The sequence below is a fragment of the Hermetia illucens genome, chromosome 6 (assembly GCF_905115235.1).
Source record: "Hermetia illucens chromosome 6, iHerIll2.2.curated.20191125, whole genome shotgun sequence".
NCBI lineage: Eukaryota > Metazoa > Arthropoda > Insecta > Diptera > Stratiomyidae > Hermetia > Hermetia illucens.
In genome coordinates, this window is record NC_051854.1 from 102,902,985 (window position 1) to 103,034,424 (window position 131,440).

The window sequence follows — 131,440 nt, forward strand, 5'->3', positions numbered from 1 at the left end:
TTTTTTTTCACAAAAACACTCTTGCTAAGCAAAGTGTTTCGAAATGTATTTATTCGTAATACTTTTCCTTGTGTGCAGGTTGACGACTGGAACGATCCAGCCTTAAATGCAATTCGTCGTTGCCAGCTTTTCAACACAGTACACGATCGTGTTAAAATGGTATTTCATCCAGAATTCTTGTCATCTACAAATCCGTTGTTCGGCATTGATTACGAAGAATTCGTTCGAGGTTGTCATTTAGGTGTTTTTCCGTCATATTATGAACCTTGGGGTTATACTCCAGCCGAATGTACCGTCATGGGCATTCCAAGTATTACAACAAATTTATCTGGATTCGGCTGTTTCATGCAGGAGCACATTGCTGATCCTAAATCTTATGGTATTTATATTGTTGATAGGCGCTACATTGGACTAGAGCAGAGTGTACAACAACTATCGCATTACATGTATGATTTCACCAAACTGAATAGACGACAACGTGTCATTCAGAGAAATCGTACCGAACGTTTGAGTGATTTGATGGATTGGAAGACATTGGGAATTGTAAGCATGCGAATCTTTCAATATTTCGATTGAAGTTGAACTAAATCTTTCGTTGCAGTACTATCGACAAGCACGCGTGAAAGCGCTACAGAAAGTTTATCCAGACTATGTAGATGAGGGTCCTGCCTATGTTGACCAAAGTCGAAACTTCAATTACCCTCGACCCTTGAGTGCTCCATCTAGCCCAAGCTCTTCTCGTAAGTTTGTTGATACGCTTTCCTCGTTTGCCAAATTATCAGCACCGTGTTTTCAGCTAGAAACAACTTAGACAATAGTTTTTCTGCCTCTTCATATTTATTTATTATTTCCAGGTCATACAACACCAGCAGCTTCTCGTCACGGTTCCGATGAGGAAGATTCCGTCGACGAAGAGGGCGAGCTTCATGAGCTAGGACTTAGACAAAATGGAAATTAAATTTCAAATGCATCTATTTCATTTTACAATGTTCACACTCCACAAAAGCCAATCAATCAACTGGCACATCGCTTGTTTTTAAATAAATTGAGAATATATTTAGAAAAATTGAAAAAAGAACAAAAAGTATGTAAGCATTATCCAATACCATTAATATCCTTAGCGAAAACGTTTCCTGCCCAATTTTATTGTCTTTATCATTTTCATCTTCCGTGAGATTTGTGTGTCTATTAAGGACAAACATGAAAAAAAAAATATTTTAACATTTCTAAAAGAAAATGAAAGTATAGCTTATAAATATACTATTGTTGAATATTGATCGTGTTTTCAGAAAAACAGAAGTGTTCCTACTGTCAGTAAAAGAAAAAAGTGAAAGCTATAAAATTGGAATTTTTATTGCTGTTGGGAAGCAAAATTTTCATGGCGTTTTAACAAAGAAAGCAAATTAGAGACACCGTTTACGTGCCATTGATTTTTTTTATTGATGTTATTACTTGTTCCCGAAATATTGGTTTTTGTGTCAATAAAAAGGGGCTATAAGCGACGGAAAGGGGGATCCTTAAAGTTTATCAAGCAAACTACGGTTTTTCGCCCGTTTTCATTCATTAAGGGGGTCATCCCGTGTGAAGGTCGTTTTTTCTGCCTTTTTTGAAAAATTATTTTGAAGGACTGGATAAAGATAGAAACGTGATTTTTTCACCATATGTTTATTAATCTCTAGTATATGTGATAAATTTTTCAGTTTGATATCCTAGCTAGTTTCCGAAATAGGTGTCAATTTATGCACCCATCTCCAAAAAAAAGGTGTTTTTCTGCTGCCACGCTGGAGGGCGCTATGTTCATCTGAGGAAAAAAAACTAAACGGCATTTTAATGTGGACAATATTTCACGTTCCGCAAACTAGGATAATTAGAAAATATTAAAAGGTAAATTTTTGGTGGGCTTTTAAAGTTAATTTTTTGGATTTTGGTGTTTTTTACGGCATTTTTTATGAGCAAAAAAAAAACTACCCGTCCGATTGCAATTATCCTAGTTTGCGGACCGTAGAAATATGTATTAAAGAAGTCTTGAAAATTTCAAAGAATTTGGTTGGATAGATTTTGAGCTATGGTGGCAGCCGATTTTCAAGATTCAGTTTCGAGAAAAATGCATTTGAAAATTTAAATGTGATTATCAACAGTGAAATTTTAACTCACCATTAATCTGCTATACCTGGTCCATAGAGAGTACCCTCCGTTTCTTCAAAAAAGTCTTGTAAGGCCGATTTTTGCTCTCTGGTTTCAATTCTGGCTCTTTTAGCGAGGTCAGTCGATCGTCGTTCGGACCGCCAAATTCGCGCTTCATTACGGCGGTCGGCATAAACCTGACATATGTGATCAACTTGACATCCCATTGTCACTAGGATTTTGAGAATGCCATTGAATCCTTTATTGAAAATAATTACAGCCAGAAAAGTGACTATTTCTACATCCTTGGCCTCAGAATGAAGGTGTTTAGGAGCTAAAGTCTAGATCAATGCATTTAACGACTCATTGTTATTCCGGGTCTCTGCTCCTAAACATCTGTTCAACAGATCATCTCGTGACAAATCTTCGTAGATTGGTTTGATGACTGTTTGAATTTCTTCAGTCAGCCTTCTCGTGGTGGAAACTATCCAGTTCTCCTTTAGCTTCCGCTTTGCACCATTTGCACCAACTGTCCTCGCCTGCTGGACAATTTTGATGCTGAGGATTTTCGTCTGTAGAACATTTATGGAAGAAAGTTGTCCAAATTTCTTGCTTCATTCCTTCTATCGAATTTGCGTGTCGACGAATAGCTAGCCCAAAAAATGTATTGAGGTCGTTAATAACCTTTTCCAGCCCCTTTTCCACCGATGCCTTTGTGATTCTTCTTTGCATTTCTAAGCCGCGTTCCCATTCTTTTCTCGACATGTCCTACGCATTCCTTTTTTATTACTACGTATATTTTATTATTTGCAGAAATTTGCAGAAATACCGGAGAAAACTCCAGCAAAATCCAATATACAATATAGAAAACTTGTCGCAATTGGAACATCCATGTTCATGCTTGTTAAAAGTTTCTTTGCTGATGTTGATGCGAAGTCCTTTTTACTTCTCTGATAAGTATCGATTCCCATGAAATACTCGTTTTTTAATGCGAGCATAACGTTGAACGTTAAAGCGATCTCCCTTCGTACGATCCATTTAAAAAAATCACTGAACACACAAACAGCACAATACTTACAACAAAATATAATTGAGTATAGCTTGAAAGCCTTTCAGTGCTCACTCTAGACTGGATTATCCTTTTTATTCCAAACAGCAAATAAGTTTAGACAATTGATTGGTTTTCCATCTTTTTATATTTATACCTGTGTTCGAATTTATAAGGCTCAGGTAAAAAAAGATTCGATGCCCTTTCTCATCGAGTACTCTAGCCGCAGCTGCAAACTCCTTACCTGTTTAACACTAATTTCTGGACGACTCGGAATATCGGAAAATCCCCCATCCCCAGCCCACATATTCTCCACTATATATAGATACAATTCAAGTAAAAAAATCGATTTCTCCAACCCGACACACGGGAGACCTCCTTAAAAAGTATGTTTCCGCCCGGGATCGAACCGGGGACCTTCCGCGTGTTAGGCGGATGTGATAACCACTACACCACGGAAACCACAAGTGACATTTGCGTCCACCAAGACTGAATTTAAAAAAAAATTATATAAATTTGCTTAAATAAAAACATGAATGGATACACATTTTATAGAACTGTATTTTGCGACCCAGTGCTACAGTTTGCTGGCTTTTTATTGGTCCCATCAAAGCTCCTTTGAATGAATAGTTCCGGTCTATTCGCCAGACTCCGATAAGTGCACCCGGGCGTTTCTGAGGGTTTGTTGAGGTTTGCAAACGTGTAAAAGCCAAATCAGAATTTATTTTTCTTGACTTAGCAGACCTCCGCCGCCTAAGTGTATTATAGAGTAGCGTGCGCAATTGATAAACTGCAGAACTAGTCATCATTTCAATATACATAAGATAAAACCAACCTACCTACTATAACACATCACAGTAAAATGGCTCCCGGCTCGTCTTTCTACTAATTCTTATCAATGAAGTTCGTCTTGCTTCTAATGCAATTGGATTTGCAAGGAAAATGTGCAAGGGTGGCACGGCGGCGCCGTTATCGCTGCCGGCTATTAATAATATCTAAATACATGCAAAAAATCAATTTTTCACAAAAATTGTCGAAAATTGTCGACTTTTGATAATCGTTTTGTTATTATTCATAGAGCCATCTATCTGTCATTCTTTAAAAAGTGAATACATATTTCAGGTACATCATAGTAATGATGATTTTGTAAGAAATATTTCACTTGAATATAATTCATAGGTAATATTTCTGTTGTCTTTTGGAATAAATACATCTTTTAAGAACGAACAATCGTTCTTGCTTCGGCAGAACATATACTAAAATTGGAACGATACAGAGAAGATTAGCATGGCCCCTGCGCAAGGATGACACGCAAAATCGTGAAGCGTTCCACATTTTTTATAAAATTTTTATTTTATTATATTGATGACTTACTACTACAAATAATGGTGAAGAATCCGCAGAAGTTTAAAAATATTTTCAGACTGCCAGGAAAATTGTTCGAGTTATAGAGATTTCGATTTAGCTAACCTAATGTGGTTTAGGGTTTCAGAATTGATTTTTTTATTGCAACTTAGCTATCACGAGATCAGAGTTGGGCAAAACCATAATCATGATTATGATTGCGATTATAATCAGAAATCAGCGTGATTTTGTGTTTACATGATTGTAATCACCGTAATCATAATCATGAAATCATATGAAATCACCGTAGTTATCATTACGATGGATGTTGTTTGTGTCCTGTACAAGTGCTAATATTTTAATTAACAATTTAGTAGATTAGATACAATGCGCGGAATAAGTAACAATTGGTTTAGTTGTAGATTGAATTTAGGGCACATGCGTTCGAGAGTTATGCAAATTGAAATTGAAAATGTTTTTAAGGTTTTGGGCTGATATAAGATAAAGCCGTTTTAAAAACAACTGAATTTCTGTTTGTCTGTCTTTGATGATTAATTTATTGGAAATGACTGAAACTGAAAACCTTTATAAATTGCGGAGGCACCTCTTTATTGAGATAATTTTATTTTTTAAAATTGTGTGTGAATCTTTCTACAGATACCAAATGGCGTCATTTTGTGATGAGTTTGAAGGGGGCTTCCAATACATGCGAAAGAAGCGTGTAATTTTTTTTTCATATAATATGGTCATGTGGTTACTACTTTTCCAAGCTGATCTTATTTCTGATATTGCATTGCTAATTGCTATTGATGCTAAAAATTTGTTTTACCCAACCTTTCACCCTAAGACACAAAATCAGGTAACATCTTTACATCAAGTAAAATGTATAGATCCTTATGACTCAAATGGGACCTATAGGACCTTATAAAAATGACTTAATTATTATTACATGACTATAATTATATATAGTCATCATGAAAACAAGATTCGACAATTGCGGCTGTGGTTGAAGTACAAACATATATACATATTTATGCACATTTGGGCCTACATATACATACACATGTATATGCCTACAAAGTGCAAACAACCCCCCACGGTACCCATATGGATGACCTCAAATTGGCTACGAGATCGAATGTTTTCAATTTATAGGCACGTAGATATCTACGAGCGCGTCCGTAGCAGGCCGCAATATGGTGAGTTCAAATGCGCACAAATATACCAATATTTTCAATTTAGAAGCATATATATGTACATATATATGGTGCATTTCGTAAGAAGCAATTGTCGTGTTGTACGGTTCAGATGAAAAAAATTGTCTGACATAGGTACACTCATTTGTATGCCTGATGTCTGAGATAGACACAGACACTTGTCTGACAGATGTTGGTTGGTACAGAAATTTGTCTAAAACGATTGTTTATTTGAAACAGACATTTTTCGGAACAGGCACAGACATTTGTGTGCTGTTGTCTGAGGCGAACGGAAGCAATTGCCTAAGCTATAATTGAATAATAATTTTTTTTTAATTCACATATCCTGCGAATGAATACACCAGGTAATATTCTGTCTTGCTGTGCGTTTCGACTGGGCGTTAGCGTTAGCCCCAAATCCAAATCCACCAAATCAGATCATCCTAAAAATTTAAATAATGCTCAAAACCAATCACAAAATTTCAAATTTTTCATCTGTATTAACTTGTTTGCAATGCTGCAAATATACATTTTATTAAAGAATGAGATCAGGCAATCGCATTTGAAAATGGAGGATTATGATTACACCTTTATAGTTACGTGATAGCATGATTACGTGATTACAATCATAATGATTATGATTACAATCACGTAATCATGATATTCGTAATCATGATTACGAATTAAAATTTTTCTATTAGTTTATCTTCTATTTCTTCGTATTTATTCATCATGTTTCTACCTTCTTCCAACATACCATTAGGCTACCGTTTCTCCATTAAGACATTCCTCCTTATAGCCTCGAACAAACTTATTCTAAAATTCCTTCCAATTCGCCTTATTGAACTGAATTGAATTCAACGTATAGGTATCGCTTTCCATTGGCAAAAAGTGAACTTTTCCTCTATTATACAGAACCCCAATCTTCGGTAAAGGCTGAATTTTCAATCCCATCCCCAGAGGAGTGAGGAGTTCATAGAGGGGGAGGCCCACCCTCCTCATCAAAATTTATGGCCCTTCAAAGTGGAGTTTTTTGATATCATCATGGTCAAGTTTGAATTTTAAACCCTACCCTGTGAAGGAGACACAATGTTAATAATATGTAGAAGAAAGGAGAAGGTCCCCCTTCTTAATCCCGTTAAAGAATTGTGGCCCTTATCCCTCCCTTAAAAACAATGACGCAAAAAATTGGGGTTATTTTCATGTGAAAAAGTTAGTGTTTATTAAAGGGGGGGCGACGAAGGGAGAAGTGGGAGGTCCTTTCTCTCAAATCCCATTGAAAAATCGAAAATCGCGTCGATCCCCTCCTGTCCAATGGAGCCTGTGCAGTGATGATCGGAATTCGATGGTCAAGAGCCTGTTCTGAATTAGTCGATTATCCCACTTTTGTGCAATTTATCCAGGATAAGCTTTATTGTGAAACGCTCGAAAAACATCATCTATACAAAGCAGCATGTGAGGCACCAGAATGGCTAACTCCGCAGACAATAGACTCTCTGCATTAGAAAATAACTGTATGTTTTTCATAGTAGTAGTAGTTTCACCTTCCCAATTGCTATATCCATTGAAAAAAAAACAATTCGGAACACTCTTTTATTAATTTAAAAATTGAATTCTCACCAGGCGTTACTTTTTACTTTTCAACTAATCAATCTGTTTTCAACAGAAAAGTGGGAAATTGTTACGTAAAAGGAAAACTACCTTACGTTGCGGTAGTAATAGTTAGAAGCTTTATAGAAAATTCTGGAGAGTTCAATGTCCCAAAACTAAAAAGTTGTCAAAATCGAAAATTCAATATGCTGTTTACCGCATGCTTCAAACACATTTTGCATTTTACAAGTGTGAGAAATTAAATTAATGGAAATCTTCGTCATATTGGTGCATAATTGATTTACATGTGCCAGCGTAAAAGTTATAGAGACAAAGTAATGGAGGGAGTGCAGTTAATAAGCAAGGACAATGTTTACACGGCTTTGGCGAAAATATCCCCGAACAGAGGTGCACAAGAAACTTCACTCGCATCCTTACCTGGGTGTCGACAAAAAAAATACGTTTTTGGGAGATTTGCAGGCCACAAAAAAAAATGAATTTGCACTAGGCGGGATTCGAACTTTAGTCTGTCGAATATTTTGTGGAGTCTCTTCTGTTGTAGCTTCATTTGAATTTGAATAATAATGACACAAGATTCCAAACCAGTATATTATCAATTAAGATTGGAGTTCAAATTTAAAAAAAGTTAGCCTGCATTGAAATGATCCCCAAAATTTAAACCTGAATCCAAAGAAACTGCATTTAGTCGACCGATGGGAATCTACTTACGAATTTTTCTTTTGGGACAGCTTACGGAATTATTTGTACGGCAAAGCACGAAAGAATATTTTACCGTCTTTATTCATATTCCCCGCGCGCGAAATTAACTTTGAAATTTTTGAGGTTTTAACGAGCAACTACCAGTTGCCACTCTACTAAAGTTTCTGGACGCGACTTGTGACGTCACATACAATGGCACAGGGTTTTCAGTGCTTTTGATTTTGGTTGCGAGTTGCGACGCAACCCTCACTGTAGTCAGACCGATTCGCTGTCTTCTAAGCCCTTCGGACACAACTAACAGTGAGATATCCCAAACGCTACCGACTCTGTTTCTAGACCAATATGACTCATATTATTGCTTGTTGAAGCTGGTAGTATTCATTTTTGGGCGTGTGTGGCCAGCCTGTTCGGACAGGTTTCGACACAAATGTCTTTGCAACAGTTATACGGTGAAGACACTTTTTTGATAAATAAACGTTTGGCCAATAACGAAAATGGTTTTCTGGCAACATAGGCAGAATGCCCGTCATTAATCTTGGTGTAATCATGTATTAGGAAATCCTATTAGCCCGCCGGGGCTCCAAAGGACAAACAAAAACCAACAACAACAACGAATTTGGTTGAAATTTAAAATGCTGATAATTTGAAAAGTACAATATTTTTTTCAAAAACGATCTTTGATTGTTTTCTTAGACTATACCATAGAAATTATGTCCGTTATTAGTGAAAATAAGGTGGAGAGTCGTAACAGGAAGAAGTAGCGAGAGGACAAAAAGGGGTTTTCAAAAACCCATCAAATTTCGAATTTTACTTTTCAGATCGCGGTAAAGAAGTTTGGCCTTGCTTACGTATTTTGTGAATGACAACAATAGGAACAATTCGGGAAACCGGAAGCTGAATGCTTCAAATATGAAAGGTTTTGTGTATTCCTTATTTAAGCCTATTTGAATAGCCATTTGCCCCATTTGTACTTAGCTTATAATGATTATGCGTTTGGTTTATTAGACTATTCGCTTTAATATGACACTGCCATGCAAAGTTTTAGAATGCAAGAAATTTGCACAAAAGGGGCAACTTTGACCTATTGAAAGTCAGTTCGTAATGGTGGGATTTCCACCAAGCTTGGTAATATCATGCTCTATAGTATAGCCTATATTACTAATGGTGATTCTAGAATAAACTTAAGATAGGTTCTCAGGCGGTTTCCAAAAACTATACTTATAATAAATATAGTAATATACTATTATTAAATTCATTTACCTGTGTATGGAGAGTATTTTGAGGCCTAAATATCATGTGCATGGACGATTATATTTTCTTCAGATAGTTGATTTCGGCAGTTGCCGAGAATGGGTCATTGAAGTAATTGACCCTTTTCGGACCCCTGCACTCCTCCTCTTTGAAAAGTGATACCCACACGACTATGAGGGTAGGTAGGTATCAGTGGCCGCTCCGAGGAGCCCAATTAGCGCATTGGTGCGCCGTTTTGATGCCACAAACTCCTAAGACCGTGACTGTTGTTATAGGAACAGGGAAGCAGAGTCCAGCTGGCTCGGATCTTCAGAGCCAGCCCGTAGCATTCACGAAGGAAAACAGCTCTCCGACCCTGCAGCTAGAAATCTCACTGAGGTCCCCAAAGAATGGATTACCCAGTGTCCGCAGCCTGACTCGAGCCAGAGCTGGGCAATCGCAGAGAAAGTGCATGAGGGTTTCCCTTCCTTCTCCGCAGCTTCGGCAATGCGAGTTGTGGGGTAAACCGAGCCTAGCAGCATGGTCCTCTATGGGCCAGTGTCCCGTGCAGACCGCCGTAATCATGAATGCATTTGCACGCGTCTGGCACAGGAGCTCTCGTGATCGGACTATGTTATAAGCGGGCCAAATTCTGCTTGATTTGGCACAGCTTGTAAGCCTTCGCCATCTCAGGCCCGCGGCTGCTAGACAGTGCGAGTAGACTCGGCCCCCGACAGCCGCCAGCGGAACACCGACTGTATTCCCCGAGGGGCTGCCAAGAGCAGAGCCTTGCCTGGCCAATCCGTCAGCCCGCTCATTCCCCTCTATGTTCCTATGCCCGGGAACCCAGAGGAGAGTGATCTTGAGCGTGCCGCCCAGATGGTTGAGCGTGTCTCTGCACTGCCCCACCAACCGGGAAGATGTCGTCGTTGAGTACAAGGCCTTGGTTGCCGCTTGGCTGTCGGTCAGAATGGCTATGTTACGCTTGGGGCTCGAGTCACGCTCCAGCCATCGACAGACTTCCAATATCGCCAGTACTTCCGCCTGGAATACACTGGTGAAACCTGGGAGACCATACGACTTGGATACACCGTGTGTATTCGAGAAAACCCCCGCACCGACTCCATAGGCCATCTTTGATCCGTCCGTAAAGAATACCGTGTCATAGTCTTGCAACACGCCGCCGGTTTTCCACTTTGCCCTGGTTGGAAGGTCCACAGCAAAGTTTCTCGTGAAGTTCAGCTTGCGTGTGACATAGTCCGTGGGGGATGCCCAGATTTCTCGAGGCATTTCATCTAGACTCACGTAGTCTGACGGCACTGCACGCTGCAACATATTTGATGTGGAGGTCTAGGGGGAGGAGATGCAGGACTACATTGAGAGCATCTGCCGGGCAGAACTGCAGAGCCCCCGTAGCACCTGCACACGCGGTTCTCTGAATCCTATTAAACTTCGTTCTATTGTATTTCTTCTTCAAAGCCTGCCACACGACTATACTCGGTGAATAAAAATTTTATCTCTTAATTGACAATATACGATTGTGTTTCTATTATTCAAATTCAAATTAAGTCACAAAGGAAGAGTACCGTTATTTATTATGTGTGCCCATGGTTCGAATCCTACTCAGTGCAAATCCGTTTTTTTGCCGTCCAGCTAAAAAAGTCAGAATTTGCTATATAGTTTGTTGTTGTAGGTAAATTTGGCAGTAATGGTAACAAACTAACTTGAAGGATTGTCCATTCAAGCATCAATTTCCCAATTTCCTGCTAAAACTGATTGATCACTTGAAAAGTAACATATAAACACCCAACCGGATGCCTTCACATAGATAAGATTCAAATTGCTCGCTCGATTACGTCTTAGCGTTTTTTGTTTTCCGCTTTTTTTTTAATTTAATTTCGGGGTAAAAAAAAATATAGTAATTTTTTAATGCCGCGGATCTGCAATGCTAAGAGGTTATCCAAAATATTCCAGTCAGAATTTCACCCAGAGATGTCTCTATACAAGATCTATCAATGACTTATACCACCGTCTTTGATGTCAATTAGAATTGCCCACTTTGCATGACATTTCAAGTTCAATGCCCATTCCAGATAATTGAACGACAGCACAAAAATGGCGACACTCATATTCACGCAAGAGCCACACAAACACTACCCATCGTCTCTGTCTAATGACATTTCTTCGTATAAAACGAAAGTGAAAGCAAATCTGACTCTCCATCACGTACGTCGCTTCTCGACTCATTCCGTCTCATTCGTCAGCGCGAAATACAATGGCGGCGACTGGATAGGAAGTCTAGCGAAAAAGTTTTCTTTTCTCGGCGGTCGTCAATGGAACGAGCGAAAAAATCGCCAAGTGAAGTGTTTTTCGTTATCGACGTTGCTGAATCGCCGTGTGAGAATCATTTTTCCGCTACTGGTTGTGCGGGCGTCGCGCGCAAACGTCAAGCTTCCGAGAATTAAATGTTGTGCATCGATTTCGGTCGAAGAAGTCTTTTTATTTTCGTTCACAAATGGAAATTGAAGTGTGTGCATGAGGAGGAGTCTCAAGCGCGGCGGAAAGATTGTTTCAATTGAGCCTCTGTGTGCCGCAGGTTGCTGTCGCCGTCGAGGTGGTTCACGGAGCGCTCCTACCTCAGCCACTGCATTTATTGCAACCACAAGTATTTGGGCTCGCCCGAGAGGCTGCCCGGACCCCGAACGAATCTTGCACCTCGCGTTGACGCGACTCAGGACTTCCTGCGGAGTATTTTGAATTTTTGCTTGACTTCAACGCTTCTCCCAGCTGATGGTATCCGCGAGCGGCCGTAGGTCCCGGACAAGCGACAGCGGAATTCAGGTAACTAGTCTGGTCGACCAGGTGCAGACGTTGCGCCCCTCCTGCATGAATCATTCGAAACGTAAGGGAAAACCTTGTTCTTGATGGCGACAGTCGGCTTAATGACAAGTCTGCCGCCGCTGTTGTGTATCGACGTCACCCCACCGCGGCTGCGGTGACAGCCAGCGGTCGGAAACCTAGCGACAGTGGGAGTTTCCGCAAGCGACGGGCCGGCGATTCGTAAAAATAAACCACTCGCGCCGGTCAATGAGTTTCTAATGCGTCCTCAACCCCTGCGGCTACCGCTCCCCCGCTCAGCTGGCTACGCTTCGCTCGTCGCCTACCTTCCATTCATTCGTCACCTTAGTCGATTATTTGATCGGAATGGAGATTTTTCTATTTTAAGCGCATTCAAGTGGTGGAAACTTTATTGCCGCTGGATGAAATGCGATCCCGAAACTACTTCCGAGCGCGAGGCTGCGCCCCACATTTCGGCTGCCCAATCTCAGCTGTTCGGCCATCGCACCCGAGCCAAACTAGCTACCAGTGGGCTTCCTCGCCCGCTTGCACGTAGCTTGCATTCGAATTCGAGTTCGCCACAGATTTCCACTCTCGGTTGTGCAACAATTTTGTCGCAGTCACTTGAAGCATATAAATTAGCGGCTGGTTCGGAAGCGGGCGTGCGGAGGGTGTGCGACCGCAGACACTCGACTAAATCTTTTGCTTGGTGGCTGGAGCACTGCCACCGTCCGTCTGGCCAGCGGCCGTGCTCCGCATGTAGGATGGAAGTGATGCGATGACTAACGTGCACCCTGTCCCTGCCGTTCGGTGCCAGAAGCCAAGTGGCTGCATGGAGAGCATTTGCCGTCGCGACAACATTTCGACTGCAATTCAAGTACGGGACGAAATTCCAGTTGGGTGCTATCGCTCAATCTGGTTTTGTTGGCCTGACCCCAGGGCCGCCAGCACCGAGACCGTTACAGTTGGCACTTGCAGTTTCCTTGGAAGAGACGACAATCGCGACGTTATGAATTCAATTACACTTTATGGTTCGCAATGAATGGCAGTCGGCAACGCGGGGTATCCGGTGTACGGAAACAGCAGGTTGGCCTCTTCGCTCCCTCTTTAGCGAAATTGGCCGGAAGCGATATAGTTGGTCGCGGGTTTGCCACGCCAAAAGTAATGGCGATTAAATGTCTCATGGAACAGTGACGAATTGATAGATGCCCAGGCCTGACCGCAGCAATGCCGTGAAAAGTATTCACAGACAATTTTTTATCAAAAATGTATTATATTCAAGGGAAGGGAAGGGGAAAAGTATATGACCAATAAGTAGGCAAAATTTACCAGATTCCGGGGTAGAATGAGCTGGTCAACAAACTTGAAAATTGGATGTCAAGCATGCTTGGCTATGTTCAGTAAAACCACTTTCACCCCTGGAGCCGGCGGCAGAACCCCGCTATAACTCCTAAATGGTCAATTTTCGCTATTACGATTTTAGACAATTAAATAATGAGACTGATTCCATAAAAACCGTACACTTAAAAATTATCCTACAACTCTGCCATCCCCTTCAAAGTAGTCCCGTCCCCTTGGGCAACTATACAGCGATTCCAGCGCGTTTTCCACTCTTCGTAACATTTCTGGAACGCTTCGACTGGAATGTCCGCGAGTATCCTCGTCACGGGCGCTTTTATGTCCGTAATTGACTCAAAATGGGTTCCTTTGACCAAGAATATTGTTCTAGGGAACAAAAAAAAGTCACAGAATGACATATCGGGCGAATAAGGCGGCTGTTGCAACACGGCGATCCCTTTAGAGGCTAAATACTGAGACACGCTGAGGGTGGTGTAGCACGGCACGTTGTCATGATGAAGGATCCAGTTACGAGCGATGTCTGTTGACTCGTTTTCGCAATCTTTCGAGTGCTTGGTGGAACAAATTCTTTGTGGACGATTCCACGGCTATGTCGTCGTTTTCACCTTCGACTTGCTCATGTGAGCTTTTTTCGGGCGGGGGCGTGCGGAGACAACCATTGTGAGCTTTGAAGTTTGGTTTCCGGGTCGTATTGGCAAAACAAGCTCTCATCGCCTGTAATAACTCGATCAAGCAGCGTGGGATCGTTTTCCACTTGTTCCAAACAGTTTTCTGCGACGGTCATTCGATGCTGCTTTTGCTCCTCAGAAAGATTCTTTGGAACCATCTTCGCACACAACTTTTTCATCCCGAAATCGCCTAGTAAAATTTGTCTGAATGTTTCACGGTTCATACCTAGTTCCGAGGCCACCATTTGAACTGCTAGACGCGAAACGGATTAGAGCGCGCATTCGCGTCAGTCCACACCTCGACTGATCTCCCATTCCCACTCTAACGTCGTAGGTGGACTGCTAACAATATTCATTTTTGGTTTTTCTGCCGAACTTTTGAAATGGAAAAAGAAAGGTCGTCTGGCAGAATGTCCAAGGACTACATTCTTGAAAATCTCCCATTCCAAAATACCATCTGACTGGCAAGAAAGCATGACTCTTCCAATATGGAAAACGAAGGCAGTCCAGTAAGAGTTTTGAAATTATCATCCGAGTCGGTAATTCCACAGTATTTGAGCATCCGCAAAATCATTCATTGACCAAATCGGGGGGGGGGGTCTTCGGAAAGATGGATCGAAATCTGATTGAGTTGAATTATGAACTCAACCAGTTGATCTGTTGATATCAAAATAGCTAACGCAGAATTCATGAATCACAATTTGTTTTATAACAAAATATATAATTATTGTTTATTTCTAAACGAGACAGCCCCTAAACCACACCCCAACATGTTGGTGGTGAGGTATTTATATGGTTGCCACAAGTGGAGCATAGCGCATAAACCACTTGTACACACCATCGCCATCGGTTAGCCACAAGAAGAAACAAGTCGGGAAATCGGAAGCTGGACGCTTCAGGTACGAAAGGTTTTGTGTATTTCTTAGTACGTAGCACGTAATATATCCATATATTATAACTTTGTTAGTAATAGTGCGATTTCCGCCAAACTTGGTAAGATCATGCTCTATATTATAGTCTACATCACTGCAAAATTTCGTGGTGCTAGGATAAAAATATAGTAATATAATATAATATAATTGTTAACTTTATTTGAACAGATATTGGTATGGAAGGTATTTCGGAGCCCAGGCTCCATATAGCGGCAGCCTTCTGATTTTTTTCAGATTTTTGGGTTGGGTAGTTTCTGAGAATGGCCCCCTTAAAGAAATGATCACTTTCAACCCACCCTACTCTCCACCTTTCTAACAAATGCCAAAACTAAGACCGGCTTCAGAAAGTACTAATTGAGACCTTTAATTTGATACCCCACATGACTATATGTGATGAAAAAAAATGTTACATCCCCCTTTTGCATGTACGGGGACCCCCCCTTAAATTCAACGTAAAAGGATGTAACTCACTGTATGTGTGATCGTTCACAGTTCCCACCTTTCTACCAAATTTGGTGTCAATCGCTATAACTGTCTCCGAGAAAAATGCGTGTGACGGACAGACAGACAGTAAACCGATTTTAATAAAGAAATTGGATCGTTCTATGCCACGCCGATGAAGCTCTGCATTTGTTGTATCAAAACAGAACATCCCGATGACTCGACAGAGATATGAAGGTAACATTGGTTCAGAAGAGTCTCAATCATCCCCGGATTTTGGACAAAACAGCGGAAACGAATTTAGCGCTGTTAATATATTTAACAACATCAAATTCATTACAACCGTTTGCAGAAACGACGCTACCTAAATATGCAAATTGAGGAAACAGGACATTGCCCAAAAAAGGCCGATCGAAACAACGATGGCTTGATATTCTGGATGATGATTTGAAAACCTCGCAACTCCATCCAGATTAGCCCGTTGACCTAGCAAAATGGTGCAACCGTCCCTGAACGCTGAAAAGTAGATTAAGCGTGATCCAAACTCCGCACTTTGTTCCAAAATGATCCGGATGGTATTAAGGTAATCAGTCTAGGAGGATCTAGAGCTGAAATCAGCCTATTCTTTCTCGATCCACCTTTCGGGGCAATCTTTGATATGTTGCAGGATTATTTGAACTTTCAAGGCTACTGCTCCTTCGGAACTTCAACAGTCATCCAATTCTTCCATTCTCTGGGAAATAACTACAGCAACTGCGATTAACAAATTCCCTAGGTCTTTAATTCGCTTGAATGCATTGATGGCTAAGATAATTTCACTTGCATCTGGATGCGCAATGCGTATTTGTATGTCACGGTGAGAAGCCTTTTCACCCCCGACAAGTGAAACTTCATCTGGTATTAAATGGCTAAGAACCGTACTGAAGCACTTTTCGCACATTTCTGAATGAGGAGCCGACTTTTAACGACTTTAACCATCGCTCGATATACGGCCAACCACAAAGCTCATCAATATTCTTAAGCGAACTATTCAGAACAGCTACCGTCCAATCAACGACGGCTGGATCATGTAAACGGTGGGTGTTGAACTTGGGGGAGTTGGAAGCTGATTTTCGCAGTGGACGCAACATGCAAGTGAAGACAAGGGGCTATTAGGTAATGATACTTTTGGGGCCGAAGTGAAATCCTTTCTTGTTATGTACATCCAGAAAGCAGCTCCTAAATCAACTACTAATCGCAGTCTAGTAAATATGATTGCTTTTACGCTGCCAGTCAGTTAAAATCCAACTGACCTTATAACAGGTTCTCTGCTTGAATAATGTGTAACTAATGACGAGACAGTGAAAACTGAAGAAGTTCCCAAACCTCTTATCATTATCGTTGCGATCACCAAGGCCATGTTCTCCACTTTGCCATTCAGATCACTCATCACGATCGCAATGTCCTTTTCAGGAAACTTCTCTGGGCTGCATTCAGTTCCCCCTAGAAACACTCTTCAGTATCAGAAATCTTCATTGTTGCGTAACACTGTAATCTTGAAATGGATCAGAACCTCGAACTCAACTTCCTCTCCGAAACTGGCTCCCTGGTAATAAAGGCCCGCCTTCCGGTACTGTGTCCGATATCGGATTTACGACTACTTCCATCGGGCTTTACAGAGTATAATGACGTGGTGCCGCAAGAGGGAGAAGAGTGTCTTGCAGAGTCTCATCATCTAATCTGGCTTAACTCCATATTACCACGTTTATAACGCTGAAATTGGAAAAATCTATGGCTCTCGATATCGTGTGCGTATACTAGGCGCATTCTAAAAACCAACTCATATTGTTGCCGGAGGTTGCAATCGTTAGCATGAAAAAAAAAATCGAAATTTTCAAGTTGCTCGCTCACAATTCAATACGACAAGCACTCAATACTTTGAGTAAATTTTTAATCTCCAACTCAAAGGGAGGTTGCTATCTCAGTAGGATAAAGGTGCGTAAAGTTAATAGTGAGTACTATTAATAAGATCCCGTCTACTCTCTGAGACGCCTGGAAGCTGCACGGTCATTCAGACTGTAGTGAATCATCCCTCTTCCTTTCTAAAACGAGTTTGGGATCGTCTTTAGTAGAGTTATGTTAGGAAAAGAGCATTGAAATCTTGAAAATTAATTTGCACTGGGCTACGTACACTGATTTTCAACAAAGTTTAGATAAATCTCTTTGTTATTTATGTTCCAGTTGTAAGCCGGTGCTATCTGAAAGTAGGGCGAGTGGTGCTCTATATTTTATCAACAAACTTGAGTTATAAAACCTTTATTTCTCGCTTTTCTTAGAGGCAACCTGTTTCCTTTAGTTCCTATTCAGATTTTACTCGTTAGGTTTATATCTGAAAGTTTTGTACTTTGCGAGTTGTAAGGGAAGAACCTCTCCCATTGATTCAGAAGTTGGAATTATTTCGGAGCTGATCTTCTACAGAGCTACTCTCAGGCGATTCTGTCTTGAATGTATTCTGATCACTCCTTTGTGAAGTATAGGACATCCGCCTCATTTCCATATTGTTATTTTACTTTTATGATTTGATTATCAGATTCGAAGACACCCTGTCTGACAGGGTGACAAAATCAAAAGGCTGACGTTAAACTAACTCACCTATCGCATCACTCGCGAAAAGTTTCCATTGCAAATGGCAACGATCTTGGAATGGCTCTTACAGCGCTCACTGCTACTGATGTTGACATTGGGTGCTGATGTAAGGAATTACTCTTTGAAGTCCTTGTTGCTGTTGACTGTCTCGTTCACTAGTTCTATAAACTTGCTTTATATGACTTTGGTATTGTGAAATGATTACCTTTGAGTGGTATTCGATAGGCGTGCTATTGCTGTCGAGGGTATTATTATTCTGTTAAGGGAAAGTCGCACCGCGTCCTTGAAGAACTATTGTGCCCCTTTTACTGGTTATAGTGTACCTGTTGATCATAGTATCTCAAGCAGGCCTGTAACCGTTAGGAACTTTAGTATGTTCCCCTCTTCCAGAAGTTTCAGCTTTGCATCTGGTATTAAGTGTTCCCCCAGATGTATCGACCTACCTTGCACAAGTGCCGGACACTGTCCCAGGACGTGCATAGAGGTTTCGTCCTCCTCCTCACAGAACCTGCAGGCAGTGTCCGTAGATATCCCTAGCTTCCCTAGGTGCTGTCGAGGGTAAAAGACGCAATTGTTGGAAAAGGGTTCGCTTAAAATTTAAGTTTCAACTTGGGTTTTGCGATAAGACTCTAAGGTGAGTTAACTTTGATGATCTGTTTAAAGCTCTGTTGGTTCTTGAGTGTGGTGGTTTGTTGTAATGAGGGCTGGGAAGGCTGCGTCGTAGGCTTGTTCAGAGTTATTATCCTCGTAATAATTTTAGCTTAAATATTAATATTCAACCCTAATTTTAGTATAGCCAAATGTTGTATTCTTCGGGAAGTCGCCTCTAAAGGTTAGTTTTACTGTGGAGAAGGATAAATATATTTTTGATTTTCGTGTTCCTTCTGCTTCGGCTACTTGCTTTGAGAACGGTGAATCGAAGTTTTAGATTTCATTTGGATTTGAGTGTCTCTGAACGATGCTGCTTATAAAAGAGCCTCAACACTTTGTTTCTGATGTTGTCAAAAATGGTGCATATGTTGGCATTATTAGCGAAAGATTTTACAGCAATTTCCCGATTCCTGAATTCTCTTTAATCAACACAAAAATTGCAAGGAGGACTGGGTACGACTTTTCGAAAATGCCTGAGCTATGTAACAGCTTATTGTTGGTTGCTTCTAGCTCACTTGTTTGGAACTAGACTCTTCGGGTTGGTTAAGTTGGTAGAAAGCCCATTCATCAACATTAAAAATGCTCCTGGCCAGCCAATTTTTGTTGGCCATCAAATCGCCACAAATGACTTTAAAGCAATTATCTGACAATAAGGGGAACTTAAACTTTTACTCACATTTCCTCAGGTCGTCGTCATAGCGTATGTCACGAGATTAAATACTTAGTCTATCCAACGTCGACTCTTTTTTCGGAGCTTGAACTGTTTAAAAGTAATCAGTGTCTTAATGCGAAAACAAGCGAAGGTACCCGTATATCTGGCGGACCTTTCTCGAAAGTTGACCCAAATACTATGTTTGGTCAAACACTAATCTATTATTCATTGATATGGACAACGGAGAAAGTGACAGGATAATCATGCTGGTTGTTTTAAACAAAAATAATGCCAATATTCCTGAAATAATATCAGGAATTCCCACAAATATGAATTCAATCCACTTTCAACTACTAACAACTTACTAAAAACTATCATTTCTCTCTTCGATCGCTCAACAGATTGTTCATTTGTCGATTTAAGCTAAAAGCAAATTATTACCAATAAACAGAAAATGGGTGTATATTTACTTTTTCGAAGCAATGCTTACCGATTTTTCAGCGATAAACGTTCGTATACAGAGCGATGTATGCACACATATTCGATCATGTTAATGAATGGTGACGAATTCATTAAGTCCAGTTCATAATAAAGTCAATGATTTGGTTCGGGGAAAAGTCACACTTTAAATTAGAGTACTGGAACTGTCATCGTTTTAATCATAATGAATTTAATTTGCGTATTCATCTTGTGTGTGATGTTCAGTGAAAGAAGTCAAGTCAGAGTTTAAGATGTCGTTCAACATAAATTATTATATATGGTGTAGCGTTTTCAGTGAATATCTAATTAGAGCTGTGAGTTCTGTCATCATACATTAATTCTTTGTACTTTTTTGAAATTCTTCAAGATTTGTGATCACATGGAATTTTGAAAGAAATGTATTTAATGGCACTAATGAAGGAAAGGCTAATTTCATAGGTTGCATAGCAATCAAAATAATCGTCGCTCAGTTAACTATCTGTTAGAAATATAAGTTGAAAGCTCAAAATTATCTCGAAATGTTTTTATCCGAGAAATAAGATTATACTTGTGGGCTTGACGCATGGAGATCTTTATCAACCCATTTGGCCATTCTGTCTAGGCGGTATTTCGCTTTCCTAAAATCTTCACTCTTTCGCACGTAGCCGATTATTATTACCTGTGTAATATGGCATTAGAGATGAACGCTGTAAGGTATTTCTACAAAATCCTTGTTTATAAACATCGGATAGTTTCATTGTCCGCCTTTCCTATACACAATATTCGATAACGAGGCACGCAATTATACAGGGTGCGGCAGCATAACTAACTTTTTTCAAAACTCAATTAAAACTATTGTATGCATCGGAAAATATTTATTTATTTTTTATAATGTAGGTACATGTCTAAAGTTTTTATTTACATTGTTTTGAAGATCAAATCTGTTAGGTGACGTCTCCCATTCTCCATACATTGCGTAAACCGATTTCTGGCGTTTGTCATGACTCTTGTTAGCATAGCAGGTGTTATGTTGGCAATTTCTTCTTGGATGTTGGTCTTCAAATCTTGTAGGGTTCTTGGACGGTTCACATAAACACGGGATTTCAAAAAAACCCATAGAAAAAAATCACCAAGGGGCAGATCGGGAGAGCGTGCCGGCCATTCCAAATCGCCTCTAATTGAGATAAGGCGCTCTGAAAAGTGTTCCCTCAAAACAGCCAACGATGCTCTTGAAGTGTGTGCTGTTGCACCGTCTTGTTGGAACCAAGTGTCCCCCAAATCCAAATTTTCTAGCCGTGGGAAAAAAAAAATTCTGTAGCATGTTTACATACCGGTCCAAATTCACTGTCACTGTAACCTCATTTTCCTCAAAAAACCAGGACCAATAATTCCAGCTGAAGAAATTGCACACCACACTGTGACTTTAGGTGAATGCAAAGGCTTTTGATGCAATTCTCGATGGTTGGTGTCAGCCCAGTAGCGCATGTTTTGCTTGTTAACCGACCCACACAAATGAAAATGGGCTTCATCGCTAAAAAAACAATAGCACCCTCGGGAACGACATCAAGAAGAAGCTCACATGCGTTCATCCGAGAATTGAAGTCACGTTCTGAAAGTTCCTGCACTATCGCCATCTTATAGGGATGAAAATGAAGATCATCACGAAGAATTCTTCTCACAGAACGATCGGATAGTCCAAGGGCAGATGCGTGTTTGCGCGCAGAACGCCGTGGCGATCGCAACATTGACGCTCTCACTGCTTCTATGTTCTCAGGTGATCTAACGGGCCGAGGGACTCCAGTTCTTCCTTTTGTCGCACTTGCAGTTTGTCTGAGTGTAGTGACCCATGTAACAATTGATTTGCGGTCTGGGACGGGAGCCAACGGGGCTAAATTAAAGCGATTCCGAAATGCACGCTGTGTTGCAATAACCGAACATCCGCTTGAAAAGTAAACCTCAACGGCAAAGGCACGCTCCTCACTATTCCAACGCATGATGGCGACTGAACCGTGTCGGGACAAAACTTTACAGTATCCCCTCTTGAACGAGACGACTAGCGCTCCGCTATGACATCAACTAACTGAGTGGCGCGCATTTTAAAAAAGGAAGTTATGCTGCCGCACCCTGTATTTCACCTGCTTATCAACAACCTAAATTCGGAAACTTGAATAATTTAAGTTCTTTGGGAAATATTTTGTGTAAATTTATAATACTTCTTGGTTTTGGAAGGCATAAATAATTATTAAGTCTCATCTAAGGAATAGCAACTGCCAGCATTCCAAGTTTTAGATGCACGAATTTATTGTTAATATACAATATATAGATTATACTTCTGAACATCATAAACTATTCCGCTCATCCATCCATCCCAACTGCAATTTATATCTATTCCTTTTAACATATATATTTTATTCTTTTTTCTAGTTTGAATAAAAATTACTCCAATTTTGATTATCAAATAATTTTAAGAGAAAAAGACATTCACACTACGGTTAGCTTATTTATAATAATTTAAATATAAAGAAGAGAAAGATGTCTAGTGAAGAGGATAAACCACCAGCACCTCCTGTACGATTAACTAGCAATCGTGGCGGAGGAGATCGCTCCGACGGCGGACCCCCCGTTGATATGCGGCCGTTACCCAAAGGTATTATAAGCTAATCATATCTGTCTTTTTAAAATTAAATATATTGTGTCTCTACAGAACCAGAGGATGCCGATCGAAAGAAAAAGACACTGAAAAATAAAATCAAAGGCTCGAAACCGCTCCATACTGATTCAAAACCGAATATATCGTATCCAACGAATTTCGAGCATACAGTTCATGTGGGATTCGATTCGGTGACAGGTGAATTTACGGTAAGTCAACAGAAGTTTTGAAATAATTAAATAACTACACTTAGATTATTCATGTTGAGTACATGCGACCAATTTGTTGATGTTCATAGACAGTTAATATAAATTTTCTCGTCTGTAAATTATCTAGAAAATTTCATTTAATTTTTTTGCGAATGCTTTTTGGCTTACACTCACCGAAAGTTTATTGAAGCCTTACCTTTGCTGTAGTAAATTGCTTAGCCTTCACAGTTAATTTTAGTGTATTGAAAATGGATGTTTCTTATTCATTTGGTTTATGACTACCAATATTGCAATATTTTAGTGGGATTCGTGTACAATATCGGTCAAATTATGGACCGATTATATAATAATTTTGCCTTTGGCGATGATATTTTGGAAAAAGAACTGAAAGAATTGTGAACATGTTTAATTTAATAACTGAAGAAGCTATTTCTTCTTCCCCAATAAAAATTTGCGAGATGCAATCATCTAAAGAGAAGTTGTTTTCGATAACATCTTGCACATTATTAATAATTCGCGAGTTTACATCCGAAGATATGACAGTAGAAAATGGGCTCGTTTAAAACAACTTAGTTTTTTCATGAAATTCATTAAAATAAATCATTTTTATCTATAAATTAAGGCAGTAGTTAACAGTGTAAGATAAATTTTTGCATTGCCAACAACGTGGAAAGCAGAGCGCCCCCAGGGGAGTACCGCTTATATATTTGTCTTCTATTTTTTGGATTCACCGATGATTGAAGTTAACTGAGTTCATGTTCTTAAACATAGGAGAAGACGAGGAAACAGGTAGTGCATGAAGATTAAGTACGAAGTATTTCGAAGATCGATAAAATATACATTGTAAAATATCTGCGCCAACAATAGACATTGAAAAAAATGTCATGGGCCAGAAATCATTTGCACTATATAAAAGGATACTGCAAAGAATTTCCCGCGAAAGTATCAGCATCACCATGTTGTTATTCTACCGGACTCTAGATCAAGTCAATTCAACCAGTATAGTATCCCGCAAAGAATAATTCGGCTCCAAGCCTCCGACGACCGACAATAACCAGTAATTCTTCAATACATCGGAACATTAGAAAAGAAAGTAGGCATCAACTACTAATAAATAGCTGCACCCTGCTATTGAGAAAATTGGCGGTCAAAACCAAGAAACATAGCCTCCAACATAGCAATAAAATAAAACTCGGTGTCATGGTTGTTCTGATAATAAACTTAATGATGAACACATGTTGGATTGGCAATGCTTCTACGATCTGTGCTACGTGTGACTAAGAAATATTGTCTTCAGTCGCAACGTCCAAAAAGTGGTAAACATGATGGGAGAATAGAAAATCACTCAGAAAATTAACGATTTTATTTGCGGTTCTAACGTGCCGTTGCCAATTCGTAGCATAAGTAGCTCGCTGTTTAAAATTTAACGAAAAAGTACTCTTCGGCTTCGTTATGTTAACAGTTACCATTTTGCATGCAATAGCCAGCGTGATCTTTTAAAAATTAATCAGCATCCGGTTTACAGTACAATTTCTTCACATATACCCTTTAAGTCTCAATGGCTAGCAAACTGGGGCTAAGAAATATTAAAAATTACAATCTATATTTACTATTGAATCGACACTTAATTGATTTTTAATCACATAAAAGCATCAAAAGCGACCAATACGAAATTAAGAATATGTAGCTGCCAACTGATCAAAATAAGTTTAGAGTGCTATCTCGCCTCTGAAGCTAAGAACGGATGAAATGGATAAAATCCCAGAGCGAAAAGTATTTATAAGAAATTTTTGAAGCATTGATCACGAGTGAAAATAGTTAAAAGTCCGGTTGTCGGAAGTGAAAATGGCTACTGCCTAAATGAACTGTTGGTTTCCTGACACATAGCGATTTTAAAGGACATTATGCCGAAAGCTGATTTCGTACTCAAAGTCTTAAAGTGCTTTCCCAATCCATTTTCCTCCACAGCAAAAAACATTTGTTTATTAAAAAAAAATCATTCGCTTTTTGAAATTGGTATGACTTTTAAATCTTCCACGGGGTAACTTTTATACGTAACGTTAAACTTCCTCAGGCCATTTTAGCTTTCTCTAGGCAATATGTTGAACTTACTAATAAAATTATCGATACTACCGATGATAGCGCCTAGGTTGAAAGTGCAGTTGAACTAACTGAAAACTGCTATGAACGCTGGAAAGATGGTTTTTTAAATGGAATTAAATGATGGGAACTGATTTACAGCAGGGAGATGTCTAATATATTGGGAAATCTTATATATTTAGGATTTTGCGAAATGCATTAATGGAATCCAAAGGGAGGTGCTCTATATGAAACTTCTCCGCTTTTATGCATATTTGCTAGTCCCACTAAACATAATGTAGTTTTTTGAACGTTTGAATATCTCTGGCATAATTTTACACATAATCCCCTGCTTTAGTACAAAATATTGACGAAGACCGGGCGCAATTTGAAATACAGAGTGACGCAGGAAAGCAGGAGCTAAAATCGTCTGCTGGCAGGTGGAGCCAAAGATTGACTGTGAGGGATAGTTACATACTTATACATATCATGATTGTTTTTTAAGTTTGAAATCTGATTTCACAATCTTCCCTAGAAGCTTCTTGAAAAGGAAGTATGTAAAAAAAAAATAAAACTGCTAATTTATCGTTAAGGAGAAATTTTCTAGTAAAAAATTTAAAAACTATCATTAAGCAATCCATGAGCAATTGTTTTTAATTACACGGATTCCTCAAAGAGTCAATAGTGGCTAGTTTTCACTCAACGTTGGTCGCAGTCACTGGTAAAAACTGCGGCATAAACACAAATCACCGCAGCTATGGGATGTTCTTAAGCTGCGTCACATTACCCTACCTGCGAACATTGTTGTATTCATCTGCTTGTTTCACAGTGAGTCACGTCACCTCACCAAGCTACGTCTCAACTTGCGCCCGGCTTAAACTTCTTAAAATCAGAGCGAATCATTTAGTTTGCTTTATGAGTATTTACCGTACACAATTACCATTTAACAATTGTCTAATTGTTGAACAGCTAGTTTTTGCTGTCAATTCCAAAACCACCCAAGTAGGAAACATGCAAAAAAAAAAAACAAATTGTAAAATCCGTAGTCAACTTTGACCTTTTTCGAAAAGGATATTTAAGTGTTCTTCCCTTATAAATTTCCCGGGCTGGATCATCGTCACCTATTCGGATTAAGTGACGTGCCCACCGCAACCTATTGAGTCGAATTTTATTCACCACCAGACGGCCGTGATATCGCTCATGAATTTCGTCGTTATATAGGCTACGGAATCGTCCCTCCTCATAAAAGTCTTCGAAGAATACATGAGCGATTGGGAAGATCATTATTTTGTACAGTAAGAGCTTAGACTCTATGATGAGACGTTTCGAACGGAACAGTTTTTGTATTCTGAAATAGGCTCTGTTGGCTGCCAACAATCGTGCGCGGATTTCATCGTATTAGCTGTTATCGGTTGCGATGCTCTACTGTATATAGAAGAAATTATCAAAGATAACAAAGTTGTAGTCTCCCTATCTTTGCTGTTCTCATTTGACCCGTTCGGTTTGATGCTGTTTTTTGGTACTGAGGTCGCCACCATGCACTTCGTCTTGTCTTCGTTAATGTGCAGTGCAAGATCTTGTGTTGCTTTACATCTCGGATTGTTCTTCCCATAATATCAATATCGTCTTTATAGGCCAATAGTTAGGTGGACTTGAAGAGGGTGGTTCCTCTCGCAGCGCGGTTCACCTTTTCCAGTGTCCGGTTAAAAAGGATGCACGATAAAGCATCCCCTTGTCTTAGACCATTGTTGATGATGAGTGGTCTTGGGAATGATCCTGCTGCTTTTATCTGGCCTCGCACATTGATCAGGGTCAGCTTAGTCAATTTTATCAATTTCGTCGGAATACTGGATAATTTGTTCGGGATATTGAATTCTCTTATGGCCGTGTATAGCTTTACTCTGGCTATGCTATTATAAGCGGCCTTGAAGTCGTTAAAAAGATGGTGCAACTGATGACCATATTCTAACAACTTTTCCATCGCTTGCTGCAGAGAGAGCCTCTCGTGATCTTGCTCTATCAAATTTCTACGTATTCCGACCGTTATAAAAATTTTTAAAAAGAAGAAATACTGAACTTTCTTTCCAACGTTCTTTCTCTTGTTGCAAAATGCAGTCCATTTAGAGTACATGTAATCAAAAGAATGTCAAGCTGTCACGCGAGAAAAATGGGGAAGATTTTTTTTAAGTTGGAAAAAGAAGACGAAAGTTGAATAGGAGATTATTTTAATGCTTCTTGCCTCTGTGTCTCTTGTTTCCTCTAAATTAATTGATTTAAACGGTGGTGTGTCATCTCTATATATTATTTTTCTGTTTCTGTTTCAAGCTGCCAATGAAAGTAAGTATTGCTTAGTTTAGTATTAATTTGCCGTTTCAATGTTCGTGTGTGTTATATTTAATTTATTATTTATCATTTTGGGAATCGTGAAAATGCTTAAAAACCACTCATTTTGTATATTTGCTGCTTCGCTGATATTGTATTTAAAATTTGCATAAATTGCCCTATAAATATGATGCTCATGAATTTCTTTCGACACATAAGAAACCGATGAGATATTTATTTGCGATTGATATTTTTAGAAACTATGATGAGAGGTAAATCAAAATATTCCAGTTTTGCAATAAACGCTATTGTTTATATATATACTGGTCGAAAAATGAACTGGAAGAGAATAGCATAAACATCAATTTTATTACAATATATATATCTGCTGCCCACATAACTATATCGGCACGATACATACAAATACATTCGGCTGCGACGGTGTTGTTTAAGGCATTTCAAAATATACCCAGCAGTTTGGAAGCAAATCTGTGGCAATTAAAAGCATTTCGTTAATAGGCGAGGAATATTGTTGATTTTCGAATCCCACATGAAAAATAATTCGTTGACTCATGCGTCACGATAGACGCATATTTTCAAAATGAAACATAAATATATTTATTCAACCTGTACAATGGTATTCATTAATTCTGATTTTGGATTTCCATCGGTTCAATAGAAATGTGTTGATATTGTCAAGAGGTTAACGTAATAAAATAAAAAGTGGCGTTTTTAATAAAATTTTCATGGCACGAAACGGTAGAACTTAATCCTATTCGAACAGCTGGATTGATTTCGCACAAGAAGTACAAATTTGAATAATGCCAGATTCCTAGTTAACGGTTTGGAAAAAAATTATATTAACATTCCGTGCGTGATGCCGATACTTCGTTTTTTTGTCATAGTAATATAAACAGTATCAACATAGACAGTGCTTTTTTACTAGTCATTCTTACCGGGTCTACAGGCTACTGTGAATTGCCTCCACGGATTTAGATTCGATAAGTTTTTGAATCAGCAAGTGAGTGCTTTTTTGAGAAAAACGATATTTGTTTTTAGCTAACAGATGATGTAGATGCTGTATTTCGGTTGCAAACTATTCTCTTCTTCAGTGCCTTGCATTCTGAGATATTATACAAGATTGAATGTAAACTTGCATATATAGTAAATTGGAAAAGTTCATTACCTGGTTCTCTCTTTCGGAGAAACTTTCGAAATGCCGAGATGCTAATATGCAATGAGTTCGTCGAGTTATTCTTATGTAATCTGATGACCAAGCACCATGTGCCTAGCCACTGCAAACCTTATGTGCCATTTTGCTCTATTCGTTTCTTTAACGTGTTCTATGAAAAAGATGTTGACTAAACTTTTGTTCTGTCTTCCATAAATCATGTGGCATTCTGTGTAAATTATTTGGTAAATCCCGCTCCATTCTTTTTTCTTTTGGGTTCTTGATGAATTGCGAGTTCGGGAAAAGAGAATCATACAATTCTAGCTACTTGAATCTTCAAAATATAAGTAAGCAACGGATATTATAATAATATATATAGGATATAAGAAGGGAACAGTTGGTTTTCGAAATACAGAGAGAAAAAAATATGTTAGCTACAAAGCAAAACAAACATTCTTTTTCACTAAATTCCAAGCAATGGCTAACAATATTACTCTACACTCCAAATACGATGAACAGTTAAGTTTTTGTAATCAGGAAGCTATTTGAAAAGGACGTTGCCTGCAGTTCCGAAGCTTGTTTGATAATTTAATGCAGAATAATCTTAGTGTGATAGTACTTTCTACACTCCCGTTTCTTCGCCATCGTCAAATGGTATGTTGATTAAAAAGCATTTGGAACCAAAACAAACGAGCAACGTGAAGAACTGACTCAAGCCTAGGGTTTGAACAGGTAGTGGCAGTACTCGGGATATGCTTTTTCCTCTATCGTAACATAGAGCAAGTCGGGAAACCGGAAGCTCGGTGCTTCAGATATGAAAGGTTTTGTTTGCTTCTTCGGTGCGCATATTTGAGTGCAGAACTATACCATTTGTACGTAGCCCGTTATTTATATGCATTTAGCATGTCATACTACTCACTTTACTGTGACTGTGACTACTCACTTTAGTGTGATATTAATATTTAGTTGCAATAAAGTCAACTTTGAGCTACTGTAACTTTGTTAGTAATAGTATAGTACTATTATTAACTTAATTTGTGCAGATATCAATATGGAGAGTATTTTGAGGCCTAGACACTACAGAGAGAGCTTCATGATTTTTTTCAGATTTTTCGGTAGGGTAGTTTCTGAGAATGGGTCCGTTGAAGAAATCATCACTTTCCTTTCTAATAAATCTCAAAACTAAGACCGGATTCGAAAATACTAATCGAGACCTTTGATTTGATACCCAACATGACTATATTCGATAAGAAAAAAATGTACACTCCCGTTTTGCATGTATGCCCTTAACCTCAACGTAGAAAGATATCACTCACTGCATGTCTGGGTGTTCACAATTCCCACCTTCTCACCAAATTTCGTTTCAATCGGTATAGCCGTTTCTGAGAAAAGTGAGTGTGACAGACAGACGTTGAACCGATTTTAATAAGCTTTTGTTTTGCAAACAAAACCTCAAAAATGTGTAGGTTTAATCTAACTCCTCACATTTGGGGAAGCAGTTTAATCATGACGTTAATTAAGATTAAAACTGCGTCAAGTAGGAATGATAGAATAGATCGCTAGTTACAACTAAAAATTCTTTCTTCCAAACCGTTTCAGCCATGGGTGCATCGTCAATATGTAGGTATCAATTGTGCGCGTATGCATGGAGAGGAGGATAGACTTAGCCCCTGAGGACCCCTAACCGAATATTCTAGATTCGATTACGAGCTGCAGTAGTGTGCAGGACACTAGCTTATTTACGCATCATTATTTGGCGTTGGTCCATCTACATTCTCACAAACTATTCCGTTTCGTTTCATTTTTGTTCCAATATTTTCCCAAGCAAGCCTTTTCTCTAGAATAACTTGCAGATACTTGACTTCTGCATCTTTGATAATCAGAGATCTTTCAGATCTCTCCTTTTTAAAATTAATACCAACGGGTTTTTTTTTTAGATTTACTGAAAGCTCGTCCTAAAGCATGATAGGATCGATAGCACACCTATTTTAGGCACCCTTTTATTGCTTCTGTCGGATATCAAAAGCAATCCAATGTTCACAAACGCCCCCAACCTCGGCTCTCAGAATTGCGTCCAAAGTCTTAGAAATTATTGAATAGGGAGCAAACTTAGGTATGTAGCTCAGAGCTAGACATGACAAAAAATATTTCGTAGGAATCCTTCCAAGTGTTCTCTCTTTCAGCAGATAGATTCGATTCACGCCTGGTGCATATCCCAATTAGAGCTACAAAAAAATAGAAATTCATTGAAAGAGTGTATCTTTTTCTTTAGCCTTCGTCCCGTTCACAAGCGGGGTCGGCTCGTCGTGATCGGCTTCGCCATTTGGCTCTATCGAATGCCTGATCTGGGTGCAATCTCGAGGCTTTCAAATCCCCATCCAGCGTATCAAGCCACCGTTGCTTAGGTCTGCCTTTTGGTCGTTTACCATCGACTTCAATGTTCAGACCAATCTTGGCAAGTGAATTCTCGTTTGCACGAATTGCGTGACCATTGAAAGAGTGTATGGTAAAATTAAAAATTATGCAAACAGATTTTCAAAGATGTGAACCTGAAGAATTGCAGACTTCCGTACCTTCATGAAATCCTTCACTTCAACAGCCGCTATTTCATTATCTTTGAAACGGTGCATACCTGGATCTACTTTTTCTTCAAAAAAATGCATAGTCAACAGTTAGCGCACTTAAGCTCTTTTGAAGAAATTTTCTGGTCATATATGCATAGTTAAGATGGTAGTTTATTGCATTGTGGAAAAAAAGTGCCCCAATATTGCGTGAACGCGGATTTCTGTCGTTGCCATTGAAAGCTTGACGGCAATTTATGTACTTAATTCAATTAAGCGCTCTTTTCTTCTCGTCTAAGTCTGTGTTGTACAAATTCTAATATGAATTAAGAGTTCGGATGTAGGTAGAAATCTCTTTAATGATTTTTGATAATACTATTTCATGATAGTATTCCCTGTTACAGACGAAGTGGATGAATCCACAAATAGTTCGAACTGTCTAATTTTTGAATATATATTATTTTGGTTGTCTTTTTCAAGTGAATCATGTTAAATTTGATGTATGCTCTCAAAGTATTCTGAATAATTTAATCGGAATTTCATTTTATTTTTTCTTACAGGGCATGCCAGAAGCATGGGCTCGTTTATTGATGAATTCAAATATAAGTAAACAAGAACAAAAGAAAAATCCTCAAGCTGTTCTTGACGTTTTGAAATGGTATGATAATACCAGCAAGCAACGGCCTAATTCCAAATATATGACAAATGCCACTACCACACACTCAGGTAAGATGATTTATTTTTTACATATTTATTTAGATGTAATCAATTCTGAAAAATCAAAAATACATCCCCGATGTATGTATACGAAACAAGCAGAAGAAGAAAGTTTCGAGCGATGGCCCTTTAATTTTTCATCTAAATGGATCGACGCAATTCATTTGTAACGATTACAATTGTATTACAAAATCACGAAAACTTTTTGATATAGAAAGAAAGATCTGGTGATTGTTGTGGCCATTTCCTGATTTGTAAGATGTTCTCTTTTCCTCTTCCATTTAAGAACTGGACGAGCGCAATGCTGACCTCATTGCCTCCTATAGTGTGTACTGTAGTGTGCAGTTATGATCTTGAATGAAGGCCCAGATCCAATTGAATTGTCGCTCCAACGATGATTATTACTATTCAGGAACTCTTAGCACAGAAGGTATGCTTCGGATCATTATCTTGTTGGAGCAGACAATTTTATCCAATGATGTTGAATCCAGAGGGTATGGCATATACTTGCAAAATTTTCAAATACCCTTTTTTCAGTATTCCCTTCTTAAAAAATAAATAACCAGACCTTCCGCCACTAAAGCGCATCCAAACCATAACACTGTTTTCGTCATGGTTTACAGTCGGCACAGTAAAAATGTCTAACGCTCTTTCTTGTTTCGAATGAGGCACAAATACTCGCCTATTGGACGCGAATATTTAGCACTTCGATTCATCTGTCCAAAGCAATTTTTTTCTACTGCTGGTCCAATTCTTGTGTGCTTTAGCCCACAATCGTCGCCTTGGCTTATGTTCAGCTGTTAATTTCGCTTTTCTTTTTTACTGCGCAAACGCTTAAACTATTGGACAATAAACACCTTTTAACCGCAGTTGTGGAAATCGGTTTTCCACGGATTTAATTTAATGCAGCAATAATTTGAGAAACAGTTAAAAGTCGATTACATTTCTTTTGTTGTCGTTCTGAGTGTAGTTTTTTTGTCGTTATCAGCCCCACTTTCTCGTTTCCTTGGAAGGGTATAATATACACTTTTACACGACATTTCGAGTTTCTTCGAGATTTGACGCACTATGTAGCCTTTTGAATGGCATTTTATATGGAACATAGAATGCAACCGTTCATCGATTGCTACGAAGTCATTGAAGATAAATTTTTCATTTCAACCTTCTAAAAAAAATTAGCTCTTCTCTTCACCCAAATAATAGAGAAGCAGGAAGGTCCCTGTCAGCTGGTAAATAACCAAGCGCTCTGTAATTTGCTTCATTGTAAAACTTTGTGATCCAATTCACCGTAGAAATTCTTTCTATTGTCTCAAACCAGCTTCAGTTATTCACTAATGTATCCATCACCCGAGGAAAATCCTATCCATTATTTCATTTCTCACTGATAAATGTATCCGTATCGAACTGCGCTCTTCATCCGCAAATTGAAAATAAAAGGCAAACCGAGGAAAAAAAAAACGTCGAAGAAAGTCGCTTGTGTGTATTTTCGGTGCTTCTAGCGAAAGTAAATACAATTATGAACATCATGTATTATATTGTGCACTGAAGAAGGGAACAAGTTGTTCCCGAAATACATTAGTGTATATAGATATATTTGTAGATAGCATAAATAAGGAGTTTTTTTTTAATTAGGGCATCACGAATATAATTTATTCCATTTTCTTATTGAACAGGTTCATCACTGAGTCGCGTTAGTAGTAGTAGCCCAAGTAGTACACCAACCGATTCTGAATCGCATACTGGTCCGCAAGTGATTCCTCTAAGTCAATCACACTCGCATAATTTAGTCCCCTCATCGCATAGTTCAACCAATGAAGATGACATCGCGCCGCCACCACCGCCAATTGCCAGTCGCCCGGAACGAACAAAATCTATCTACACACGGCCTATAGAGGAGATTCCATCGCCGCAACATCAACCATTGCCACCGCAACCTCCACCATCAGTGCCGCCAGTGCGTATAAGTCCCACACTGAAGAGCCCTACCCTCGATAAAAACAAGAACAATGCCAACAACTTAACGGCGAATGCAAATAATTCCAATTTACAACAGACAAGCAACAATGTGTCGGCGCTAACGACGTCAAATTCAACTCTGAACAATACCAATAATTTATCAATAAACAATTTGCAAACGACAAATGCAACAATAACCGCAGGACCGCAATCGCAACCGCAACCGCCACCACAAACTGCGCAAACGACTCCAACCAATGAATCGAGAGGGGCTGTGAAAAAGAAGAAAATGACTGATGAAGAAATCCTAGAGAAATTACGAACAATCGTAAGTGTAGGCGACCCTAATCGAAAATACACTAAAATGGAAAAAATTGGACAAGGGGCGTCTGGTACGGTTTACACAGCAATTGAAAGCTCCACTGGCATGGAGGTCGCCATTAAACAAATGAATTTAAGTCAACAACCAAAGAAAGAACTGATTATCAACGAAATCCTAGTGATGCGAGAAAACAAGCATCCAAATGTGGTTAATTATTTGGATAGCTACCTTGTGAACGAAGAATTATGGGTCGTTATGGAATATTTGCCAGGCGGTTCATTGACTGATGTTGTAACTGAGACGTGTATGGATGAAGGCCAAATAGCCGCCGTATGCCGCGAAGTATTACAAGCTCTAGAATTTTTACATAGCAATCAAGTGATACATAGAGATATAAAAAGTGACAATATACTGTTGGGATTAGATGGTAGTGTTAAGTTGACAGATTTCGGTTTTTGTGCACAAATTTCGCCGGAGCAATCGAAGCGCACAACAATGGTCGGTACACCGTACTGGATGGCACCCGAAGTTGTAACACGAAAACAATATGGGCCAAAGGTATGCTAAACACTTTAAACTTTTCCACATGTATCTTGAAAGTTCTCTGTTCGGGCCTTCTAGGTGGACTTATGGTCATTGGGGATCATGGCGATCGAGATGGTTGAGGGGGAACCGCCTTACCTGAATGAGAATCCTCTCAAAGCATTGTACCTTATAGCAACTAATGGTAAACCGGAAATTAAAGAAAAGGAAAAACTTTCAACGATATTTCAAGATTTTCTTGATAAATGTTTGGAAGTCGATGTTGATCGTAGATCTAGTGCCTACGAGTTATTAAAGGTATGGTGATACATTGAAGTGACTGAACGTTGCTAACATATTTGCATTTATCTTCCAGCATCCATTCTTAAAATTAGCACGACCTTTAGCCAGTTTAACGCCACTGATAATGGCAGCCAAGGAGGCTACAAAAGGCAATTAATAACGTATATAAAGTTGAATGAGAACGTAAACAATTCATTCTATATTCACACTAATTTAGCCAGATTTAATGTATATCTCTTTATGTTTTTATTTTCATCGAGACATTTTATTTTCATGTAATGCTTTTACTGTTTACTATTATTTCTTTATATAGTAATGATTAGTTATAAAATGAAGTAAAGTATATTATTTGTCATTTATTTTAAAGGAAACTTAAAGAAAAGCGACGATACAATTATATTTATATTTTTAAATTTTTTTCTTATGAAAAACTATTATATTATTAAAAATATTGTATAATTTGACTCAAAATAAAAAAGAGGAAAAACAAAGTTGAAGTAAAAATGCTTTTAGGTTTGTAAGGTATTTGCTTGCTACTTATTACAGAAAATCAGTTTGTCAATCGAATGCCTTATTACATTAAAAATAAAATAGAAAAACTTGACATGACAATTATTTCATTAATGCAGAATGATTGATGATCGCAAACGAGTTGGGGTAAGTAATTCAATTCACATACGCTATGTGCGTTAGCGGTAGAAAACCTTCCATTTTGAGTCGGACAATCCAGTTAGGTAGCAAAGCCCTTGTAGGCTTACCACTTGCGCAATATTAATCACAAAAGTCGATTCCCACTTTGAACAATAATTCGCTATTTTTAGGAAACCATCTTTCAAAAAAACTTTCTTCTGCAATTCTGCCCATATATAAATCAGGGGGGGAAACTCAAAAAGAATGAACTGTTAATGAAAATGATGTCAGAAAGGCCCATCGAGACATTTTGCCAACAAAAAGGCGACAATAGCGAGGCACTTTTGTGCTTTTTGTATTTGAGAATAAAATCGCTTAATCCAGAAGACTAGAACTGCTTATCGGAAAATTCAAAGCTCATTACGGGTTAGTGCGCCGTAGACAAGCAATCTGTTGTGTTAATGACAAGAACGGTACTTTGCTTACTGATCGTCGAGCCGCGACGGATAGATGGCGAGCATACTTCGAGCAGATTTCAACTGAAGAATTTGCTCATCCTCCACTTCCACAATCATTGCCGACATTTGGAGCAGTTCCACCAGTCAACGCAACTGAAGTCGAGGAGGCAATAAAACAAATGAAATCGGGGAAAGCAACAGGACCTGACGACATCGCATCTGAGCTCTGGAAAGCAAAGAGCTGGGACCCAACACCGTGGCTGAGTGAATTCTTTAACCGGGTTATTCAGGAAGGAAGAACACCATCTGACTGGCAAGAAAGTACCACTGTTCCAATATGGAAAAAGAAAGGTAGCCCAGCAGAATGTTCAAATTACCGTCCGATCCGGTTACTTTCCCATACCATGAAGATTTTTGAACGCATTCTTGACAACCGTATTCGCGAAATCGTTGAAATAACCGTGAATCAAACCGGATTTGTCAAGAACTGCGGAACTACTGACGCAATACACGCTGCGCGGTTATTGGTTTCATTGGTACCACTTTGGGAGTATGCATTGTTTGAATTCTTCCCCACGAATGGTCACAATATCATTGTAATGGATGATTTAGTCACCTAACATCAAACCAGTTGTAAATAGCCAGAAAAAACAATTAGTGAACCAAGAGATGCTATTGTGGCAGCTTCAAAATAAATTAATTATATATTGCGTATCAATCTTGTTTCTAATTTACCAAATTGCATTTCGGTAGTCATTAAGAAGAAAAAAAGGAATACGAACTCATTAGTAAATATGTTTTCATATTTTTTTAGAATCTCCAAATATAATTTTTGATTAATTAATTAATAAGTGCATATTATTAAAATCCGATTTGGCTGATATGGCAAGCAACCGTAACATACGAATACGGACTGCTCCTCTCAATAGAAGCGAAGCTATGCTTGCCATCACCACACAAGAACGGGCTAACACCGCCAGCCTTGAAAGCCTCCCTGTCAAACTCTTCCATGCAACCCCTAGAGTTGTTATTTGTAAATGCTGGAAATCTGAGATCTTCCCCATAGAGTGGAAAAAGGCGATTACCGTTAAGATTCCGAAAAAGCGTACACGTTTTGATTGTTACTGGATGGGCATTTCCTGCTTTCTGTTGTCGCAAAAATATTAGCAACAATCATCCTGGAACGCATCTAGGAACACCTCGAAATTTTGATCGATAGAAATGCTGGTTTCCGCTCTAGATCATCCTATATTCACTACAGTGTCGATCGCTATCTGAAAGCAGAAGCAACGAAAGGCTGCCCCCAAGGAGGTGTGCTTTTGCCACTTCTGTGGAGTATGCTGATCGACTCACTACTATGCGAACTGCAAAATTTTCCAATACACGCTCAAGCTTATGCTGATGACGTGGCTGTGTTTGCTGTTGATCGGGATCTTGGAACGGTGTGTAGAAGTATACAACGTGCCGTTGATTTGATAGACAGTTGGTGCCTCAGATATGGCCTTTCAGTTAATCCAAATAAAACCACAATGGTTTTATTCACAAAAAGGAGAAAATTGGATAGATTTTGCCTCCCTGAGGTGAGGGGTACTACCCTTCAACTCTCCGAAGAAGTGAAATATCTGGAAGTCACTCTAGATAAAAAAAAACTGCTTTGGAACAAACATGTCGAGGTAAAGATGAAGCAACCTCTCACAGCTTATGGGCTGTACAGACAGACCTTTGCCTCGACATGGGGACTCAGGCCTGGTAATGTGGATATACGTTACTATCATTAGGCCGATGTTCGTTTATGCATCCGTAGTGTGGTGGGTTAAGCTAAGACAAAAAGGTTTTCACCGTAAATTAGCCGCACTGCAAAGAACTGTGTGTCTGGGTATCACTGGTGCCATGAACACGACATCCGATGCAGCTCTAAATGCATTACTTAATTTGCAGCCCCTGGATATATTTATTCAAAGCACTGCAATCAGAGCAGCGCATAGATTAATTCGATTAGATCTATGGGGAAACAACGGATGTGGAGAGCACAGAACATTGGAAGAGTTACTGGAAGTACTGAATCCAGTTCTTACAATGCCTTCCGATTCTCGTGTCCCCATACATCTGTTTGGTAGAAGATATGAAGTTACCCTGAAGCATAGAGAGAACTGGGAAGTCCCAAAGGAATGCGCGGCGGGATATCCGGAAGTCTTCTACATCGATGGCTCAAAAACAGAACAGGGTTCGGGAGCCGGAGTCTACCTATCGAATAAAAACGAGAAGCGGGCGGCTTTGGGACAATATGCAACGGTTTTCCAAGCCGAAGTTTATGCGATCCTAAAGCCGGCAAAATCCTTTCATCAATAATATTCCGTCTAATCTACAGCGTAATTCGACTAACCGAATCACATAGTAAACTTGCCTTTACTACATGCAATAACTTAGGTGCCTTAGATAGATTAATATATCCTGACCTTGGGGTTGAAGGTGCGGTTATAGCAGAACTTGTGAAAAAAAAGCCAAGTTTCGACTAGTACTAGTTAGTGTTGAGAACAGCACAGAAAACCGCCTTTGGATCCACTATTTGATTGAAGTTGAATACACAAGGATAGTTCTTAGTTTCATATATTTAGCATAACATCTACAACAATGAACATATTTCCCTTCATCTACTGAGTACTGAATCCTGTTTTCGTTTTCCTATTCAACTTCCTATATAAATACAAAATACGTTTCTGCATTTCCCTCCACTTGGTTGGTCGCGCGACAGGGTACATTGTTCTGGACATTATCTTCCTCTTTCGAAGCAAATTCTGATACTCGTTCCCGGAAACTCCTCGGATCCATGCAGGTACTGAATATAGGACCCTTGTCGGGTGCAGTCGATCACTACCTAGTATATCAATATAATCATTTTGCCCAAAAAGTGCCCGTTTCTCCGTCCACGGGTTCTTCGGACGATATTCCGGCATGGGAAGCTTGTGTCCATTATCCAAATGAGGTAGGAGCCCACGGTGCTCTACACGGTCTTTATATCCATAGCGGCGAACGAGGGGACCTTTCTCTATCTTGTCAGCGTGATATCGAAATCGAACCGGTATCACTGTTGGAGTCCATAGTGTTCTCAATGAATTTATCGCCGCGCTGCAGAGCTTAGACATTTTCTATGGCTAAAGTGACAGATGTGTTACCCGATTGCACAAAAATAACTGAAATCATAGACTGTGTTGCAATTGTAGCTCGCAACGATCACGTCCGAGCGCAATGCTGACCACATTGCCTCCTAGTGTACCGTTACGGTCTTGAATGAAGTGCTCTAACACACTTCAAGGCCCTGATCCAACATGGATTGTTGTGCCAACGATTATTATTATTAACGATCACGTCCGCGGCCGTGATGATTCCCACTCCACGTGACGACTCTGAGGTCTTTGATTCACAGTTCAAATGAAATGGAATTGCGGGCAGGGCGGTGGTAGAATGTTCAAACTGTTTTTAGTGAACTCAATTGCAGCAGGAAAATTCAGGTTGAGTTTCTCTGAAATTAGAATCTTTTCTATAATTTCGTTTCTTCTAGAACCACATAGCGTTCAATTTTCTTTCAACAACTTTTCCTACTGGCAAGGGAACACAGAGACAAACAGACAAAGCGGTTCATGCAAATCGTATCTACCGTCATTTTTGACTGGCAGAAGATGCGAGACCGACCGTGTAAAGTGGCTTTTAATCGAGAAGCCGAGTCAACACTCACCATCCTATCCACGAACCAAATTTTCAATTTCAAAATCGCGGTAAATTTCGTTGTTGTCATTCCGAAGTCAACAGTGATCGAAGTAGATATTGCTTGTTGTTGATCTCGATGTAACTAGACGGACGCAACAATGTACAAAAATAAAAGATATAGATCTAGTAAACATATTTCCAATGTACAATCATCAGTGAATCAGTCTAAATCAGTGTTATCCCCAATCGTGGAGAATCATCCCCCAAAGCAAAGAGTAAGTAGAATCTTGCGACTTGCCGGTCTGTTAGTGGTCTGAAGTAGTTTCGATGCTTTCCAGAGAATAGAACATGCAGATCCGAAGGAATATGTGCAGGCACAGGAAGAAAACAATGAGGAAGACTTGCTTGGAAGTCAGGAGCCTATTCCTGCTAGTCAGCCACCTACTCAGAGGCGTTACTTATCGCAGCGAAGTACATTATGTCGCACTCAGTCAAAGACGATGAACCGAGCGCCAAATTCGTACTTTGAGATGGTTTTGATGAAGGCTGGCGCAGAATTAGACGATCCGGAAAGCTACATTCTATGTGAGTATGCTTTCATTTGGATTTTTAACTGCGCTTCGAAGCTCTTCACTTATTATAACATTTAAGCGAACAGAACCCAAGAACTGAATTGAAAGCAATGCAATTTTCTTTTGTGGAAGCAATAGAAATTCAGGCACATTTCGCCAAAGAATTGTGTTACCAGTCAATCTACGTTGGAGAGTTCCCTCTGAATCAATTTCCGAATGTAAACGAATTGCTTGATCGTTGCAAAACTGTTGGTCTTGAGAAAGAATGAAAACTAACCAATGTCGGAGTGATTATGATTATAAAAAAAAGGTTCTTCCGCTACGAAAAATAATTCCAATTTAGCTCATCTTTAAGGTTTTGTGTAAAACAAATCGGAATCGGTTTACTGTTTGTCTGTCCGTCCGTCTGTCTGTCTGTGTGTTTGATTTTGTACCTCAGAAACGGTTACTCCTACTGATATGAAATTTGGTAGAAGGGTGAAAACTGGGAATCTTATTGCATGCATTAAGTAACACAGCTCCATGTTGAGTCTGAGGGGGTCCTCATATTTGCAAAAGAGAGGTGTCAAATTTGGTGTTGTCACGATTAGTGTTTTTGGAGGTTTGTGCGGGTTAAAAAAGGGTCATGCACTTCAAGGACTGGTTCTGAGAAAATACCCAACCTAAATGTCTGAAAAAAATATGGTGGCCCAAGCACATGGTATCTCATGGTATCTACCTTCAAATTACTTTCCATACCAATGCATATTTAAATAAAGGCAATAATAGCATATTGCCATATTTATTATATTTTCTCGAAATTGACTGGGAACTCCCCTTAATTTTCTCCTAGAATCATCAACTTTTGCAGTAATAAAGGCTAGAGAGCATGATACGACTAAGTTTGGTGGAAATGGCACTATTGCCGGCAAAGTTATAATAGGTCAAAGTTCTCACTTTTGTGCAAATTTCTTTCATTCTTTGAATGTCGGTATCATACTAAAGTGAATGGTTTGACAAACTAAATGCATAATCATTACGAGCTAGGTACAAAGACGAATGCCCACTTAAATATGCCTATATAAGGAATATAAAAAAGCTCTCATACATGAAGCCTTCTGCTTCCGGTTTTCCGGCTTGCTACTTTTAAAAGACGATGAAAATATCCATATGCGGTCCTTTCGGCTTCTGCGCTGGATGCAAAGCGCGTCTCATAAACAACTTTCCTAAAGTTTTAGGAAAAAATAAGTCTGAGGGTGCCAAATCAGGAGAATATGTGGATGGCTGAGCATATCAAACCTCCAATCCCAAAGTTTTACCATCGGCGACGCACATTTGTGTTACAGGTGTATTGTCCTGATGAAAGATGTTTTTTTCCTTCTTGAAGCCAGGCCTCTTCTCGCGAATTTTGACATTCAGCTGATCAAGGAAGCAGGAGTAATATTCGCCTGAAATTGTTCTTCCCTTTTCGAGGTAATCAATTAATAGGATCTCTTTCACATTTCAAAACACACTGGCCATGACCTTTCCGGCGGATTCTATTGTCTTAGCTTAGAATCACCATCTTAAACCTACTGCTTCGACTGCTGTTTGATTTCTAGCGTATAGTGGTGGACCCATCCTTGATCCATGGTGATAAATCGTCACATAAAATTGATCGAATACCCATTGAATCGGTCCAAACATTGCTGCGAAAATCGTTTGCGCATCGGCTTTTCAGGATATGTGATACCCAGCTAAACGAGGCAGTGAAAGTGGATCTAGCGTTGCTAATGCTCTCAGCAATAATGCAGATAAGAAGAGTACCATGACTCGTCGAACTGAGAACCTTGGTTTTGTTGGTGTTTACCTGCCTCTCTTTCCAATCCAACATCATTTGGCCGAGGTCCATGATTCGGTGAGAGAACAAGCAGATGCCATTAGCGTATTCGAGATATTTCAGGAAAGAAATCATGGTCCATTGAACTGCTTCACGTCCTTCGGACAAGGCAGCATTAAGAAAGTCACCGATAACAAGGAAAAATAATATCGGCGACAAGATGCAACACTACTTTGGACTACTCCTGAGGTATTACCCGTTTTCAGAAGCCGAATAAGCACAAAACCTACATTCCTATGCACACATATTCATGTTATGGCTATTATACTATTATTGATTATTCCTAATTTATATATTACAAAACTTCGCGCAATGCGTTAGTGTGTATTCGAATAATGACGCGAATTCATGAATTAATGAATTCATTCAAAGTTTGAATACATTCAAGCAGACCTCCTAATATCTATTGACACCTCAAAAAGGAAAAACGTTGAAAAGCGAAGATAAAATGGCATTATTGGGACATTTGAAGGTGCGAATCACAACGAAGACAGTAAATTGTATCACAAATCCATCGCAAACTTATTATTTTATTCACTGAATTCGAAGTAGGATTAATGTAGTGATTAGAACGAATGAAAAAAAACTATAATTATTTATATAATAATTTGCCCTTTTTCAGCTTGTGATCATTTAACATTTGTTAACCGTTTTCGTAATCAACTGAAAAATCACCAAGACTTCCCTAATAATGTAAAGACATTCATGGAAGGGCTAGAAGAAGTGATTAAATCTCATTCTACGTTAGTGAAACTCTTGAGTGGGTGCGTTATTAGCATTCCCGGCGTTGATACAACTATTCCATCGCAAGACAGTTTAATGTTAAATTTTCTCATGGTGGAATTTATACAGAAAGAAATAATAGAAATATTAACATCAAAACTTTTGGAATTAGCTAAAGATGAGTAAGTGCTAAATAAATTGCATGAAAATATATAATATTTGGTGTGCTATCCTTTCCCATAGCAAGCATTTGAATTCAGATCCACCATTGCTCCCCCTGATCCTATCTCAGTTGAAATTTGTGGCTCCCCTCCACGGTGAGTTGCTATATGGGAAGATAACGGACATCTATAAGTGTGCCACGCCAAGAGCTAGGAGCGAAATAACATCTCAAATTGAGTACGTTTTGAGTCCATCACATCACGATGCATTTGTCGAATTTTTGATGTAATATGGTTTACTATTTTTCTGTGTAACAAATAAAGCAAACACATCTTCACTTTTCATTAAAGGAACAACATTGCATCTACCGACGAATTTTTGAATCCTCAAACAGTAGAAACGTTCACGAACATGTATCTGACCACAAAAATTCAGACGAGGATAAGAAATAAAATCTTAAATTATATGAAAAATGGGTGCCAAACATTGGTAAGTTTATTCTATTTTCTCGAAACAATTGATTACATTTTCTCCACCTTATTATATTCTGGCAGTTGTACCCGACATTCACTAAATTCCTCCTCAAACCTGACTGTGAAGATGATGAAGTTCTGCCCATTGTGAGTAAAAAGAAGACTGTGGAAAAATAGAGCAAAGAAACAATATTTTTATTTTTGCAGCTTATCAATGACTTAAGATGTTCGCTCAATTTTCAAGTGGAGGAAATTACTGATGAGTCGAAAAAAATAGAATTAGACACATTCTCAAATATAAAACAAGCATTGACGAGGTCAAAAAAAATATTCGACACGTGGCAAAAGGTGATTCAGAAAGTTCCAGCAAGAGAGCTAAGGTTAGCTATCAAAGTCTCGTTTAGTTGATTTTTAAATATCAATAAAACGCTTGATGGAATCTCAACAAAATTATGCCTTTGATATTTTCAGGTCTATTGATTTCATGGTGTTAATTATGCTGATGTCCACTAGAGAAGACCGGTGTATTTATATCGAAAATTTGGTATTTTCCTGTACATTTGAATGAAGTTTATGGATTCTAAACAGAAATCACTTACAGATACGTCGACGCATCAAAGCAGAACATTTTACCGTGGACACCATTATTAAAGTTCGCAAGGAGTTGCCGGCTGTTTTTGATCAACATGCTGAAATTGTTTTAATGATGCTCCACACATTTTTGAAAGAAAAAACACACCTTGTGTCTTCATTTGCTAAAAACTGCTACAAGTACCTTTTATACTATTTTTATAATTTCTCTTTGTCAAATGAGATTCTTTCAGAATTGTGTTCATAATAGATGATAGTTATCAGAAGAAAATTTTACTGAATCTCGTGGAGTTAGCATGTAATAAATCACTTCCAGATTCAACAACCTTAGCAATTGAAGTTCTCAATGAGTTGAACACTTTGTACAGCAAGGAAATGCAAAATTGTGGTCTTCTTCTTTTGGTAAGTGTTTTCCCAATGTCGAACTGTGAACATACCCATGTTTCATACTTTAAAATGGTTTTCTACTGGTTGCAGCCACTTTTAGATCGAATTTCAGAATTCAGTTTGAAACAGTATCGAATGTTAATGGAATTGCTTTGTTTAATAGCATATCCTCCACCTCCTTTAAGCGAAAGTCAACTTTTGCAAGATCACATTGATATGCTTGTGAAGAAGCAAATTATAAATCGTAATCGGGAGTAAGTTTTGCACAGATTTCAGTGTTTCCCTTAGAAAACTGGTTCTAATTGTTTTCTTATCAAGAGTTAAAAAACAAGGAGTTATTGGTACAGTACAGCTAATAAATCATATTATACGAACAGAGGATATTGGAAGTGCAGAGAGTATTTACGATTTGGATGCATCATATGACACTGTTGAACAACTTCCTGATGGTCGAGCAAAAATAGCCGCCAACTATATTGGTATGCTTTGGATTGCTGTACAAATTCAATTTTTGCTAGTCTCAGATCTTGTTATTAGGGCGAATATTTGCGACTACAGTATATTGTCCAGATACCTTGGGACTGTTCTATGACGAAATGGCAGCTATCTGTTCTCCTTCTAACTCTGAAAAGAATAGAAAATTAAAGCCAATAGACAGACATTTCCTCATCTGGTTCAGTGACCTAACGACAAATTATTTTCAAAATTTTTTTATTGTGGAAGAAACGCCTAGTGAAAAGTGAGTATTTCTTAATATCATGAAGAAGTGAGTAATACGCAATTCTTCTCTTAGATCCTTAGAAATGGCTTATGAGCATTGTATCAACGATCCCGAGGAAGATGCAAGCGTGGATAGTGAATTAATTCCAATTGCCGTTAACATTGGGGGACAATGCTTTAAGCCTGAAGCGGAGTATGCAGCATATTTACACACAGAAAAGAGATAGAGTTTATACATCTCAATTTTTCAGCTCTGCTCAGTCCGTTACTGTTTTACCATCGATGTTCAATTTGGTTCGGACGTTGCATTTCCTTCGCTATGGGGGAAATCTAGAATCAATAAATGCTTTGCTTGGGTGCGCCGTTATTATTCCGAAATTGCCAGCGTCAATAGCAGATTTTGATATTTTCGAAGAGTATGATGATTCAACAGCCAGGAATATCTTAAACGTTTACTTTTATCTCATAAATTGGTTCCGTGAAACAATCAGTGCATTTGCAAGTCAAGACCAGCAGATGATCCGCAAAAAAGTAATGTATCTTTATTGTTCTACTAATTTCAAGAAATAGGAAACATTGATGATTTCAGATTCTTTTACGATTGTCCACGTTAATACAACTGGAAATGGAATTTCAACATGCTTCAGCTAAATTTCCAGCAGATTATACACTACCAGTCGTAAATTTTATTGTGGACTCCGAAACAGATAAAATTTTCAAAAAACCAATTGGTATCCAATTATCGCATGCATCACTTATGAAGGCAGAATTTTAACCGGAGATTTTTTGTTTCGATAGGAAAACCCAAAAAGGCTACAAAGCCAAAGTCGAAATCGAACAATAACAACAAAACCTTCAATGAGAATGTAGAAACAGAGGGAATGTCAATTTTAGCAACGACCAGGTCACAAAATGTTAGTGGAGGAGGAGTTCAAGCAAAGAATTCAAAAATTTCATTGAATGGATCTGAGGCAAATGGAATGATTTACAGGTTCGTTATAGGAAGAACAAAATGTAAATTGGTATAATAAGTGTTTGTTAATATTTGGAAAATGGTGCGCTAGAGTAGTTTTCTGTTGTGCTGGATGCTTTCAAAATTGATATTCCTCTCCAAATGACGAATACTGCTATAATGCCATTAACTACTTCAGCTTATGCCTCTTAATGTCATCTTATCTTACTTTATAGTTTCGTCAGGCTTTTTGATAATATTTGATAAGACAACCATATAACCCGCACACAGCAAAAAATACCTCTATAATTTTCACAACAGAGTCTCACCTTCTTTACAACAGACTCTTGAACCAATGTTCCGGTATAGATACGTTGGTCGAGATTCTATTCTTGAGCCAATGGAGGCGCCCACACCCGGTGCTCTGTTATTTGGAAAAATTTTTTTGGCGTCGTTGATTTTTCCGGGTGGTAAAACTTACACTCCTATGGGGTTTGGTAATTCTTCTTGAGCCCACCAGTTTTCAATCTATTCAACGTCTTCAATTAAAATCCAGTTGTATTTCTTTTTAATTTTTTTTTTGCAAATTGTAAGTCTTCTTTTTCTTCAGCCTTTGCCCCGTTCACAAGCGGGGTCGGCTCGTCGTGATCGGCTTCGCCATTTGGCTCTATCGAATACCTGATCTGGGTGCAATCTCGAGGCTTTCAAATCGCCATCCAGCGTATCAAGCCACCGTTGCTTAGGTCTGCCTTTTGGCCGTTTACCATCGACTTCGATGTTCAGACCAATTTTGGCAAGTGAATTCTCATTTGCACGACCTGCGTGACCATACCATCGAAGACGCCTCTCTCGCAACTTTTCCACGATCGGTGCAACCCCATAACGATCGCGGATATCCTCATTTCGGATGTGATCTAAACATGTGACGCCACTAGTCCAACGTAGCATCTTCGTCTCCATTACCGCAAGACGCCGTTCATCGTCTTTTATAGTCGGCCAACGCTCAGAACCATAGAGAGCGACTGGACGGACGACATTGCGGTAAATTTTAGATTTGAGACATTCGTTGATACGTCGATCACAAAGAACACCAGTTGTGGAACACCACTTCATCCAGGTTGCGTTAATGCGTGGAGCAATTTCATAACGCAGTTCTTCATTAGCTGATAGCGTTGACCCGAGGTATTTAAATCGCTCAGTTCTGGGCAGATCACTGCCGCTGACAGTGATTGTGCCTGTTTCATGGGGATCGATCGTCAATTGTAAGTAGTTGCTGAAAACGGCCCTGGAAATACTCAAAAGTGACCTTTTCAATTTTAAACAAAATGTTGTTGGATTAAAAGAAAAAAATGAAATATTATTAAATTAGATTTTAGTAATATTCTGTGAGTGATGTGTCCTATTGTTGTGATGTTTTTGTCGAGACCATATACAGTGAAACCTATTTAAGTTGAATTCTCATTGCCAGGAAAAATGGTTCGAACTACAGAGATTTCAACTTAAGAGGAGAGCACGGAGTAATCACAAATTGCAAATGACGTCGTGACGAATTAAAACTTTTATTCAAACAATCGAAAATAATTCAAGAAAGGAAAGAATAACGGAAACCCTTTTTGAACAACGCGAGCAATCCGTCGTCTCCATGTGGTTCTTTCTGTCCCCAACTCATGGCACACTCCTCGCTAGTCCTCCACTCCCGTGGCGAACTCTACAAAGTGGAAAGTTCCGCGCCATCTATTTGTTCGCATTCGCAACTTTCGAAATAAATTTCGAATGCTGCGAATCTTGCCGCGCCACAAAATTATATCTAATTTCCAATATGCCATACTTTGGAAAAAAGGCAGCACCATTGTAATCCCACTTAAAATTCTCAAAAGTTTGAGACAATTTATAATTATGGTAAGCGAAACATCATTACGTAAGGACCGAAATCTTTTTGATTTTCCAATAGTTGCATTATTCTTTTCCCGTGGCCCTTGGCAGAAAATTATCCATCCGTTTTTGCTCTTTGACCACCATTTTTGTCCTCACCGATCAACCAACTTGTAAAAATATCCCTTGTCATAAAATTGGCATAAAATTCATGGTTAGGCAATTTATTCGTCGAAAACGATGAGATTTGTTTCTTCTCTCCATTGTTGAAGATTTCAATTTGTTTGACCAAGCCATGTTAGCTCCAATCCTCAAATCACTGCTTTGCGAAAATTTCTTTCAAAACACTTATCTCCTTTTACCACAAAAGTCTTATTTGGTATATGGAAAAACGACTGCTGTCGTTTATATCTTCAGCGGTCGAATTATAGGACAACATTGAAAGCAATCCTTTAAGCTAGTCATCCGCCGCTTCTTGATTGCTGTACTTTCTCCAGATACATTTTGTTCACAAATCCCATGTTTATTTTTAAATAAATGTAGCTAACGGCCGCGGCTCTGAAAGCAGGACAGTTTAAGCCTTTTGCGAATTTTGGGACCGCAAATTTTTTGATTCGCCTATGGGAAGATTGCTGCTTCTCACTAAACTGAACCATTCGAAAACAACTTTACCAACTAAAATGAAGATCGTGTATGTAGGTACTGTGGATAAAAGCAATCTAAATAGACACTTTATGTACAGAATCATGCACAGAAATTGGGCCTGAGGTGAAAATTATTCAAGCCTATAATTTTCATCCGATTGCGCATTAATTATCAATGAGTCGGAAGCACTTTAATTCTCATTGCACATTTCGAATACGAAATAATTGGAAAATATAGAGTTCGTATTTTGTCTCAGTTATAGTTTTTCAAGTATTTCATTTCAACATTTAACAATAACTTTATTTTACGTAGACAAATGGATCCAGATATTATGTTGCTTCTACGAGAAAGGTTGATTACTAGTTATCCTATGCCATCTGATTGTCTAGGCTCTTGCATTGGTCTTTTGGAATTCAAGTGAGTAGCTTATCAATCTGTCTCCTTTGGTCTGTTAACAACAATGCAAATTGCTAGATTTATAATGTCCGACCTTGTGAATAAGCTAGAATCTGTTCCCGGAATCCGGAAGCTCAACCAACGCCAAACACTCCAATTAATAAATTATCCAGCTGATTTAGTGAAAGATATAGTACGATTTCTTCCCAAAATAATAGACCATTTCAAACAGGTTTGGTTAACAGAATATGATTATAATTTCTTTCTAAAATCCAAGAAAATAATTATTTTGAATAGCTTCTAGAAAAATTGAAGAAATCCGTAGAAGCTGTAAAAGGTGCATATGGAAATGCAGATCTATTCACAACTGAATTGAATTATACCAAAATGTGCTTTGGTTACTGCTTGCATTTATTCGCAGCGTTATTCTCGTGGTCTGGGTTTGATGATGAATCAGGAAAACCAATTTTAAAGGGTATTTCCTTTTCGTACCACTTAATAGTATTTTGACTTCTTTGAATTATCCCATTCGCAGACATGCTGAGGAACCTTAACAATTATTCAGTGTTTGGAGCAACGCCAGAGAAAAGCATTGAAGAATTGGCAACGATAAGTTTGAATAAGTTTCTTGCGATCGAAGACGCCATTATCGATATTAACTCTGCCGTACATCTCTATCATGTTGTTACTTCAGTGAAACGGTTTGCAAAAGACTTCGATGCTGCTATGCCTATAAGTAAGTTGAAAAAATCTTTCCTCTATATCTTGCATATGACATTCATTTCATTTATTTCAGGAAAATTATGTAAAAATTTTCTGTGCAGAAAATGGTATGGGTATGCAGGAACTATGGAGAAAGGTGCACAGTGCAATCTACTATTGAATGAATTGTTAATAGGATTTTTAGCCGATTCAGACTATAAAAGAATGAAATCAGTATTGAAGCTGGTAATCGAGGAAGTGAATTTCTTGAAAAAGAAAGATGACTGTCTGAAAATGTTCCCAAATATCCATAAGTATGATTCCATTTCATTAATATGACAAAATGTAGAATTTGTACCTTCAATGATGAACCCTGGGGTAAAATTGAAGAGAACGTGAAAAATCTGAATTTTTTGGACTTGCTATACATTGCGTCATATAATTCCATTGCTTGATAGTAGTGAGAAATTTCATAGAAATTGAACAGAAATACAATTTTGCTCGTATAACCTTTGAGTTACCATGTGTTCAAATTCCACTAACGCTCAATCGTATTTTCTTTCTTTATTTCAGAGCTAATTTTCCGATGCTATTCAGATGTCTTTGTGAATGTTTAATTAATGTGGTACGAGAATGCATCTCTGAATATACGGCACCCAATCTGCTGAAGAAGTGGGGACAAAGCTGTGAACTTCAGAATATGGTACTAGAAATTGTGAAATCCTTAGATATTCCACGAAATTTTACACTGTTTTTGAAGGTATGTATTGAAAGGCTTGCATAGATAACGACGGCAAATAATAATGATTCAGGTAAAGGCTTGGATATTTTCGAGATTCAAGGAAAATATAGTTGGGATACATGATAAACCGATATCATTGCTAAAGAAGACCTCTAAATTGCGCGAATGCTTGTATAGTGCTCTTTTAAAATGTCAAAAGTGGTTACTGTTTAAAGTGTAACAATTAGGAGTTCATAAGTATTCGCAGAGTTAATAAATACTATGATCCTTGGATATATGGAAAGGTTTGTGATGACTAATGGTATTGCAAGATGGAGAAATAAACATCTCGGTTAATCAAGATCAACCACGGGAACTGAGCTATGTCAAAACTTTAAGGAAACGGCGAAATTGACCGTAAAATTAGTATACGATGGACAACTCTATTGAAGTATCCCGACGATACGCGCCTGTGCGCTTCTATGCTAGGCAGTTTCGGGAATGTGGGGGTTCATCTGATACCTCAGTCCTTTATGTAATTTAAAAAATCCCATGGGTCGTCCTTGACCCGGTGCGATAGGACCACACCGGAATCTGAATTATAAAACAGGGATCATCGCGAGAATTTAGCGAAAAGCGCACGCGAAGTTAAGTATGGACAAAAATACCGTCTCGCAGGAAAATTCGTGATCAAAAAGGGAAAATCCACGACAGATTGCATCCTTAATTGATATTTCTGTTGCCTCAGATAGTAAAAGACGCGGCCTTTGTGCTCCTTACCATATCTTGACGTCCCTCGGCCATAATAATGGAGGAAGCCCCTTTATATTAAATGAATTCAGCGGCGAGTTAAGACAAAGCGAGGGACAGGGTAGTCAAGGCAAAGAATTAGTTGCGAACCTTATACTAATTTCTTCTTCAGCCAAAAGGTTAACAAGTAAGCTTAAGGCGAGACCAGACCCTTTTTCTTCCGCCAATTTTGATATGATCTTTACAATATGCTCACAAAACTAGAACCGCTTCAAAAAATTTAATGTTTCCCGAAAAACAAGGTGTTTTTGAGAACGTAGCGGTATTTGGTAGTATTCTTTTATAATTGTTTAGAGTCTTGGGGTACACTTTTCTTAGTAGTGCGATATCTTATCTCAAAAAAATTTTTCCCGTTCCAAAAATACCCCACAAGACCTGAACGTAAGAAGCTGAAAACTCTATGGATCCTACGAGCGGATGTAAGCGTGACGTTTTAGAGCTACTTTACCGTAGCAAAGTACGAGAAATGGCAAATGAATAAGTTGCCACATATAGCATCGATTCCACTGTGGTGTACCACAGCGCGAAAGCCTTTCGATGGCCTTATGATGGATGTTAACGGTACGATTCTCATTTACAATGATGAGCAGCTGTAGAGATGGAAGAAGCACTTTACTACTATTCTTCTGAATCGTGTAACATTTGGTGAAGTTCTGCCTCTTGTGGATGATGTGGCAAACCTCAGCTTCTCGAAACATAAGTGGAACCACCTTTGCCAACAATACAGCCAAGTGCAGCAAAGCTGACGGCCTTGAAGGTCTCCTCGCGAAAATATTCCTTGCAATTCCTGACATCTTTCCCAGTGGGTCGAGGAAGATTATGATTGTTAAAATTCTAATTAGGGTCATGGACTCTGACTCTGGATTTGCACGAAGGTGTTCAGTCTGATCGATCATCGCCTTCTTCCTATTTACATTAATAGGCTGAATATCGAGGGCGTCGAACTGTGGTACAGAACTTGACGTCTCTCGACACATTAACTGCGCTGTTTTGGAAATATTGTAAATGCATCTACTTGAATACTTACATCAAGTTGAGGCTATTTCGAGCCAATATTCTTTCTGTGCTACTAGATGGGAGTAGCACTCGAAAGCCTCAAGCTTTTACGAATTCATGTCTACATCCTTTTATCAGGGTACTCTAGCCGGAGAAAAAAGATGAAAAATTCGTCAATACACAGGTCATGCTGCTCAGAGAGCTAAAGTGGCAATAAATAGGTAACACATTAAGAAAGGACGACAATCCCATTGCGGATAATGCTATGTGTTACGTTGCCAAGTACTGACAGCAATCGCGCCGTAAATCAATTAAGACATTAAAACAAGTTTAAGCAATGTTTAACAAATTTCCCTTTTGTTTCAATTATTTAGGTACGACTTCACTCATTAAGGTTATTTTGATTTCTTTGAAGCATAAATATCCTAAAAAAAATAACATATCTGCAATAAATATCATTGGTAATATAAGGGTTCCATAGAATTTTAAAAGATTCGTCTTTTTATCCAGTCGGCTTAAGAGTAACAAGCCACATCCCCGATGAGCATCGCGAAGAATATTCGGACATAAATCTATGTTCACTCCCATTTTCTTCGCAACAACTAAGAGTTTTTCCAATTGTTTCTTCTCAGTTTCATTCATCGATGGTTCAGGTTCGGGGCTTTTGAAAACAGTTGTAAATCTCTTAGACCAAATTTGATAATACTTCACAAAGGTGATATTATCCTCCACCAAATACAAATATTTTTCTAAACCCTCTATCCCACAGCATCGGAAATCTTGATGTATTCTAATCCAATGGTGCCTGTATTGGGAGTCATTGATTGTATTTTGAAATGATTCGATTATCGTATTTGTTCCTCCATATGGATTTGAGTCGATGGCTTTACTCATTTTTACGGCCATAATCAATCCCGAAACCACCAAGCCAATAGCGAATATGTGCCCGAAGAAAATCGTCAATACAAATTTCCCTGGAAACTTAATTTTATTTATATTGACTTCGTTAATCAGTCTTCCGTGTTAACCTTTGGTTGTTGATATAGCACACGTCAAAATGCCTGATAATAATGCCAGCAGACCACCACATAAGAGAAATGCCGACCCGTATATGAAGGCTTTACAATTCCCAGCAGCTAAGATGTAGTATTCTTTTGATAGCATATAAACAACTAATAAACTGTTAGTTGGAAAATTGTGGAACCGAGTATATGATGATACCTCCAACTGTAACTACGAGACCTATTCCAATGACTCCAATCGAACTAACCCATAGGAATAGGACATAAACCTTTTCGTACCGCTTGTATTCTTTCACTTTGGCGAAATCAATTATGCGTATTTGCTCGCTTTTGCTCATATCCGTAATTTTCAAAATTTATATATTGTAGTTATCGATATCGGATTTGACTGCAAACCAACTATGTCAAAAATGCAATGAATGCTTGTGAAATCACAAAGTTCAATGGTTATTGACGTTACTTGTTTACTATTTTATAATTTACGCTTAAGAAATCTGATTATTTCTAGCATGCTCATGTTTTTGTAAAAGCGTTTTTACAACATGGACTTCCGGTATTTGAACGTGGACTTCGAAGGGATACCGAGCGTGCCAACGAACTTCTGAAAATGCTTCAAGTGACTACTCGGTTTCTGCACAACTTATGCTGTCATTCCAAGGTGAAAACAACATTTCTAATCGCCAAAGAGTTTAGCAGAGGTGCTAATCATTTAATTTGTAGGCAATAAAGAACACAGCAATTGTTGCTCAAATTCCGGCTTTACGAGAAACTATTGAAACCCTAGTATTTCGTGTGAAAGCTGCATTGGCGGCGAACAACTGTTCGGCTGTTTTCTTCATGGGGAATCTGAAAAATAAAGACTTGCAAGGAGATGAAATTCGATCACAGGTAATTCGTTTTTATTGTAATGTGTAAATTGATTTAGATGCTTGTTCATTACAAAATTCAGACTTCTTCATTGAGTGTTTCCAATGATGGAAGCGACGACGAACTGCCAGATGATAGTACAGTTGATGAATCCATTTTGAATGAAGAACCAGCACGGAACGAAAGTAGAGCAACCAGATCGTCTTCTCGCCCTAATACTTCAAGAAGTAATTGTTTCTAAATTACGGAACAAACCCGGTATACCGTAATCTGATAGACCTAAGAGAATATAGTTGGTTTCCAATGAAGTTTGTGATTTTGTTTGTGAAATAAATTACCGAATTCTGATTTTTATGTAACATGTAACCAGTTATTTGTTGGTGTATCTTGCGAACTGTAGTCTTTCCGTCATCTAGAAGATTTTACATATTTGAAATCCGAACACTAGTGATCGAAGTTATTAGTTAATATCGGACCCCATGAAGATACGATCTTCTCACTCCCAACTTCCATTTTGAATAAAACAACGCTCATCATCACACTCAATGCTGCATAAATAATTATATTATAGCAGCAGGACAAGCAGTACAACGAAACAAATAAGAATATTCGCATTGAAAGGGAGTAGATCTTCTGAGGGTGCTCAGAGACCACCGCGCAGCTGGATGTCACAGCCGATGTTACTGCATCAGCTCCATACAAGGGCATTCCTTTTCCTGAGTTCGGTTATTTCATTTTGGATTTTAACTACCCAACCGTTTCTGTTCCCGTTCCTTCCCTGCCCTGAACCACTCCAGACCAGTAGGTTTCCATGACCAAACCATAGGAGGAGAGAGCAGATCTCATCAGTTTTATCAGCTCCTTAGAGGTCAATAGCGCGTTTCTGAACATATAGCCACATGATGCGGTGAAGACTTAGTTTTCTATTACTACTACTTTCTACTTTTCAACTGAGACACCACAATCGTGGCTAATCTGTTGTCGAGGTATTTAAGCATCAAGAGCGTGGAGGCAGCAGAATAACCAAGCACTGGTCTCACAATGGTTCTAAACAGTTTTACAATTCTCTCAGGTTTTAATCCCCATGAGAAACCTGGGGCAAAGTCTACTACCCTCAAAGCCTGTTTCGTTTTTATGATTGTATTATTGATGTGATCTTCAGGGAAAGGGATTTCGTGATTGTCCTGCTCAGAAATGTTATCTCCGGTACCTGTTTTAGAGGGGACTGTTGTACTGAAATGTTACATGGTTCGTCATTATTTCTCCTAAAAGCAACAACGCTTGACTTATTTCTGTTCGCTGGGAATTTCAGGGTGTTACACTTATTCACAAAAAGGTCAATCAGTTTTTGTAGCATCCTATCCACCTGATCAGCTCCAGCATGATAGTCATCTGCGTTTTGGTAGATGTCAGTTGAGTCATTGAGTTTGGAGTGAAGCGAGGTTGTTTACAGACTGAAAAGTACCGGGCTTAAAACACTTCCCTGGAGTAGGCCACTGTTTACCGAGCACGACCACAAATTTCCAATTCGAAAGTATTTTTTTCGGAGGAATCAATCAAGCACCAGTAGTTTGACAACACATAGTTTAGTTAAATGGGGGGAGCCGCAGCTCCGAGCACTCAGGCCATTATTAGGCCCATTGTACTATCCCCGTAAGTTGCCTATTCAATGGCTTCCCGCCTACGGTGTTCGCAGGCTTTAGCGAATCTGAGAACATTCTCAAGAGGCAGAGAGTGTGCAGATTCTTCATTGAAGAAAACCTTGCCAAGGTGTCTTCGTCTGAGATCTGAGGATGCCGGGCAGCTGCATAAAAAGTGCAGGGCAGTTTCCTCCTCCTCCTCACATTGGCTGCACACAGCCGAAACCACTACCCCAATCTTTCCCATATGGTAGTTTAAGGGGCAGTGTCCCATCAAAAGCCCTACTAGGGTTTTCATGTCCCACTTCTTAAGGGACAACAAAAATGCCGCTCTAGTGGCCCTAGAGACAACACATGTCGATACATGCATCTGATTCAGTCAGGAGATAAAGCAAATTAACATGAATGCACACGAATTGACTTTTTTCCAAAAATAGCTATATTTTGGCTAACATAATTATTGCAGTCTTACTAACAAATAAATTGCTTAAAAAAAAGTTTAATAACAAAATATCAATCCTCCCATATACTTCGGCCTTTGACGAACACGTCTTTAAATCCTCTAATGAAGACCTTTGCTTCCTTCCAAAGGACATTATCAGTTTGATTCTTGTCGACAACACCCTCTTCCACAGTCTCGACTTTCTCACTTAAATTAAGTTCGCTTATGCTTTCAAATACAGCGATATCACGGCAGCAATTATTGTCCGTTAGCGTTGGGGTCTTATGAACTAGATTGATATGAATCACCGGACATTTGTGTGACAAATCAAAATCCTCCTTGATTTGAAAATTTTCGCAGTCGCCGCTTGTTGAGTCTAATGTTTCAATGTCCAGATACATGTTCGTGGTGCCAATGTTCCTTGAGAATGCTTGATAGAGCTGCTCGCAAGTCAGAAGTTTCCTGGAAGTGAAAAAGGGAGGTGATATCGCTTCATTCACCAAAGATCTGTACTTCACCCTACATTAAGACTTTGTTGGTAGCTGTCGTCACAGATTTTAGGTGATTATCGACAGAATGTTGTTTGGACACTTTCGGAAGTTTGACGACATAAATTTCCTTAGGGGTGAGAGGCGTAGCACCGAATATTATGCGCGCGGAAAGTATATTGTTGTGTTTGCATTCTCGACGGATGTGCTACAAGGAGACAATGCGGATATTTATTATTCCCATTAGACATTATTGTCTCTCCACCGAAACATTTATTTTATAAATATATTTCAACAACTAAATTTGCAATTAAGTCGCACTCCAGGAACCTAGACTTGTCTTACCTCACACAAGTCATTCACTTCATTCAATGTTGATAATGCCAACCTCCGTTGTTTCTCCAAATGAAAAGTTTCGTATGTGTTATCTTCCTGGATCGACCACTTCGAAGTCATATATTTAAATGTCTGGAAGACGAAGGGAATCTGGTGCCGTTGAAAAAGTAGATACTCAATCGCGCTGCTGAGTAAACTTGAAGCTGACTCCGGCATAAATACTTCTGACTCGAATTCGATGTCAATATGGACACTTTTACCGCCCGTCATAATTTTGGTTAAACTGTTGAATGCATATGTGCGAATTTATTCAAGAACAATAAGGCCACCGCGAACTAAAACAAATTCACAATTTGAACGAGACCAACCGTCAAACAGCCCAAAGTAGAATGAAAGCGCTGCCAAATGGTCACTGCCATAGCTGCGGGACATTTAGCGTTCGCAAAGTTTGCCAGCCTCCTCGTTTTAGCTGCGGTCGTCATGGTGACGTCACTTTTTTTAACTGCATTTAATCCGGCATATCATAATGTCAAAATTTTAACCAACGTAAATTAGAGATCTGTTAAAACTCATTCTCGCCCATAATGGCATTGACTCGTTTGAATACTTCCCATTTCGAGGTAATGTTTCAAACATCCCATTTCCCACTTGCTTACACTATCTCGCAAAAACAAATTTTGAATGACATTTCCTATCACATCTGTTTGATATTTCGTATTCGAAATTTGGTTGTTACCAAACTTAACGAAACAATCGGAGAGGAACATTTAACGCGGCATTGCTGCAATTAATTGAGTTCGCTAAAAGCATTTTGAACATGCCATGATAGTTAAATGTTCGCAAGTCAATAGAACGGCATTCATCGATAGGAGTTTTTTAAGCCCCTAACGCGACGCAGCTCATAAAAGACGACCTGAATTTGAGTTCACTGGAAATGTAGAGACATCTTCAGAAAAATGTATTCAAGTAACTACCTAAGGCTAAGCTCTTGGCACATACAGTGAGCCCAACAAAAGATTGGATAGCTACTGCAATACTCTTCATTTCATTCATTCGTTTTATTTATTTCATTTTACACAAAAAAAAAATAGTTATGAAATAAAGAAATGAGAGATTTACAGTCAAAAAAGGACACTTCAAATTCAATACAAAGAGACCAAATTTATGCCAACGGTGTGGTCACCATTATTAGCGTTTAAAACTGCGGTGGCTTTAGCAGGAGCTGAGTTCCAAATATTGTTTACATACATTCCCAAGTAGATTTTCTCCTCCCATCTCTTTTACCTAACTCCTTTTTGAGTTGCGTCCACAAATCTGGATTCGGAGATGGATAAGGGAAAAACTATATTGGCGAGGCAGGGCAGGCTGTTGAGGACTTCGAAACATATAGATAAAAACGAATAGCTATGCTACGTGTGAATGGTTGATACTGTTCCATTCATCCTTTGGAGTACCTTCAGTGGATCAGCAATCTTGATACTCGTTTCTTATCTAAATAAGTCTTCGGTTTTCATAATCCAACAATTCTCTTAACTTACAAATCAAAAGATGAAATTCAGTTTTAAATAAATCACTTAAATTACTACAGAAGGGATTAATCGCGTTTTTATCCACATAAAATCCCAACCATGGCCACCGTATTTAACTGGTCTCTGTATGCCATTTGCTTTCATACATGAAATTTGATCTAAAATCAAAAAAAGGTTCAAACCATTCTTACATGTGTAGACCGGAAAGGTTTAAAAATTCATAGCTTAATTGCATCCATGGTTTTTATCAGATAATCCCTGATTAGGTTGACCTCTCATTGACCTAAACCTTGCTTGGATTCGAATAAAGTCATCTACAATCGAATTACGAAATGGAAATGACAAGATAGGTTATAAAAATGATTTTGTCTTCAGGCGGTAGATTTGCGTGTAGTTATCTGCAACAAGCTATTGTTTCCCGGCCATATTTTTACCACCGTTCAACTGACTTGGTCACAAACGCTCTTCAAAACCGCAAAATGGCTTCAACCGGTGAAACACGGCCAAAAGTGTTCGTCACTCGTTCAGACATTCCGCAAATCGGCTTAGATTTATTGAAAGCAGAGTAAGTAGCCCGCTTAACAAACTAGAGCAATAAATCTAATAACTTTTTGATTTCTCACATAGGTGTGATGTGACCGTGTGGGAGCAACCATCGCCTGTACCACGCACTGAACTGCTCCGCAATATTGTTGGCAAGGATGCATTGTTTTGCACTTTATGTGATAAAATTGACAGCGATGTTTTGGAGAAAGCATCACCCTCGTTAAAGGTTATTGGTACCATGTCCGTCGGGTATGACCACATTGATGTAGGCGGTTGCAAGGCGCAGGGAATCCGTGTTGGTTACACTCCCGACGTTTTAACTGATGCTACCGCGGAGCTTACAATGGCTTTACTGCTGGCAACAACCCGGTATATATTTTAAATATAGTTAAGCCTGCTAACTTGATGAAAACGAAAACATTGCTTTTCAATTATCAGGCGTCTATTTGAAGCGAATAAGGAGGTCTATAATGGCGGGTGGAAATCGTGGGCGCCAACATGGATGTGTGGTCAAGGCTTGAAAGGATCTACAGTGGGAATAGTAGGATTCGGGCGAATAGGACAAGAAGTTGCAAAACGGATTGTACCATTCAAACCATCTCGTATTCTGTATACAGGGCGCACAGAACGAAAAAGTGAAGCAGCAGAAGTAAATGCAGAGTATGTGAATTTCGATATACTACTCAAGGAATCAGATGTGGTTGTCGTACTTTGTGCTCTTTCACCAGAGACGGTGAATATGTTCAACGAGGAGTCTTTTGCCAAAATGAAGAAAAGTGCAGTTTTCATTAATGCCTCTAGAGGTGCAGTGGTTGATCAAAAAGCGCTCTACGAAGCATTGCGAAACGGAGTAATTACATCAGCTGGATTAGATGTAACAACCCCTGAACCATTACCAGTTGATGACCCGCTAACAAAATTATCTAATATTGTTATTTTGCCACATATCGGCAGTGCCGACCTTCGCACTCGTATTGAGATGTCACGAATAACAGCGTGTAATATTCTCCAAGGTATCATAGGTACCCAAATGATAGCTGAAGTTTAATTGTATGGTAGAAATAAAGTGAATATTTTCAATAAAGTTAGTCTACTTATTATATGGCAAAGCTCTCCGTGGTGAGGAAACATTTGAACAAGATCGAGATGTATTTTTGACGCTAATTGTGTGGGGTATATTCTGCACAGCTAATTAATTATTCGAATATTCTTCAGATCGAATAATTCCTGTAATTTAAAAATTCAATGGTATGCAGATTCTGGTGCATTGGGATGTGGACTTATGAATTAAATAAAACATTTTGTTCGGATAAGAACCATATTTTCATCCATCTTTTACAAAAACTTGTAAGGGTCGTTGGAACCCTTTCACATCATGTGTCGGCTTTTCCAATTCGTACATTCTACTGAATCCCACTGCATCACTGAGCAAATATTCGGTGAAATCTTTAGGGTAAAATCTTACTGCGTTGAAGTTCTCGGCAATTTCAGGCTGCAAAATAAGAGAAATTTATATAATCCATAGTTTGTGCATGTGAAAATGAATATTTACAGTCAGCTTCTTCCGCCTTTTGTAACTGTTCCATGGCTGCGGTTCTAGAATCAGCTTCCCACCTGTTTTCAGTTGTTTAAACATTCGTTTGAAAGCGAGCTTCACACCATCATCGCCGAAATTCAAGTGAATCCATTTTGTAACAGATAAACATAGGATTAAATCAAAGTGTTGACGTTCCTTTACTTCAAGCAGTACAGCATTTCTGACTACGTAGTTTCCGTGCAGAAATGTTACATTGAATGGATAACCAGACCTTTCTATTCCAGTGAAATTCCTCCTTTGCCGCTGAATGAACTTCTTAGCCTGATTTATGAGTGACTTATCTATGTCCAAACCAGTTATGTGACTTATAGAGTATTCCTTCGCAATGGACATAGTGAGCAAACCGACGTTGCAGCCTATGTCAAGGATTTCCATACCAACAAACAAATCCTTGTGCTGAGCGAAAACATTCAGCCGGACATCATGGAAATCTTTAGTGTTCCTATATCCATAATACCGACTGTAGTTTCCATATTTATATAAAGTTTTGTCCTTACCGACGTTGTCCCGTTTCGGATCCGGAATATTCAAACGCTTCTTTGGGCTACCATGAGGTGCAATTATTCCGGCGGGTTCGTAGTTCTTCTTTGGAATCGGTTCATACTCACTGTCTACCGCCTCTGCTTCACTAGCGTCCAGCTTCCTTTGGTCACCATTTAGGGATTTCGTTGTATCTTCTTCGTCCTTTTTGCTTTCCTGAAGTATGCAAGTTATTTCAGAGCGTCCAATCATGTCTGCCATCATTTGATAGTAAATAATCCCAGGTATCGAAAAACCCGCGGAAACGTTTGAAACCGTTCTCTCTGACAATCAGCTGTTTTGTGGGAAAGTGCAGTGTGACATCAGCTGTCCGCTGGGACAATGCAGTGTGATGTCAGTGATAAGGTGGGCTTTAAAATATAAGATTTATGAGACTCAAATCCAACCCCCACGTCAGATCTGCTATCGCCAAGGCCTCAGCTGCCTTAAAAAACCTTCTCTCATCCCGGGCCCTGTATCCTGCGACCAAAACCCTTTTATACAAGACTCTCATTCGTCCAACCCTGACCTACGGTTTCCCAGCATGGGCTACCATGTCTCCGAACGTAGCAGAAGCCCTCCAACGCTTTGAAAGGACGATACTCAGGAAATGCACGGCCAAATACAGAAGGCCAAACCTAAAATTCCACCAAAACTCTCTTCTGTACGACCTTTCCGGGGTTTGCCCCATAATTCCGCACATGATCAAGTTGTCGCGCGTCAGACTGAAAAAGTGGCTGTCCCACCCTAACCCGCTGATAAAAAATCTCGCTAAACGCAATGCACTATTACGCGAGCAGAGGTACTACGTGTCAGGGGTGACTCTCCTCTCGGACAGTAACTCTCCTCTCAACCACCACGTCTCCCCTCCCTCCTTCTATCAAAATTCCTCCCCGGACTTTCACAGAGGCTAACCGCGTAAGCCCATTGTTCTGGCAGTCAATCCCCCGCGCAGATGTAGATCACCTCCTATTATTTTTTTTCTTTACTTAGTACAGATTAAGACAATAGACACTAATTAGCCTATACATAATCTAATATCGCCAAGCATTAACTTCTTCCCTAAATTAAGGTCCCTCCTTCTACCAATTTAGCCCCACAATACATACCCCGCAATCCCACAGCCCTTTTCATCCCTCCCCCCTTGGGTCACTGTCCTCGCACAGGCCCAAAACGAGTAAAAGGTAGCCCTTTCTCAGAATGCTAACACCATTGAGAAAGGACTGCGCTTTACTCCAATTCCGTTAATCAATCATGTCCACCGGTGCCTAAAAAATCTCTTTCTCCCGTTTCCCAGTACGGAGTACTATTTTGTGTTATGTTTGTTTAGTCGTAAGTTATAAATTATTACTAGATTTAAACACATGCTATGTCAAATGAGCACTGACATGCACCACCTTCTCACTTTATAACATGTAACCGTAGGTTAGCGTTACATACTTAATTAGTCACGCTTGACCTTTTAAGTTATTATTCCTTTGTACAGCACATGTGTTTCTTTTCTTTGCTCAATAAATAAATCTGAAATCTGAGAATCTTAAGAACACTATTCAACGAAGGGCTTCAAAGTTCCAATTATTCTCGGAACATAAGTACACTCGTCAGGGCCGTAGGGAGATAATCCTGGCCCGGGGTGAAAATTATGCGGAAAACCTAAACCGGAGTGGTTCTGGAGTGGAATTTATATACACCCTTTTATTATTCCTTTTTTTTATCGAAATTTGAACCCCCTTCTCGTTAGGCCTGATACTGGTACATATTCCACCGAACTAATGGTAGCAGCTAGGTGCGCCTTAACCCATATACAGGGTGTTTCGAAACTACAAGACAAACTGTATGCTAGCGATTCGTCATGCAAGCAAACAATATTTAAGTGTCGGAGAAGAATATCTTCTACGAGGCAGTTGAGCGGACCCTCAAAGCCTGTCCCAAGTACGTTATCAAAATCATACTTGGAGATTTCATCAGTCAAGTAGGGACGGATCTCGTATTCAGGCGATACGTCGGCTCCCATAGCTTACATAGGAATATCAATGATAACGGACTGCGGATTATTCAGTTAGCAGTATCGTACGAAATGGTGGTTTAAAGTACCTAATTTGTGCGGAAAGCGGTCCATAAACATACGTGGGCCCCTCAAGGCAGGACCACTTTCAACCAAATTGACCACGTGCTGATAAAAGGCCGCCACCTCTCAGCCTTGATGACTGTAAGAATATATAGACTCGGACCACTATATGTTGTAATGTTACATTCTCAAAGAACGCGGGCACGCGTAGAGAATTATCACGAACTCTGTCGAGCGGAGAAGCGACTTCACACACGGAAAAAGGAAGCCTGGGAGAATCAACAAGTCTGTGAACTAGAAAAGTACAGAGAGCAACCGTATGGTGCTCATCCTGCCGGGACAAAGAGGGAAATCTGATTTCCGATAGAGTTGGCGTATTGGAGCAATGGGTTGAGTATTTTGATGAACTGCTCAGCAGCCAAAATATCGGCGAGTTGGAAGACGACGGACAAATGCTACTTAATACTTTGATTTGCATATTGCGATTTTATTCGGATGATTTGCGTAATTAATTCGTGGAGTTAAAGTCAAAGTATAAAGCACGCGGTTGCTTGCTAAAACATGTTTAACTGATGCTGTGAAGCCGTATTCTAACGCAAGTGGACTATTATCAACACAATACTCGTACTTTCCGGAAGAAATTGACTGGACAAAAGGGTCATGGAATGCAACTGTCGTGCCCCGAAAGTTCTTTACACAAGTTTCCGTTTTGTTTTTGAATTGAATAATTAGCCAATTTTTTATTAAAAATGGGATGCTTTACTTTTATGTATAAGGGCTGGAGGGACTGAGCAATTGTACAACTTACATGAACTTAAAAGCCACATTTGCTCATAATAGTTTGAATTTTATGCCCATTAACCGAAAAATGTAAGAAAATGCCATTCGATCAGATCAAATATCGGTTAATTGTCCCTTCCCGGTCCGTGACAGCTATTGGTACACCCTGTTTTTGGTTTGCAGTCTGGTTATTTTCAATTAATAATACGTCCTACGCAAGTAATAAAGAAAATCAGGGTTCGCAAACCGTTTTTCAATTGAAATGACGATGACTTCAGAAATATAAGGTACAAAATTTAGCATCTTCCATTTTTATTTTTATATTTTTTAAATATGAATTACGTTCTAATATGTATTGCTTCGTACGTATTTAACGGTCCTGGTTTAAAGTAGGATAAGACAAGATCATTCCGTTCCTTGGCGTGGCAATATCAGCACCCTTACGGGGTCATATCTTAGGCTTAGGCTAGATATTGACTAATCCACATTTATGGTGTTAGTGATGTCTGCAATTGACCCAGTTTTTCCATTCAGGCCGACGAGTATCATGTATCGTGTTCCCGAATACCACCGCAGTACAAACCGTCATGCATGGTGGAACGCGATTCCAAAATACGACCATAAACACTTCATACTTACCAACAGGTATCTTAATTAAAGGAAATACAACGATATGTTAAAAAAGCAAAAAACCATGTTTCGTAACAAAAAATGAGCCAACGAGAAATTTTAACATTAATTTTTTCTCCATTTTATGTCAAATTAATCCTGACCAATGAATATCTGAGAAATGATCCATTATTGTGGTAAGACCCCAGCATAAGGCTGTCTCGAACATTGCGATGCTAAAAAATAACTTTCGAATCGGCTTATTCACATATTATTCATTTACTACACTAAAATACTTTCTGTCTTATTCTTTACTCTTATATAATATGTCTTAAAAATATATAATAAGCAACGAAATTTCTTGCGATTTACTGTCACCATGGAATTTCTGCAAGCGCGCATGGTCCTACTTCTATTCCGGTCTTGCATGAAATTTCATACAAAGCGTAACTGTGAACTAGTCAATATTCGATAATAAGAGTCCTCCAACTTTCGAGTATAATACAAATACAATTCGTTTGCACTATGTCAATAAATTGTGTCCACCAGCCACATGAAATAGCGGTGTTGCGAAGTTTCTTAGAATTGTTCCTACACAATTCTAGCGTGAGTGAAAATTTAAGTAAGGGTGAAATCAGAATACTTCCCGGATGAATTTCATAATAAATCAAAGGGGTTAGCTTCGTCCAGTCTTCGCTGGCGGTTCGCTGTCTTCAACACTCGATGTGCGCGATGAAATGGTCGCTGGCCGTGAGTGAACCGGACGAATGGTTTTCAGCTGAGTCGTTCCATGAAAACGAACATTCACATCGCCGCACATGCTGAGCGGGTGCATATCTTCTAGCTTTTGTGAAGGCAATTCGATTACTTTGGGTGATAAGTTTTCATCAATAGGCTTTCGCTTTTCTGGTGGACTAACGGGAGTTCCAATACCACTATCAACATCCGAAGGACTTTTCATGTTATTAATCATCTTTTCAACATGTTCTGGCAATTTGATTTCCTCTCGTTTTATAACAACATCTTTTTCCATAGATTCCCCAAGATGTCCTAACTGATTGGGCCGATTTGGACCACTTTTTTGTTGTCGAAGCTGTTCGAAAGTATGTTCAAAATAAGAGTTCTTCTTTTTTACTGGTGACCCCTCGCCTTCTTTCTCAGCTAACTCTTCTAAAACCTTAAGTGGGAAGCCCATTTGCGAATTAACCGATACTGATTTGCCAATTTTCCGTTCTACGAATATTGGTTTCCTGCGCTGAATTTCTAGGTTTTCTACTTGTTGAATTATGCGTCGTATATCCGCTGGCAGTTCCAAGTTATGGTTACGATCAACCAATTGCGATATGTAGCGGCCCAGAGTTTGTATAGTGATTTCAAGACTTTGTACTTGTGATTGGAGCGTTGTGATTTGTGTTTGTTGCGAGCTTCGCGTTTTCTCCAATTGGGCTATACTAGACTGAGCAAACTGTAACATATGGACGTAATTAGCAACAATATTAACAACTTAATAATACCATGACTTACTTGAAGTTCCGTTTCTAGATGTTGGTTGTGAATTCGTTCCTTATTCAGTGCTTCTAAATGGTGATTAGCAGTTGAGATTTCTTCTTGGAGAACATTGTATTCGACTTGATATTCTGCTAGATGTTTTGTAATCTCCAGATTCAATGCCTTTTGAATAATAAGTACGTATTAAAAAACAACTTTCAGATTAAGCAATAAATGACATACCAACTTCATAGTCTTTTCCATGTGTTGCGAATCAATTTTTGGTACAATCGTCTTCAGATAGTCCATTATATCTTCAAAATTGTCTCTAGCCAAAAGCTCGTCCTTGTGAACCGTTAATATAGCCAGAGCCACTTTGAATATTACTTCGCAGGACTCTAAAAAAAGCATATCAAATACACGCGCTACAAATCCCAACGGAAACTGAGAACTGAACACTGTCAATATCCATGGAGCAGCGTACAAGGTTGGTGAAACATCATTCTGATCCAACCATGAATACAAGTCTGGTAAATGATCTTTCACAAGTCGTGAAAGTTGATACAATTGAAGTTGAAATTTTTTCATATCAGGCAAATATTTTGTACGCATTTGACGACGGAACATCAGATGCTTGAGTAAATTAAACGCTTCCTCTTCTTCAGCCTACAAATATTTAGATTGAGTTTTCAAGACTTTTTCCGGACGATCCTTTGTACTTACATGTAATAATAGAACAGCACAAATAAAGCCCAAGCCCTGACAATATCCTAGCTCAGGATCGAGAATTGAATAAGCTTTAAGTAAATTGAAAAGCGAGAGTTGACCAACTCCCAATGCCGCTTTATAGTATTTATGGTTCGGAAACGTCCGCCCCAAGTCAATGAAGATTGCATGCTGGTGTTCCGTTAAGTTTTTCAAAAGAATTTGATACGGTGTATTGTAGTTAGGGAATTTCTTGGTATCGACGGGAGCCGTGTTCATTGAATATTGTTCAGCCAAAAAACTCCAAACTTCGCCTCGTTTTGAACGAGGGACGCCCGTTTTCAGAGCTTGTAATAGAACTCTTGGATCTTTCTTATTTCCAATCTTTGCGGAATCTCGCTCAATGAGCGTTTCCCAGCGTTCCACAGCTTGCTTATCACAAGGAATTATTTCATCATAATCCAATTTAATTTTCTTCAACTCGTTTTCATTTTGTCTGGCCTGCAGACGTGCGTTCTCCTTTTCCATTCGCGCAAGTAGAATTGTTTGACGTATTCCTGTTCTCCAGAGTTCACGCAATTCTTCTTTGGTTCTTCGACCGTATTTTGAATCTTGAATCATACCGGAAAATTTTTAATTAAGGAAGCGTTTTATGCAAATCGCGGCAAAGTTGTCATATTGGAGAAATGTAGATAATTCCTGATGATTTCATACTTACTGAATGATCGCATTGGTGACAGCAAATCAGACTCAGTCACGCCCTCTCCATTTTTCGATGGAGTCACGACACTGTTGAGAATCGCTTGACGCCAGGATCCTTGAGGGGTTGTATTCTCTTTAGGGCTGTTTCCTACCTTCATAAATCTGAAAAACGGTAACGTATTGACGAATGATTATCGTGTTATTTATGACGATTTGTGAACCTACATATCCATCATTGGCGATTTTAATTGTTCTGGTGATGGTTTATTACTAGGGCTTGAACCGATAGTGTTTGATCGTGGTCGCCCAGTTTGTTCACCGGATGATCCTTCTCCACTACTAAAACCTCCGTCTGACCCTGCTTGTTTTACGTGAGAATCACGAATATTGTGCATCGTACCTGTACAATCATCCTTACTACCTTTTCGCTTTAATAAATGATCGAATGAGCTTGTTAAGGACCGTTTAGCTTTCATAAATATCGTGCTACCACCAAGGTATTGATTCAGAAACTCCGATCGGTTTTCTGCCGTATCGTGAACATGTCTTTGTTGTCTCGATTCACAGTGAGCTCGTAAAAGCATCATTAAAAACTGATTTTGTTCCCCTAAGTTATGACTGTTAATCTTTTCTGATCCATAGTATTTTGCCCAGATGATATCTTGCTCGTCATCTGATAATGTTTCAATTCGTCGAAATATAATATTTTGAGTTTTCTTTTCAGAATGTCCTTCTATATCAGCGCATAACTTATGATACCACAGCATTGGACAATGTTCACATGAGAATATCTGTGCTTTTTCTTTGTTCTTTTGTTCAGAACATGTGACGAAGGCTTGCGAGATAGCCGCTACAATATCGTCTGCTACATGATCGGATTGACATTTGAATACATAGCCAATATATCCGTCGTTGTGTGCTTCGCGACATATAATCCCAAAGTGATCTGCATTTTTATGACCCTGTACGCAACTTGCTACATCTTTGAAGTCTTTATATAATAACACTTGTTTTCTGTCTGGCGATATAAGGCGAAGATCTGATCTTCCAACAAGAAAGACCATAGTACGATTTTGTTCTACTTGAACTTGGGGAATGCAGCCAATGGAAGCCGAACGGTCACGTTGCTTTGGGATGCTAAAAATGCGAAAACCATGTACAGATTACTGTAGAAAGTTAAATATTTTTATAAAAAAAATAACCTATACATTCTATGCTATTTTAAAACCGGCGCTGAAGGGTTAGTTACAAGAAAAAGAATATGTTGATTTATAGTCCGAATGTAAATGTAGTAGAATCTTACATTTTTATTCGGATACTAACCGACTGTGTAGTTACGACAATTGGGAACATTTTTTCTTTCATCGATAATCTATCGATTCTATTCTTAGTAATTGTATTATTTTTTCCAAATTTTAAAATCACGCAATTTTTAATCGATTTTGGACGTTAAATCGATTAAAAATTGCGTAAATTTAAACTTTACTGAAAGAGTCATGCTCGGTTCAACGTTGTTGTGACGTCATATTGTCATAACAGATCCAAATGGAACAATTATTTAGTATAGAGTGTGTGCTGCAATTGGTAGAAATGAGCAAACTAGGCGGCTACCTTTCGTGCTATATTCCAAGTTGCAGAAACAATACAGAAAATCATACCGAGAAATGTTTTATAATTCTAATTTCTGGAATATGCAAATAATTCTGTTGCAATGATCATGTCAATATAACTGTATGATGGTATTCTTAATTACATAGTTTTTGAACGTTAACAAGAATCGAAACAATGAATATTCTTCACTTATTCTGCTTTCTCACAGAGCAATTGTTCCGGCTCGGGCTCGAGCAAATTTTTTCTTTGTTTGTGCATTCACTTTTCTCAACGATGCGTTTGAGGGACGCAAAACCTATTGTGAAATCTCCATCGCTTTCTGTCGACGTTCTGAAATTTCATTTACTTTTACGATTTGCAATCAGCATATTACCCCCAAAGTTCGGATGGCCGTTGCATTATATATACTGCTTAAGTGACCTTATTTTGATAGCTTTTACGCAATGAAACCGGATTTAAAATCGAGTGCTCGATGCCGGCAAATCAAAGCTTTACCAATGTGACGTCACTTTGCTCGTGCGGATGAAATCGTTTTCCTGAATTTGAATGGGAATTAATCCTAAAATCCTAAGGGTGGCAAACTGGGTGATTGACGAGCGATTGAAGGGCAGGCGCATCGTAATCTGCAGTGACAGTCAAGCTGCACTGAGGGCATTGAGCAGTCCTTTGATTACCTCGAAAATCGTTCAGGAATGCAGAAACCGTTTGAACTCTATGTCTAGATTCAATACGGTGGAACTACTCTGGGTACCTGGTCACTGTGGCATAGAGGGAAATGAAATCTCGGACGCTTTAGCGAAAGAGGGGTCAATCTCCCCAATGCCGGGACCGGAGCCAGCAATTGGAGTATCAGTGGCATTGGCTAAATCTGTTTTCAAAAACTGGGAACAAGTTTCCCATAATGACAGGTGGCAGAGCCTAAATGCTGCTCGACACACCAAACTTTTCCTGCCAGAACCCAACATACGTACCGCAAAGTTTATCCTGTTGAAAAGCAGGAGGAGTTGCAGGTGTATTGTGGGCATACTGACAGGCCATAATTCACTAGCTGGGCATATGTTCAGAATAGGAATTACCGAAGATGATACGTGTCCTTCCTGTAATGAGGAAGCGAAATCCACGGAGCATTTCCTATGTGAATGCCCCGCCTATGGACGCATCAGATCTTTGGTGCCGATGTTCTCCAATTGCGACGGGTAGCATCACATCCACTAACGGAAATACTGCGGTACGTGAACGAATCCGGAATATTCCTTTAGACGGGGGAGGCGAGTACAATGGGCCAACACGGCCTGAGTGCTGAGAAGCTGTAGCTTCTCCCCCAGCATACACACACACACACAATCCTAAAAATTATTTTTCGGCATCCCAAATTTGAAAAACTTCAGAAATATGTTAATTGTTATGTTCACTTTCGATTGAAAATAAAAAACGTTAGAAATCATGCAAGTTCCCAATTGAATGGCCTGACTGTCGTTCAAATATTACAAACATGGAGATTTGAACTGTCATCAAAAGTGCATTTATCCCTGATGCAAAATAAATTGTTGGCTACGTCCCGAACAAGAGGAGGAGGAGCTGAAGATTTGAATAATCATTGCAAAATAAACAAGTTGGAATTCGGAAGTTTGACAATTCAGGTATACAGTCTGTTACATAAGAGCGTGGTCACTGTTACACGTAGATAAAAACTCAGAGTGTCCTGTTTCTTTTTCTATGACATAGAGGGCACCTCAACCCTTCATGCTTTTTGTAAAAAGTCAGCTCTCTGTCAAATTTAGTCTTCAACTGAGTGGTTTTCCGAAATGAGTGCTGTTTACGCCTCTCGCTTTGATGCAATTTTTCTATGTTTGCATGAAAAAGGACCCAAATTGACGCAAACTGCTGCTGCGAAATATATGGGAAAGTCGGAGCAGTTCGTTAGCAAGTGGATAAATCGCTATAAAAAGGTCGGTAAGGTTGATGATTTTCCTGATCGCGGAAGTGCAAGCAAAGTCTCAAAAAAAGACGAAAAAGAGATTCTCGCATTGTTCTCGAAAGATCAAACTTTGACTTTACGTGGAGCTGCTGTGAAATTGAAAGCAAAAGGTGTTGACATATCTTACGGAACGATTCGCAGGCACTTGCTTGCAGATAAACTGAAATATCGCAGTACTTTGGAAAAACCAATGTTGAGTGCAAAACACGTTGAAAAACGAGTGGAATGGGCGAAGGAAAACTTGGACCGCGATTGGAGCAAAGTAATTTTTTCTGATGAATCCTCCTTCTGGGCATTTCCGAGCATCAAACACGCCTGGTTTCGGTACTTTGTTCTTATTTAACGAGAATTTAAATGCCGAAAAAATGAATAAAATATATCAAAAGGCTTTGTTACCATCTGCTAAGCAATGGTATATCAAGAAAAATGAAAGCTGGATCCTTCAAGAAGACAACGATCCGAAACATCGGAATCGAGCGTGTAGCGAGTGGGAGGCGCAAAACGGAGTTGTCACTTTAGATTGGCCATCTCAGTCACCGAATGCAAATCCCATAGAAAATGTGTGGGCTCTGATGAAAATGCAGTTTCGCAGACGCAAGCCATGTAATTTAGATCAACTTTCTCGACAAATTCGCAAAAATTTGGAGGTCTTTTCCGGTAGAATATGCAGAAAAACTAGTGGAAAGTATGCCCCGACGGTGCCAGGCCATAATTGACAATGCAGGAGAATGGACTTGCTACTGAGGTATTTGCATTGAGTATTGACGACCAAATTATCAATAAATTTGCGAATTTTCGAAAAATCAATTGTTGTTATTATTTAACAGTGACCACGCTCTTATGTAACAGACTGTAAAAGGGACATCATCGTTTTTTTGGTTTGGTGGTTTCTGAGAATGCGTCTTGTCTCGCTTCAATTTTGTACCTCCGACGAACAGGAAGGGAGACACGTCTCCTAACGTAAGCTGTAGTATCATACCTAATATTCCTCAAGTATAGTGAAAACTAGCAACTACAACTATACAGTCAATTTAAAGCAAAAAACAGTTCAATGTCAAAACTAAATCAAACCGGAATTTCTGGCTTATTTTCAAAGCAAATTTGTTATAATTCATACATTTCTTATTGCTTCAAATTCCTTATTCAACGAGTTTACATTCAGATTTGAACATCCGAAGTACATACACTTTTTTTGTTAAATTGAAAACACCTTGAATTTTCAATTTTCTTTTTCGTTTACAAAAAATACATCTCTAGTGATTGTGAAGTAAGCAAATCGAAAATGTTCGGGAATAAATGGATTTAGACACATAAATTACGAAAAAGCTACATAATAAGTGCGGCAGGAATCACGGTAGAAAAATGGTTTCTCATTCTAATTATAAATACTTGGAATGAGGTGGAAAACTATTTCAAGTAATTACTCAAATGTGGACATGCTACCACAAAAATAGGAATTGTACGAAAAACATTGTAAACATTGTATGTAACTGGGGGCTAATACAGAATTCAAGAGAAAACACGGCAAACTGATTTTACTCACGACTCTTCTATAATTTTAGGCGGCGATGTTGGTCGTGTTGTTATTATTTTTGTTGTTGGTGGCACTGGCTGAACAGTTCCACTGGATAAATAAGAACGAACTAGTTAGGAACTGTTTATTCTCATCGTGTTTATCTCAATAAATATTAATAATTGAGAACAGGAGATGTTTACTTACTCTTGCTTCACGGGAAGTACAATTTGGCTTTGCCCTCGCAGCAATCGCTTTGGTGATTGATTTTCCTTATCATCAGTGTCTGTTTGTTCCTTTGATGTATTTTCTGCTTTAGTATCGCTGTCATTACTCTCTACTATTTTCAATTCACTGTTTGTTTCCTCATTAGTAGCAGAATTATCCTCTTCATTCTCATCTTTTCTTTCCGGTTCCTCTTTCGTACTACTAAGATGTTCAAATGAACCACTTTCCCGAGTAGCTGAATCATGCAATAATCGTGACCTTTGCGCATCATACGCTTTGAATCTGGGTAAGGCGTCGTCAATGAATGTGAACGGAACTCTTTTATGTGATACACGGATTTTTCCAACGTACATAACTTCAAAGAAGTGTGAATGATTTGGTGAGATGTCGCTGAGCAGGGATAATTTTGCAGAAGCTGATGTACTCACTGGAATATGAACCTGAAAGGAAAATTTTATTTATTTATTAAATGGTAAAACTTAAAATAAATGAAAACTTGTTTACCGTGCCTGCAGAATTACTTAAACCATGTGTATAGCTTTTCGACGATGACATCTTGGATGATACGAGATTTGGACTTGCATCATGTTGTGCATTTCGTACAGACTCCGATAATTTGAAGTGTGAGGCAGGTGTTGTTTGTAACCCATTACCACGTAATGGTTTCTGCAAAGAAATCTCGGACGCGACAAACGTTTGTGGAATATTTCCCACCGATCCGCCTAAAGTGTGCACTGGATCGCGCATTTGCTGCATCAATTCGGTCATCTAAATGTCACAAACACAAGAAAAGCATTTTTTTCATTAATACATTTAATTAACATTTGGTTGAATTTAAGGAGAATGAGTATCAATATCAGCTCAATTTGATGAATTTACCATTAAATTACAAGATATCCAAGTGCAATCAAAGATTAAACATGGGTACTGACAGTATTCACAGTAGTCCGTTAGAATCGGATAGTTTTTACACACTACAACTTTATTTTAACAATTTATGCACCAATTTAGCATATTTTCAGAAAGTTCATCTGCTTGAGAATTGATTTCTATTTGAAACTGAACTGTTTATGTTCGTTAATCACCACTGAAGTAAAGGGATTACAGAAGATAGGCAAAGTTGACTTTGAAATAAGTGCTAGTGTCCAATTCAGAAACTCAATTAAGAAAAATCACTGGCCACTTGCTTGCCTCAAATACAATGTTATAACTAACGAAATGAACCCAAATAATTTGAATCATCCATTCACAAGGCCAACAATAGTCAACAACTGTTGTCGATTGGATTAATCAACAATGCGGAGAAAATATCAAAGTAATTGGTAGAAATTGCGAAGTTTGCGTGATCTGACAATTGTATCGGACAAAATATTTGCTACTCGTTTCCATGTCGGACAATCGAGGCATTTTTTATTATTCAAAATTGAGCGGAATTGAAATGACTATGTCTTGGATTTTTCATCGTTAACACTTCTGTGTTCCCTGTATGATATCGAATTGGTTACAGTGGGTACTTTGATGCTTTTATGTATTAGTTGGCGGCTATCCAACTCAGAAATATAAAATCCTCGTTTTCTTCGTATTCTTATGTAAAAAAAGAAAAAGAACAAAAAAACTCAGCAAAGAGTGAAGAGTAGCAATTTACGCAGGTCTGATTTCGAATTTTGTAGATGATTTCCTAGAATGCTGTTTCATGGCTGTTTGTCACAATTGTCTCGTAAGTCATATATAGGGGAAAATAATTTGAGTTTGCCGCGGCATTTACAAGGAAGAGGGATATTTTAAGGCATCCTCTTAGTGTTTGTATTATTGAATTATAAATAGTTATTGTAGACAATCTGGCGACTATACATGTTTTTGATCTTTCTAGTGACTTGAAGAAAATAGGAAACACCTTTCCACATTGGTGTCACACTTCATTCTGTGTGGGATTTTTTCAAGTTAGTAGGATCAGTAGCACAGTTTTAAGTGTAATAAAGTGATTTCTTATTGAAACTGGAATCTAAATTTGATGTAGAAAAGAGGATTTTGTTTTTATGTAAATAGTTTGCTTTCATGAAGTTGTTGAGAAATTGAAGTGAAGAGGCAATTAGACTAAGAATGCCGCTCGTTTATCATGCATGTAACATCAGAAGCATATTGGAAGAAAAACAATATTTTCATATTTATCTGACGTGTCTTTTTTATTCCTTCACGATTTACGTCTGAATATTCCAACAGCAGATTTTTTGTATGGATTATAAATTCAGAGGCCCATTTGGAATATCGATTTCATTCACGTTTCTTATCAAGAATTGTTTATGTGCTCTTCGTTAAGCATTTTACTCTGATATAATTCTCAACAAATATCATATTTCTGTAACTGGCTAGCCATGTGCAATACGATTTAGTTGCCTTTTTTATACAGGCTTAGTTAAACTCATGACGAGAGAATAACAAAAGTGCGTGCTAATTTACAATAAACTTCATTGATGCTAAACATACGGTGGTCATTTTATTTTACTTGTGTGCACATCTGTGAATATCAGTGCATGATAGAGACGATAACGAACGACCTGGAATGGAGGTTTGTAGGGTATGCATGGAAAACTTGTTGGCTTTTTATGTAAACAAATCGGAACGCGATTTCATATGATGGATTTATAGAGAATATAATGATAAACCAATGCGAATCGCATTGAAAATTACATATATTCAACAAGCATACCGGATAATACATCTTTAGATATTGTTTACTTGCCAGTTAGAGCTTAAAGCAAACAATCATCAAATAGTGTATATTTTATGTGATTAACATACTCAGAAATGATTCGATAGTGAAATTGTGCAAGCTCCATACAAATAAACAAATTTCCGTTGCGAATGATATACAGTATTAGAATTGTCAATTTTAAACATAAATAACTAGTAGAAGCTCAACTAGTTTATTCCTAAATCAAATATAAGTTGTTTTGATATCAGTATGAGCACATTTTTCTCTATAGCAATAGCAGGATCCCTAGGGCCCAGTGTTAATACATCTATGTGTATAATAAGTTCAGTGTGAAGATTTCGATGTTAAGGAACAGCGATAAAGACCTGCAATGCAGAATAATTGAAGGCCTTCTATTGGCAACATAATACGAAATCGACGCTTCCCAAAAGTGGAGTTGTAATGCGATTGGGATATTCAACCATCAAGCCAGCCCCGCTGAGAGGGAGGATGAGGAGGGGGAAGGAGGTGATTCCCATTGAGCTTCAACGAAATTAGATCAATTACACAATTGTTATAATCGTCTCTTCTTTTCTCCCATTACCATTTCAAAATAACAAGAGAGCGTCGTTGAGCACCGAAGGGGCGTCAAAAATGCTTACATACTGTTGTTTTACGCAAAACCTTAAAAATTGATGCCTTCTCCAGCAGTTGCAACTGTCTCTACCTTTTACGTATCTGGTTCTCTTTATCATTAGTCAACATGCGGCACTTTCGATCACAGCGGCGTCGACTCTAACATCTAAATTAATATCATAGGACACATAATCAAAAAGCATCTCGTGCATCCAATTGGGAACGCTTCCTCATATATCATTATTTACAATCAAGCAGAAAACCAAATTTTACACTAATTGATTGTGCAGTATTCTCTAAAATAGGAGAATCATAACCAATTTTTTCACATTCTCTACCATTTCGTGCTACATTTTCGCCTTCATTTCATCCAACGATAGAATGAAACAACAACTTTTTGGCTTTAAATCAAACTCCTGCACGCGTTTTTAAGAGTATAATGTAAACATGCTTGCTTCATCCAATTTGCCGTTATGAAATTTACCAAAATATTTTCTTCTAGTTTGCAAAAAATAGAAATATGACATGGTAAATCTTGGGCAATCTTCCAGATTTACTTGTTAATACGAAAGTTTTATTACAATCTCTTCACCTCTCCTTTACTCTAACAAAGGACATTGCAAGTCGGTCCCTTAGTAAAACTCAATTTATTAAGGAAATTTGACTATTATTTTTAATTCATGAAAGAAAAAAGGACATCACTTTGATCTCTACCAAGCAGTGTTCATTCATGCTGAAATATATATAAAATATTAAATAATTAGCTCTGCTTCCTTCAGATGCAACCATATTTAATGTTTTTCATGCTATAATTCAGTTCCCAACACAACATTTGAAAGCTAACGCTCATTTGTTGCATGAAATGCCCACTAAAGACCCTATCTTCTGCTATTTTACTTTTCAAAAATTAATTCTATTTGCCTCCATGCATTGAGATAGAAAATTGTATCTTTTACGTATTCGCGAGACCATCCAGGTGATACATGCTTTCATGAATTATCTTTAGTCATAGAAGCTACGTATTTTCTCAAGAATTGGAATACTTTCTCAAGATCTCCATAAGTTTTCGTGTTTTTAAAGCAACCCATATGTGTTAGTTTTGCTCTCAAACTAAAAACTTCCGATTTCTAGGCGAAGTAAGTCTGTTTCTTGAAAATTGGCCTACTCAAATTGAAATTCGGTCCAATAACTTACAAGCATTTTGCCCTTATAATTTCTCTCAGCCACTCGCATGTTCCGTGTCATTTAAATTCAGTGCCAGGTAAGGAAATGATTAAGATGAAAATTTTGAAATTACTACTTAATCAAATAAACCTGATTAAACTCAGATATACTGATTGATTGGAATTGTTGTCGGCAACGCTTCTTCGCCTAATCATTCTTACCGCTATTAATTACATCAGAGTTAACATTCAAGGTAAGGTACTTTGTGCTTACATGACCAAAACAATTTTTACTGGCCCACAACAAAGAACTCATAAATTGTTAAACAGTATAAAGTTTATATCGATTGCTTGAATAAATACAGAAATATTCAATCACTTTTTTATCTAACAGTAGAAACAGAGTTTCCAAAAAGCAACAACATAAACTATATTTTGGATGAAATGAGAAAAAATAACGAGCCATTGAAACTTCTGCATTCAATTTCAATAAACTAGTCTTGAAATAAATGCATCTCTAAATTCAGCTCCGACTAGTTTGCCTTCCAATTAGTAACAATTTCATCATAAACAATTCTTGTTTATTTGGACAGTATTTAGTAAATGTTACGAAACTGAGTAATTGATTGAAATTATGTAACGCAAAGGCTGTAATATATGACGGAATAAGTATTATATCAAAAAATTAAATTCATCGAATAGACCTTGACAGTTACAAAGCAGAATATATTAAATCACAAGAACAGAGCCTACAAAACTTGTGTTTCGTCAAAAGTGTGGTTTTTTGGAGGTCACCATTTGAAAAAAAAATATGAAGTTCAAGTTCAATTGCTAATGATTTTTTCAAAAATTTCGAGACATACGAAAAAATAGAAAAAGCTAGGTGTTACTTTTTAGCTTCCAAGCATTCATTAATTGCAGGACTTATTCTCATATATTATAGTTTGCGTAAATAGATTGTAATAGTTATGTAATTTTTCATCGTGATTAGTCAATCTGATTGTTTCGTAAGCTGCTGGCCATTTAAAACCTAACTGACCTTATAGCAAGCTCCGTGTTCGGACAATGTGCCACAAATGTCGAGGCGATGAGAGCTACACAAATCCACAAATATCTCTCTAGTATTTTTTCGGTCGCCAAGACCGTGTTTCCTTACCACATGTCCGAGCAAGATATTGTCAGAGCTCTCCCTTCCGGAGTATAATCGCACAGTGTCGCAAAAGAGAGAGAGAGGTGTGCTCTCTCCAATCCCACCATCTAACCTCCCTTGTAACAAAGAAGGCAAGCATTCTGGGGGCCCTCGACACCGTTGTCGTATACACATTCCAAAAACTAACCCGTTTCGTTGTATGATAGTCAAAGGTTCGTGTAAATTCATCCTTATTCAAGGTATGGATAACGTTTCATTAGCAAGGAGAAGAAATGAGATTTGCAGGCTGCTGACCCATACATTTCTATATCTTTTAATCATCTTTTACAGAAAACTGAGTATACTTTGAGTGTCTTCAATTCAAGGGGAGTCACTATCCAGTGGGGTGTAGATGTGTTAAATTAATAGTTAATACTATTAATAAGGCCCCATCTACTTCCTGATATGATGGCGGTTGTTATACGGCCATTCAGACTATATTGACTTGCCTCTCTTACTTTCTCAAACATAACCGACTTTGTACAATTGCTAATTTTTTAAGTAGAAAATTAGGTTAAATCTTGTCTATATGTTAAACAATACATTTCGATTTTGTAATAACAAGAACGTTTCCTTTTTTAAAACATACGATATACAATAGTTTTTGAAATGTCCTGCTAGATTCCTCATTATATATTAATCAACCACAATATTCGCTTACATCCTGCAAATATAAACTGCCTAGTTTAAATGGAAATGCATTTCATTTCCGTTCAAATGTTTCACAAATAATTTCACTAATCTGGAAACATACTCTATGGTGGAGAACTTTTCCCGAAATTCGAATTTCTTATGAGAGACAGGTGATGACAAGTGGGGAATTGTCTTCCACATCTTTTCACTATGATAAAAGAACATTGGACTAGAGAAGCTAGCTTAGTTCACCTAAGTTTTTGGCATTAAATTGAAGTCAGGAATCCGGCGCTGCACTGATAAACGTCTGACAATTGCTAATTTTCCTCTGCATTGGCGATAGAAGGTTTAATGCCCCTAAAGATAACAATTACCGTCCTTTACTTATTGTTCGTTTACCTGTCGGACCTTTGTTGTTCATTGAGGAAACTATGAACGGGACAAAGGCTGAAGAAAAAGAAGAAGAAAAGTTTGTTGAAAAACTTTCCAAACCAATAAATTTGCTTTATTGCCGTTTTTCGAACAGCCGTCGTTTCTCGAAGTTATAAATACTTACTTGCATACTTGTTTCAGTGTTCTACTGTATTTTAAAGGAAATAATTTACAGTTCCGGTTAGGGGAAGTACTGCAAGTAGATTTTTGTTTGAGAATCGAGGAATTCCACTTGATATCGGACCGGACCAGTTGGAAAGCAACATACTTCCACGGTTGTGGTCCACGGAACCCTCATTCTTGGGCAAATACCTAAGGGTACTACGCTAATTTACTGGATCTGGCACGTGATTCATTCGTGGCAAGTTGGCACGCGGAATGCTGCATATGCAAGTAAACGCGCCGAACGGTACGGACGATCGGGTTTTGAGGGGTGCCTTAAAAGCTGTGGGATTCACAGAAATTGATCATCCACCCTATAATCCGCTCCTGACTCTTTTCTTCTCTTTTTGTAAACGTAAACAAATCGGAATACCGGAAGCTGGGCGCTTCAGCTAGAAAAGTTTTATGTTCATCTTATCTCTAGAATCTTCTATGCACACAAAACCTTAAACAGGATTTACGCGCACAAAGTTTTTTCTGCGACAGTAAGATGACGGTGGTTGAAAACCATTTCAAAGAGAAATCTAAAGAATATTTGTTTTAGAGACATGGAGGCAATATACTCAGGACTTGAAAACTGAAATCGAGGAAGCAATAAAACGAATGAAATCAGCTCAGTGAGTCCTTCAATCGGGTTATTGTGGATGGTAGAACACCTCCAGACTGGCAAGAAAGCACGACCGTTCCAATATGGAAAAAGAATAGCAGTCCGATTCGGTTGCTGTTCCATGCCGTAAAGATTGTTGAGCGTATCCTTCAATCAAGCCGAATTTGTCAAGAACTGCGAGCCTACTGACGCAATACACGCTGTGCGATTACTCATGGAGAAACAACGTGAGAAGCATCGTTCTCCGTGCATTGTATTTCTGGATCTAGGCAAAGCGCTTGACCGTATGTTACAAGAACTCATCTGGTGTACTCTGCGGCATCACGTCGTACGTCAACCATGGTCTGAAAAGTAATGTTCGAAGTGTGACGAGTACATCAAAACCGCTTCGTGTCTCTGACGGTGTTCATCAAGGAACCGCCCTCTCGCCACTCCTCTTTGTTTTTCTTGTGGATACTGTCATACGGGACATCCAACGTCTTGTGCCCTATACACTGCTTTTTTCAGATGATCTTTTCCTAACGTCTCATAGCAAAACTGATCTACAGTAAACTGTTCAAAAAGGAAATAATCACTTCATGCAACACGGTCTCAGATTGAATCTGAATAAAACAATTTTTTTTGCTACTGCAGTAATGGAGACGAAGATGCCGCTTTGGACCAGTGGCGTAACATGCAATGATCACATCAGAAATGAGGATATCCACGACCGATATGAGGTTGCACCGATCGTAGAAAAATTACGAGAGACGCTTATTCGATGGTATGTTCACGTAATTCGCGGTAACGAAAATTCACTTAGCAAGGTTGGTTTGAACTTCCAAGTCGATGGCTTGATATGCTGGATGGTGATTTGAAAGCCTAGCGACTGTATCTAACGGATCAAGACGGGTAGTTTTCGACTATGAACGGGACAAAGGCTGAAGAAGAAGAAGATTGCCATGGCTTAAGATGTATAATGCGCCATACTATCCTTTCTGCTGTTACATAATTTGGGATAAATTTAAGGAAGTTTGAGTAGATATCAAAATAAAAGGCCTAGATTTCATAAAGATGTGTCATTACTTTTTTCAGATGGGGAAATTATGAAAATAAAACGTGTCTCACTTTAAGTTTGTACTTTTTGACTCTTTATTCCCCTATATTTGCAAGGAATGTGAAACTATTAATTGAGACCTTTCGTTTGATATCCGCACGGATATATTTAGATAAAAAAATGTCCGACTTTTAGATTTGCTAGCTAGTATCTGAACACGAGTGACTTTAATTTTGTACTTTTTGAGAATGGTTTTTCTTCTATTTTGCAACCGATATTAAAACTAAAAGGAGGAAAACAATTTTATGTCCCTTTTTGGCACGTATGGGGACTTCTCCTTTAAACTACGCATAAAAGCATCACACTCACTGAATGCGTGGCATTTGGCAATATGTTCATCAATTTTCGTTGCGATTGATGCAGCCGTTTTCGAGAAAAGTGAGTTTGATAGACAGTCAAGCAGGTTTTGCGTAAAACCTTAAGAAAAAGTATTTTAGGCGCATATACAGTTTGGTTCAAGAATCAATATACTTAAATGAATTTCGAAAGTATAATTAAATCGGATAAATTCACATAACTCCGATAGAATTCATGTTTACAACATGGGTTGACAACATGACCACATTTAAACCTTCTTCCCAGGAGTATTATTGGAAAGCATAAAATATTAGATCACAATGTAAGAGCGTGCTCAAATCGTATTAACAAAATGTACACACGCTTCATTTCTAGTGCTTAGCTGTTTGAATTAGTGCCAAACGCTACTTGAGCTGAAGCCGAAAGTTCATAGTACGAAAAGTCAAATTTGTCTCTCAAGCATACCTTTGGACGTGACACATACATTCGCCTTCCGTTTTCGAATTAAAACAAAATCAAGGATGACGAAAACTTCTCAATATCAATAATATAAACACTCAGGTGCATATGTACACTGATCATGAGTGGTATGGGTGATAATTCTAAATTTGGAAAAACAGATTGCCCCTCAAATTTTCCCCTAAACCAATTATTAACTTCTGTATTTACATATATACATATATATCAATTTTGGCATTTTCAAACCTATCAACTAATTTTTCGCAAAACCATTATACTTGGACATATGTATATTCATTTTTTTAAAGACTTGCTTCTAGATTTATTTGACAGGTTATTTTGCAAGTGAAATCTGAAAACTCAGAATTTACACAAAATATTCAGCGTTCTCTTCGGTGTTTGAAAGATCATGTAATTGGAAGTTCGAATGGATGTTAAATAATACTCTTCCCAGAAGGTCATTTGCAGGGGGTGGTATTTCAAAACAAACGTATGTATTTTGCATACAGACATGAAATAATATAAAATGCCTGCATCAATCTCAACAAATGACCTTGATGCGCTTAGAATCGTAGTGCTAGTAGAAATAAACAGAATAATTGATATCGGCCAAAAGTCTTCGCATCGGTCTATTTTGATCAGTAAATCTAAATGATACTTTCCAAATTTCTCCTCCATTGGTATTCAAGCATAAACAAATTTACATGGCATCTATGAGTTCAATTGAAGAGAATATCTATATTCTGAATGAAGCAGTGATTAAGTGGAAATATAATAGTATTTGTCTTTTTATATACAGTACAAGTTCATTTTCATCGTTTAAATTCATATTCTTAGACTCCTGCTTAGCAATAATATTTAATTGAAACATTTTACTTTCTGGGCTGAATTCATTCTATTATTTGTATATTTTCAACTTGTATCTCAGAAAAGTTCCAGATGGAGAGATGAAAGTCAGAACGATTAGCTTGATTGAACTTATTGTTATACAACCGCATTGCATCTAATGGTAATAGTATCAAAAACTAAATATAGTTTTATTGCCTGTTAAACTTTACGTACAACTCTTTGGCTGTTGAGTGTTGATGCATCACTGATGGACTGGACGAGAATATTATCCCGATGAAATGGAACGGTGAACATTTTTTTATCAATTTCGTAACAACTCAGCACAGAAATGTACTTTCTCCTTTGCTTATGTAAATTCAGGTTTAATATTTCATTATTCACTCGAAACCTTAGGTCAAATTCTTTTCTGTTTTGTAACCATCGCTCTTTTCATTATTTCAATAAATAACTCAAATAACATTTTTTATTTTCCACTGAAATTTCCTTCTATTATAAGATCTGCACACAGGATCCCGTTTCCGTCCAATTTACAATTTACTATTTTTCACAGATAATTTGCATAATAACTTTATCAATCTCTCACTTTCCCGAATGAGCTACTTTGAATGTCTTGGGTGCATACAAACTTGGAAGTACGCTCAGTCGGCGATAATCAAGGAAAAGATATTTTTTGAGTATTTCCAATGCTGTTCGAAACTCGACTAACTGATTCAAATAAGTAGCAGAACAAAATTCAAGAGTACGACAGTTTTTGCGATTTAGCACGATCGGTAAAAGATATTTATGCAGCTAAGAATTTATCTCGGAGAAGTGTTACCGCAACTTAGAATTTGCATATTAAAAATAAAAACGAATCATTTGAAATTGTTAAAAGGCAAATAGATTTTTTTCCATGAATTCTTTCTTAAGAATTAATTATGATGCAACCTGTAACTGGGGGAAGTCTAATCATTTACGAATACTTCTTAACATGGACCGCTTCCATGATAAAACTGTCGTTTAAAAGATCAACTCGCGAAGGAGCGTTATAACACTTGGGTCAATGCTCAACCATAGAAGCGGTTCGATGCGCTTAGTAAACTGAAGGCTATCAACCACTACAAGTGCTCCCACTTTCTCCTCGAACGTGATGCGCTTCAGCCGTGATAAAAGGAAATTTATCATTGCACGGTTGACGGGTAATTGCGTGTTCTCTGCCGCCAAATTAATGGGCAAAATCCTGGTACACCTTGAACACTTGAACGACAGAGACCAGGCAGGATGATCACAATAACAGTCTGTCAGCTTCCTTATTACCAGCGATGTTTAAGTGCCCTGGCGCCCACATCAGGAATGTTCCGTTCAGTAGGCCAAGTTCTAGCAGCACTCCACACCAACTGGCTTGATAAGTCGTTGCAATTTAGTGCTGATAATGCTGCCCGACTGTCAGAACAGATTCAAATAATGTGACCACCCCCCCCCCCCCCTTTGTCGCAAATATTCCTCTGCTTCCAATAAAGTGGCATACATCTCCGCCAGGAATATGGTCGTCATTTTTTCGGGAAATCGAGCCGGATTTCCCGCGAACACCCCGGTGATAATTATTAAGTCTGTAATCTCAAAAAATTCATGGCCATTTATCGATCATTCTTCTTTTTCGCGATTACGACGGAATATGTCTCTTCGAAGACGAATCTGGAAACCGTATTATCGGAGGGCATCAGAGCCACCTGATGTTTGCCAAGAAATTTTCAGGTGGATGGATGACCGTATGATTGGCCACCTTTCCATGCGCCAATGGTATCAAGCCTATATGCGTCGTTATCTGCTGTCCGTTTTACCTCCTTACCTCCTTTATTAGGGGTAAATTTAGAATAGCTTCCAGTGCCACGGTCGGCGTACTACTCATTGCTCCAGTAATACTTAGGCAATCGAGCCTCTGAATCTGCGTCAGCAGCTTCCGCTCCAGCAAAGTTCAGTCTCGACCACTAGACGATGCACGCACACATTAAAATGGTTTTTATTATGGATGTATACATCCATTGAATCTGCTTTGGTAAAAACTCCAGGTCTTCTCTATCGCAGTCCTACAGCACCAAAGGAATCTGCAAGATTTTTGGTATTGTTCCTGAATATGGTGCTTTCGCGTTAACTTGGGGTTAAATTGTACTCCTAAATAATTTGTTTGTACCAGCTGGATTTACGCCCCTGCTAAGGGGGTAGCGTGTAGCTGCCCCACCTTATGTTCCTAGTGAACTTAACTTGTTCAGTCTTCCTAGCATTCACCGTGAGTCCATTATGGAGGCACCAACTGTGGATTACATACAGTGTTGCATTCAGACAGGCACATACTGTACCCGCAAACTTGCCGATAATTATCACGGCTAGGTCGTCTGCAAATGCTTGTGCGAATACATTAGTGCCTTCCAGGAGCCATAACAAGGTGCCCATTGCCAGGAGCCATAACAGAGGAAAGAGGACCCCTCCCTGTGGACAATCCCTAAGACACCCTGCCTCAATAGACTTCTGTCCGACCAATATGTAAATCTTTCTCCACTTTAGCATGTGAAGGATCCTACTGATTGATAGCGGATCGAAAGCGACTTCGATGTCCTTAAGTCTTCTCAATTTATGCCGTTAGTTCATGGAGTGCTGTTTTCGTGGATTTGTCTCTCTGGTAGGCATGTTGCCTACAGTGAAGTGGCCACTTAGAGATATATGTATCCCTTATGAACCGATCTACTAATCTTTCCAGTCTTTTTAGCGGAAAAGAAGTTAGATTGATCGGTCGGAAGCTTTTGCGTCTGTGTAGGTGGGTTTCCCTGGTTCGGGAATAAATGTTACCTTCATATTACGCCAGCTGGTTGGAATATAAGCGTGTGCTAGGCAAGCGCGGTATATATTCCGAATGTGTAGGCCCAGGACTTCCATTCCCTCTATTGCTAGAGCAGAAATAATGACATCCGGACCAGCAGACTTGTATCTGTGAAGCGAGTTAAATGCCCAGTTCACTCGCTCCCGTGAAACTACTTTGCATACCAGAGTCCAATCTTCCGATTCAGAGCTGTATGTGGCTGCCGGTCCCGAGATGGAATTTGGGATGCTGCCTGGGAAGTGTACTTCAAGTAAATAGCTTGCCGTTTCCTCATCGCTTTCTATGTACCTTCCGCCTGTAAATGTAGATAATCCAACTGCTGGCTGCGCTCTTTGACAAGGATCCCCTTTCCTATTTCGCCAAATCCGAGTTCCACCATGGTGTGTGACCCTTCTTTGGCATCATGAGTGGACTCTTTTCGAAAGCTTCTCTCATGCTGGTAGTGATTGAATTCCTACCAGATACTCCAGTAGTCTCGACCTTCTCGCGTTATTGATAACATAATATAATTATCATGTTCAGATTGAAACATTATGCAGTTAAAGTTTCAGTCGCTTGGGGAAAGTGTATGAGCAAGATTTCTAAATGCATCTATTTTTTATCCCATCACTCCTTTGTTTCTCAACTCTCATATTTGTAATAGAACCAGTTTTAATAATATTAGATCTATCCCCAAAGGGCTTTAAGATTTTCTATTTTCTAACTTTCCTAAGTCTGATAAGATTTCGTATGAATGAAATATTTGACGTTATTGCTATCCATAGCCAATAGGAAGTAAATTCGAGCATGAAAATGATCAATGCTTTTCTTTCTGTTAAAAACAAGAAATTTCCGATATGTGGCAAATTGCCAGCTGTTTCTAACTCGGTGTATTCAAAGAAATCATTTCGTGGGATTATTTAATGCCTCTCGCTATCGCTAAATTTTGTTGGATTTTTTCAGTAAAATTTTCCAAATCGTATGCTTTTTCATGAATAATCATGATTCAATATTCAAAAGTGTCTGAACTTATTTTGTGAACATTGTTGTGATGATCAAGTAAATACATATAAACCTGCAATGTATTTCCTTCATCCGATGTTTTATGGACTTTTATCTTCTAAATGCAAAAACACATTCCCGAATGCTTTGGTTCTGACGTCAACCAGAATTACCACGCGCTCTGCCACTGTCTCCATATAATATCCGATATAACATGACTAGAACAATAACATATACATATATACCTCTTCAGTCGATTCGCACTCGTACAGATGGATGTGGAGCAAAGGATCCTTTGGATCCTTCAGCAGATAAACCATTCCAGTTATGGGGCCCAGAAATTCCATGAAATTAGTATCAACCGTTTTCACGCCATTGCTTCCATTGTTTGTACTATTGCCAGCCTTGCACTGGACGTATCCTCCTTTTCCGTTTCGATGCTGAATTATTCGACACATGCCAACAACGTAACGAAGGTTGTGAGAAAATTGAAGTTCGAAATCCGCATTGTAAGCTTCCAGTAATCCATTCTCAATACCCACAGAGAGCTGTGAACGAAAAAAAAATAAAAATAAATTTTATGAGATGTACAATGTGAGCATAAAACGTAATTAAGGTTTAGCACAAATATATCAGCAATGCTGCCAGTAATATCGAAGTAAAGGATAATGAGTTGTTTGCAACCTCGAAGTCATAACAGTGAAGTACGAATGGAAACACTCTACATGAATCCCTAGGAATAAATTGGGTCACGTCGTGACGTAAAGCGCTCTAACAACTAAATTGATTGAATATTTCTCCCACGTTATTCTACCGTACCAAACCTCTAATTCTCCTTGAGTTATGTGAACCTCTCGATGGTTTTAACGCCAGAACCTTGTGCTTGGAGGAAATGCAGAGTCACGCATTCATTGCGCGAAATTATTCAAAAAAAATTCATCCTGAAATCGTATCCAGGTGTACATTATATGTTGATTCATTGTTATTAATAAAAACGTTGGGCTTTGTGTCTAACTATGTACATATGTATGGTACGAAAGCGAAGAGGTAAAGCTTTCAATCTGCATATCTACAACTATTAAACTCTATCAGGACTAATAAATCTTTATCGTTTCTTCTATAATGATTTCAACCTATGCAGCACATAATGAGCTTGAAGGAGAATCATATTGAATGTACTCGAGGTTGTTTGCTTCAGAGAAGCTGTTCGTCTTACAGTAGTAAAATAGAACCACAATTCAATCAAATCAATTGACATGGAATCATATGAAAACCTTTTCTATTGACTAATAATGAATACAGTGTAACCTTAATATCTTTGGCGCAACAATCCAATTGGAGCATGATGCCGATTGACATCTTGGCGGATGAGATGACGAATATATATAATGCGAAGTCTATCTCTCCTTTATCGCAGACGAAGAAGGACGAAAGGGAGAGATCTCTAAATAGATGGCAAGAGCGTTGAAAACGCTCGGAAAAGGGTCGGTGGACATACAGGCTCATCCCTGCCATGAAGGAGTGGTTGGAGAGACGGCACGGTGAGATTAATTATAATCTTACTCAGTTTCTCACGGGGCATGGAGGATATCGCCACTACCTGTGCAGGTTTAAACTAGATACCTCACCCGATTGTCCAAACTGCGATGGAGTCCCAGAGGACCCAGAGCATGTATTCTTTCACTGTCCAAGGTTTGTGGAGGAAAGGAAGAACCTAGAGGAGACTCTAGGAGAGGTGCTCGTACCAGAGAATCTGGTGCGAAGAATGTTAGCATGTTAGGAAGACTGGGATGCGATCAACTCCATAGTCGTATCTATCCAAAGCAAACTGCGAAAGACTGAGGAGACTAGAAAAGCGTAGTACGTACGCCGCGTAGAGACGAAAGGGGACCAAGCTAAAATGAGCTGACTCTGCTCCGTTTTGTTTTACACAAAACCTTAAAAATGAGCAACCCCCTCTTCATTCAATAGGAAATCAAGAGTAAAAACAAATATTGCAAAATAGTGGGTAAAAGGAAACTATGCCCCGTACATGCTGGTTGCATGGTAGTAATAGAAGCTACTATTAAGCGGTTCACGGAAGTACTAATAAATCTTCTCTTATATAATCGGAATGTTGGAATCAACGATTATTAAACCGAAGAACTCCCGTGGCCAATTTTCAATCATAATCAACAAGGAAAAATACAACTTCTAAAGTTTCCTTGAAAAAAGTATTTTTTCTGTAATTGTGGAGATTTGGAAGGAATACGATCTATGCGATGGCCTTTGAAATTGGAGGTATTGAATATGATTCCCCCAGTAAAATTTTTGAAATGTCCAAGCAAAATTAAAAACCAAAATCCAAAAATATACACAGGAAAATGAAGCTGCGTATCTACAGGGTAATCACCAGATCAGGCAACAAATACAATGTTAAACGCAGTTGAATGGGAGGTTTTTTCGAACGGTATTGATAACAGTTCCTGTTGTAAATAAATGGCATATTAGGTATAATAAAAAGCCCTACGAAATCTACGATGAGGCAGAAATTTTGAAGGAGCTACGGCTATACATATAAGCGAATTGAGCGTCAGCTCATTGAGGAAATTGATGGAAGTAGGCTAGTCAGAAAACCGAGAAATAGATCGGAAAACGCAGTCGACGTGAATGGTAAAATAATATTATGTATAAGCGACTAGAGAACGCCGTTACTGAATTCGCAGAAGTGGAGAAATTCAAGGAATGAAACGGGCCGCAGTGTTGCGAAGAAGAATAAACAAAACAGAAAACTCATGTTGGCGGACAGAATAGAATATTCTGCTTGTCTGGGTTTTCGTAGGTATGGAAACGCGGAAGACCCTAAATTCTACATTACTCAATAAAGCTACAATTGTTAGAATACATCTGTTATCAAAAACTATTTTTTTCCCCAAAATAATATATAAATATAAATATTTCAATCATCATCATCATCAACGGCGCAACAATCGGTATCGGGTCTAGGCCTGCCTTAATAAGGAACTCCAGACATCCCGGTTTTGCGCCGAGGTCCACCAATTCGATATCCCTAAAAGCTGTCTGGCGTCTTGACCCACGCTATCGCTCCATCTTAGGCAGGGTCTGCCTCGTCTTCTTTTTCTACCATAGATATTGCCCTTATAGACTTTCCGGGTGGGATCATCCTCATCCATACGGATTAAGTGACCCGCCCACCGTAACCTATTGAGCCGGATTTTATCCACAACCGGACGGTCATGATACCGCTCATAGATTTCGTCGTTTTGTGGGCTACGGAATCGTCCATCCTCATGTAAGGGGCCAAAAATTCTTCGGAGGATTCTTCTCTCGAACGCAGCCAAGAGGTCGCAATTTTTCTTACGAAGAACCCAAGTCTCTGAGGAATACATAAGGAGTGGCAAGATCATTGTCTTGTCGTGTACAGTAAGAGCTTTGACCCTATGGTGAGACGTTTCGAGCGAAACAGTTTTGTAAGCTGAAATAGGCTCTGTTAGCTGCCAACAACCCTGCACGGATTCCATCATCGTAGCTGTTATCGGTTGTGATTTTCGACCTTAGATAGGAGAAATTGTCAACGGTCTCAAAGTTGTATTCTCCTATCCTTATTCTTCTTCGTGTTTGTGTTTGACCAGTGCGGTTTGATGTTGTTGGTTGATTAGTCTTCGTCTTCGGTGCTGACGTTGCCACCATATATTTTGTCTTGCCTTCATTGATGTGCAGCCCAAGATCTCTCGCCGCCTGCTCGATCTGGATGAAGGCAGTTTGTACGTCTCGGGTGGTTCTTCCCATGATGTCGATATGGTCAGCATAGGCCAGTAGTTGGGTGGACTTGAAGAGGATCGTACCTCTTGCATTTACCTCAGCATCACGGATCACTTTCTCGAGGGCCAGGTTAAAGAGGACGCATGATAGCGCATCCCCTTGTCGTAGACCGTTGTTGATGTCGAATGGTCTTGAGAGTGATCCTGCTGCTTTTATCTGGCCTCGCACATTGGTCAGGGTCAGCCTAGTCAGTCTTATTAATTTCGTCGGGATACCGAATTCTCCCATGGCCGTGTACAGTTTTACCCTGGCTATGCTATCATAGGCGGCTTTAAAGTCGATGAACAGATGGTGCAACTGTTGTCCATATTCCAACAGTTTTTCCATCGCTTGCCGCAGAGAGAAAATCTGATTTGCCTGGAGTGAAGCCTCTTTGGTATGGGCCAATGATGTTCTGTGCGTATGGGGCTATCCGGCCTAACAAGATAGTGGAGAATATCTTATAGATGGTACTCAGCAACGTGATACCTCTATAATTGCTGCACTGTGTGATATCTCCCTTTTTATGTATGAGACAGATAATGCCTCGTTGCCAATCGTCAGGCATTGATTCGCTGTCCCATACCTTCAGCACAAGTTGATGAACCACTTGGTGTAACTGGTCGCTTCCATATTTAACCAATTCGGCTGTAATTCCATCGGCTCCTGGCGACTTATGATTTTTCAGCCGATGAATTGCACGGATTGTTTCTCCTAAACTTGGCGGTGGCAGTATTTGTCCGTCGTCTTCAGTTGGCGGGACCTCCAACTCGCCGATGTTCTGGTTGTTCAGTAGCTCATCAAAGTACTCAACCCATCGCTCTAATATGCCCATTCTGTCGGAAATCAGATTTCCCTCTTTGTCTCGGCAGGATGAGCATCGAGGTGTATAAGGCTTCATCCTGCTGACTTGTTGGTAAAACTTGCGCGCCTGGTGCGGTTGCTCCCTGTACTTTTCTAGTTCACAGACTTGTTGGTTCTTCTAGACTTCCTTTTTCCGTCTGTGAAGTCGCTTCTCCGCTCGACGGAGTTCGTGATAAGTCTCTGCGCGTGCCCGCGTTCTTTGAGAATGCAACATTACTCGGTATGCAGCATTCTTCCGTTCCGTTGCTAGCTTACATTTATCGTCAAACCAGCCGTTCCGACTCCTTTTGCGGCTGGGGCCAAGTATGTTTGTGACCGTATCCATGATAACGTTCTTCAGGTGATTGTGAAGGTCATTTGTTGATGCTTCATCTCCAGGTCCTCGGTTGACTGCGGTTATTGCAGCATCCATTTCCCTCTTATAGGTGTCGCGGAGGGTTGTGTTGTGGATGGCTTCAGTGTTCACTCTCACCTGATTGTCAGAGGGGATTTTAGGTGGTATTGTTATTCGGGCTCGGAGCACCATGCCAACGAGATAGTGATCCGAGTCTATATTGGCCCCCCTATATGTTCTGACATTCATCAAGGCTGAGAGGTGGCGGCGTTCGATCAACACGTGGTCAATTTGGTTGAAAGTGGTCCCGTCTGGAGAGGCCCACGTATGTTTGTGGACCGCTTTCCGCGCAAACCAGGTACTTCCAACAACCATTTCGTGTGACCCTGCTAATTGAATAGTCCGCAGTCCGTTATCATTTGTTTTTTCGTGTAAGCTATGGGAGCCAACGTATCGCCTGAATACTGGCTCCTTCCCTACTTGGCTGTTAAAATCCCCAAGTATGATTTTGATATCATATCTGGGACAGGCTTCGAGGGTTCGTTCTACTGCCTCGTAGAAGGTATCCTTCTCCGACTCTGCAGTCTCCTCTGTAGGGGCGTGAACGTTTATGAGGCTTATATTTCTAAACTTGCCTCGCAAGCGCAGAGTGCATAGCCGTTCGCTTATGTTTTCAAAGCCGATAACAGCATGTTTCATTTTTTGGCTGACTAAGAAACCTACTCCGAGCACATGGTTTACTGGATGACCGCTATAATATATGGTGTAGTGGTTCTTCTCCAGGAAACTGGTCCCTGTCCATCGCATCTTTTGCAACGCTGTTATATCAGCCCTATATTGGGACAGAGTATCGGCTAGCTGCTCATCAGCTTTATCTCTGTACAGGGAGCGCACGTTCCATGAGAAAATGCGCAGATCGTTGTTCCGTTGTCGTTGCCGGGTCCGTCGTTTTAAAATCCGTCCTGTCCGAGGCTCCTGTTGTGGCTTCGTAACAAGTTGTTTTCCGTGTAGGGTTGTCAGCCCTACCCAACCCCCAACCTGGAGGACCAGTTGGTACAATTTGTCCCGTTTTTAGGCGCGGGATAGCTACCCTAAATATTCTTTTTCGACCAGTTCAATTTTTTGGGCCTGGTATCATATCCCTAGGCTTCGTTTAGTATCTTATATAGTAAATTTGATTTGTGAATGTACTTGAAATATTTTCCAATAGCGTTACCTATTAACTACACCAAGGAGGTTCCCAAATCCATTTGAAAAAGGAGAAAGGAAAATCACTGCAGTGTGAGCTAAAAAAGGCATTGCAGGGAATAGGTGTGGGAAATTTCAAGTGGTTTTAATAATGACAGTGACTCCCCCGTGGGCTGGAGATTTAAAATTCATTTAAAGTGTTCCATGTTTGTAGTAAAAAGCGTCTAAAATGGATAGACATTTTTGCGTCAAATCTCGAAATTCTTTACGTTCATGAATTATTATCCACGACTCAGATAAAAACAGGTGATTTGGGAATTAATTTTTGGACACTTTTCGTTTAACTAAAGTTTTGATTTTCTTGCAGCAAAGCATATATCAGACACCGTAAGTCATCTTCCCCAGTGCTAGGGTTTAAATCCTAGCATGTTAGTAAAGCAAAAGGAAAGGGTTTCAGATTTTTATTTTAGCTATAATAGATTTCCTTAAACGGTCTACATATGTTTTCTAAACAATAAATATCTGCATATATTTTTCTAGAACAATCTTACATAAAATGAATTAGATAATTTTATAATCAATACTCGTTAGACAGCAAGTTTCATTTCTTGTTAGGCATATCATATGCATAGCATTTATAATAATTGTAAACTCCAACGATGAGTTAATATGAACACCACGATATTCGCAAAGGTGTGCTTTTTAAACTCAATTTAAGCTATTGATTTTTCTATTCCGTAAATATGTTGAAAAGGATCAATTAATCAATCATTGCACTAATCAGATTACATTTTTATTGTTTTTGGTCGATCGAACTTTTGAATGGGATTAATATTTCATTTTATTTCATACAATTTCAGCACCTGGTTAAGAGTTCGGATTCCTTTGTACATAGATATATGTTCAAGAATTGTTCCTTCATTGAATCAAAATTGGAAACAGAACTAGTGGAGATATCGAGCAACTCCCTTAAAACCTAAATGTAGGATATGAAAGAAAGAAAATATAGCTTGTAATAGGTTAGATATTGTCTTCTTTTTGTAGTTAAGCCTAAAATTGACAGATAGCTTGTAGCTTTGTACTGATGAAGAGGGTAAGTTGCTCCCGAAATATAGATACACTATAAAATAAAAATTGTAGTTTGGAGTAAGCTACAGGTCTATCAATTTTATAGTTTGTAATATTAAGTACAACCACTAATTCCAACTTTAAACACTGCGGGGCTAAGGCTCTTTGCCCTAATTCCTCCATTCATATCACTCCGTTCTATAAATAGACTTGTTTGCATTGCATTAGAGTGTTCGTTTGTATCCATTCATCAGCATATGTGGTTTTAGCAGAAGTCAAAAGAAATTGATTTTTTTTTGCCGTTTGCCTTTGCCAAATTGACGGGTTTCAAAACGCGAATTCCTTCATTATGGGATTTTTCAACGCTATATTCGCTTTTAAGCAGAAGCAAAGGATTATATTATTTCCATGGTGCCCATGTAATTAGACCATTGCTTAGAAAATAGTGACCAAATATTATATAATAATAATAATGGTTGGCACAACAATCTATATTGGATCAGGGCCATGAAGTGTGTTAGAGCACTTAATTTCAAAACCTTAACGGTACACTACAGTATACTGTAGGAGGCAATGTGGTCAGCATTGTGCTCGCCCGAGATTATTACTCTAATTTGACTCAGGTACTCATTCAGAACTCTGTCGAATGGTATCCGATATCCAGTCACGATAACAAATCCCTGCACCACCAGTGAGATTTGAAACGCTGCTTTCCGCTACAACAGCCGAGCGATAACAAAAAGAAATAATATCAGTGACAGGATGCAATCCTGGCGGACTCCGTTTTAAACCTCAAAATACTTCGCAGCACGTGACATTTTGCGCCATCATATGTCATTCCCTCCTGCGTAGAGCACTAGAAGTACACTCCCTGTTCCCGCTATCGAAAGCTTTCTTGAAATCGATAAGGAGCAAGTACACTGAAAATTTAAACTCCGCACATTGTTCCAAAATGATCCGTAGGGTGTTGATACGATCAATGAGGAGGATCCGGAGCGGGAAACAGCTTGCTCTCTGTCGATTAAGTTTTCGATATGTTCTTTGGTCCGTTCCAGGATTATTTTAGCTATTATCTTTGCAGATACGCCTCCAATTGTCACACTTAAAACAGCCCCCCTTCTTTGGGGAAAGGTCTCGGAATTAGGAGCTCTACAGTAACGGCAAGTGCAGCGATAAATAGCGACTTTTCTCCGTTTGAGGGCATTGATGATCGAAATAGCTTTTCTTCCGCTTGGAGAAACAGTGACTAGCCATTTAACTTCACCGGATGGGATACGATTAAAAACCGTGATAAAGTGTTTTTTCTACTTATTCAGTTGTTCGTCATCGTGGATGACAAATGGACCATTAACGTCCTTCACAGGACCATTGAAAGATTTGAGATCCACATGAAAGCAATTTCGTTGCGTGATACACTTTTTTAAAATCATTGCGTTCTAAGGTATCTTTTGCTTCCCCGACCAGTGCAATAGTAGATTCTTTTTCACGGCGCACAATACACTGAACCTCTCGGGATTTTGCTCGGTATTGGAGTTCAAGCACTTCACGCCCGCAATCAATCGCAGCGGTTAATAGAGCTTTCCACACCTTCCGTTCATCGATTCGTCTCCACGATTCCGTAGTCAACCAGCTCTTATGACGCCTCTTCGGGACGTGGCCGACGAACTATGTGGCACACGAAAAAAAGCAAGAGCAGCCCAATGGTCATTGATATTCTCAGACGCGTTACTCAATATATCTGCGGTCCAACCAGCAAGATAGCTCTCCCACTTTCGAACAACAGCTGGATCATACAAGCGGTCGATGTTGGGGGAAATCGCAGCTGTTCAAACCTGTGAGAAATGGCGGCCGCAAGACGCACGCGATAGAAATCCCTTTCGAGGCCCACCTAAGCGCCTTTCTTGTTACGCACATATATAATTCCGAAAACTACTGCTGATCGCGAACAATGTGGCACCAATGACCAGGTGATGGAAGTTCCAAGAATCCACGAACCCCCACCATTATCATTGCGGTCGCCAAGACCGTGTTTCTCCTGTCACATGGCCGAGCGGGGTATTGTCAGGGCCCACTTTCACATTCAGATCTACAATCAAAATCACAATGTCACCTCTAGGAACTTCGCCTTAACTGCATATAATTGCTGGTAGAAAGCATCCTTCTCCACTATATAGGAAGTCTTTGTTAGTGAACAGTATTGTGCAATTGTGATTCTCCTTAACCTGGACCCTGGAATCTTGCAGTTAAAAGTCTGTCAGAAATCGGCTTCCAGATCAAGAGAGCGCATGTTGCGGTAGCCACCACAAGCAACCGGACACCGGATTCGCGTCTATTACCAATTGGTTTTCCAGAGTAAAAAAGTATATTTCCGCAAGAGGGAGAGGAACACTATCCAGAATTTCACCATCTTACCTCGCCTAGACCCACAATGAGGATCCTCGCAACCGTTGTCGAGGAGCGTGCGCACATTCCAGAACCCAATTATAGCCCGTTTTCGATAGCCAATGGTCGTAGCCGCGGAGTCAGTCCCTATCCGAGGCATTCTTGACGTTTTAGTAATAATAATCATTGGCGCAACAATCCATATTGGATCAGGGCCTTGAAGTGTGTTAAAAAACTTCATTCAAGACCGTAACGGTACACTAGAGTACACTGTAGGAAGCAATGTGGTCAGTATTGCGCTCGTCCGAAATTATTAGCCTGATTTAACTCAGGTACTCATTCACAGTTCAGACGACTGGTACCCGACATCCAATCACGATAACAAACCCCTCTGCCACCAGTCAGATTTGAACCGCGACCTTCCGCTACGATAGCCCAGCGTTCTAAGCACTTGAGCCATTCGGACACGTTGACGTTTTTGTAACAATAAAATTTGAAAATTTACAGGTTGCTGGCCCGCAAATTTCTATCCCGTTTAGTCGCCTCTTACGACAAGCAGGGAAGACTTTGACAAGGCAAGGAATGTGGGTAATGAACTCACTTTCTTCAACGTGGTCAGGCGAGAGGTCATCGACATTACGGTGGCATCTCCTGACATCGCGGCTCTGATCGGAGAGTGGAGAGTATCAAACGATATCACACTCTCGGATCACAGACGCATTGATTTCGTTATGGGCATGGATCCACCTCCACCCACTCCATTTCGGAATCCGAGGAAGACAGATTGGATAATGTATCAAACAGAATTGAGCGCCCGAGTCACGATCCCTGGGAAGCGCATCAAATCCATTGCTGGAATTGAGAAGACAACCCAGATGATCACAACTAGCATGAGAGAAGCTTTCGAAGAAAGCTGTCCACTCAAGATGCCAAAGAAGGATAAAACACCATGGTGGAATTCGGATTTGGCAAAACAGAGGAGAACAGCAAGGATGCTCCTTAATCGTGCTCTGAAGGATGAATCAAGCACTAGCTGGAATCGCTATAAAGAGGCACAGAAGGCTCTAAAGAAGAGCATAAGATCGGCTAAACGATCATCTTGGAGACGCTTTTGCGAAGAGACTAACTCTCTTGAGGCAACCTCAAAGCTGAAGCGGATTCTGGTCAAAGAACGTAGCCAGAAACTGGGTTATTTACGTTTACAGAATGGGAAGTACACAGAAAACGATGAAGAAACTGCAAATCATTTGCTTGAAGTAAACTTCCCAGGCATCATCCAAAATCTAATCTTGGGGCCAAAAGGTGCATACAACATCAACCGAGAGACTGGAATCTGGCATGTAAAGTAGTATCACTGGAGCGAGTGAAATGGGCATTTAACTCGTTCCATAGATACAAGTCTGCAGGTCCGGATGGCATCATCCCTGCGCTAGTAATAGAAGGAATGGATGCCTTGGGTCTACACATTCGGAATATATATCGTGCATGCCTGGCACACGCTTATATTCCGATTAAATGGCGGGATGTGAAGGTGTTGTTCATTCCCAAATCAGGAAAACCCACCTACACAGACGCAAAAAGCTTTCGACCGATCAGCCTAACGTCCTTTCTGCTAAAAGGACTAGAAAGACTGGTAGACCGGTTCATAAGGGATACACACATTCCTAAACGGCCACTTCACCATAGGCAACACGCCTACCAGAAAGGCAAATCCACGGAGACAGCCCTCCATGAACTTACGGCAAAAATTGAAAAGGCGATGTCCGAAAAAGAATACGCTTTAGACGCATCCATGGACATCGAAGGTGCCTTCAATTATGCCTCATTTGCGGCAATTTGTGATGCGGCAAGACAGCATGGAATCGAACCGCTGCTAATCAGTTGGATCCTTCAAATGCTAGAGTGGAGAAAAATCCACATATCGGTCGCCCACAGGGAGGGGTTCTTTCTCCACTGTTATGGCTCTTGGTGATGGATACCCTGCTGTGGCTCCTGGAGGACAAAAAAGTCTTCGCGCAAGCATTTGCGGACGACCTAGCTGTAATAATTACCGGCAAGTTTGCGGACACAATATGTGACCGCTTGAATGCAACTATGCATGTAATCCACAGCTGGTGCCTCCGCAATCGACTCACGGTGAACGCTAGGAAGACTGGACTAGTTATGTTCACTAGGAACGTCAGAGAGGGCAGCTATACGCTACCCACCTTAGCAGGGGCGGAAATCCAGCTGGCACAAACAGTCAAGTACTTAGTACATTTCGACTCCAAATTAACGTGGTAGCATCATATCCAGGAACAATATCAGAAATCCTGCAGATTGCTCTGGTGCTGTCGGAATGCGATAGGTAAGACCTGGGGACTTTCACCTAAACGGATATATTGGATGTATACATCCATAATAAAACCCATTTTGATGTATGCTTGCATCGTCTGGTGGCCAAGACTGAACTTTGCTAACAGCAGGAAGCTGCTAACGCAGATTCAGAGACTTGGTTGTCTAAGTATTACTGGAACAATGAGTACTACGCCGACTGCGGCCCTTGAAGCTATCCTAAATTTACCCCCCATTCACTTGGAGGTGAAATGGAAAGCGGCCAACGACGCATATAGGCTCGATACCATTGGGGCGTGGAAAGGCGGCCAATCCAACGGACATGCGTCTATCTGGAAATTCCTTGAAAAACATCCGATAGCCCTGATGCCGACCGATCATATGGTTTCCAGATTCGTCTTTGAAAAGACATACACTGTCGTAATCACCGAAAGAGATGAATGGTCGACAAGTGGCCATGAGGCTTTTCAGATTACAGACCTAATAATCTTCACCGACGGGTCAGTCACGGAGGATGTATCGGGTGCAGGTGTGTTCTCGGAGAATCCGATTATAGAACTGGCCCGACCCCTCGGAAAAATGACGACCATATTCCAGGCGGAGATATATGCCATTTCATTGGCAGCAGAAGAATGTCTGCGACAAAAATGGAGGGGTCGCACCATTCGAATCTGTTCCGACAGTCGGGCGGCATTATCAGCACTAAATGGCAACAACATATCAAGCCAGTTGGTGTGGAGTTGTCATCAGGTGCTGCTGAAACTTGGCCGACTGAATGAAACATTCCTGATGTGGGAGCCGGGGCACACTAACATCGCCGGTAATGAGGAGGCTGATAGACTGGCTCGCCGAGGATCTGGATCCACAATGGTGGGGCCAGAACCAGCTCTTGGAATCCGACCATCTACTGTCAAGTCTATTCTGAAGGGTGAAATTACAAGGATTCACGCAACCGAGTGGAGAAATTTGGACTCTTGCCACCAAACGAAAATCCTTGTGAAGGAGCCTAGGGCCACTAGAGCGGCATTTTTGTTGTCCCTTAAGAAGTGGGACATGAAAACCCTAGTAGGGCTTTTGACGGGACACTGCCCCTTAAACTACCTTATGGAAAAGATTGGGGTAGCGGTTTCGGCTGTGTGCAGCCAATGTGAGGAGGAGGAGGAGACTGCCCTGCAGTTTTTATGCAGCTGCCCGGCATCCTCAGGTCTCAGACGAAGACACCTTGGCAAGGTTTTCTTCAATGAAGAATCTGCACACTCTCTGCCTCTTGAGAATGTTCTCAGATTCGCTAAAGCCTGCAAACACCGTAGGCGCGAAGCCATTGAATAGGGAACTTACGGGGATAGTACAATGGGCCTTATAATGGCCTGAGTGCTCGGAGCTGCGGCTCCCCCCAGTCAACTAAACTAACTAACTTGACAAGGCAGGGTAAATGACAAAACACAATCATTTAAGATCTGGTTCAGAGTTTACAGCGATTAAGTTAATAAAGTTTCCGTGAAAATTGCATGGCGGTAACAAGAAGAAAGTAAAGGGCGGAGTGGCCTAAGGTAGTATCTCCGCGTGGTAGTGCAAGAACTAGCACTAGCCCATCTAGTATACTGGTCTAGATTAGTAGGTATAGCTTTGAGACATAATTTACCAAGGAATGCTGCACTATGCTATGCATTGTTAGGTTGAGATTCAACCAATGCTTTCTTTTGGGAAAAGCGTCAAGTCTCAGGTGCAGATCCGGTGAGTATTCCGAAGTGTAAAGTTCCTCCTATATTCCGTAGCCTACACAATGACGAAATCTATGAGCGACACCATGACCGTCCGGTTGTGGATAAAATCCGGCTCAATAGGTTACGGTGGGCGGGTCACTTAATCCGTATGGATGAGGATGATCCCGCCCGGAAAGTCTATAAGGGCAATATCTATGGTAGAAAAAGAAGACGAGGCAGACCCTGCCTAATATGGAGCGATGGCGTGGGTCAGGACGCCAGACAGCTTTTAGGGATGTCGAATTGGTGGACCTCGGCGCAAAACCGGGATGTTAGGAGTTCCTTATTAAGGCAGGCCTAGACCGGATACCGGTTGTTGCGCCGTTGATGATGATGATGAAAGTTCCTCACTAGCTAAGAAGAGTCGTGACCTATCATGATACAATAAATGCAGGATACCATGGACTGTTCACTGCTAATTGTTCTGGTTTTTAATAGGGCCATCGAGTGCAAAAAAGGTGGAGTTTAGATAGGACTATACTTAGCAGTTCCACGTAAGACTTTGTTTTTATAAATGAGGCGTAATGGCACGATCCGACGAACCATGCTTCTTAAGGCTTCCGGCTAGGCCGCAAATCATCATAAGATTCTCTCTCTCATACAATATTCGCTGGCTGAGGCGTGGTGCTGGGATGGAGCGACGGCGTAGATCAGAACGCCAGACAGCTTTTAGGGACATCGAATTGGTGGAGTTTGGTAAAAGGTAACTTTAATAATTTAATTATTTTTGTTAACTTATCCCTCTTCGTTTCAATTTTAGATCAAAACCATGAAATAGGGAAGTTTTTGGATTATTCTCTGGACTCCATAGTTGGAATGATTAAATTAGTTTAAAATAAAATCTATTCGACTCTGGAGTATTTAGTTTTTGGAAGCGTTATATAACAGCGAATTAAAGGGTTTCATTCTAGCTTTGTGTTTAAATACGCCAAAGATGTAGCTAAACTATGTTGAGCAAAACTTCACCCGAGGCGGGGGTCACCCTCCTTGTCAATATTTTTTTTGCATAACTTTGATATGTAATCCCGGAGTACATATATCCCCAAGACGAGCTTCCTGGCGGGTGACTAGTCTTCAATGTTTTAATCTACTCAATGCCAAAGAAGACATTGAAGCAGGTCAAGCTTAAAAAATATTACTCGGATAATTCTTATGCTTACCTTTTGAAAGGACTCTCTTGTTCTGATATCGTTGATCGTCCATGGAAGCATAGCCGCTGAGAAGCGAGGGTCCACTGACGCTGATCCCCGCCATGTCAATGCAACGAGTCTGGTCTTCATTTCCGATTTCTTACAATTATTCACTCACTGCTCACGCACTAATTTTAACCACTCTTCTCGGGTGCGACAATCGATTGCCATTCAATGCATGTTTTCACATTCAAAACACGGTCCGGCGCCGTGTGACGAGTGCGATGCTGACGGGAAAATTTCTTCCAACTGCCGACTGTCGTCTACCTTTTACGTTGTTACTGCTGCTCAGGCAGGCATTTCGCTTTTTGATTTTCCAATTTCAAACGTCCTGCGGCCGTTGCCAAGGGCCTGCGGGCACAAGGGAGGTGGCGTGTCAAGGACCCATGCAGGAGCGTGCTAGCGAAAATTCTCGGATTTACATAAAATCGATAAACTTCACTTGGGTTTTTTTGTGTAATTTAGGACATGTAAGTAGGACGGTTCGAGCACAAAATTCGGAATGTCTGGCTCGCGGGTCGAATGCGCAACGTAAAGAGCGAGGGCGGCTGAACGAATTCAGCACTTAATTTACAATAACGCGATAGATACTGAGCAAGATTTTTTCGCGCGTCCTACTCGGCCGAGTGGGTGGTGTCATAGAATCAATTTACGCACAATCTTAAACTAATTCGTCACTTTAATTTCGCGCACACATTTCCCTCTGCGGGCACCTCTGCAATGCGAAACTTGTAAACAAAACAATCTTGAAATGCACTTCAAAGTTCGCACTTTAGATACGAACGTAAAAATAATGCGAAGGTCGCCAAGATGCACTCGAGGACAGTTGGCTGGTCCAGTGACCAAATTCCTATCTTTATATCCATCTTCTGTGCAGATTGCAAATTATACACTATTTCCGCGGAAACGCGACGCCGAAGCACGATACCCCCAAAGTTCTAGTTCGTCCGCCCGGTCAATACGGATCGAATGCAGAGCAGACATACCGTCTTGGCTATGCCGCCACGGAATGAACGTTGACAACCGTGCAGACTGGAAGTAGATACTGGAGACTGAGTCCGTGGGATTTCGGTCTGGAATATCGTGTGCGCAGATCTTTTGTCCCGTATCTGACGTATATCTTGAGATATCCTCTTCTCACTTGGCCTTTGTCTGCAGTGCAGACATCTTTAAAAAGACGTTATACAACTTTAATTGAAGATATTCAAATACTTACTCGGTATAGGGAATTGGGTACACTGTACGTTGCGCGACATCTCTCATCAAAATACAATCTGCGGTTCGTGTCCACACTAAATAAACGTTAAAAGTGCTTATTTTCAACTTTCCCACGATTGTACAATTGTAGTACAATTTGTTGAAAAGTGAATAATCCCCATCTCAATTGTGAATTGTTTTCAGTTTATACTGCCTTATTGAGGGTATAATTTTAGGTTTCCACAAATTGGGTTGGATATAACAAAACCTGCATAAAGCTAACTTAAACGCTTTATATAGGTGATGACAATTATACTGGACGATTCAAATTACCACTCGATCCGGATGCTGTTCCATATCATAAAGATTTTTGAACGCATTCATGACAACCATATTCCCTAAATCGTTGAAATAACCGTGAATCAAGTCGGGTTTGTCAAGAACTGCTGACTTACTGGCACAATACACGCTGTGCGGTTACTCATGGAGAAATACCGTGAGAAACATCGCCTTCTTTACATTGTGTTTTTGGATCTGAAGAAAGCGTTTAACCGTGCGCCACATTAACTCGTCTGGTATGCTCTACGACAGCACCTAGTACCGGACGAACTCGTGCGCTGGGTTCAATTGCTTTACCACGATCCGAAAAGTAAAGTTTGAAGTATGGCGGATGTATCAAAACCGGTGCCTCTGTCGGCGTTGATCAAGGAAGCCCCTCCTATCACTTCTCTATGTTCTAGTTATGCACACTGTCACACACGAAATCCAACGTTCAGCGTCCTATGTACTACTTAATGCAGATGATGTTTTTCTAGTATCTCATAGCAAAAATGATGAAAATGTCCAAAATATCCAAATGATCGCCTCATGCAACACGGTCTCACATTGAATTTGAATAAAACAGAATGTTTAACTACCGTTCCCCATGAAACAGGCACTATCACTATCAATGGCAATGACCTGCCCAGAACTGAGTGATTTAAATATCTTGGATCAATGTTATCATCCAATGGAGAACTGCGTTATAAAATTACTACACGCATTAGTGCAAGCTGGATGATGTGACGTTCCGCAAGTGGCGCGCTTTGTGATCAACGTATTAATGAACGTCTCAAATTTAAAATTTACCGAAATATCATCCGCGGTGTCAGCCTCTATGTTTCTGATTGTTAGCCGACTATAAAAGACAATGAACGGCGTCTCGCGGTAATGGAAACGATGATGTTGCGTTGGACTAGTGGCGTGACATCCGAAATGAGAATATCCGCGATCGACATGGTGTTGCATCGATCCTGGAAAATTCGTGCTAATAAGAATTCACTTGCCAAAATGGGTCTGAACATCGAAATCAATGGTAAGCGAGTAAAAGCCCGGCCGAAATGACGGGTGCTTAATGCGCTGGATGGTAATATGAAGACATCACGACTACATCCAGATCGGGCATTTGATTGAACAAAACAAGTCAGTTTCTTCCATTATAATATTAATAATTAATCGTTAGCGCGACAATCCAATTGATTCAGAGTCTTAAAGCGTGGTTGTGCCCTATACACTGTAGGGGAGATAATGTGCTCACAGCGTTGCGCTCGCTCAAAATTATTAATTCTGATCGGGTACTCATTCACAATTCAGTCGACTGGTATCCGATCTTCAGTCACGATACAAATCCCTCTGCCATCGGTGAGATTTGAACCGCGACCTTTCGTGTAATAGAGTAGCGCTCTAACCACTGAGCCACTCGCACTGTTATCATAGATAGGAATATTCGTCAGTCTATATAGTGTTTAGAAAGTAATAAAACTTCACGGCCATCAATGCAACCTCTGCTCATAGAAATTTCGTCGGCGTTTCATCTACGGTTTCGTTCTTTCTACGAATTTTTGTGCATCCTAGACGTTTACGAGACGGTACAACAGATCCCTGTTACATCTATATGTGGAGATCGTGTCATGCAGTTCCTGAGAGAGTTGGGCTTATAGGCTTTCAATCTGCTCCATGTCATTAATTAGATTCTCTATTCCGTCTTTACGTCAAATTGTTCGCTTACTTATGCTTCTTAAAACTCTCATTCAGTTTGCAGTTTTTGTCGCATATGAACTGCAATGGTAATGTATTACTCCATTTTGCGGATCTTATCCTAATTTCTAATACAAAATTTGAAAGGGGAAATATTATGGAAATAAATTTGTTAATTAATAGTCGTCTTTATTTTCAATTTTCCAAACAATAACTTCCTTTTCTTAAATTGTTGACTAGTTAAAATGCAAAATAACTATAATATTTATATGTTCATTCCGAACTTATAATATCCATACTAATGGCGTGTTCAATACATAGATATGTGGTAAACAGGATGTCATCACCATACACATAACCTTTCGTTTGTCAATCAACGACATAGACTTCAATTCTGTAACTAATATAAATTAAACGATTATTCATAACAATTGTTAAATAATATTACGGCATCGAAGCAGTAAAATCGTAACAAAAAATAGGAATATGGAAGCTTTCAAATATCAATAATTGTGCATATGTTTAATGCTTATAAGAGAAATATTGTATTTTCGACAATGTTTATAGATTCTAGTGATCTTTTTTGATTTTATTCATTTTTCCTCCAGTTGGCGAAAAAATCTCCTGCATGAAAAATGCTAACTTCAAAAATTCAGTCCACTAATAATTAAGCTAGTTCTTAATTGTGTTTCAACTGATATTCAAAGTTTGTGATTCAGTCATGTTCCCAGTTCCAGTTCATTCATTCTTTATTTATTTAAATCAGTTTCATGATTGCAACAAGTTTACATTAAAAATAAACGATAAATAGGTGGCAACGCAGAAATGAAAATCAAGATAAGCCATTATATGATCTTCGGGTTCCAAAATTCATAGTTAATTACATAAAAGCTTTAAATGTTAATATTATTCAGATTAGACTATTACGAAACGTGATGGAACTTAAATTCGTTACGTTAAATAAGAGTGTTTTAAAAGAAATCAAATGTATTCAAAGTTCAAAGTAACAATCAGAAAAATAAACAACGAATTAGGAATAATGGCAATGGCACGGATGCGCTACCTTAATCAATTCTATGAATTTGCGAACTTTTTTGAGCATTTTTGAAAGATTGTTTGAACTTAAAACGGAGGGAGCAAAACCAACATTCAAAATAAGTTACGATCACATAATGCCCTGTTACACGAAGGAAGGATTATCGAATTTGGTAAATTTTTCCATGAGTATTGGCCACAAAGTTCGTCAAAAAAGTATTAGTCCAGATGAAGCTACTTTTGGTCTTCTGGTAATAGTGCATTCCATGCTAACAAGCTTGGTCTTTCACTTCATTTTAATTTCCTATGTAGAATCGCTTCGTTAATTCTCTTTTTTTTTCACTATAGCTTATGTTACAAATAGTTTAAAGTATCCTACATGTTCGGGGCTTATGCGTTTTATTTACAACTGCTCGAACAGCCTCTTCAAATACATCGGACAGGTTGACCTGCTTCATCGCTGAACATTCCACATAAGAGTAGGCTCTAATTTCCTTCCGCATTTTTCGTCCTTCTGCTGTTGTCACGAACTTTTCGGAACCTGCTACTCGTAGATCTAATTTGGTACCGACTAATACTATGGGAATGTTGGTGGTGAAATGTCTTATTTCTGGCGTCCATTTACTTTTGATATTATCGAAAGATGTTCGACTATCGATGGCAAAACAAAGAAGGAAGCAGTCAGTCTATAATATAAGGATGTACAAATTAGTTACTCTTTAAAGATTTTTAAAAGACTTTATCTACAAAGAGATTGGATGTAATACTCACATTGGGGTAGCTTAACGGTCTTATCCGTTCATAATCCTCTTGACCTGCAGTATCCCAAAGTGTTAGATTGTAACTTTTACTGTCCACCTGAATATTGCATGCGTGATTATCGAACACAGTCGGAATGTATTCACTTGGAAAAACATTTTGCGTATAGGTAATAAGTAAAGCTGTTTTTCCAACCATACCATCACCTACTGTTGTTATTTTTAAAGGTCGCATATTCGTCGCCATCTTGCATGTCTGCAAATTAAGATTAAAATTTCTTTTATAATTGTGACTGTAATCAATTTATAGGAAGTTTCGAGAATATTTGAATTTACCCCTATGGCAACTACTTAATCAGCTTAATTTTCCGGAAGGAAGTTATATACCCAAACCATTTTGTTGTTCTGTACTGTACCAAACCTATGTTTATAGGTTCAAGTGTCCTCAGGGACTGAAAGAATAACTTTGCTATCGATATTCTATATTATATAATTTCGTTAAGGTTATTTTTCCAATTAGCAAAGTTCTGATAATTGGAGACACCCAAAATCATGCTGGCCTCATGCATAAATAATCCAGCTTTAATAGAGTTTTTATGTTCCAGGCCTCTGAGATAACTCCGAGCCTGAGGGAAATCGCCTCCCTTTCCTCCTCCCCCTCCTGATGGACTTGACCATTGGTACAATGAGTATTTCATTATCGAAAGTTAAGCAAAGATTTGAGCGTGACTATTACAAACTACTCTCGTTTGGCTATATGATGCTGTAATGGATCAACTTATACAACTTTCGACCAGTCGTGATGGCAATAATGACTGTGATTGGTTGGACGTTAAATTCTGAAAATTATTGAAAATGCCATCTAAAATATCAAACATTGGAAAATTAACCAGACATGCACGGTAACTGCTAGCCAATGGAGCTGGTGAAATATCTGAAGAACGACACTCGCGACACTATCGTTCAAAGTGAAAGCATAGGCATATCATTGGATTGATTCACTTCTTCCAGTACCTGAAGAGAATCCCAGCTTTTGCAAATATACACAGGCAAAACAAGGTCTGCCGGGTTTAGCTGTAATGTAATAAACGTATTCTGACGTAATACAGTGGAATCCTGATATTTCGTATCCCGATTATTCATATTACCGGCTAGTTTGTAAAAAATTTGGCGATTCCGAGAGAGAGAATCGCTTCAAGTCGTATAAAAACAATGCGTTCAGACCCTTCGGTGATTCGTGTTATTTTTATGCTTGAAGTTACTCGTCACGTCACACATTTTATAATTCGTATTCCCAGCTCAAAGCTCATGTTTATTTGTACTGAGGAGAAGAGAGCGTGAAGCGCAAGATAAATGTTTTCTAGGAAGTTAAGTAATTTCTACAGAGCTAAATGGGAATTTTAAGATTCTAGATTCTCTTTCCTTTCCGCTGTGATACATTGTCATGCCTCCGGACAAGTTGGCCTCTGTATCAAAGAGAAGCAATTCATAAACGCCGTGGTCAGAGGTTGTAAGCAAATTGATACATCCAAGTGTTTGTACTTCCGATAATTCGTACCAAACCATCAGTCCCTTGACAATACACTTGATGGTTTTTGCATTTTGAATATTTTTCGTATATATGAGTAGTTTCCTCTCCGTTAAACTCAACTCAAAATCAAGCCACTAATGTTCTGACCAAGCTTAGCATCAAATTTTCTAACAACGGATTTAACCAATTTCGAGTGCTAGACAGGTAGACAGTGACACATGGGGTATAGTGCGCCAACCACATCTACGCACATCTTCATTTAAATGTGATTCAGTTCCCTCAAGGTCTTTCCGACAAACTTGTACCTCTCTTCAACTGTTCTGCATTACATGCCTCTAGGACGACTCACTTGCCGGAATGTCTGCGCTTTCCGATCAACACGTCTACGGGTATCCGCATAGGACGAAGGTTTGGATTTTTCGTATAAGAGTGAAGGCAACTTTCCATGTTCTACTCCAATATAGCAACACAAAAAGGACACTAGCATGGAACAGTCACAACCTGATGTTGTTAGTTGCAGACTTCTTGCAGAGCCGCGAAGCCGCAACTAGCACTGTTCATATAATAGCAACGTTGGCAAATATACAAATTGTCTGACGTCTTCTCCTGCCTATTAAAACAGATAAGAACAGTGTAATGACCCATCAGACTGGGGACTTTGATTTTGTTGGTATTTATTTTCAGGTAGATACGGCGCAGAAAAGTATCCATCCATGAAGGCTTAAAATGGTGCTTCCATGTGCTATCACCTTTAAGCTTGCTTCAATGTGATACAATCGTATAGCAGCACAGAAAGAACATTAGCATGGAACAGTTTCAACACGATGTTAGTGGCGAAACTAGGACAGTTACTGCATTGAGCGACATCAAGTTCGATGCCGCCGTCGGTAGAAACGACGATTACTAGATATACAAATTTTTCAACGCCTTCGATGTTCTGCCTGTTAAAGCAGATCAGTAGAGAGCAATGATCTGTCAGGCTGAGAATTTTGATTTTGTTGGTATTTGCTTTCAGGTCGATTCTACTTGATATTATGATTCAAAGAGAGAGTAAACAGGGAGTAAACAGATGTCATCAGAATAGCTAATGTGTTTGGGGAAAGATGTCAAGATTCAATAAAGTTCTTCGTGTTTTCCGACGAGGTAGCATAGAGAACGTCATCGATAACGAGAAAAAATAACATCGATGAAAGATGAAACCTTTGCGGACTCCATTTTGTATCATGATATGTCGCCTTGGAAAAAGTTATTATGATAGATTCTCCGGAATGGCCCTACTGCGTAAAGCATTCTAGATACACTTCTTGCTCACACTGCTGGAAGTTTTCTCGGCAGCGATGATAAGTAGTTGAAGAGGAGATCTAAACTCCGCACACCGTTCAAAAATGATCCTCAGGATGTTGATTTCAGCTCACGAGGATCCAGGGGGGAACCTGCCTGTTCTCTGTCGGTAAAGTTTCGGGACGTTTTCTAACGCGTTTGAGGATTATTTTCGCTATTATCTTTGCGGCGGCAGGAAACACGCACGCGGCTTCTTCAGAATCCTCACGATCATTTCCCTCTTCCACTCACTATGAAATATCTCAGATTACCAGATTAATCAAAGCAACAGCTTTACAGGAACTGGAAAAGTTGCAATGAACAGTTCTGCGAAAAAAAAACGGCTTTACCCCTTCTACTTGGAAGAACAGCCCGCAGCTACATATTTCGATGACTAACCATTTCATCCACCTGAGGTGGAATTTCATTGGATGTTATTCGAGTGAGACTCGTGGTGAGGTGCTGATTCTACTTCTTAAGCAGGCAGAACTATCAAAAAATTTGCCACCAAGCTTTGCTGCAGCTTCTGCTTCTCTGACTAACGCAATGGTGAAATTCCTTTTGTCATGGCGCACGCTACGCTACTCGAGATTTGTCACGTTACCAGAGTTGGAGAGAAATAACTTCTGAATTTGGGCAACAATCTGAGTAGCATGTGAGAAAAAAAATTTAATGGCGACCCAATGTTCATCAGTATTCTCAGGCAGGCTATTCAGGACATCTGCCGTTCCACTATCGAATGAAATCAAAACAGCGGTCGATGTTGAACCTAAAGGGTTGGAGTTTTCTAACCGTACGAGAAGTAACGTATCCAAAAAACAGCTTCTATACCTAATGCTGATCGCAAAGTAGTCAATCTTTTTTTTTAGCTGGAGGTGGCAAAGTGTGTCGGATTTTCACCCTCTAAACCCACCTCCACTGCAAAGCATTACTTTTGAGGAGGACAACACTTTAAGCCTTCCGCTCTTCGTTATGGTCACCAAAGTCGTGTTTCCCCGTCCCACATTCGAGCAAGGTGTTGCACGATTGCATTACTACCTTTAGGAAGTGTCTCCTAGATTGCATTCAGCTAGGCGTAGAAGGACTACTTTTCTTCTATATCAATCTTGCAGTCTGTTTCTTGACTGAAACCGACGCCTAGGTAATAAGGGCATTAGTTCAACATGGGATTTACTCTGACTTTCGTTAGGCTTTCCGAATCACAATAGCATAACCTTAAAAATATCAAATCAAATCTTTATCTCTTGCGACCACGCTTTTCGTTGTATTAACTATTCGCCATTATCTATACTTTGAATATTTTACGGCAATCATCTCCAAACTAAGCCTTTGTTATGTAAAAGTTGAAAATGTAACCTCATTTATTATAATTAAATTCCAGATTGTATACGTAATAACTCGATAACACGATACGACGTTGATAACCAAATTCAGATGCGATTATTATTTTCCATTTATCCCTACCAAATCGAATGATTGTACATGAGATTGATAAAGCTTTTCTAGAAATTTGACGAGAATGTAATACATACTTACATAAGTATTGTACTCGTATATGCATTGCCCGAACTTTATTATGTTTAATGGAGTTTTCAGATTACATTCAGCACTAAAACCTTAAACATTCATACTCAAATATTAACTTAGTCATACTTTCGAAAACGAATAGAACTGGTTACTAAAAACTGGATGTTGTAGCCTAGTGGCTATTGTTGTGATTCATTAAGATATGAATGTATCTATGTATGTAAGTGCCATGATGCATGCTTATGTAGATATATAAGTAGCGTACATGAGGCTGAATGAATGACACTTTGTGTAAATGGTAAATTACTAATTGGTGTATCATCTAAAAACTATAGTCAAATGGGCGCTTGCAATTTGAGGTAGTTTAAGCAACCGAACAAAAGTAAGGTAGAGCAATATTCTACAACCTCTATCCTTGTGGAAAACATGGCCCTAAGCTTAGTACATTTTTCGAAAAGGACTCATAGTGACGAAGCAAATAACCAAAGGTTTCAGAAAAATCGTTGGAAAAGCAGCCTTCTTTTTGTCATTACTGCAACCAATCTGATAGCTTTGTGAGCCATTGTTCATGTGCATAATCTTAATACTTGTGAATTGGAGAGTTCAATTACCAAGGGACAATTAAGATAAATAAATGAAGATTGGCAAGCGGGACATGATGCTGGCTTTCTTTCGTCCAAATGTCCCTTGGCAAATAAGAATCGTAATTTTGGTCGTACATTCCCCGCTAGCGTCCCCAATTGAAATCGTATCAAAAACTGTTATCGTGGCGCACTATAAGTGTAAAGATTAAATAATATCTTGATAGCAACTGATAACGAACTGATGCGGTGAAACTGTTTTTTACTTCAAATCGTACAAAATATGATAGTATAGGTGAGCGTAAGATTTAGAGACCTTGCCGAGAAAATTCTGAAGCTAAGTAAGGTGTGTACCCACACACGATACAACAGTAATTCGCATTGGGTTGTGTAAATTTACTAAACAAACGTTCAAGATATCGATGGCTTCTCTAAGTAGGCTGACTCAAATGGAATTACTTTATTACTCGTGAATAAGTATACGATATATCACACCAACACAGGAGCAAGCAATGAATGTGTAGGCTTTAAAGACTGACTGTTACTCCTACGAATATCTTCAGGAAAAGTCTTCGGCGCACACCCAAAGACATATATGTATGAGTACGTTGATAAGAGATACATATGGTGTATAATATTATAATGTGCGAATGTATAATTACCCGGCAATTGTTTAATCTGAAAAAGTCAATTGCCTTAATGAACTAATAAATTCTTGCCTCTGCATTTGATTTGAATAAACGGCGACCGTAGTAATGCTCATTGACCCGATGGCGATTGAGGAGTAACCAGAGGATGGAACGAACTTTTACAATACTTCCTACGATTCATCGAGTTTTGTGGCTAATTAAATAAATTACATGTACGAGAAGCACTCTGCACTACAGAACTCCGTTGCATAATAATGAGAATATGTGGTCAGTAAGTTAGTCATGAATTGTCACCACACCCGAGCTTTGTGCATGTTAATTGGCAATTTTCTTAAAGGGGGTCAAAACGGGACAATCAGTTGGGGCGACGGTAATTGGATGAAACATTTCCCCATTAAACAATACTAACTCCAATTGGGTCAAGGTTATCAAACCTACCGTTCCAGTGGAATGACGTTCATGCTCATTTGCTTTTGTTACTAAAAAATTGCATTTCAAACTGCTTTGGGTTATCTTACGGAATACAATTGATTACCATTTAGCAATTTTATGTTTATTTCTCCATTCGAGATTATCAAAGAGTAAGTAGTATTTCAGTGTATCATCATCATCAACGGCGCAACAGCCGGTATCCGGTCTAGGCCTGCCTTAATAAGGAACTCCAGACATCCCGGTTTTGCGCCGAGGTCCACCAATTCGATATCCCTAAAAGCTGTCTGGCGTCCTGATCCACGCCATCGCTCCATCTTAGGCAGAGTCTACCTCGTCTTCTTTTTCTATCATAGATATTGCCCTTATAGACTTTCCGGGTGGGATCATCCTCATCCATACGGATTAAGTGACCCGCCCACCGTAACCTATTGAGCCGGATTTTATCCACAACCGGACGGTCATGGTATCGCTTATAGATTTCGTCATTGTGTAGGCTACGGGATCGTCCATCCTTATGTAGGGGGCCAAAAATTCTTCGGATGATTCTTCTCTCGAACGCGGCCAAGAGTTCGCAATTTTTCTTGTTAAGAACCCAAGTTTCCGAGGAATACATGAGGACTGGCAAGATCATAGTCTTGTACAGTAAGAGCTTTGACCCTATGGTAAGACGTTTCGAGCGGAACAGTGTTTGTAAGCTGAAATAGGCTCTGTTGGCTGACAACAACCGTGCGCGGATTTCGTCATCGTAGCTGTTATCGGTTGTGATTTTCGACCCTAGATAGGAGAAATTGTCAACGGTCTCAAAGTTGTATTCTCTTATCCTTATTCTTCATTTCAGTGTATAGTGTTGAAAAATCTGCAGCGTATGCAGGCTTATTGCGAATGGAGGGTCCTCTTCAGCGGATTTTTTTTCGGGAGGCCGGCATAGGCAGTAGAAGTAGGTAAGAAAATTTGATTAATTTGAAAAAAGAATGTTTTCCCACTTCACGACTCCGTTCTTAGTATAATTTACTTGCTCGGGAGGTAATTTACCGAAAAATCATCAGGAACCCGTCTCCTGGTTAATTATCGGATATTCCTTTATATGATGGAGGACTCATTATTCATAGTCTAAAAAGCTTGAACAAACAATATTTAGTTGTTAGGAAGTAAGCTGTAAATGTAGCTTTATTACAGCAGTTACAGTAATTCAAAAAAATTCCACCGACTGTAATAATATCTTCGCAGTGAATACGAATTTTCTGACCCAAACTCTCTTCGAAAACGAAGCGGACGTGATGGTCGAGTTTTGATGTAAAGTGACAGTTTTCACTTCGCTTCTTTATACTAGCTTCGGGAAGCAAGCGGAAGCTATTTGTAAGATTTATGATGTCTCCATCCTCAAGCCGTTCTTGTAGCTATTTCTTGATTCTGGACCATTATTGGTTGTTGTGAACCTTCACATGTTGTATTGTCTTAAATGAAGAAGCATTTCAGGTATGAAGGTTTGGCTTTTCGGCTGGGTTGTTTCTGAGGATAGTCACTAATTCAAATGACCTTCTCTGATCTCAAACCTGCACAATTCCACCGTCTAACTGATGTCAAAAGTAAAATCTGCTTCGGAAAGTGCTATTACCTTTCACTAAAATAGCTATATTCAGTGCTAAGGAATTTTATTTTTTTTGCAAGTGTGGGGAGCCCGACTCAGCTCAACGTAGATGTTATTCGCTGTATGTGTGGTGGCCCACATTTTCAACCTTCTCACCAAATTTCGTGTCATTAGGTATCCCTGCCTCTGAAAAGTGGGTGTAGGTAGACGGACAGGCAATGAAATCATTTTAGTAATGTTTTGCTTTTTCAAACCTTGCTTCCTAGTACAAATCAATGACTATTTTGAAAAATTCGTTAGGTTCCAAAATAGTGAACTTGTGGACCTTATTAGTCCATCCAACGCCAAATTTCGCTTTTGGTTTACCAAATAGAAAGGACACTAATAGCTCAACTTTTATCTTGACTGGCCTCCACATGTATTTGACCTCATCTTCCCAGTTTAGTCGCGGTCGAGGCGGTGAGTTTTGTTTTCATTCCCATTTTAGCTCCGCGTCCGTTTAGGTTGGTGGTACGCTTCTAACACATTTTGTATAAGCTAAGTAGTACAAGTTTTGTACATAACATGAGGGAGGCTGAAGTGTGCAAAATGACTAGGCCCAACTAACACAGAAGCATATAAATGGGAGTTCAACTTATGTGCTAGCGGACCTAAACGGTAAAATTAATTACAAAGATCGCCTCGAAATCGATGATTTAGTGCCGAGCGTTGATGAATGATCCTAGGCTGAATTATATGGAACCCTACGAGTATACCCGGGAGAACACAGTAAGGGTCAATTAATTAAAGTCACCTATGCTCGTGACCGAGTTGGTGCGATCCATCCTGTCCATAGGACTGTTAATTGAGTGAGAACGTTGGTCCGCGTCTACGATCAGAGAAGCGTGGGTGTGTGTGTGTTTGAGGTGGGGGATAAGCAAAGTCTCTGAGCACTGAGATCCTAGTGGTCCATTGAACTCGATTCGGAATATCCCCGGATGTATCGGAGTATTTCCGTTAGGAGATGTGCTGCTACTCGCTGCAGTTGTAGCACATAAGCACCAAAAATCTGATGACTTATGCGTTCATAGGCGGGACAATCATATAGAAAATGTTCCATGGATTCCGTTTCCTCATTACAAGATGCACACGTATCAACTTGGAGAATTCTAATTCTGAACATATGTCCTGCTAGTGAATTATGGCCTGTCACAATGTCCACAATACTTCTGCAAGTCTTCCTGTTTTTCAACAGGAAAAACTTTGCCGTCTGTTAGTTTGAATCTGAAGGAGAAGTTTGGTATATTTACCAGCATTAAGGCTCAGCCACCAGTCATTATGGAAAGATTGTTCCCAGGTTTTGATAGCAGCATCAGTGAATGCCAATGACACTCTCTTTTGTTAAAGCATCCGAGATTTCATTTCCCTCTACCCTACACTGATCGGGTACCCAGAGTAGTTTCACGATATCGAATCTTGAAACAGAGTTCAATCGATTTCTGCATTCCTGAATGATTTTTGAAGTGATCAGAGGGCTGCTCAACGCTCTCAATGCAGCTTAACTATTGCTACAGATTGCAATGCGCTTGCCCATCAACTGCTCATAAATCATCCAGGTTGCCGCCCTTAAGGACACATACACTACACCCTGAAGACCGTTGTATATTTATCCCAAGGGGAACAGGGTGAGTCTGATATATTGCATGAGTGCGCTAAAAGAATGCGTACATTATTCGTCGTCATAGGGGTGATCCTTACAGATCTTCTCGCGGCAAGTTTCATGGGTATAGCGATTTCTAGTTTCCATGTTAAGGATCCGGCGTTTTTCCTTAGTAAACATTTCTTCAGATGAAGAACTTAATTCTCTGGGAGGCTTAAAAACAAGTCTTCCACGTCGAATGGCACTAGTAGTTCATCCGGTGATGTAAACTTCACATTCTTTAGTTTCCGGATGAGATCCTCTCTATTTCCCATAGATTTTTCATTTATTTCTTCTTAAGAGTATAGTTTCATTGGGGTGTTAGTTATACACTAGCCAACGAACTGAGAAGAAAATGGAAATAGGTCGTAGGTCGTGTTGCGTTGTACTGTATATCAGAACCTCCACTTTTCTAAAGCGTTCATGATAAAATTACAAGGCTTCCAGCTAAGATTGTAAACTTTATCGAAATTATCAGTTAAGTCACCATTAATTTGGGCTGCCTATGCTCTTATGCCACTATGGATCGTAAATGACTTTCTCTGTCAAGTCACTATAATATTATAATAAATAAAATAATTACAATTATAATTGATTTGCCGTCTATTGGATAGAATATTAATTAGGATCCACATATGCAAAACTGTAGAGCTGAAGAATGCAGATCAATGGCAGGCATCCCTACGAAGTGTGCACCGGTATGAAATATGCGGAGTCTGGGCGTTTTGGATTTGCTTATTGTGCACTTATAGTTATTTGTTGTCTTTTACAGAGAAAGAAATTTCTCCGCCAGACTTTGCCACTTGCACCTATGCAAACTTATACATACAAAGTCAATAATTTTTTTTGTGGGAGCACATTTGATACAAGTACACTGAGTAATATGCCATTACTCATGCTCAAGTCATATATTTTACTTTGCTTCGTCCATTGAAAGTGATACATTTCCAAGGCGTTTTCTATTCTTATATTAAAATATTTTCTTAAATGCCCATCGATTCTTCAACCAGTATTCTGCATTGTCCCTACTTGCATTGAACAACTTATATAAACTCCACATTGATCAATTGTGGTGATAAATATATTGCTTGCCATAATAATATAATAATAAATAAACCATTAACTGTTTTTATAGCTGTTTCATAAGATGGAATACATTGGAAATAATTGTTACTGAGCTAGCGACAATGTTGTGCGATAGCTTGGAAGGTAAATTTCAATCAGATGATAATGTCAATTATACATATGTACGAGTATAGTATGTATTCGCGTTAGCTTATTCTGTAATTCGTATGTAGCTCTCAACAAGCATTCGGTGCAGGGAGTAAAAGGAGGAAAGTAAAAGTGTCAGCACAAAGCTATCAACTCATGTTGAATTCACTTTTGTGCACGAGAACTTCGTCACTGTTGAGAAATACATAAGTAAAAGAGTTAAAGAAATTTGGAGCAGAAGGTAGCTGTTCACACACATATCTGATAAATGTGGCTAGCTCCCCTGAAAATCTCGTCTTAACGGTAAATATACACTCTGCCTGTCCATCACCGTCACTCACTCATATGTACATATGTGTGTATGGCCATATGCAATGAAAGAAAGAACAAGCGATTAGTACATTTTATATGTTATAATCGTAAATGAATGGACGGATGGTTGGGTGAATCATTCAAATATAATGCCACCAGGCGACTTTTTTTGTTGTGGAATTTCAGTAATTAATCATGCCTAAAGTATGATAGGCTACCATTTTGGGTTAAAAGGTTCGAGTTTCTGTTTTGCTTTATTTTCTTCAGAGTGAAATTATGCGGTGTTTCCAACGATTAATTAATTGAAATAATAAAAACTTGTTGTTTCTTATTCGTTGGTGTGGGTATTTATTCTTGCAAATACCGATATTTCGGGAACCACTTGTTCCCTTCATCAGTGCAAACAAGTTTCTTCTTCTTCTTCTTCTTCTATTGCAAGAATAAATACCCACACCAACGAATAAGAAACAACAAGTTTTTATTATTTCAATTTATTTTCTTGTTTTCAGAGACGGCAAGAATACTGAAGATTTGATCTTGAAAGGAGTTTTTTTTACATGTTCCTGAAATTTTGGAAGATTACCTATCGCAATTGTACAGATTTGGGATAGTAGACTCTTAGTAAAAATAAATCACCAGGTTACATAACAAATTTGAAGCCGCAACCAATGTTAGTTGAGGTAAAGTTAATAATCGGTGGGAGGGGGCGAATATTTAATATTTTCTAACAATATTATATTGCAGCTTCTAATTTCTGCTTCTCTGCTCAAAGTAGTAGGTAAACTCGTAACAACTTCTAACTTGTCTTTCTTTTTTTACAAATATCGTTGGTTGAAAGTCGAAAGGGATCAAATCTATTTTTTATGAAAACAGACTTGCTTCTGTTTGTAATTTTTCATTTAAATATTTAAGTAAGGAATGAATCCACTTCCCTTTGGAGTTACGGATCAACCGAAAAATTTCCCATTTTAGATTTCGTCAGTAGTAAGCAAATTTTAATGAAAATAAACGCAGCTTTAGATATCATCCTTACAATGAACCGTGTATCTTTGTTCTATTAGAATTCTATTCTATCTATTACAATTAATGTTGATAGTGCGATTGCCGGGGTCATCAGCCTTCTCTTAGTTTCATGACCTTCGCTTGGATCAATGTTTGGGTTTAAACCTAGCGTCAATTATCGCGACGATTATTAAAATAGCAACATAGTATCATTAGTAATCGAGTAGGACATACAGTTCAGGCGTTGGTTGACTTGATTGAGCCTCAGCCCCTCGGCTTCGTTCCCCCAGATTCGAATTTTTTCATGAATATTTGTGAACGTCCTTGTGCTGACCTTATTACTTCAATAGCATTAAGTATGATGACAAGGAAACTAAAGCACAGTCTCATTGAAAACTGGGGCTGTAAACAATGTCTCTTGTCATCAAGCGAAAGAAAATAATGTGATTGTTCTACATTTCACAGACAAGAAACAATTCGGGAAACCGGAAGCTAGACGCTTCAGGTATGAAAGGTTTTATTTGCGTCTGATGTAAGTATATCTATTTGTAAGTAGTCCGTAATGTATACGTATATTTATCATAGCAAACTTTTCACTTTAATGTGATATTTAGTATTTTGGGTTGAACTGAATTTACATGGAAAAGCCAACTTTGAGTTACTGTAACTTTAGTAGTAATAGTGTGATTTTGATTAAATTTGGGGATATCATGCTTCATACTATAGTCTATATTACTGTAACTCTAAGTTAAATTTAGAGGGGGAAGCTTCTAATCGATTTCCCCAAAAACAGTAATCTGCGATTTTTAACTTAATTTGAGTAGATATAGATATGTAGAGTATTTTGAGGGCTGGACACGTATAGTAGCAGCTTCACGATTTTTTTTTCGGATTTTATCGTTGGATAGTTTCTAAGAATGGATCCGTTAAAGAAATCATCACTTTCGACCCCCCGTACTCCTCGCCTTTCCAACAAATGTCAAAACTGGCTCCAAAAAGTACTAACCAAGACTTTTGATTTGATACCGGATATAATTATAAGATGTCTGAGGGGAATTACTTGTACAGCATTGTGAACAATTTATTAATTGATGTAGCCAGGTATAGTAGGACACTTTTATATGCAGATGAGTATTACACACAGTAACTAAACTTACAAAAAGGACTGATATATGATTTAATTTAAATAAGATTGGGGGTCTCTCAATTTGCCCTGCTTAGTTGAAATATAAATCTTAAAACTAAAGTCGAACTCCAATCAATACATACATTATATTTTGCACCTTTCTATCTATCCTCTTAGTCGTTGATTGCGTCCAGAATGTAATGAATTCTCATGAGGTTGTGGAGCACATTTCAAAATGTGCACAGTAATTGACTAAATGGTTCTCAACCAACTGTTCAAAACATGTTGCAGCAGAATATCTTGCAGTTTAAGTCCAGTATTAAAATATTCTCTGAACCTTCTAAAGATGCAAAACAACAATTTTTCCCAATTATACTAACATAGACGATGAAAAACACGTTTCTGTTATGGATGCACTCGTTCACTAATGCAGTGTAAGTTATCGCATATGAATACAAAAACGATAAACCACTTCCTTTTTGACTTGTTGTGTGTCAGATACACTTGACTATGGATAGTGCTCTATGGCGAACAGTGAGCGCGATCCTCAGTAAATGCCCATGAAGCAGCATACACGGCACAAAAACGTTCAGATTTTGGATCTGATTTTTCCGACAGAGTAAATGGGTTTAGATTAGACAGAATACAGTAGCTGCACTTCTCGAATTGTAAATGTTTGCAAGCGAAACTCCGATCACTAGGCGTCGTGTTGATACTATCACTAACGTGTGAGCATTAGTTACTACCGAAAGAAGATTGCGGATACGAGTTCTTTGCGACACGACAAAAAACACGATTCACTGAACGCATGCGTAAGCACCTTGACTTTGGGCGTCTGCACTGAATAAATAAGTAATATCATCGACTGGTTTTTCTCCAAATAATCTCCATTCCACGAATGGATCATAAAAATAGCTTTGGGGTCTGGTACTCGATATGAACTCAATTACTAGCAAATAGCCCTGTGACTACTTGAAGGTATGACGTCGGCGTCTTAAGATAACTCCCAAGATCGCGATCGCGTATCTATGAACTGTAAGATCCGAACACAATGAAGTCTGCAATTCGACTGGTTTCTCTCCAATTTTGAGTATTTGATCTCGGAAAGCCTGACAGAGCCAGTCCCTGGCACGAACTTGGTTGCTGGTCTCCAGACTGCCAGCGAATCTAGATAGTAGATATTAAATGAGTACAAGTCAGTATATTACTGTATTATACAAGCTTAGCGTGACGAAGTGACGATAACGAACATTGGCTATGCGACTGTTGTTTATCTACAAGTGACAAGCCCAATTCACACATCATTCCCTGCGCACACGACACTGCGGAAAGTTTACTGAAATCGCAACAGTAACACGTTCAGCCGACGATAAAACACACACTGCAGCTACCACACATTTGGAAATTGTATCTTAGAGACAAGTGACATTTTTGGAGGTCGGTCTCTTATCTATTCCAACATTTGAGATATTGCACAATTATTTATGTTAGTTTTCTTCTGGTTTCCGGTTAATTTGGTCTAAAAATATGCTGCCTGTAAAGTTATGACAATGAAAAGTAATTTATAAATTGCTTACAAAAACTACAGAGTGATTGTTGATTTTTTTTATTGATGGCGTTACACTTAACAATATGGTCCTAGTTGTTGGGAATCAGCTTGCGGGTCTAATGACGCTTTGTCGCTAGTTTCCATTCTTGTTATCATCTATTCAGAGATTTCTCCTTTCGGTGTACTGCACATGTCGATCAGCGCAAGATGCCCAGACTAGCGCTGCGTAAAATAATGGCTACCTACTTTGATGCGAACAAATGAGTCCTTACGATACCTTCGTTTTATCTTGTAGTAGAGCCAGTCCAACATTCTTAATCCACTCCTTTATAGTAGAGATTGTTTCATACTTAACAACTTAACATCTGCCAAATTTTTTTTGCAATCATTTTCTCTCTGCGGCAAGCAATGGAAAAACTGTTGGAATATGGCCATCAGTTGCACAATCTCTTAATCGACTTTAAAGCCGCCTATGATATCATAGCCAGGGTAAAACTGTACATGGCCATGGGAGAATTCGGTATCCTGACGAAATTCATAAGACTGACTATGCTGACCCTGACCAATGTGCGAGGCCAGATAAAAGCAGCAGGATCACTCTCAAGACCATTCGACATCAACAACGGTCTACGAGAAGGGGATGCCCTATCATGCGTCCTCTTTACCCTGGCCCTCGAGTAAGTTCACCCAGTTACTGGCCTATACTGACGATATCGACATAATGGGAAGAATGACCCGAGACATACAAACTGCCTTCGTCCAGATCGAGCAGGCGGCGCGAGATCTTGGGCTGTACATCAATGAAGGCAAAACAAAGTATATGGTGGCAACGTCAGCACCAAAAACCAACCAACCAACAACATCAAACCGCACTGGTCAAACGGGAAGAATAAAGATAGGAGACTATAGTTTTGAGACCGTTGATAATTTCTCCTACCTAGGGTCGAAAATCACAACCGATAGCTACCGACAGCTACGACGATGAAATCCGTGTATGGTGGTTGGCAGCCAACAGAACCTATTTCAGCTTATAAAAACTATTTCGCTCGAAACGTCTCACCATAGGGTCAAAGCTCTTATTGTACAATACAATGATCTTGCCAGTCCTCATGTAATCCTCGGAGACTTAGGTTCTTAGCAAGAAAAATTGCGAACTCTTGGCCGCGTTCGAGAGAAGAATCTTCCTACATAACGAAGAAATCTATGAGCGATACCATTATCGTCAAGTTGTGGATAAAATCCGGCTCAATAGGTCACGTTGGGCGGGTTACTTAATCCGTATGAATGAGGATGATACAGCCGGAAAAGTTTGTAAGGGCACCTAAATTGAGTGAACGTGATCAGCTTCATATTTTCAAAATAGTCCAACAAAATCCTAGACAAAGGCTTTAGAATTTGTTAAAGATATCAAGGATCGTTTTCGGAGGACTATTTGCAGCGATACTGTCTACAAAATTTTAAGGAAAGGCGGTTATCGTTACCAAGTCGCACGGTGAAAGCCCTTTTATATTATATGTTAACAGAAAAAGACGAATTGACTTTGCTAAGGAGCATATTAAGAAGCTGGAAAAACGTATTTTTTTTCGGACAAGAGTAAATTTTTATTTTCATTTTATTTATTTTTAGGATCAAGGGATGAAAGCTCGTTTGGAAAAAAAGAGGTGCAGCATTAAATAAAGAAAATCTCGTAACCACTGCCAAACACGGCGGAGGTGTGAGGGTGTATGGCCAGTAGTTTTGTAGTTAATATAATTTTATCGGGTCAACAATAGACACAAAAATATGTTCGCATCTACTTAAAGCCAATTTAAATCAAAGCGCTGCAGAACTAGATTTGGAAAATGGGTTTACATTCCAGCAGAACAACGACCCAAGACACACTGTGGAAATTGTTAAACTTTGTCTGTTATATAATGTTCCGCGTCAGCTTCATATATCCCTACAATCTTCAGATCTCAATCCTATTGAGTATCTTTGGGAGTAATGAGAGGCTAGGATTCAATACGAGAATATTTCATCCAAAGAAATGCTTAAGGACATAATTAATCAAGAATGAAGCAATATAACTTCCTACCGCTTAGCAAAAGTTATCAAATGCAACGGATATCCATGTGTGATCTTTTTTTTTAAATTTACTTTAACTTTTGTGAACGCTAACTTTTTTTGACTAGTTTATTTCGTACGACCGTTTTCGGTATGCTCCCTATATGCATTTCCTACGAAAAGTCGAAAAACGCTACTAATGGTTGCAGCGTGCGGCGAAATTAAGATGAATTTGAGGTCTCGAATTAGCTATACCGGGTAATTTTTCAGCTACAATAAAAATGTTGGAAATACCATAAGCGAGTATGGATTCCATAAAATCGTAACCACAGCAACCACAATTGAAATTGACTGAATTGTAGGCCGTTGTCTGTTGATTCTCTGCATTCATGTTCGGAGCTACTTCAATTAGTTAATTGCAGAAGCCGCGTTAATTGTTAAAAGTGACTTAAGAAGAATATCATGCACGAAATGTTAAAGTTGCGGCTGGAGCATAAAGTGTTTGGAAAATATTATACATATGTGTACATAGCAAGGGTGCAATATGGGCAAATGACAAGGATATGGTTTCAATAAAATGATGAAATTCTTCAAAGTAGTGTTAATAATAAATATGAACACAGTCGGTTGGCACGCAGTATAAATGAGGTCATGACTCGGCCGGAGGAATTTCCACCTTTCCTCACTGCGGGGATTACCTACCTTATCCCTAAGAAGGACACGGTGCAGGACCCCGCAGACACAAGACCGATCACTTGCTTACCAACCCTCTACAAATTCATCACGTCCATTATTAGTGGAAGGATCAATGCGCACCTCGAGACCAACAACATTCTGTCCGAGGAGCAGAAGGGCTGCCGAGTTGGGTCAAGGGGTTGCAAAGAGCAACTCATTATCGACTCGGTAGTTGTAGGACAAGCAACTAGAGGTCAAAGAAACCTCTTCAGTTGCTATATCGATTATGCCAAGGCTTTTGATAGCGTTCCGCATACCTGGCTAATCGACATCCTACATCTATATCGCATTGATCCGAAACTATAATAATAAAGTTTTTGGCGACAGTCATGGAAGGGTGGCATACCACCTTATCGGTGCGTACATCTGAGGGTGCTAATACCTCAGAGCCCATCCGTATACGGAGGGGCATCTTCCAGGGGGATTCATTGAGTCCTCTTTGGTTTTGTATGGCACTGAACCCCCTTTCATGGCTACTGAATGATGCTAGAGGGCATGGTTTTGCAATAAAATATGGCCTACGTGCTAAGTGCGAACTGACACACTTGATGTACCTAGATGACATCAAGCTGTATGCTGGTACTGACAACCATCTCAGAAGTCTGTTACGAATAATAGACATGTTCAGCCGTGATATTCGGATGGAGTTTGGATTAGACAAATGTCGAATCCAAGCCATCGGCAAAGGTCATCACGAGCCGCATGCCGGACATAGCATTGGTGACCTCCACATCGAAGCTATGACCGAGACAGACTTCTACAAGTACCTAGGAATTCTGCAAGGAACCCATGCTCGAGTTGGTGATCTGAAGGAAGCTCTGCTGTCCGAATTCCTGCGACGTGTAAAGCTGGTACTGAAATCGCATCTCTCGGGGAAGAATAAAATAAGCGCGTTGAATGTATTCGCTATCCCTTCACTGGCTTATGCATTCGGAATATTGCCGTGGACGAAGACCGACCTGGAAAACGTCCAGCGGCGGATACGGACAACTATGTCCAAATTCCGAATGCATCAACCAAAGTCTGCCGTGGAGCGGTTGAACCTGCCTCGTGACATCGGAGGTAGGGGCGTGGTTGACGTGGGGGCACAACATCATCGCCAAGTCCACTCGCTGCGCGCTTATTTTTACAGTAAAGAGCAGGCGAGCCCCTTGCATGCGGCTGTCTGTAAGGCAGACTGTGGACTGACTCCACTTAACTTGAAGGATCGATCTTTCAATCCTCTGAGTGGGGTGAAGTCGGACCAGGAGCGGATCGAGGAATGGAAGTCGAAGGCAATGCACGGTAAACACGTGAATTGTCTTTGGCAACCATTTGTCGATTTGCATCTGTCGAACAGATGGCTGTGTGCTGGGGAGCTCTTTGCTGAGACGAAGGGGTTCATGTGTGCCATTCAGGATGGCGTGGTCGCCACTCGAGCTTATAAAAAGCTCATCATGAAAGAACGGGTGGAGAACGACCAGTGCAGAATGTGTGGTTCGGTGTTAGAGACGTTGGACCATCTTATTTCTGGCTGTACTGTTATGGCACCGGTGCAATACATCACCAGGCATAATGCTGTATGTAAGGTTATCCATCAAAATCTTGCATACAAGCATGGGCTGATCACGGGGACATGTCCGGTTTACCGATATGAGCCGCAAGCAGTACTTGATAGTTCTGCTTACAGCATCTATTGGGATCGGCAAGTTCTGACTGATCGCCATATCGCACACAACAAGCCTGAAGTGCTGTTAGTTGACAAGACGGGTCGCTCCGCGTATATTATTAATGTTGCTATCCCCCATAATAGCAACATTGAACGGAAATACGTGGAGAAGGTGAACTATGAGCCATTGGCTCGGGAAATCAAAGAAATTTGGCGTCTCGAGCAGGTGGTTGTAGTTCCCATAATATTGTCAGCTACAGGTATTGTACCTAAATCCCTCACGGCTTCTCTTGATGTCCTGGGACTTTCGCACAGTCTGGTTCAAACCATGCAGAAGTACACCATTCTGCATACGTGCTCGATGTTGCGGGGAGTACTCGACGGATTCTCCCACTGACCTACCATCGACCACCACCACCAGTGCCCCTTTAGTTTTTAAGTAGGTAGGATCGTCCGAGCCTAAATGCTTGGCAGTTAGTGCTAGTATTAGGTAAAATCCGGCATCTGCCGAGATTGTGATAACTTGAAAATAAGAAGAAATCACATAAAATTAAATGAGTTCGAATTTAAATCTTGACGAAATGTGGCTGAAACAAAGTGAAAGGAGAGCAAAGAAAGATACGTACATTAAGAAGCCTCGCATCCGACTGAGAATATACTGAAAGCTTATGACTTACTGATTGACTGGGACACACATCCCGTTGGCGAGTCCTTGAAATTAACGGAATCATAGAAATAAAGGAGTTTATTGTGGATTAAACCATCATTACACTATCACCGCTTGTATATTTTATCATAACTGTTAGTCTTGCCATCTGAGGATGGGGTTGAAATTTCAACCTTTACCACATTTCGTTCCGTGAAATTTATGCTGATGAAATGCTGAACATAATCGTTCGAGGGTTAGGTACAGATTGAGATTTAAAAAGCCTTCGTCTTTTGCAACGTACATTAGAGTTCCCTGAGTCCTGAGGATAACTCTTGGGTTAATGGGCTAATCAGGGCAGTATAACATTGGGCCTAATCCAAAGTCTCTCTCTCAATCCCCTACATCAGGCCTGTTTATAAGAATCCGCCAATAAATACAAACGAAGAAAATTTTGTTTATATAATTTATTAAAGTCTCATTAAATACGTCATCCATGAGACCCGTAAGGGGAGGGGATGGAACCCCAAAAACCCTTCTCTTGTGTGCGAGTCTGCTTCTGATTTACCTTATTTATTATTCTTGGGGACTTTGGTGCTTCCTATATCACTAGTACTTCTTGGAATTGAGACCATTTAGAGAGAAACAATCCTATGGTGTCAATTATAACAAAGCCTTGCGAATCAGATAAGTCACTGAGTAATCGTTTAATATCTCGCTTTACCTATGTTTAATATTATCTCATAAAACTACATCGTTCATACTAACCTAAACTACACTTTTCATGAAAATTTTTTGCAAATTTCATATACGCTGAGTCGATTATAGTTACTTATAGCCGTCTTTCGGCCGCACATTCTATTTTATTGATAACTAATCGGATTTATTATGGGCAGCCGGGATCTTCTATTTATAGCAGCGGACTAGCGCACTGGAATTCAAATCGCACCTCCGCCGTATTGATTACTTCTTTTGAACAACACATATGTATTTTTTGTGCAAAACCACGGCCCAAAGATCCGTAAATAATTGAAGTGTGTTACTTCGTTTCACTGACGTCGTCAATTCGTCAGTCCAAGTTTCACCCACTATGGAAAACTGAGAATTGTATTGAATTGAATAAATGAAACGATTCACTGTGACTCCATTCCAGGTATAATACATGAACGTGTTTTGTGTTCTAATTGACCGGAATAATTATAAACAAAAATTACATCAGAATTAGTAACATAATGGTTTGGAGAATACTAAAATTCAAAAAACCGGACGAAGAACAAATACTTTGATTACGAGAAAAATAGATGAACATTACCCATTTCTTTTCGTGAAGGAGGAATTTATTCCAATGTGTATTATTTGATTCGATTTAAGATATTATTTTCCAAAGTAGCTTTCAACTTTTGAGTAGAAAATATATGTAGATAAAACAATTGTAAATGAAAACATTTGGTCGTGGATAAAATCCGCCCCAACAGGGTGCGGGGGGTTGATCACCTAATCCGTGTGGGTGAGAATGGTCCAGCCCGAAGAATCTGTAAGGGCGATATCTATTGTAGAAAAAGAAGACGTGCAGGTCTTGCTTTAGATGGAGCGTAAGCCTACCGCGGGGCATCAGACAGCTGCTAGGGGTACCCAATTGGTAGACCGCGTCAAAAACAGGAATGTCTGGAGTTCAGCTCATTTCCAAAGCATACCTACATCGTGTTGTTGAGTCGTTGATGATAACACTTTATATATTACTATGTTATGCCATTTTTAGTAAAACTTGCAAAAAGTTTTCAACCTGCTCGAGTTTATTCATATTGCACAAATCTAGTTTCCAGTTTGAACTAAATTAATAAAAGGTTATTGTTTCAATGGAGAAAAGAAGGCTAGAATGAGGATGTGATTCAAAGCTTCTATGGAAGAATCAAAGGATAGGATACTGTAAACAGGGCTAAAAATAACTTTTTTTAAAGTTTTGTGTAAAAAAAAACTACAAACTGCCTTTATCCCAATCGAGCAGGTGGCGCGAGATTTAGGACTGCAAACGCAAATATATGATGGTAACGTTAACATGAAAAACCAACCAACAACATCAAATCGCACTGATCAAACGAGAATTATAAAGATAAGAGACTACAACTTTGGGACCGTTGATAATTTCTTTTATCTAGGGTCGAAAATCATAACCGATACTAGCTACGATGATGAAATCTGCTCATGGTTGTTGGCAGCCAACAGAGCATATTTCAGCTTACAAAAACTCTTCCGCTCGAAACGTTACCAGTGCTCATGTATTCCCCGAAGGCTTAGGTTCTTAGCCAGAAAAACTGTGAAATCTTGGCCCATACCAAAGAGGCTTCATGCCCGACAAATCAGTAATAGATCAGATTTTCTCTCTGCGGCAAACGAGGGAAAAACTGTTGGAATATGGACATCAGTTGCATTTATCTTTTTATCGACTTTAAGGCGGCATATGATAGCATAGCGATAGCCGGCCATAAGAGAATTCGGCATACCGACGAAATTGGTAAGACTGACTAGCCTGATCCTGCCAAATGTGGCCGCATTCGGGAGAAGAATCCTCCGAAGAATTTTTGGCCCCTAACATGAGTGTCCGGATGGCTCGGAGTGTTGTGCTGTCGTAGCAAAATGTCGCGAAATCTCACTGGTAGTAGAGAGACCAGGGATACTATAAAATTCGAGTCAATAGGATGCGGTGGGCGGGTCTATAAGGGCAATATCAATGGTAGAAAAAGAAGACGAGGTAGACCCTGCCTGAGATGGAACGATGGCGTAGGCTAGGACACCAGTGGTAGCTTTTAGGGATATCGAATTTGTGGACCTCGGCGCAAAACCAGGGTGTCTGGAGTTCCTTATTGAGGCAGGTTTAGATCGGATATCGGTTGTTGCGCCGTTGATGATGATACAATATACAGACAATATACACATTGTTACGGAGGGATTTCTTGAAGGCTCGGTGTTAGTAGTCGGTGGCTTAATATATAGCATTTCACTTGGAGACTGTAACGGTACGCTAGGAGGCAATGAACAAAAAGGAGCAATTTTTTGTCGGGTCATCAAAATAAGAGAGGTTATTCATTTTAATCCGTCTATCCGTCTACTGGGAATCAGAAATGAAATGATACTGTTTCTCTTTTAATCAGAAAACTGTAAGCCTGCACTCTCCCGGTATTAATACACTAATTTGACCCAGGTAATGATTCTCCGTCTACGGTAGAAACTTTTTTTGCTAAAGCATGCGAGATTTATATTCCTCTACATCACAGTAACCACGTACTCAGAGTAATTCCACCGTATTCCACTATCTAGAAAAAGAATTTGAACGGTTTTTATATTTTGAGGTGATCAAATGACTATTCAGCATCCTCAGTGCAGCTTGATTATCGCTACAGATTGCGATTCGCCTGTCCTCTGATTGCTCACTCTGAAGGACTGTTACATATTGTCCCAAGGGAGAAGCCCACTTTACATTTTTATTTGAAAGAAAGACCTCTAGGCAAACGGTGTAGAAGACCTCAGTATATTCCGCAACGCATTATTCTGCGCGATATATTGCGATAATTCGAGGCAATATTAGTGTTTTTTAAGATTTTGTGGAATACCTTATTAAAATCGAATCACTGTCTGTCTGCCTGTCTGTCACACGCACCTTTCTCCAAAACGGCTAAACCGATCCGAACGAAATTTGGTAGACAGATGGGTACTACAAAATCCCACGCATGCAGCGAGTGGAATAAATTCAAATGGAGCTTAAAGTGGGGCTCTCCGTACATGGAAGTTGACTGGCTATAGTCGTGTGTGGTATCAAATGAAAGGTCTCGATTAGTACTTTCCGGAACTGATATTAGTTTTGATGTGAATTGTAAAATTCGTGAGTAAGGAGTCAAAACATACACACTTAAAGTGAGACAGGACTCATTTTCGGAAACTGCCCAAACCAAAAATCTGGCCATTAACGCCAAAGTTATAGCAGTTCAAACTTCGCGGAAATTTACTGCTTGTAATGCATGGCTTTAATAAAATGCTGACGACATGATTAATGAGAATAGTTGACATGCGCGTGAAATATTAAAGACGCATTTATGACGAACCTACTTCTCCCTAGCCCGTTTTAAGGTTTTGTGTAAAACACTTATGTGAAATCTAAGCCGCGAAAGATGTCCCATTCCCCTATCTGGTCAGATAAACTTACTAACAGTATATTACCAACTTTTAGAAATTGACGGAAAAACCCCCTTAAGTTCATCCTAGGAGTACTGCATATGTATGCCAGTTCCATGAAAATTCGGCGGTTAGTGTGTTAGTGTTAGTTATAGCAGTTCAAACTTATCAATTTTGTCCGAATTAACTCTATTCCAAGCCTTACAAATAAGATGCTGACGTCATAATTAACGAGAATAATTGACATTCGAGTGAAATATTAAAATTGCATTCCTGAAGAATCTACTTACTCTCAGCCCGTTTTTCGTATATGTTGTAAGTTAAGTTCTTCACATTTGCTAATAATATTAAACACCGAGCATGAAGCGTATGAGGTTGACTATTATAGATACAGTGCTTTCCATCAAATGATTTATTTCAAACGCTTTCTAAAAAATAGAGGCCAATGGAATATTTAACTATGCACACCCATCACTCTTATGTAAGGAGGGAAGGATCACTCTTATGTAAGGAAACACAAAACCTTTTATATGTGAAGCGTCAAGCTTCCGGTTTCCCGGCTTGTCATTATGTTCTTATTATGATTAGACAAGGAAACTTGGTTGCCAACCAAATTGGAATTCATTCGCATTGGCTTAATGAGTAATTTCATGAGCGATTGTTGTTGTTACTGTGTTATTGCACCATAATAACGTTGCAAACCAATTTGCTAACGACGAGTCGTCCATTGGCTCCCCGCGGCATCTATTCTTGGAATGCAAGGGATTCAGCTATTTTTAAACAGATGGCGTCCTATCGTTTAGAAGAATGCTCTTTCCCTGAAATGCTTTAATTGCCATCTTTTTGTGAGATGCACTTCTTATGAAATTATATCCCGTATGCATGCAAACAGCTGTGCCTGACGTTTGACCCAACGATGAATACGGAGCAAGTGGGTGCTGTCATTCTGAGGTTGGCTAGCTTTTGCCGTCAACTGGGAGGTT

The 131,440-nt window shown here is 39.4% G+C and overlaps 10 protein-coding genes, 1 long non-coding RNA gene and 2 other non-coding genes across 20 annotated transcripts in view; 7 read left to right on the top strand and 6 right to left on the bottom strand.

Annotated features, from left to right (window-relative positions):
• LOC119660179 (glycogen [starch] synthase) overlaps positions 1-1,275 on the top strand; it is a 3,505-nt gene extending 2,230 nt beyond the window's left edge. Inside the window, exons 10-12 of the mRNA XM_038068587.1 lie at positions 79-543; positions 602-740; positions 855-1,275. Of these exons, the coding sequence (XP_037924515.1) occupies positions 79-543; positions 602-740; positions 855-958 (708 nt within the window). The 3' untranslated portion in view covers positions 959-1,275. The remainder of the gene's footprint in view (positions 1-78; positions 544-601; positions 741-854) is intronic.
• Positions 1,276-3,561: 2,286 nt separating this feature from the next.
• On the bottom strand, positions 3,562-3,634 carry Trnav-aac. Its single transcript has one exon. It is a non-coding gene; the product is annotated as a tRNA-Val (tRNA).
• A 770-nt stretch (positions 3,635-4,404) lies between these two features.
• On the top strand, positions 4,405-4,511 carry LOC119660634. The gene has a single exon (XR_005250467.1). It is a non-coding gene; the product is annotated as a U6 spliceosomal RNA (small nuclear RNA).
• A 6,986-nt stretch (positions 4,512-11,497) lies between these two features.
• On the top strand, positions 11,498-35,293 carry LOC119660181 (serine/threonine-protein kinase PAK 1). Of its 3 annotated transcripts, none has more exons than XM_038068588.1 (8): positions 11,498-12,093; positions 22,302-22,524; positions 22,582-22,736; positions 27,141-27,152; positions 31,430-31,595; positions 33,260-34,422; positions 34,486-34,704; positions 34,763-35,293. In XM_038068588.1, the coding sequence occupies exons 2-8, from the start codon at positions 22,410-22,412 to the stop codon at positions 34,844-34,846; spliced, it is 1,914 nt and encodes a 637-aa protein (XP_037924516.1). In that variant the 5' UTR covers positions 11,498-12,093; positions 22,302-22,409; the 3' UTR covers positions 34,847-35,293. The 3 variants fall into 3 exon arrangements, with proteins under 3 accessions (XP_037924516.1, XP_037924518.1, XP_037924517.1); XM_038068589.1 differs by lacking the exon at positions 11,498-12,093 and adding an exon at positions 20,133-20,212; XM_038068590.1 differs by lacking the exon at positions 27,141-27,152 and having other exon boundaries at positions 11,499-12,093.
• Positions 35,294-38,368: 3,075 nt separating this feature from the next.
• On the bottom strand, positions 38,369-38,966 carry LOC119659320 (39S ribosomal protein L51, mitochondrial). Its single transcript, XM_038067345.1, has one exon. It carries the CDS (start codon positions 38,918-38,920, stop codon positions 38,429-38,431), a length of 492 nt encoding a protein of 163 aa, XP_037923273.1. The 5' UTR covers positions 38,921-38,966; the 3' UTR covers positions 38,369-38,428.
• A 610-nt stretch (positions 38,967-39,576) lies between these two features.
• On the top strand, positions 39,577-54,317 carry LOC119660195 (Fanconi anemia group D2 protein). Its single transcript, XM_038068615.1, has 26 exons — positions 39,577-39,757; positions 39,821-40,067; positions 42,535-42,817; positions 42,879-43,082; positions 43,148-43,286; positions 43,352-43,417; positions 43,478-43,650; positions 43,742-43,814; positions 43,872-44,041; positions 44,095-44,263; positions 44,339-44,502; positions 44,567-44,727; positions 44,786-44,987; positions 45,042-45,161; positions 45,220-45,499; positions 45,558-45,699; positions 45,767-45,959; positions 48,750-48,854; positions 48,912-49,065; positions 49,131-49,308; positions 49,369-49,569; positions 49,630-49,849; positions 50,109-50,295; positions 53,593-53,742; positions 53,805-53,972; positions 54,034-54,317. The coding sequence occupies exons 1-26, from the start codon at positions 39,641-39,643 to the stop codon at positions 54,190-54,192; spliced, it is 4,425 nt and encodes a 1,474-aa protein (XP_037924543.1). The 5' UTR covers positions 39,577-39,640; the 3' UTR covers positions 54,193-54,317.
• Positions 54,318-56,007: 1,690 nt separating this feature from the next.
• On the bottom strand, positions 56,008-57,329 carry LOC119659960. The gene is made up of 3 exons (XM_038068315.1): positions 56,867-57,329; positions 56,557-56,729; positions 56,008-56,495 (listed from the first exon to the last, which is right to left on the bottom strand). The coding sequence occupies exons 1-3, from the start codon at positions 57,125-57,127 to the stop codon at positions 56,105-56,107; spliced, it is 825 nt and encodes a 274-aa protein (XP_037924243.1). The 5' UTR covers positions 57,128-57,329; the 3' UTR covers positions 56,008-56,104.
• A 1,329-nt stretch (positions 57,330-58,658) lies between these two features.
• On the top strand, positions 58,659-60,016 carry LOC119659958 (glyoxylate reductase/hydroxypyruvate reductase). The gene is made up of 3 exons (XM_038068313.1): positions 58,659-58,951; positions 59,014-59,301; positions 59,371-60,016. Exons 1-3 carry the CDS (start codon positions 58,746-58,748, stop codon positions 59,978-59,980), a joined length of 1,104 nt encoding a protein of 367 aa, XP_037924241.1. The 5' UTR covers positions 58,659-58,745; the 3' UTR covers positions 59,981-60,016.
• Positions 60,017-60,236: 220 nt separating this feature from the next.
• On the bottom strand, positions 60,237-61,364 carry LOC119659959 (probable RNA methyltransferase CG1239). Its single transcript, XM_038068314.1, has 2 exons — positions 60,485-61,364; positions 60,237-60,424 (listed from the first exon to the last, which is right to left on the bottom strand). The coding sequence occupies exons 1-2, from the start codon at positions 61,271-61,273 to the stop codon at positions 60,257-60,259; spliced, it is 957 nt and encodes a 318-aa protein (XP_037924242.1). The 5' UTR covers positions 61,274-61,364; the 3' UTR covers positions 60,237-60,256.
• Positions 61,365-64,568: 3,204 nt separating this feature from the next.
• On the bottom strand, positions 64,569-102,730 carry LOC119659957 (TBC1 domain family member 4). 3 transcript variants are annotated; one of them, XM_038068309.1, is made up of 11 exons: positions 101,675-102,730; positions 87,026-87,328; positions 73,235-73,498; positions 72,710-73,170; positions 72,533-72,613; positions 67,626-68,537; positions 67,417-67,562; positions 66,717-67,309; positions 66,237-66,659; positions 66,030-66,176; positions 64,569-65,970 (listed from the first exon to the last, which is right to left on the bottom strand). In XM_038068309.1, exons 1-11 carry the CDS (start codon positions 101,792-101,794, stop codon positions 65,182-65,184), a joined length of 4,239 nt encoding a protein of 1,412 aa, XP_037924237.1. In that variant the 5' UTR covers positions 101,795-102,730; the 3' UTR covers positions 64,569-65,181. The 3 variants fall into 3 exon arrangements, with proteins under 3 accessions (XP_037924237.1, XP_037924238.1, XP_037924239.1); XM_038068310.1 differs by lacking the exon at positions 72,533-72,613 and having other exon boundaries at positions 101,675-102,728; XM_038068311.1 differs by lacking the exons at positions 72,533-72,613; positions 87,026-87,328; positions 101,675-102,730 and adding an exon at positions 83,159-83,663.
• Positions 66,068-101,412, top strand: LOC119659961. The gene is made up of 3 exons (XR_005250392.1): positions 66,068-66,190; positions 100,953-101,217; positions 101,275-101,412. It is a non-coding gene; the product is annotated as an uncharacterized LOC119659961 (long non-coding RNA).
• A 2,359-nt stretch (positions 102,731-105,089) lies between the features above and the next one.
• LOC119658783 (ras-like GTP-binding protein RhoL) lies at positions 105,090-120,990 on the bottom strand. Of its 4 annotated transcripts, none has more exons than XM_038066487.1 (4): positions 119,813-120,990; positions 106,724-106,966; positions 106,332-106,638; positions 105,090-105,317 (listed from the first exon to the last, which is right to left on the bottom strand). In XM_038066487.1, exons 2-4 carry the CDS (start codon positions 106,955-106,957, stop codon positions 105,202-105,204), a joined length of 657 nt encoding a protein of 218 aa, XP_037922415.1. In that variant the 5' UTR covers positions 106,958-106,966; positions 119,813-120,990; the 3' UTR covers positions 105,090-105,201. The 4 variants fall into 4 exon arrangements, with proteins under 4 accessions (XP_037922415.1, XP_037922416.1, XP_037922417.1 ...); XM_038066488.1 differs by lacking the exon at positions 119,813-120,990 and adding an exon at positions 111,098-111,234; XM_038066489.1 differs by lacking the exon at positions 119,813-120,990 and having other exon boundaries at positions 106,724-106,982.
• Positions 120,991-131,359: 10,369 nt separating this feature from the next.
• The window catches only part of LOC119658782 (SPRY domain-containing protein 7), a 2,177-nt gene continuing 2,096 nt past the window's right edge, over positions 131,360-131,440 (top strand). Inside the window, exon 1 of the mRNA XM_038066486.1 lies at positions 131,360-131,440. This exon is cut by the window's right edge and continues 124 nt beyond it. The gene's annotated coding sequence lies outside the window, so the exon portion shown is untranslated.

Coding starts and splice junctions, on each gene's coding strand:
- LOC119660195 (XM_038068615.1), top strand. CDS start 39,641: ATGTACAAAAATAAAAGATATAGATCTAGTAAACATATTTCCAATGTA. Junction 39,758..39,820: donor ATCATCCCCCAAAGCAAAGA/GTAAGTAGAATC, acceptor GATGCTTTCCAG/AGAATAGAACATGCAGATCC. Junction 40,068..42,534: donor TCCGGAAAGCTACATTCTAT/GTGAGTATGCTT, acceptor GCCCTTTTTCAG/CTTGTGATCATTTAACATTT.
- LOC119658783 (XM_038066487.1), bottom strand. CDS start 106,957: ATGGCGACGAATATGCGACCTTTAAAAATAACAACAGTAGGTGATGGT. Junction 106,639..106,723: donor GACCGTTAAGCTACCCCAAT/GTGAGTATTACA, acceptor CTTATATTATAG/ACTGACTGCTTCCTTCTTTG. Junction 105,318..106,331: donor AACGCATAAGCCCCGAACAT/GTAGGATACTTT, acceptor AATTTATATTAG/TTACAGAATTGAAGTCTATG.
- LOC119659960 (XM_038068315.1), bottom strand. CDS start 57,127: ATGACGGGCGGTAAAAGTGTCCATATTGACATCGAATTCGAGTCAGAA. Junction 56,730..56,866: donor AAGTGAATGACTTGTGTGAG/GTAAGACAAGTC, acceptor GTCTCCTTGTAG/CACATCCGTCGAGAATGCAA. Junction 56,496..56,556: donor GCTACCAACAAAGTCTTAAT/GTAGGGTGAAGT, acceptor TTTCACTTCCAG/GAAACTTCTGACTTGCGAGC.
- LOC119660181 (XM_038068588.1), top strand. CDS start 22,410: ATGTCTAGTGAAGAGGATAAACCACCAGCACCTCCTGTACGATTAACT. Junction 31,596..33,259: donor TGCCACTACCACACACTCAG/GTAAGATGATTT, acceptor CTTATTGAACAG/GTTCATCACTGAGTCGCGTT. Junction 34,705..34,762: donor GTGCCTACGAGTTATTAAAG/GTATGGTGATAC, acceptor TTTATCTTCCAG/CATCCATTCTTAAAATTAGC.
- LOC119659958 (XM_038068313.1), top strand. CDS start 58,746: ATGATTTTGTCTTCAGGCGGTAGATTTGCGTGTAGTTATCTGCAACAA. Junction 58,952..59,013: donor TTAGATTTATTGAAAGCAGA/GTAAGTAGCCCG, acceptor TTTCTCACATAG/GTGTGATGTGACCGTGTGGG. Junction 59,302..59,370: donor TTACTGCTGGCAACAACCCG/GTATATATTTTA, acceptor TTCAATTATCAG/GCGTCTATTTGAAGCGAATA.
- LOC119659959 (XM_038068314.1), bottom strand. CDS start 61,273: ATGATGGCAGACATGATTGGACGCTCTGAAATAACTTGCATACTTCAG. Junction 60,425..60,484: donor AAAGGCGGAAGAAGCTGACT/GTAAATATTCAT, acceptor CTTATTTTGCAG/CCTGAAATTGCCGAGAACTT.
- LOC119659320 (XM_038067345.1), bottom strand. CDS start 38,920: ATGTCTAAGCTCTGCAGCGCGGCGATAAATTCATTGAGAACACTATGG.
- LOC119659957 (XM_038068309.1), bottom strand. CDS start 101,794: ATGAAGACCAGACTCGTTGCATTGACATGGCGGGGATCAGCGTCAGTG. Junction 73,499..87,025: donor AGTGCGAATCGACTGAAGAG/GTATATATGTAT, acceptor TGTGACATTTAG/ATGACCGAATTGATGCAGCA. Junction 66,660..66,716: donor GTGCTGTTCTATTATTACAT/GTAAGTACAAAG, acceptor AAATATTTGTAG/GCTGAAGAAGAGGAAGCGTT.